We start from the raw sequence: 136,496 nt of genomic DNA, 5'->3' as shown, positions 1-136,496 counted from the left end.
GCCTTATTCCAACGAGCACAATTAACCATCGATGTTCATAGCACAAAAAGGTGCTGCTGTTGTCACCATTGTTGTTGTTGTATCTCCTGTAGGTTTTTATAGCTGTGGACACACCCAAATAACTCCCAGATTTTGACCAGGGTTGGCAGGGAGCAGCGTGGGGCTGGCTGAGACGTTGCAATGTGTGAGACAGTGGATGGTGGATCCTTGGTATCTGTTTTGTTACCACCAGCATGGGGACAGCATCTGTAGGTGGTTCTGAGACACGGAGATGTCACGTCCATGGGATGAAGTGGTCAGCATGCTCCGTGGTTAGGCACTTGTCGTGCTGAGTGGCAGAAGGACCTCTGAAGTGAGGGTGATTTGGATGTGTGAGCGTGTGTGGGGTCTGGATAGGGTTACCGTGATGAGGGTCAGGAGCGCTCTCCGGGAATTACTCCTGACATGTGGGATGCTCTACTGAACCAAAATCCCTGGCATGGTGATCGTCTCCTCTTGCCACTCTCTTTAGATGTCCCAGAGGGACAAGCAGAGAAGCTGTGGGGCATCCAGTCCTACCATCGTTCTGGTTTAGCTCTCAGGAAACCACCCCCTGACTTACCTCCCTTGCACCCACCAGCTGAGGTGAGCTGGGCAGTGACTCTCTCTGGACATAGGTCCTCATTTCTCATAGCTTCGAGCGAGGGGCTCTGCAAGGCTTCCCATTGCATCTCCACGGGCTCACCAGCCTTTGGATGAGGGTAACCAGCTCTTGGGGACAGCTGGGGTCTGCTGAGCAGCAGCAGTGCCAGGTCCCAGTGTCCCTGCTAGCCCTTGATCCAGGCTGGTGAGCCCTTTGTTAGAGCCCAGGGGCCTCTATTGTGCCCAACCATGTTATCTGTGGACCAGATTAATGTGACCTTATGTTGTTTCTCCCCATGCTATCTAGGAAAGGTTGGGATCTCCCAGCTCAGAGTGTCTCTCCCTGGGACTGAAGGTTGTTTCCCTGAATCTTACATGTAGCTGAGCATTTCTGTCAAGGGTATCAGTATTACGTGGCATCTTCCTCCTTTCCCCATGGGGACAAGGGTGCAGCAGCCTGCTTGCAGCCTCTTTCCCTCCCAGCACGTTGCTACGGCCTCCAGAAGCCAAGGGAGCTCCTCATCCTTGGTTCTGCTGGGCTTAGATCATGCATGATGGTATTTCAAGCCAGTCTGAAGGCCAAGTTTGTGGGTGCTTGCCCACGAGCCCTTCTCTTCTTTGCTTTCCTATCAATGGGTTTTCTTCCACCTTGATTCTCCTTTTGGCTGGGAGGCGAAGGCAGAAAATACCCGGTCCATTCGCTACATCCTTGACTTCTCTTAGCCTCCCTGGGGCCAGGAGGTCCCCCACAATGACGTTTCTCTTGTGGGTTGTGATCCTTTATTTATAGCCCCTCTCCATGGGCTTGGCTGGTGACCTGGAGACTCTTCCTGGACAATTAGCCCAGGCCCTTCGCTAGCCACTTTTCCAGGGGGGAAATGGAGGCATGGACTGTAACAAAGCACTTGGTGTTTGATGGCTCTGAGAAGCACCGGCCCTGTGTGGTCAGGATCAGCCACGCTCTTGTCCCCCCCTCACCATCCCCTCCGCTGTCTTTCTCCTTCCCCTGCCCATGCAGAGGGACATAGAAATATCCCCACCGCATCATCTCCAAATGGGAGAAGCACAAAACCCGTGGCACTTCCCCGTCACTAGGCAAGATGTCCCCTCCCATCTCTTATTTCTCCCTCTGTCCCCAGTTTCCTCCACCCAACCAGCAAAACAGAGGATGAGAAAAATCGTTGCCCAACGTCACCTTCCCGATGCCCCTGAGCCCGGGGGCCGGATTCCCACCATAGCTCCCATGGAGTTAACGGAGCAGGACACCTCCCGTAGCTGAAGTCCTTAGTCCCATCTCCTCCCACGGCGTGATGCTCCTCCAGCCCTGGGGGGAAAGGTCCGGCCCTCCGTCTCTCCCATCGCCATTCCCAAACCAGCCAGGGAGGCGTTCGCTTTCCTCCCCTCTTCTTGCAGCGTCAATAAGAGGCAAAGTCAATAAGAAGGTAACAAAAAAGCTATATTATATATATAAAATATATACAGAGAGAGGAGATGGAATAATAACCTAGAGATTCTCTATTTCTATTGTATATTTATTCTGTAAATGTCACTGTAAATGCTGTTAAATGACAAAACGTATTCCAAAGTGGCCCGTGACATATTTTCATTCCCAGTGCTGTACAGATCAATTTTCATTGTATATCGGGACATATTTTTACCTTTTTATTTCTCGTGCGTGGTGGGTGGCCGTCCCCCGCCCAGCCCCAGGGGGTCCAGCTGCCCTGGGGATCCAGCAGAGAGGAAGAGGAGGAGGAGGGACGACACCTTTCTTTTTATCCGTGGAAATACTGTACTTCTTCGTGGCATTTGCTCGGTGTTAGACACAGGGTGTTGGGGGGTGTGTGTGTTCAATTTTAAGTGATCCGTGTCGTCGCCGTGTGAGCGTGCGCGTGTTCGTCCGTAGATGCCGTGCGTGGAGGTGTGCGTGTGTATGTGTGCGCGGATGTGTTTGGTTTAGGATTCACTTCTCGCTGTACTCGGTCACTTTTGGAGCCTGCGTTGGGGGTTTCTCCCGCTCGCCGGGGCAGGCTCTCCCTCCACGCACCTTCTCGGAGTCCCGGGCTGCGGATCGGGCCGACCCCCAGCGGGTTTTAGCCCTGGAAATCACTTTTTTTCCTCTTTTTCTGCACAGAGGCACAGGGAATAGCTGCTAGTTGTGAGCACAGGCACTTTTCAGTTTTCCTCCAGGCGGTGGGAGAAGGAGGGGGGAACTGCTGCCGATATTCTTGTCCCCCCACATCAGCTCGCCGCTCGGTTCCCAGCCCGGGTCTGTTGCGTGGAGCAGGACGGTGTCCCTGGCTGGGGGACAAGGAGGTGCTGGGTAGATCAGGAGGGGTGAAAACCCTGTTCCCCCTCTGGGGACAGACCTGGGGAGGGGTTAAGTGGGTCCGGAGAGGGGATGGCTGGTGCTGAGGGCAGAAAGGAGCTTAGCAGGAGGGTGCCCACGCCGTGACGGCAGTGCTGTGGGTCCGAGGGTGCGTGTGGTCCCCGTAGGGCTGGAGCTGGGGTGCTCTGTCCCCATCGGGCTCTGCTGCCGGTGCTGGGGGGGGGGGCCCTGGATCTGCCCTTGACCCTGGTGCAAAGCGAAGGGGATGGCCGGAGCCGGCGGTACTCTGCTGATTTGCACCGTCCCCGGGTGTCCCTTGGCCCCTTCCCCTCAATCCCTCCAAAACAGCCCCTGCTTCACCTCCTGCCCCCCACCCAGACCCTGGCAGGTCACATTAAACCCCAGCACCTCCCACTGCCTTCCTCCTGTCCCCCATCCTTCCCTGAGCCTGGGTCTCACTGGCAGGGGTGGGGAGCAGGGCCGGGTGGCCTCGGTGGCCGGGGAGGACACGGCAGAGCCATGGCAGCACGCAGGATGCGGCTGCTTCCCCTGCCAAGCACAACGCTGGCGAAACCCTCCTGTAAAGGTAAAAGCACAGATCTCGTAGTAGCTTGTCCCATGTATCCCCATAGCCGGTGTATTTACCATGCGTGCCGTGCCGGCCGGACTCCTCGGCAGTCGAGAGAAACCCTGTAACAGCTGTAACAGAGTCCGATTAAAAGTCTCTTCTTACCAAATCTCTTCTCACCAAGTCTCTTCTCTGCCGCTGTTTCCTTTCTTGGGGTGGACTTTGGGGTGTCTGAGGTTTGGGGTTGCAGACAGCTAAAGAGATGGGGCATTGGGGCCGTCGGCACCCATGGGCATTGATGCGTCCGTCCTTCCCTGTCCTGTCACCCCTATTGTCCTTCTGTCTCCCCTCGTCCTCTGATTCCCTTCCTCCATCCAGCATCAGTCCCGGCAAGGGGCTTGCTCAGGGCACGGCTGCCTGCAGGTGCTTCAGGAGCATCAGGGAGGTGATGTTTCGTCCTGGACCAGTTCAACCAGTACACACTGGCTTTACAGGGCTTGTGGACCGGTAAGATGCAGTGTCTGCTCCCCTGTGCAATGCCCTGATAACATTGCTGGTGGCTTATCCTGAGCACTGGGGGTACTGGGAGTCTGGAGACCAGCACTGGAGAAGGACCAGAGATTTCCAGCAGCCCCAGATGACTTCAGCTGCCAGATATTAGCTTAGTAACAGGCCTGGCGGGGAGCAGCGCTGCTGCTTCCCTTCCCTCCTGTCTTTTGTAGCTCATTTGGCTTCTCCAGGGCTGATCCAGCCCCGGGGAGCATGAGGAAGGGGGAAAGAAAACAGGATGGATGGCACCAGATGAGATCGGCCAGCACTGGGGATGCCATCGGGGCACTGCTGCGGCTGTGAACTGAACTCGTCCCCCTGCGGTGGCAGCTGCGTAGGAGCAGGGCAGTTTTTCTGAGCATCTCGGCGTCATCTGGAGCTGTTGGCGTAGGACTGGGGTGAGCGTCTGCAACGGGGGCTGGAGGAGCGGCACTGCCCGTGGTGGAGGCAGGAGGTGGCACGTGGGTTATCTTTGCCCAGAGGCTGTCCAGGACCTGGCTCTGGGGGTAAACGTCCCCCAGGGGCGATGACCAGGAGAACGGGGCATGGAGGGCAGCTCTGACCCCAGCGCAGCCCCAGGCTGCGGGAGCAGGGACGGAGACGCTCCCAGCTCCTCCTCAGTGAGGTGGCACAGAGGGGGATGCAGGATTACGGCTGCAGCACCCATCGAGCCTGGCTCAGGGTGATGCCCAGGGCTCTGCGGTACCCACATGTGGTGCTCACTGCTGTGATGAGCTCTCCGGCCTCAGCCCGCCCCCGTGCTCCCGCTGCTGTGTGCGCTGGGTGGCTCTGGGCTTGGGAAGAGGCTCAGACCCCAAACCCAGAGAGAGGACACGCGTCCCCACTGCTGGTCTGTGTCCGAGGACAAGGCGCTGGCAGGCTGCTGTGATGCCAGCTTGTCCCCAGGCCACCCCCCAGCGCGGGGGGGCCTCGTTTTATTTTATGCTCTTTTCCTGTCCCAGGCAGGGAGATGGGGCAGCTGCCCGTAAAAGCAAACCCAGCAAAACCCCCAAGCAGCAGCAGGCTCTGATGCATCTTTGGGATTGCAGCTATCGCACGGGGCTGGGCGAGCTGCTGCCGTGGAAAAGCCCCGGGCCAGGGGGGTGAGTGGGGCAGGACTGGGCTCCATCCACCCCGCAGGGGGCTGGGAGTGGGTCTGGGGGGCCAGGAACCCCCAGCTCCCAGTGCCAGGGGCTCCCTGCAAATCAGATGAATGAAACAAACTGAAAAGGATGATTCTGGCCCTTGTGGGGCTAGAAAAAAGATGCAGAGAAACGGGACCAAGTGTAAAATTTAAGCCAAATACATGCTTTTAGAAATAAAAAAAATTGAATTTCCTGTGACGGTGAGGCAGGGAGCCTTCAGATGCTGGCGGGAGGTGAAGGCTGGTGCTGTTGGATCGGGGGGTGGTTTTTGGGTGTTCCATCTCAAAACAGCTCTGGACCGGGGTACGGACACAGGGTGGGTACAGACACACAGTGGAGCTGCTAACAGCAACATCTTGCTGTGGTTCCCCGAGCACGTCGGGAGGAAAACCAGAGACAGTTATCCCGACTCTTAAAGGTGGGGAAACCAAGGCACAGCACCAGCTCATGAACCGCTCCTGCTCATTCCAAAGGCAGATGATCACCACCACCATCCCTGCTCCAGCCCAGCCTTCTCCCGCTCCCAAATTGCTTTTATGGAGCAGAATTGCATCAACGCCGCCGCAGATGGAGCCAGATTCGCCGCTGGACCGAGACACCCTCCACTGCCTGGTTTTTTTCTTGCCTTGGCTCCAGCCTGTGTTGCAGGACCCACAAGATGGCACTGTGTGACAGCAGCACGGGGACTCTGCCACCCGCGTCCTCGGGAGAAATTTGGGGTGCAGGCCCTACATGGGGGTCAGGGGATGAGCTAGCTCCCCTTCCAGGCAGAGGTCACAGAGGGACGGGGCTGCAAACTCTCCCTGCAACCTGTGCAGCCCAAATATCCGTGCTCAGCTGGTGGTGAGCAAATTTAGCTGAAAAATTCACCCAGCAGAGGCGGACGGCAGAGATGAACCTTGCCCACGGCTTGTGATGGCTTCTTTGGAAAGACCCACCTCCAAGAGAGCGTCCCGAAAGGCTGCTTGGGGCTCATGCCCTGTGGAGCTGCTCTGTGGCATCAGCACCCAGTGGTGCCGTGGGTGCCACCACCCACAGACCAGAGATGGACCCGTCCCACCAAAAGCATGAAGGGAAGAGGGCAGAGACCTTGTTTGGAGCATCTAGGGTTGCTGAGGTCAATGTATCTTTTTATTAACAGAATCCTGGAAGGACCTGGAGAGGTTGGTTTGTCCATGTCTACCCCAAAGCAGGATCGTCTCTCCCTAAAGTGAGCTGCAGTCCACCTTCCTCCTCCGTCCCTCCACGGATGGAGACATTGCGTGATCCCAGCATGTCCCCAACTTCTCCTTTAGGCCACATGGCCTCCTGAGCATCCCGTGGCCCGTCGTGCTGGTCTCGGTGTGCCAAGCTGGGGACGTGTCTGATGGGCAGGGCTCAGGGTGCTGTGCCGGGTCAGGGGGAGAGACAGTGCAGAGGCCGGGGGGAGACCCAGAGAGCCCTTACCGCGTCCTCAGGACCCACTCAAGGGCTGTGGCTTTCCAGGTTGGAGCTGATCCTCTGAGATCTTCCAGGTCCTGCTCTTCGTTCCATCCTTCACCTGGATGTTATCTGAGATGCTTTCAGCCTTGCAGGAGGTCCCTGCAGAAGTGACTCCCTCTTGCTCCAAAAAGGCCCTTATTCATCAAGCTCTTTCTATTTTCTCTCTTTCTCTCTCTCTCTCTTTTTTCTTTTTTTTCATGGACATTAAAAATCTGAAGGCATATTTAGAGAGCAGACAGCTTTGGGCGGGTGTTGCTGGCTAAAAGATCTCTTCCTTCCCCAGATACAACCCATTTGTCTGCCTGGCCACCTCCTCCCACCCCAGGAACGGCCGCGCTTGGGTGCACGAAGATCTCCCCGGGATGAAAGTCGCCGGATAAAATATTAGCATCAGGTCGCAGCATTCCTTCCTCCTGGCCAAACTCGCATTACCGATGATGAGGAGCTGAGCTGCGATGCCTGGCCGGTGATGCAAGGCTCGATTTTTCCAGCACGGTTTTCCCTCTGGCTCCACGCTCTCCCGCTGGTGCAGCCCCGGGTGGTTTGGGTGTGGAGCTACGCCAGCCTCCACCCGCTCAGGATCCGGCCCTGGAAGCTGTCGAGTTGCAGTTACAGTTGGAGCAGGGCTTTCTTGGTGGTAAGATTTTAAGCGCGGCTCTCGTGCCTCGTGGCTTTTTGGGTGGAACATTTGCCCCAGCCACCCCCAATGCCCCCCGGTAAGGGGGTGAGCATGTCACCGAGGGGACAAACCTGGGCAGAGGGTGAGGAGGGGACCTGGGGCCTTGGGGGGGACGCTCCGCAGAGCCCCGGGAGCTGCAGAGAGCGATGCTGGGGTGCGGCAGCATCCCCCACTCGCTGTCCCCCCTCGCCCTGCGCCAAGGACCCCCTTATGCAAGTGCTGACCCCCCACCCCAATTACAGGCCTGTGCTGGGCTTGGATCCCTCCTACGACCCCCAAGCACCTGCCTGTGTCCCCCCCCTCCCCAGCACCAGCAGTGCCAGCGCCGGAGTAAACAGTGCCCGGGTCCCTCGGGTCTTCGTCTTGGTGACAGGCTTGTCCCCTGGGGCACCCCAGCTCTTCACCTCCTCCCCAGCCCCAGGAGACAGGGCTGAGCATCACCAGCACCCCGGGGGTGTCAGAGCCCCCCAAGGAGGGGGGTTTAGGGGAAGGGCCCCTGGGGCAGGGGTGGTCGGTACCCCGAGTCCCGGCCTCGGCGTCCGCGGGTGCAGCTCCAGGGAAGGAGCATCTTTCACGCAGGAGCCGCAACAGGACGGAGAGGTGCTCGGGGAGGGTGGCGGGAGGGCAGGAGGGCCAGGTCTGCCTGCAGCCGCCCTGCTCCCCCCTGGCCACGGACCTGCGCTCGGGGTCGGTCTCTCCTGACCTCTCGGTGAGCGAGGGAGTGCGAGCCAGGGAGGGATGGGATCTGCTCGAGCCTCTGCCAAGAGCTGGCTCCAGATCCGCAGGCAGCTCTGGGCTGCATTTCCCCTCCGGCGCGAAGCGGAGCTGGGGTGTCCGGGGTTCACCGCTCGCTGACACCGAGCCCCCGAGAGCCCACCCGCACGTCGGGCCACGCGGGGAGGTGAGCCGGGGGTGCGGGGGCCCGGGGGCTGGCGCGGGGGTGGAGGGGATGGGTGGATGGAGGGAGGGGTGGATGGCGGGGTGGGAGGATGGAGGGATGGGAGGATGGCGGGAGGGATGCGGGGATGGAGGAGGGCGCTTGGGAGGGAGGGCAGCGGCGGGGGGCGCCGGCGGGGGGCCGTGGGGCTGGGCGCTGGGGCGGGGGGGTCCCCGGCCCCCCGGCGGGGCGGCGCCGGCTCCCGTAACCCCGCCGCTCGCTCCCAGCCCTATAAAAGCCTCGGGCGGCGGCGGCGCTTCCCCCGCCGAGCCCCGGAGCAGCCCTCGCCGCCTCCCCCGCGCCGGGCCGGGCCGAGCCGGGAGGGAACCGCCGGGGCGCAACAGGGCCCCCCCCGGCCCGGCCACGCGTGAGCGGGGCCCTCCCGGGAGGACAGGGCCCGGCTGCGGGGGGTGGGAGGGGGGAGCGGGGGAGGCGGAGGGGCGCATCCACCCCCCTCCCCCCCCCCAGCGGGTACCGGGGAGGCGCCCCCGGCCGCCGCCCCCTCCCCGAGCCCGGCCCGGGGGGGCGGAGGGAGCGCGGAGCCGCCGGAGCAGGAGGGGCGGGCGGCGGGGCCCCCCCGCGCCTGGCGCTGCAGGTACCGCGGGGGGACGGGGACGCGCAGCCCGGCAGGGCTCGGGGCTTGTCCCCCCCGCCCCCGGCCTTGGCGGCGGCGGCAGCAGCATCCTCCTCCTCCCCAGCCGGGCCCGCATCGCCCCGCGGCGGACCGGGGCTGCCGGACCCCCCTCCCCGAGCCCGACCCGCGGCCCCCCGCCTGCACTTGTTGCTGCCCGGCAGGGCTGGGCTGGCTCCCGCTTTAGGGCGGTTTTATGTAGGGGGGTGGTTTTGGAGGGGGTGGAGGTTGCAGCCTCCCCTGCCGTCCCCCACCAGCCAGCGGTGTCCGGCGCGGCTCCAGCCTGCTCCCCCTGAGGCCAGAGCCAAGCCTGAGCCCCCCCTTTTCCCCTCCCCAGTCCCATCTCTGCCCCCCTCTCCCGCCTCCGCTGACCCCCAGCTCCTCGCCCGGAGGAAGGGTGCGCGTAGCGTGCATCTCCCATCCACCGAAATCTATGATCAGCTCGGTGTGTGTCTCCTCCTACCGTGGACGCAAGTCTGGGAACAAACCACCCTCCAAAACATGCCTGAAGGAAGAGATGGGCAAAGGGGAAGAGTCGGACAAGATCACCATCAATGTAGGTGGCACCCGGCATGAGACCTACAAAAGCACCCTACGGACTTTGCCGGGCACCCGCCTGGCCTGGCTCGCCGACCCCGATGCCCAGAGCAACTTTGACTTTGATGGTAAAAGCAATGAGTTCTTCTTCGACCGTCACCCCGGGATCTTCTCCTACGTGCTCAACTACTACCGTACCGGCAAGCTGCACTGCCCCGCGGACATCTGCGGACCCCTCTTCGAGGAGGAGCTGACCTACTGGGGCATCGATGAGACGGACGTGGAACCCTGTTGCTGGATGACCTACCGCCAGCATCGCGATGCTGAAGAGGCCCTGGACATCTTCGAGAGTCCCGAGCCCGGTGGAGGGGCCGGTGGAGAGGAGCCTGAAGAGGAAGGGGGTAGGGAGATGGCCCTTCAACGCCTGGGCATGGATGACAGGCCGCCGGGGGCAGCGGGGGCTGCCGGAGGGGGTGGCTGCTGTCGGAATTGGCAGCCCAGGATGTGGGCGCTCTTTGAGGATCCCTACTCGTCCAAGGCGGCAAGGGTAAGCTCCCGAAACGCGCCAGCGGGGAGGTGGGATGGGGCCGTGCTGAGGTTGTGTCGTCGTCTCCCCATCCCCATGGGTGAGATGGATTCTCCTGGTGGGTTACACGGACTCCCCGTCGCCATCCCCCTCCTACCACGGGGCAAGTTGGCCATCTCCCATGCTACAGGAAGTCTCTTCCATCATCTCCCTGTTCCATCCCAACACATTGCATCTGGGGGAGCTGGGCTGAAACGGGGCGCAAGCCCGCTCCCTGACCCCTTTGCACCCTTGGGTGCTGCCTGGGCACCTCCTGGGCCCACAGAGACGAGGGATTGTCAGGGAGAGTCCTTGGCAGGGTTGAGTCCTGGCAGAGTTTCAGGATGCTCTAGGACAGGCAGGATTGCTTAGGCTCCTCTCACCGGGTTGTGTGCGTGCCTATGCCAAAACCCATGTTTAATAGCCCAGGTATGGCGTGGGGGGACAGGGCTGGTGGCTGCTGGCACCCAAATCAGGTCCTGAAGCAAATGGGATCCTCATGGTTGTCCCCAAGGAGCTCGTGTTCCTCTTCTACAGCAGCAGCAGCCCCAAAGGACACCCTGTGCGTCTGCGCAAGCACCCCTCCCTGCACCCTGCAAGAGCCCTCGTCCCCGCACCCCTGTCCCCCACCATCGCCGCGTCGATGCTGCCCACGCGCAGCATACGGTCCCCATCAGCACGTGCGAGCGCAGGCTCTCAGCCGCGGTTAACACACAAACACACACAACACACACGTGCCCCAACCCCCTTCATCCACACACATCCCTGGGGACCTGCTACACCACGTACACACACGCGAGCACACACGTGTGCTAACACCCCCCCACGACCCCCCTTGCACACACAGACGATCCCTACCCACAGACACCGACATGCCCGGGACGTATCCCTCATAAGCAGGCGCATCTTTGGGTTCCCAGCCTGGCTCGGGCACCATTCTGCGCACGTGTCTCCTCTCCCAGCTACTCTTAGATCATCCCCAAAGCACTGCCCACCGACCCCCAGACACCCACCCACGCCGTTCCATACCCATCCGGTCCCATCCCCACGCGCGTGTCCCCCGTCACGCCCAGCTTATAAATCTGCCGCACACACGCATATAGATATTTGGGATCTAAATGAATTTTGGATGCATTTAGAGGTGTAAAAAAACCATCAATCGTAAGAAATCCTGCAGGCATTTCACACCCACCAGCAGCGCGCAGGGCAGAGGTCAGTTTGTCAAGGCGGTGTTTTTGCAGCTAACGTAAGAGCAACACACACACGCAGAGGATGCTTGGGCAGCGAGAGCTTTACTCATTTTGAAAGGGGTACCTGATTCTTTGCCCATCTCTGAGGGCTCTGAGAGATGCTCTGAGTGGTGCAAAGCTCCAAATTAAAACATAAACCCAAGCAGAATAATTCAACTCAGATTTTTCACGTTATTATTTGGTTCTGCTTTTCCTGTGTGCTGAGCTGCGCTCAGAAAGGCATTTGCTAAACAGAAGCAGGAGGAGTGTGTCGGAGGGAGCAGAGATGGCTGTGATGTGAGCCCCGACTGGAGTTGGAGTGGGACCAGTCTGCACTGGGAGCTCCCCACTTCCTTCTAACTGGTCTGAGATAAAGCCTCAGCTCAGCACCGCCACGGGGACGGGCACCTTCCAGCAGTAACGCTCACAGGCTCTTCTGGGTCATATTTTCCACTCTAAAATAGCAGTATAGTTTTGCAATGGCTTAGGAGAACTGCTTCGGCAGAAGGGGAAACTGAGGCATGAGGCAGTACAACCAACCTAAGTGAGCGCAACCTGCCCAGCGCACCCAGTTAAGGCAGGGAACTGTTACTGGTTTGGAGTCACCGTCCAGCACTAGGATGCTCCGGGACCTATGAGCATCTCTGCAGGTGCAACGCTCATGGTGCTGCCCTGGTGTTTTGGGGTGGCTGAAGTGGGATTTCTTTAACGCTGTCCTGTTTCGGAGTCTCCCCCTTCCTTTTCAGAGCAAAAGGGGTGCTGCCGGCCACGCCATTTGGCCTGGGGATGCGCCAGAGCCGCCGGTTCGGTGCGTCTTGCCAAATCTTGGCAGCAGCGGGAAGGAGAGCGCTCCCGGGTTGCGTGTGTAAAACTTCTCCCTCGATCGTGCGACAGCAGTGACTAGGAGTCTCGGGGGCTGAATTCCTCTGGTCCTTGTTCCTCCTCACCCACGGAGCAGCCCCTTGGGGCCCGACTCCGTTGGCTCCTGGCTTTTTCCATCTTTCCCTCCTTCCGGCACTTCTCTCTCCCAGCGCCTCCTGAGCTGGCAACTGCGTGAGCGTGTGGTTGGAAATTCCCCTCCCAAGTTTTTAGCATCTTTTCCTTGTAGCATCGATGCCCATGGGATCTTGGCTCCTGTGTCTAGTCCAGTCTCAGTGAAAATTTGGTCCCTAGTGTAGCTGCTGTCCCAGCTGGAGTGTAAAACTCTTTTTCTCCCCCTGGGAAGCTGCCCTGGTTGTAATTTTTACCTCTATTTCCAAACTTTGCTCACTTGTAGCTCTTCATTATTTTTCCCTTTGCAGCCCGACTTGTGGGGTCCTCACCTCACTTCCATTGGGACTTCCAGGCTAGTGACCCCCTGTAGGGTCATGGTTTTTTTGGGGAACACCCATCCCAAGCTGTTGAGCACATGTTGAGATCGTGTAGGTCATTGTGAGGTTCTGGAGGACTTGTTTGGTGTGGGGATTTTGGTGCTGTATTGGTGGCCAGTGGGTATATACATAGATTTTATTTTATTTTTAAGACAGTTTTGGTAAATTCTTGAGCTTGGAGCAGAGGCCAAAGCTGAGATGAGACGTCTCAGGTCAGATCTTCAGCTGACACAAAACTGGAGCAGCACTATTGACTTTGGGGGGGGACAATGGTTGGCACCGGCTGTGAACCCGACTCTCCTATTTTTAGAGGTTGTTTTTGCTCCTGGGGCTAAATCAGATCTCACCTACACTTCTCATACAGCAGGGCTGTTTCACTGCCTGAGTGTTTGCAGGGTCCCACTCTCTTCCTTGGTAATTTTTGTCTTACTATTTTGCTTTGAGTCTAAGTTTTTGCTCTTCAAGTTTTCAGAATGTTTTTACTCTTCAAGTTTTCCTCTTCAAGTTTTCTCCGAATGTTACTCAGCCCTCAGCTGAAAAGCAGATTATTTTGGCCGTGCCACCGCTGTATAGACACATGTGTCTGGTTAAACCGGCCTTGCTTTAAGATCCCACTTTTTTGTTTGGTCTGCTTCCCAAATTGAGCATGGCTGATCGGAGCTGCCCCCAGCAGAGCCGTGTCACAGCGCGTGGTCCAGAGTGGTCTGATCTGAGCTCTGGTAAAGAACATCTTGGCCCATCCCCGAGCAGGTGTCTATCACTGGCAGGGGGAGAATCATCTTCCAGAGGTTTCTCCATCAATTAGAGCCTGGCTTAAACTTCACACCTAACTTTCGGAGGGCTGATGCTCTCTGTGCTGGACCCACACGTTTGCCCTTGGGGACACCCCTCAAGGATGCTCTTGGCAGGCTGAGGGCTGCCGGCACATTACTGCCAGTGTCCGGGGCCGGGTTCTTCTCAAGCGTGACTCAGACTGTCTCTGCTGCTGATTCACTCCAGCCGAGGACCCGGGCTGTCGTCTAGAGCAGGCTCACGGTGCGGCTGCCTGCTGAACGCAGCCGGTCGGGTGGGTTTGACAGCAAAAGGTCGCATCCTGCTCGGTGCGGACAGGGTGGGTTAGCAGCAAAGGGTGCTGTAGCAGGATCTGCTCCCAGGAAGCCAAACCTGCTGTGCTTTCGTGCTGGAGGACAGTAGAAGAAGAGCTTTTCTGCTCAGAGGCTTTTTTTTTCGGGGGCTCTTGGAAACAGATGCTCTGGGTAATGGACTCATCATGAGCTCATCCTGTCGGGGAGGAGGGCTGAGCAGGATTGATGGGGGGACGACAAAGTGTTTTCTTTCTGACACAGCCTGTGATTTCCACGGCGTGCTGCCGGCCCCTCCTCGCTCACATCCAAGGCGAAGCGGCAGTGTGCCGTGGGGAGGAGGCGGCGCGAAGGGGACAATGGTCTCACCGGTCGGGCAGAGGGGAGAAATGGGAGCATCTGGGTGTCACCAGGTCCAGGCATCAGCGGGATGCTGAGCTCTGGCTGCTCCTCTCCTCCTTCTCCTGCCCTCTCAGTCCTGGGACCATTCGTGGGCACATCGTTCACCACTGACCCTTAGGGAGCAGGGAGGGGGCAAAAGGACATCTCTGATACATCCAGACCCCAAACCTCACAGTCATGAATGGTGTGAACGTCTCATCTGGGGGGGGTTGGGATGAATGTGAGGGAAAGCTCTTTGACTCAGTCCTCTCAAAGTTCCCTTTTCATGTGTGTTCCCAGTGGAGGCTTACTCCAAACCCAGGCTGTTGCCCTTCATCCCCATCACTGTCATTTCTGGCACATCTCCAGCCACAGCTGGAGCCCAGCACACCTTCCCCTGTACGTATCGTAGCACTTGGAGAAAGGTTCAGGACTGATGTCCCCAGGCACTGAGGTTTGCTTTCAACTCATGGGACAGGTCCAGGGAACCCTCCCTGTTCTCCATCCTTGGTCTTGGGGAAGTGGGTGGCAGCAGCATAGCTCCTGGGGTGTTTTGAGTCTGTTGCACTCATTTTTATTGAATGAGGACTTCTCCCATCCCTGCTATTGGTATTCACTAGCAGGGGTTAGAAGAGATGTACAGGTGACACCAGAGGCGTGCCTCAGGCTACCCCAAAGCTGTTGTCATGGTGGTTCATGAAATTGCTGCTTTCCTCCAAAGAGGAGAGGTTGACCCGAATCAACTAATCAGGAGGGGTTGACCCAAATCACCTAATGGCCTGTGTAATTTCAACTTTTGCAGGTAGTTGCTTTTGCCTCGCTTTTCTTCATCCTGGTCTCCATCACAACCTTCTGCCTGGAGACGCACGAGGCCTTCAACATCGACGTCAATGTGACGGAGACCCTCGTGGTTGGCAACACCACGACGATCCTGCTGACGCATAAAGTGGAGACGGAGCCCATCCTCACCTACATCGAAGGGGTCTGTGTCCTGTGGTTCACCCTCGAGTTCCTGGTTCGTATCATCTGCTGTCCAGATAAGCTTCTCTTCGTTAAAAACCTGCTCAACATCATTGACTTTGTGGCCATCTTGCCCTTCTACCTGGAGGTAGGTCTCAGTGGCCTGTCCTCCAAAGCTGCCCGGGACGTACTGGGCTTCCTACGGGTGGTCCGTTTCGTCCGGATCCTCCGGATCTTCAAGCTGACACGGCACTTTGTGGGTCTCCGGGTGCTGGGCCACACACTCCGGGCCAGCACCAACGAATTCCTGCTCCTCATCATCTTCCTCGCCTTGGGGGTCTTGATTTTCGCCACTATGATCTACTATGCTGAGCGGATCGGAGCCAAGACATCCGACCCCCGCGGGAGCGACCACACTCACTTTAAGAACATCCCCATTGGGTTCTGGTGGGCTGTGGTCACGATGACGACCCTGGGCTACGGCGACATGTACCCCAAGACCTGGTCGGGCATGGTGGTGGGGGCTCTCTGCGCGTTGGCTGGGGTGCTCACCATCGCCATGCCCGTGCCCGTCATTGTCAATAACTTTGGGATGTACTATTCGTTGGCCATGGCCAAGCAGAAGCTGCCAAAGAAGAAGAAAAAGCATATACCCCGTCCGGCCCCGCTGGACTCCCCTACCTACTGCAAATCCGAGGAAAACTCCCCCCGTAACAGCACCCAGAGCGACACTTGCCCGTTGGCAGTAGAGGAGGGGGCGGCTGAGCGGAAACGGTCAGGTGAGACCCCAAAGGTGGGGCAGAGGGAGGGGGAGACCTCCAGGAGCCCACAAGGCAGCGTTTTTGGTCCCCTGTGTCCCAGAGTCCCTGGGGACTGCCCTGCTGCAGGACACGGCCCCCAGCTCTTGGGTTGGTGAGAACTTGGTGCAGAAAGGGCTGGGGTCCAGGGCCCTTGGGTGTCCAGGTATTGGGTGCCGTATTGGTGGACCAGGATGCTGCAGATCAAGATCCCCCCTCCAGGCAGGGGGGAGAGGCCATGTCCTGCTCTCCTAATGGCATAGATCAAGGCACTGTGGTGTGATTCAAGGTGTCCCTACCTAGCCCACCTCTTCCTCACGCTGACAGAGGTAAGACCATTTGCCCGATTCCCATCTTAGCCTGGTAATGCCCTTGGGGTAGATTTTCTTTTGCTTCCTCCCACCAGAAATCAGGGCAAGCTTCACCAAAATGGATAAATCCATGGGTATTCCCAGGGGCTTGACCCCACCTCCCCATTCATCTTCTAGTAGATGTAGCGTCCCTGCATGGCAAGGTCAGCGCTGCTCCGAATCCTGTCCTCAGGCAGGAGCAAAACCAGCCCCTGTATGTTTATTATGTGGTCTCATGCACTGAGCTGAAGTTTGGGGTTTGGCCAGTCTTTCCTTCAGGTCAGGAGAGGGCATGGCCCCAGCTGTGGGCAGTCGGTGGTGGGCAGCATCACCTGGGCTAAGCCTGGGGGCTGCGAGAGCCCTGCCGCGGTATCGTTGCTGGCCACGGAGGCTGCTTTGCCCTTTTCGTCTTGGTTTGCTGCCAGCGGCACCTCCAGAGCCGCCGGCTTTGCAGTGCGGAAGCAGGAGGGACCACGGTGGAGTTGTGTCCTGCGCCGACGTGGCATTCACTGAGGTCAGCCCTGAGCAGCCGCACACCTGGCCACATGTGTTTAACAGTGATGGTCCTTCACCTGTGGAGCTCAGGGACACAGGGAGCTCCAAACGCCCCAGATGGGTGTTTTCCTTTATAAATCTCCCTTTTCCACGTGCCTACGCATCCCGTCTGCCCCGGGAGCCCTGGCAGTGGGGAGCAGTGAGAGTAGCTCTGCTCTGGAGGAGCAGGTCAACCCTATCCCTTCACCCCAACACCAGTCCAGGAGTTCAGGCCAGACCCTTACCTGGCATAGCATCCTCTCCACTAACGAACCGCAGAGCCAGATGACATAAATTAGCACCTCACCACTAACCTGAGCAGCCTGTATCTCAGCGGTGTGAGTTTTGGAGAGCTAATTCCCACCAATTAGGTGGGTGGACCTCAAAGACCAGGGGTGTTTCTTCCCTGGCAAACCCTGCTTGGCTTCACACAGGGCATATAACCCTCAGCAGGAGTAAGAGCTGCTGCTTGCGATTAAAATGTGCCATGGTCCTGCTCCCCTGGTCACTCTGAATTAGCATGTCCAGGCTGGGATCAGTACCTGAATTTGTGGGTGTTGCTCTGGGCCATCTGCAATCTGGTCTTCTGCTTCCTTGCATGGTGTAAGCAAACCCTTCTGGCCACCCCAAGCACCTCGTCCTGTGGGTTTATCATCTGCTGATGGGTCTCTGCCACCTTCTTGCAGACTCTAAGCAGAACGGTGAGGCCAACGTGGTGCTGTCAGACGAGGAGCAGCCGCTGTCACCGACCGATGAGAAGCGGCCCATGCGGCGCTCCAGCACCCGGGATAAGAACAAGAAATCTTCCACGTGCTTCCTGCTGGCCACGGGTGACTTCTCCTGTGCAGCGGATGGAGGCATCCAGAAAGGTATGGCTGATGCTGGCGGTGCGAGCTGGCCCGTGGGCTGGGGAGGGCGAGATGGAGGAGTGAGGTAGAGGTTTATTGCATCTGTCCGAGACGGTGGTTCATCTCCATCTGCCTGCCTGGCTGTTGTTCTCTGCTCCCCAAATCCACTTGTCTTCCTGCCTCTCCATCTGCTTCATCTCCGTCCACCACGACTCTCCGTGCTAGCTCTACCCTTTTTGTTTTCTCCTCCCCCAAGTCTTCCTCCCCTGATTGCCACTATCTGGGGTCTGTGACCCCATGCTGGCTGCACTGCCCTCCTTGGGGACAGGTTTGTCCCTTTGTTCCCCAGTGCTCCCTCCGACTTCTCCTGTCCCTCCAGCTCTTCTCCCTGGGCCTCAGTCACCCATCTCAGAGTGGTGTGAGGGGGACCTCTCTCCTGGGGAGGTTGTGACTGAAGGTGGTCGAAAGGTTTTCAGTAGGGAAAAAAATCCACAGGCTTTTCCTTTCCTCTCCCCCTCTGATGTCTTTTGGTGGGTTTGAGCACGGGGAGCCGCGATGTGTCAAGTGCTGCCTTGCCAAAAGCACTGGGCTGCCAGAAAGGCTGTCTCCTCTGGGTTTGGAAAGCTTCGCTAAGCGTTGAGGTTTTCTATGGGAAACTGTGGGGAAGATGAGTCAGGAAAACTCAAAACTCTTCTTCCCATGACGAAACAACAGTCCTCTTTAGCCTGGTCCCTTCGCACCATCCTCCAGCCTTCCCTGCTCCACCAGAGAAGTGCCCTGTGCCCATCTCCCAGCACCCCAGGCCCTAGGAGGGTAAATCCAGTGCCTATCTTGAGCCACAAAATCCAGCTTCACCCTCGATTGCTGGGATAATTCTTAGGACACGGCTCAGTTTTTTAGTTTTGGAGGTTTTTTTGTGTGTCCAGGGTGGTGTGGGATGATGTAGCTGCAGAGCTGACCTGTCTCTACCTCCTTGGTACCATCTAATCCCAGTTACTCACAGGGAATGGTGCATGCGAGCTGGGACCAGGCAAGAGAAAAGATGATGTGCTACGTCTCTGAGCTGTACACCAAGACCTGTTGACTGGTGGTGTTGGTGCTTTGGAGGCCCTCAAGGGTTTGTTGTTGTGGCTCTGCTTGGGTTGGTAAAGACTGGATGGGCTTGGGACATAGGGAGGACCTCAGCTTTGGGTCTGTGACCTCCAGCCCTGGTGCCCAGGTTCATCTCACACCCTCCTGGCATCTTTTACACTGGGGAGTTGCCTGTTTTCATGTGTGAGGCAGCCCGGCTTGTCCCACGCTGGCCTGGGCCAGGATCTCCAACAGCCCCTGGAGCGAGGGGAGGTGTTTGGGGGCAATCACATTTATTACGTTAGTAGAAGCAAATTGGTTGCTTCCTCCTGGGAAATCAAAGATTCCCTTTGGCGTTCCTGCTCAGCATTGTCCCTTAGAGAGAGGAAAAAAGTGAAAAGCTTTGCTCACCTTTGGGCAGAAGGGTACTATACAAATATTTGCTTGAAAAGCCTCAGATTTTTCCTGGAAGTGCCTTTTTCTGGGAAGTTGGTCTCTTTTCCTAACGCCTGCTAATGAGAAGAAGCGAGGGGGCTCTAGTCTTGCCCCAGACTGGGGGGGATGCTGAACTGGAAGGGACGAAGGAGAGGGATGAAAGCCAGTGCTGACCTTCATCCTTACAAGATGCTCAAGTCAGGCATCTCCTCAACCGAAGCATTTGAGCTTGGTCCCACTGAAGCCAGGAGAACTAGAGTAGATCTAATAGCTGAGGATCCAGTGATGCTCTTGCTGGGCTCCCAAATCACATTACTTGGTTGCAGGAGACCAGGAGATTTATTTCATGCATGGTGGCAGCAACAGCTATTCGAAAGGGGACTTTGGAGATCTTAATTGCTTTGTTCTGGTGTCCTTCCTGCAAATGTCAGAGTGCTTTATACAATTAAAAATAGACGTGTACGTGGGTCACTTACCCCCACCTTGCTGAAATGTTCTTGCACCTGGAGAAAGGTGGATCTGGTGTCCAGAGGGGCTTGAGTGATGCGCGAGACCTTTTGGGAAGAGGGAACCTCAATATCTGCGCCCTGCTTGGGCTGTTGGCGATGGACCGGTGGGATGCTGTCCTGGGAGGTCAGGGCTGATGCCTTCCCTGGTGAAATGCTCCACTCTGGTCAGGGTTAGTGGTGACCAGAGATGATCAGAGGGGCAAAGCAGCCTCCTGCGCTCCAGCCAAAAGCTGTTGGGAGCCGCAGAGGCGCCTCTTCCCTCGGTCCTGATTTATCTCCTGCTGAGGCTGTTTGTTCTGGTACTGGGATGTTGGCAGCTCTGCAAATTGAGATGAGCTTGATTCTGAGCCCGACTTGCTGATGGCCATCTGTCAGATCCTGGGACAGGTACTGATGTCTGTACAAGCTGTGGAAGTCAGGAGATGGAGCTGGTTCAGGAATATGCTGCAGATCTCCTCATCCATCATGGTTCGAGCCCGATTCCAGCGGTTGGTCTCGTTGGGGCAGCTCAAAGAGAAGAGCTACCCCTGCCCACCACCCTTGGACCTGGGCCCAAGCTGGATGGCAGTGTAACGCCTGCCGTGTGGCGTGTGTTTCTTGTCCCTATTGCTCTTTCCAGTGGTGTCACCCAGCTCCCTGGCTGCCAGGGATGTCCCTTATCTCCCTCCAGCACTCAGGTCCTGCTCAGCATTTCCCTGCAATATGTCCTGTTGGGGCACAGACACGCTGGCATGGGTCAGTCTTGGCATGTGAGCCCCCATCCTCTGCTTGGATGGAGGGATATGGAGGCAGGATGGGTCCAGCATCCCCCATGCCAGCGAGATTGGGTATGATGGTCTAGGAAAAGGTAGTGGTTGAAACCAGAGTGGGATTTCAAGAGGAGCCACAGGGAATGGGCTTAAATGGAGGGAAGGGGATTCACCCTTTGACGGCACGCTGGCATGGCAAAGCGGCAATTTTTGGCTTGGTTGCCAGAGCATCATGCAGCTGATTTTACTCTGTTGCTTGCTGTTAGTGCAGGGCCGTGACCGGCATGTGGCTTGAGTGGTGTGGGGTCGAGCGTGGGGATGCCCACGTGAGCATCCACCGGTGATGCTTGGCTGGGGGGGGGAGCGGGGACAAGCCCACGTTTGCACGGGGACACACGTGCGAGTGTGTACAACACGTAGACGAGCGCCAGGCCGCTGTTATAAACAAGCACAGGCGTTCCTGGGCAATGCTGCCTGCTTGCATTACCCCGTCCCCATCTGCTGCCGGCTCGAAGCATGTGTGAGCATGCACGTGCGCTTGGGAGCTGCGAGCGTTTGCACGTGGGGAGCGTGGCATTGCCAGGTCCTGGGGAAGAGCCCCGGGGGTTACCCGCTGCCCCACCACTCTATTTATAAGATGCCTCCACACGGCTCCTTGGCAACAAACCCATTTATAAAGCAATCCCGGTGACCTCAGTTAGCACCTATGCGAGTTCCTGGGATACCGGCTCCATTAATGAACAGCACCGGTGGCAATTAGCAGAGCACAACCCTCCGGCGCTTTGCAGCTCGACTCCGTGGTGGCACCTGGCCCTGAGCTCAGTGGAAAACCACAATGGCCTTGGGGGATGGAGTTCTGAGCTCCTTCTTAAGTTGGTCCTGTGAGCGTGGCTTTATATGCGTTAGGAATTAATTGATGGAGAAAATGAAGTGTTGGTCTCGGGGCAGGTTTGCCCTCAGAGTCCCATTGCAGAGGGGCCCTGGAGCAATCAAGCACCTTTATGAAGCCCCAAACTGTGATGCTTGAGACTTAATCAAAACTGGCAGCATGATTTTGGCCCTGTTCCTATGCCCTCCTTCCACCCTTTTCCATTCAATGATCTGAGCAAGAGGGCAAAGAGCATCCCTATAAAGTGCTCAACCACATCAGCGGATCCTTGCATCGCCAAGGCGGCTTCCAGCAAGCCCCGAGCCCATTACACCTCTCGACAAATCGATGTTGTTTGGGTGCTGGATCCATCGGTAACCCCAAGCTTTCAGGGACCGGTTGCATCTCGGCACGATTGCTTCCCATGCGCATGGCTCAGGGTGGGATGCGGGCAGGAAAACGTGTGAACTCTTCAAAGAGCCTCAGCGCTCCTGGAAAAAGAGCAAGGTTTGCTGAAGGATGAGCTCGATGCAGTTTTTTGGAGTCTGTTTTTAGGGAGCAGGGCGTCTTTGCATCGGCTGCTGCAGGTGGGAAACATCCCCAGCTCGGGATGGGGCTCCCCCCGGCTCAGGGCTGCGCTCGCTTCCCTCCTTGCTCGCTGTGTGGATTTGTGCCAGAAAGTAAAGAAGGAAATTGCTCTTCTCTTTGGGGCCTGATTCTGCTCTCGCTTCCACTGCGGGAACTGGAAAAGCTTTGCTGAAGTCAGCAACAGGTTTAGACAGGCAGCCTTCTGTCCCCCAGCCCTTTCTCCTCCAGCTTCAAAGCTGGCGGAGCCGTGTCTCCTGGGGTGGCTGAGTTATGGGAAGAGGTTGAAGCCTCCCGTGCCTCCCTGCTGGCTGGGAAATGAGTAGGAAAAAGGTACAAAAGGGGGATAAAAATCAGGTTTAAAGAGGTAGTGCTCTGAAGCCCTTTCCAGATGGTGCTCGTGTCTCGGCATCCTCCTCAGACGTGCATGGAGGTGATGCTGCGATCACTCCGGAATGAGCCGGCAGCCCTGTTCCAAGCCCAGAACACCCTGGCCGGGCCAGCACCCGCCGTCGGTGCCTTTGCATCAAAGCAGAACCCAAAGACGTGCCATTAAGTCCCCCGTGGGACGTGGGGACAGTTTCCAAGCTTGGCAGTGCCGAAGGGGCCATCCATCACCTTGTTTTTCTGCTGTCAGGGAGCTGCCTCCCTCCGCTCCCCCTGCGTGCGCACACACGCTCGCTCACACGCACTTGCTTTCTCCGCAGCTCGCTGGTGCTTGCAGGGAAGGCAAAGGCGAGGCTTGGATTTTCTCGCCCAGGCACTCCTGGGGAAGACGCAGCGAGCGTGGCATGGCGCAGGGCAGTTGGGCTCATCGTGGCCGGGAGCATCCTTAATTTTCCATATTTTGGCAGCAGAGCTGTCCCTGCAAGGTGCAGTGATCCGGAGAGCAGATCTTGGGGCTCATCTTTGAAAAGGGCTGCTGTTTGGACCTAAAAATCCAATTTTCAGTGCAAATACGTAGTTTCTTTCAGAAAGAAAAGTGGCTTTTGACCTGCAAGAGCATTTGTTCTGGCTGTTGCTTTTCAATAGAAGCTGGAGCAATTTCTGGCTCTTTGGGGGAGTGTGAAGGGTTCCCATGCTTAAAGCAATAGAAATATTTGCTCTTTAATGCAATTTCTTATGGAAAATAATGAGCATGTCTACCTGCTCCTTTCCATACAGAAAGGTGTCAGCAGCAGCTTGCTGCTACAGCTGGCATAAAAACCAGAACCGGGGGAATAACTCCTTCCAAATCCCATATTTGTTTGAGTTCTGCTGCTTTTCCCCGTTTGCTTCAGCCCACGAAATCCCCAGACTCATTCCTCATTCAGAGCAGTTTGGGAAACAAAACCCAACACCCCCCAGCACTGATTCGGTCTCCCGACATCAATGACTCTCGAGTCCTGGATTCGGCCGGCGCTGCTCGACTGCACGGGCAGCCAAGGGGAAGGGAGGGGAGGTCTGGAGGATCTGCAGAAGCTTGGCTGCCCCCAAAAAGCCCTTCCTGAATTTTTTTAGGGGGTTGAACTGGGGTGTGGGGCTGGGCAATGCTCACCCTGGTGCTCTTTGCTTTCCGAATCTTGGGAAGGAGGCTGCTTGGCTCTAACCTGTCCCTTTTCTTCACCAAGGCTATGGAAAATCCCGAAGCCTAAGCAGCATAGATGGTGTGGCAGGATCCACGGTGGGCTTGGCTCCCCTCGCGTCCCGCTGCAGCTCTCCCTGTCCTCTGCGGCGTCCCTGCTCTCCCGTCCCCTCCATCCTCTAAAACGCCGCCCGGATCCCGCTTTGTCGTGTCGTGTCGTGTCGCTCTGTCCCCCCTTCCCCGTGATGCCGTGTCTCCGCAGCGATGCCTGTGCCCAGAGGAGACCGAGCTGGGACATCTCCATCGCTGAGAAGCGGGTTCTGATCTTCTCCAGCCCAGCGCTGCCGCCGTGCTCCCCCTGCCCGGTTTGCAGGACGTGTAACGTCTCCATTGAACTTGTCTCGTGTCCATGTGTTTGGGACAGTCCCTGGAGTAGGTGTTGGGTTTTTTTCTCCCCCTTGAAACCTTATTCATCCTAAATAAATTGGGCCAACCCATGCGATTCCCTCTGGTGTCGAGCCCTCCTTCCCGTGGGCCGTTTGCACTTGGGCTAAAGGGTGGTGGAAATGCAAGGAGGACATGTTGACTCATAAAATTACATATCATTGTGCTGGAAATGGCTGAGTTCATATAATTTTAGGTCTTTTTTTTTTTTTTTTTTTAAAAACAGCCTCAAGTTTCTGGAGGCAACAGATGAATAAACCTCTATTCCCTGCCCAGCAGCGGTTCCCCTCTTGTTTTGTGCCTTTCTCTGCTTAAATCACACTCTCTCCTTCCCTGCTTGTGTCTCCTTCTCCACCCAGCCTCAGGGATGGTCCTGGGGCTGAAGGTGGATTTGGCAGCCTTGAAAACCAGCCCTGAGAGGTTGGAGGCTGCAGGGGCGGGTGCGGGGATCACGCGGAGCTGGGATAAAGGATCGGCAAAATAGATGTATGGGTGTTCCCTTGACGAGCTGGGAGGTGGTGGGGAGAGGAATATGGGTCCCTGGGAGCGGTTGGGAAAGCTGCTGCTGCTGTTGAATAGCGAGGAAATGAGAGATTTGAGACAAAATGATGCCTACATGGATGGGAGGACGAATCCTCTTTTGAGGTGGATGCAGAGCATCCATTTGAGGTGGGGCAGAGCATCCCCACGGCGATGGGAGCTGGGTTTGAACCAGGTCCTCCCCCAGCCTTGGGAGGATGGGGTTGGAGTGCCAAACTCCCCGTCACACTGCTGGTCTTTGCTCACATATATTAGTTTTTGGGATGATTTTTGGATGGTCTCGGGTGTCTTCCCGAACTAGAACAAAACCTGACTTCTGGCTCATTTCTAGCTCCGTCGCCCCGGCTCTGCCTCCCCGGAGGCATCTGGGTCTCGGGTGGCTGAAAGCGGCCGGTTCGGTGGGCGCATCGCATCCCTTGTCTTGACTCTCATCCCGGTGCTCTCTCCGTCTCTTTCCTTTCTCTGAGCAAGTCCAGCTCAGTGGGGCTGGAACCTGGGGACTTTCAGCCGGAGGATGGGGAGCAAAGCTTAGCTTTGGGTGTGTTTTAAAAAAAAAAAGCCCCAAGAGCTTTTTGGGGGTCAGGCCCTTCCCCTCCATCGTGGCCAAACCAGAGCTGGTGCTTGGGGATGATGCAGAGTAAAGATCCCCTTGGTGCAAGGCTGGTCCCTGCACCCCAAAGGAGCCAGGCTGGGTTTTGGCAGATCCTGCAGCTGGGACCCTCCTGCTCCTTCCCAGGCTGCCCGTGCCTCAGTTTCCCTCGGTGTAGAGAAGGGTTAACGCTGAGAGCCTCCTGCAGTAAAACTCCTTGCTGCCACGGTGGAAGAGATGCTATGCAAGGAAGAAGCGTTAAATGCCTCGTCTGGCTTATTTTTTTTCTTCCCCACCGAGTTGAAGGAGCTGACAGGAAGAGCCAGTCACCACATCTCCAAAACAACCCCCCTCCAAGTCCTACACCAGGTCGACAAGAAGCTCTTGCCTTTTATTTCGCTTTTCTTCTTTCCGTCCTGCCTTCTCCTGCCCCAGCCGTGCAAGCAGAGCAGCGAGAGGGTCAAAGGAAAGCAGAAAACAGGGGAAAAAAAACTTGGTGCCATGAGCCGATCCTGGGGCTTGACAGCAGGAGCTGAGCACCGCGTAGACCTGGTGTTGGAGCTGGAATTTCTCCAGAGTTGGGGAGAAATTAGGATGAGCCGCATCCCTCCTCTGCCCAGGACGTCCCGTAGTGGTTTCCTACCCCTGTGCCATGAACCCTGTGCCGTGACAGTGATTCACCCCTCGCTGGCAGGACCTCAGTTTACCACGTCGTCTTGGTGTAGCTGCATTCCTTGAATTTCTGTAATTAAAGTGTATTCCTGCACCAAACAGTCGGGGCACCTCGGCAGGTTCATGAGTCACCCCAAAACCCTGTGAGCTGGGCGAAGGGGCGAGTATGGCAGCACCATACCGGTGCTTCTCTGGCGCATCCTCCCCTTCGGAGCGGGCTCCTCTGGAAGCAGGAGGAGCTGGAATATCCCCAGCCCGTGCGAGAGGGAAGGTCACCCTCCATGATTTCAGTGGTCTCTGAATCATAAATGATTTAACCAAGGTCACACGCTGACTTTGGGGATGAGCCAGGCATGAAAAACAAGCTCTGCTGCCCTGTCTCTTGCAGAAGAAGCAGATCAAGAGACTCAAATTTTGGGGTTTGAGTCTTTTGAAAGCAGAGGATTAACCTGGAGCAGACGCAGCCACGGATCCCGAGAGATCCCATCCTCCCCTTTCCCCCCGCCAGGCTCCCAAATCAGCTCATCCAAACACCGGAGCTGGCTCCTGGTGTGGAAAACCCTTGGTGGACCCCCCAAAAAATCTCATCCCCATCAGAGCAACGAGGGTTGTGTATGAGAGCTGACATGGAGCCGGTACGATGCAATTTTTAGCAGTGGCGTTATGCAACTCGGAGAAGGGATGACTAATGTGCAAAAAGCTCCTCTAAAACAACCGAGCCCCGAATGGGAGACGGAGGGATTTCAGTGGGAGGCACCAAACTGTTGAAAAACCCATCGCATCTTCTCCCTTTTCCTCCCCGCCGCCTTCTGAACAAGTGATTTGGGGGATGCGGGAGGGGGAAAACAGCATGTTGTTATTTTTAGGTGGGGTCTGGGTTGGTTTTGGGGGCGAGTTAGCAGGGGTTAATCCCCTGGATAAGATGATAAAAGGAGCTGTAGTGGATCAGAAGAGCAGACCACTAAATATCTCTGTAGCCCAGGGTTTTATCTCAAACAGTGGCCAAAATTGGCTGCCTAGAGAATAGGATAAGAATAGAGCAAGAATATACGATACTTCCCCCGAATATCCTCCCAGCCGCTTATCTATGTTTAGGGATCTGGCGAGGAGCGCACGTTCCAGCTAAGGCGAAAAGCAGCGGGAGAAAGCAAGGTTGTTTGATTTATTCTTGACGAACTGAATAAATCAATAGGAGTCTGGCTGCCTCTGCCCAAGTCCTAAAATGGCATTTAAAAAAAAAAAAAAAATCAACTGGTGTGCAGCGACTGTCAGGGCAGGGAGCTTGCTGCCGGTATCGCAGCCTGGAAAGGAGAGTTTCCCATGGGATGGGGTGAGCGTGTCGGGTCTGAGCCGCTGTCTTGTTCGCAGCAGGATGCTGTGATTGAGAGGAACGTACAGATACAGCACCGTGTATACCATATATACGTGCCCCTCGCCTATAGATAGCGTGATGCCCGGCAGCGCGGTACCAAGGGGAGCTTTAGTGCCCCGTGCTCCTCGCCCCGTGGCAGCTGCAGATGCACGTGGTGCTCAACAGCGGGAACGGGATCAGAGACGCTGCGTAGCATCGGGCTGCCCTGATCTTCGAGCCCTTGCATCCGTCTGTCCGTGTGTCTGTCTGCTGAGACCGGCAGCACTTTGGGACGGGGATCAAACCCCTGTAACCACCCGCGCCCGGTGCAGAAAGCAGCCGTGCAAGGGGCAAAAGCCGAGCAGTGTCGTCCTTTGGATCCAGTTCCCCCCTCCATCATCCAGCAGCAGCTTCTTCCTTCTCTCCTCCTCCCGGGAGGCTCGAGCGCGGTGCTGCGTGGAGACTGCGCCGCCATCCCGGGTTGCGTGCAAAGTATTAATTGTTATTGTTGCAACAACTGCTCTGTTTCTCGGGAGATGCCTGAAAGAGCTGACAAAATAGAAAGGCCTGTCAGGCAGCCGGGCAGGAGGTTAAGATGTCAAGAGAGTAATTGCTCTACCCAGAAGCAGCCTGTTTCTGGTTTCCCCAGCACTGCCAGGAAAAATCCTCAGTGCTTATTTGATGACAATTAAAAAAAAAAATAAAATAAATAGCAACCTCATCCCTTGCCCGTGCTGATGAGGAACGGGGAGAGCAGAGGCAGATGCAAAATAAGATGCAGTTGAGCTTATAAATAGGGGCCTCCCTGCTCCCAGTCTGTTACTTCATTACCTCCACCCGGGCAATCGATCCTTACGCTTTTCCTTCATGAAAAGGTAAATGGAGGCTCAGAAAATATTTTACAAACTGCTGGGGAGCGGGTCGTGCTCCTCTTGTACCCCCCGGGGCAGCGCCTCTGGTCCTCGCAGCAGGGGAGATGCAGGTGGCCGCTGGCTTTCGCTCCTTCGTCACGAAATCCCCCCGGCTTTACGTGGTCCGTGGAGACGGGCATCGCGGGAGATGCAGATGTTGGCTGGGAGGTGTTTAACGCCAACATCTGGGGAGCGCGGTGGGGTGCTCTGCCCCGCGGGCACTGCCGGCTCTTCAGAACCCTCCTGTTGCAGTGGTGAAAAGAAAAGGGACCTGCAAAGTGTCCTGGGGTGGCCCGGGGAAGCCTTCGAGGGGCGGCCGGAGGGGCTGCAAGGAGCCGTCCCTGCGGGAGTGTTTTGCCTTTTGGTGATTTCTCTTTCAGCACCTCCTGAGCCTCTTGTCTGCAAACAGATCTTTCAATGGGGGGAAAAAAAAAGAAGGGGAAAAAAAAGAAGAAAAAAAAAGAAGGGGGGAAAAAAAAAGCAATCGCACTGGCAGACCAAAACAGAGTTAGTGTAGGACCTACCCAAACATTGTGCTGGAGCAGCTGGAGGCTGGCAGCCTGCGGAGGCAGCGCTTAAGGGTGTTTGGGAGATGCTTGTAGGGGGAAAGCGGGACCGTGTGAACTCACCATCCCTGGAAATGTGGGGAGGATGGCCCTGGCAGCACCCCAGCAAACCCTGGGGATTTTCAGGGCTGGGTCACGGCCGGGCTGTGCCAAGCCTCCTGCCTTGCCCAGGGAGGGGGTGGCAGGGCATCACCCCGCTGCCGTTGGGTGTCAGATCTGCACCCAAAAAGAAGGGCTGAGGAAGGAGCCGTACGCTGCGGAGGGGCTGGGACCCGCCGGCGGAGTGGAATCGAGCCGGTAACGATAAGCTGAGACAGGAGGGCGGTTTTCTCGTGGAGGCTTTGTCTGGGGGACAGCGATTAAACAAAAAAAAAATCTCCGCTGTTGTTATTTATTTTTAGTCATGCTAATTTTTTCTGAGGCTGGGAAGCTGCTTTCTAAGGCAGGTCCCTGGAGGATGCGGGCAGCAGGTCTCGAGCTAGCACGCAAAATGGCTTTGAATGGGGAGGAGGAGATGGGAGTTAAAAGCCGAGTCGTGTCCCTGGTAAATCAATCGACCTGATGGGGAATGTTTCTAGCAGGCCACGAGCCCTGCCGAGAGCTTTTAGCTGCTTGCAGGAGTGATTGAACCAGGAGCGGTGATATTTTTCAGCAGCCGCTTCGTGCGTGGCCAGCGCTGGTCCCCAAATTGCTGCTGGGTGATGATGCTGGGTCCCCAGAACCGGTCTGTCGTGGCAGCTCGGGAGGTGGGGTCCTCTCCTGCAAGCCCTGGGATTTAGGGACTTTAATCCCAAGGGTTTTTCTGGGCTGCGGGGCTTTGAAAAGCCTCCGTGTCTGGGCACTGCTTGCCCAAGCTGCGCAGTGATGCTCGACGGAGGATGAGAGCTTTATTTCGGGGAAAATGCGATGCTTTTGGAGCTGTGTTCGGTCTGCAGGGGGGAAAGCCAGGTCAAACCCACAGTCAGGAGCTGGTGTTGGGTTTTGCAGCAAAATCCCTGGGTGGAAAGGGCAGCTCCGTGGCTTATCAGGTGGATCAGGAGCTGTCTCCCCGTCTGACGGCCCCTCGCCTGGAAACCGGGTCCTGGCACATGGGTAGCGGCGGTGTTGTGACTCAGAGCTCCAATCAATGTTAATTAATTCAATGATAACAAATGAGAGGGAAAGAGAGAGAGAGACAGGAAAAAACACTGCGGGATATTAATGCACCAGGCTTGGCTTTGGGACATCTGGCTTGGGAAGTTTGGTTGAGAGCAGCTTTCTGGGAGGAGAGGGCTGCAGCGGGGTGACTTCTTTCCTCTGCTCTTCGTTTTTACCCTCAAAATCACCCTGACTCCACATCTGGTTTCTCTCAGAGGATCGGTTCCCAAGTCTCCATCTCTGGGTCCGTTCTGAGGCTTTTTAAAAACATTTTTTCCTGATTTGCTGATGGAATAGCAGCGTTTTATTCCTCCGGAGAAGGCTATTTCACTTTGTAGTTACTCTGTTTTCTGCACCCTGCAAAGTTTGGGTCCCCTGGAGGCTCAGTCTCGCTCTCCTTCTCCTATTTCTCCACAAATAGCCGATGAAAGCGGTGTCTAACGGCGTGTTTAAAACTTGTGTCTTTAATTGCAGACACCTGCCAAGACGTCCTCTCTTCCAGTTACCCCCAGGGCGAGGTGGTCACCTTCTCCTGAGCCCCAGCTGGATGCAGGCAGCACCCCGGCGAGGGACGCCTTCCCCGAGGGATGCTCTCCCCAAGGGATGCTTTCCCTGAGGCGGAGGGATGCGTGCCCCAAGGGATGCCTTCCCCGAGGGATGCTCTCCCCGAGGGTTGCTTTCCCCGAGGCGGAGGGATGCGTGCCCCGAGGGATGCTTTCCCCAAGGCGGAGGGATGCTGTCCCTGAGGCTAAGGGACGCGTTCCCCAGGGGATGCGTTCCCCAAGGCCAAGGGATGCTCTCCCGAGGCTCAGGGATGCTCTCCCCGAGGCCAAGGGATGCTCTTCCTAAGGCTGAGCGATGCATTCCCCAAAGGAGATGCTCTCCCCAAGGCCAAGGGATGCATTCCTCCAGGGATGCTCTCCCCAAGGAGCTTTGCTTGCCCACCGCAGCAGCCCAAAGCTCCGGCTGCCAGCTCTGCGGCTGGGGGGGTCGGCAGCCGGGTCCCCCCCAGGGAGATGCCGCAGGGCAGCGGCACCGGGAGGCGAAGCTGGGGTGCCGGGGGTGGCCCCGCTCCCCTGCCTGCTGCCAGCCCTTCCACGTACACGCTGCCCGGCTCCCCAGCGCGCCCCTGGGCTGCCCCCCTCCCCTCGCCCATGCTTTCGGATGCACCTAGCCCCTCCGCCTCCGGAGACTCGCCAGCTGCTCGCCCGAGACATCGCCGCCCACGGCTCCATCCATGCTCTGACCGCCTCCATCGTCAAACGGCCGCTGGGGACCCTTCTCCGGGGTTTCGAAGGCTCCATTCGAGGTGCCACGAGCGGGTCGCTGCACCATCACCCCCGCTCTCATGGGTGCGTACCCCAGAGCACGGACCCCGAGCGGCCGGGGGGGGACGAGCGGGTCGGTTCGGGCGCGGGGACGGGAAGCAATAGGTGAATGAGGTGGGGTGAACCCGGCTGGCCTGGAACGGTCAGTGTCTTTCTGCCGCTGTTACATATCTCTGTGATCAAGGCAATACTACTCCCATTTCTGTCTGTCCTGTACGCATGCCTCTACCTGTCCAACCGTACTAGAGTTCGAATAAAGACATCCATGAGCTGAGTCAGCTCCCGTACCCCTCCTGCCTCGGTATTTCCTTGCCGCCGGCCGCCTGCGTGCCCACAAAGCCCTGTCCTGACCCCGGGCGTCCCTGGCAGCAGGGACGGTGATTTCAGCAGCAGCATTGCCTGGCTGTTGTGGCCAAGCTCCTTGCTTTCTCGCACAGCTTGGATGAGAGCCCACTGGAAAGCCCATGGCAGACTGGTTTCAACATCCACGTGATATTCATTTGCTGAAGGAAAGGCACTGCAGAGCTGACAAATGCATTGGCTCTGCCTGCTCTGACTATCAAAGATGAAATAATCAGCATTATGGCCACACTGGTGCCATCCTTAGGTTTCAGAGTGAACACCGCATTGAGGTGAATGGGCTGGTCCTCCCCGAGCTGTCTGGGCGGCCTGGCCGCAGAGCTGAGCAGACGGCACTAAGCTGCTTCATGGGTTTAGGGCTGAATATTTCACACCCTTTTGGGGCCGGGGTGCTCCCGGTGTTGCCTTTTGACCGGCTCCGAAGGAGGTTTAAACCCCCTGCACCCCCTGAGGTGCAGCGTGAGCTCCCGGAGAGCCGAAGAGACCTGGCACAACTCCGGTCACTGCTGCAGTGAGTTGGAGGGGCCTCAGCTGACACCTCCAGGATGGAGATGTTGGGGCTCTGCCTGTTGACAACCTGCCCCGGGGACATGGGGTCTTTTATCTGAGACGGGCAGCGCAGGGAGAGGCTGGGATGGTTAAAACCAGGGGGGGAACCGAAAAGCTGCCACGAAACTGAAAAGAAAGCAGTCACAAATGTGAGCAATCAGTGGCCAGGGGCCAATGAGAAATTAAAGCGAGAGCCTTTCTCCGAGGCCGGGAGCGAGATGGTGCTCAGGACCTGCCAGGCTGCTTGTGGGTCACCTCAAGGCACCGGGACAGCCTGACTTTTGGGAGGTGGGCTCAGGGACAGGGTGGTCACGTTGTGGGTGGTTGGTCCAAAGCTGGCTGGAGATGTCCGCTGCAGTGTCCCCCAGCAGCAGGACGGCGTCCCTTCTCCATCCTGGAGATGCAACCTGTTTCCCACTGACCCCTGGGCAAAAATCAGGAGGAACAAACCGGTGGCTCAGGGACTGAGGGTGTCCCCGGGGATCAGCAGCTCCCCCAGGATGGCTCCGGGCTGCTGACTTAGGAGGGGTCTCGACTTTTTTCCATTTGCCACGGAAACCCCGTGGTTTTGCAGGGACCGGTCTCTTCCCTGCGAATCCCTGATTGCCAGCAGCCACTCGGCGAGGGAAAGCGAACGTGGCTGTCCCCTGGTCCGGTGGGACCTCCTGGCTCTCCAGGGTGCCCCTCTCCTTCCTCCTCCCTCTTTGGCTGCTGGCTCAGGGAAAGAGGGAAGTCCCTCTACGCCCGACCCTGGGGCTATAGGATGAGTATTATGGCCTCAGCCTAGATTTGGGGCAGGGAGATGGGTGTGAAGCGTTGCCAAGCCTTTCCGGAACCTACACGAAGGTGGACGTGAGCCGTCAGCCAGGTAAGGTTCTTCACCCCCAGACACCCTGGGGGTGTCCGAGTGCAGGAGGGGGGTGAAGCCCCCATCCCAGGTCCCCAGCCAGTGCAGGGCTTCCTTAGCCCTTGCTGCGGCTGCTCCATCGCGCCAGGCTGGGGGTGTGCACAGGGCTGCTGGGCAAGGTCATGGGCACCCCAGCTTCCTGACGGACCACGGAGACGCAGGAGGGTCGTGGTGGGTGGGGGATGCGATGGGAGAGGCCGGACCCCTGGAGGGGCCAAAACCCTCTTGGGGGAGCAGCAGGACCAGGCATGGAAGAGCGACAGCTCCCGGAGGGAGCAGAAAGCCCAAAGGGGAGCAGAAAGGATGGTTTCTTGATGCTGCTCCTGGCCCTGCCCTGGGGACCACCACCATGTGCCACTTTGGCCGTCCCCACGAGGAATTCGAACCATTTTTGGACCCAGGCATCCAGGTCCCTGGTGGGCGGTGGGATGCTCCTGGTGTTCCCCATATCCCCACGGAGCAGCCCATCCCTGCCGGCAGGCGATCCCAGCCGAGCCCGACAACTCCGGCAGCCCCAGGCCAGGGCCGGCGGGGAGTTCGTTAGCGCCGCTGCTCGTTTGGAGCCGCAAGGCTTGGATTCGGGCGCTTTTGGCACGACTCCCCTCCTGGCCTGCGTTTCTTGGCTCTCCATCCCTCCGGGTATAAATCCAGCACCAGCCAAGCAGGAGGAAGGGGACAAGGGATGGGGATGGAGCCTGGCACACCCTTATACCCCCCAGTTTCTTTTCCTAAATAAAAATCACCCTTTCCCCCATCTCCAGGAGCATTTTTGACTCTTTTCCTTCATTTTTGAAGCCAAGGAAAGACCAAGCGGGGAGGGAGGCACACACAGCATCCAAGGACACGCAGCGGGGCCGGCAGGCTGGGACGCAGCGGAGAGGCAACATGGGTAGAAAGACCTGATATGGGGGGGGGAACGGTGACAGCATCCCTGGCCTCGGGGCTGGGATTAGCCGTCGGGTGCACTTAAAGGAATTTTAATCAGTGAAAGATGGTGCTGTCAATAAAAACAAGCAAGAGGCTCCGTGCCAAGGCGATGAGCGCATGATTTTTAATCTAGGAAAGTAGCTGCTGGGAGGGGAACGGCACACGGCTGGGCAGCGGCTCCCGGGAAGCTGCATCCATGCCAGGGATAACCGAGGGGCCGGATCCAGGCTGGGAGAGGGGCTTCCCCCCTGGAGCCAGGCCACCCTTCGGGGTGCCGTTGCAGGGGGGCGGTGGGGAAAGGGATGGGGGTCTGGTGATTACATGGGGATGTTGGGTTTCTCTGCAGCTGGTTTGCTTGGGGTTTTCTCTGCACTGTTCTCCCGTGCCTCAGTTTCTCCTTTCCTAAGTGAAGATGCTTAATCGCCCCTTTAAGCCAGGCAGATTTACTGGGTAGGGGTATAAAAAGAGGGACCGCTTGCAGGGTGCTGGGTGAAAGCAGCAATGGGCCGTGGGACAAGCCTGGAGCAAAGCCCAGGAGAAGGGCAGCGGGAGCTGAGCATCCCTGCCGTGAGCAGAGAGCCAGGGCTGAGCCAGCTCTGGGCAAGGACGGGTTTCCAGAGCTTTGTGCTGCATCTCCGTCCTGGCGATGAGAGCAGCTGGAGCCACGGCCGCTGCGCTGAGCATCAGGCTGCCCACCAGACCCAGGGCAGTTCGAACCAGGCAATTGCTGTCATCCAGCAGCAGGCAGCTCTTCTTTAAGGGATTTCGAGCGGGGAGACAGCTCGACGTGAGCAGACCCACGTGTGCTTCTCAGCCGACTGGAAGTCACCTGCTAAACTCGACGTTACCCTGAGCCCACGGGGGAAGAGCTCTCCCCTCTGCCCCTGCATTTCTCTTGCAGAGACCTGAGCAGGGTGACAGCTCTCCGACGGCCACACAGGCTCTGAGATTTGGGAAACCTGAAATGCTGGGACCAGCACACGTCCCCATCGGGTGCATACAAGCCCCACAGCGATGCTCGCTGTATTGCCTCTCTTAAAGCCCCACGAGCAGCGGGCACCTTCCCTTGCATTGCTCTGGTCGACTTGGCTTCGCACCACACTCATCTTCGGGGCTGCGGTAGGAGGTTGTGGCATCACCTGGCGGGATTTTGGAAGGGGGGAGGCTCCCTGGGAGCCAGGTTTATCTCCTCCTTCCTACTGAATACCTATGGAAAGATGAAGAGGTTGCTTCTTTGCTCTAATCTGGCTCTTAATTGAGGATACCTGTGCTTGCCACTGCCTGGAGGAGCCTGTGGGCTGCAGGAGGTGAAGCTGGGAGCACTGGAGAGGTTATAAACCCACCCCAGAGCCGCTCTTGAGGCTACCCAAGTCTCTGGCAGTTGACATCGCTGGGCACGGCCTTGGAGCAGGGGTGGTGAAGGTCAGAGGAGCGATGTAAGGGGCCACTTTGCTCCATTTGGGATCGCTGGGACCCTACAAAGCCCCTTCCTCCTCCTGAGCCCCGCTGTGGCATGGCAGAGCCCCAGCCTCGTGGGCTGGGTGCACGTTGGCATCGGGTGGAAACCCCCTCCCCAAGCTTGGTTAGGATCACTTGAGAAAGCCTTTGCAGCCCAGTCTCTCTCTGGCTTCCTGGCAGCTTTATTCTCACCATCCCTATTTCTACCAGACCATTGCCCTGCTCCAAAGCAACTGGAACCAGTTTGCTGCTGGGAAGAGGGGTTCAGGATTTCTCCCAAGAGGTGTTTCAATGGGAAGCAAGCTCACCACGGGCTGCCCCAGCACCCCTGGCATGGCTCTGCCTGGAAAACTGCTGCTGTACGCACAGGGGGCTGAGCCAAACGTGGGGCTGGGGTGGACGAACCCCCCTTTCTTCCCACCCCCACGGAGATTTACAGCCGCTGAACTCAGCAGCGGGCCCTGGCTGCCGCATCTCTGTGCATCCCCTCCCCATCAGTGATGCTTCGTGCTCTTAGTTTAATAGGGCTGGCGCTGAGGATTTTGGCTTGGAGGGCTGGGGACGGTGACGTTGATCGTGTCCAGTTCCCACTCATTTAATGTGATGAAATCTGATAAATAACTCAAGCCCAGAACAGCTTTTCTTTACCATCAAGGAATGAGACTTGCAGCCCATTTTTGGCTGGGCCACGTGAGCCTTGCATGGATTTATTTTACCGCTCTGGCTATTCAGAGACAACAGCCTTAATCCTACCATCACTGGAGGAAGCTCTTAGAACCCACAAAAAGTGACCTAAAATGTTCTTTTTTTTTTTCCATCTCCCTACTTTGCAGTATTGTAACATGTGCCGAGAAAGCCAGGTCAGCAGGGGAGATGCCAGGGGTGCTGGGGATGGCAGAGGGACCCGAGGGTGCGCGTTCCCCTGCCTGAGCCGACAGTGAGGAACCCTGTAGCAAGTTCTCCTGTCCTCAGCCTAGAAAAATTCACCTGAAATGGTTTTTACTGGGAAATTGGCTTTTCCTGCTTTAGGCAGGGCAGGGAGGAATTTTCCACTGCAGAACCCTGTTTATCACCCACCCTAAATCCTCTGAGTGTGAGCTGGGGATGGCATTTCTCCTACTTCTCTGGTTCCTGATGGAAGTAAAGGTTTAAAGCAGCATCCCGGGAATGCCGGCTGTTCCCTCTGCAGCCGGGATGAAAGCAAATGTGTAAATGCAGAGTTTCTGCAGAAAAAATCAACCCCAACTCTCCAGCCAGCTGCTGGGTTGGATGAGCCTCCTCAAAGCCGTTTGGATGCGGGCTCATGCCCCTGCCCTGGGCTTTTGAGAGCCTTTTAATTAGGAGGCAGGGCTAATTGGGGGTAGGAGGATGTCTGTGATGGGTGCAGGGGTGTTGCAGGCTGCAGGTGAAGGGCAATGCCTGACTGCAGCTCCCGGCAAGGCTGGGGGAGCTGGGAAACCTGGATCCACTCCCAGTGTGCAGACAGGTCTTGAGCAAGCAGGCTTGTGCCTCAGTTTCCCCATCTGGGCGTTCCTTCCCAGGGAAGGGTGTGCTGCTGGGAGAAAGCCTTTAAACAAAAGGAGGTGTTTGTGTATTCTGCAAAAAGAAGCCCTGGGAGTCAGCTGAGGACAGTCCTGGCTAATTGGAGAGAGGAGAGCATGATCTTATTTGCCTATTACGGTCCCAGTAACGCTGGGCTGACACACGGCTGCGAGCACAGCGAGGGCTGGCAGCGTAGACAGCCCCGATGTCCCGCATCCCGGAGGTAACCATTTGCTGGACCTCGACATCTTTTTCTCAAAGAGATGATATGAATGAGAAGGGAAAACACTGTGCCAGGTCACGGCTCGCCAGTGGGCAGCCAAGGTCACCCCGTCCCCAGATTGTCCCCAGACTCCTTGCTGGGGACAGTTGGCTCCTTCCCCCAGCCCACGTTAGTGCTACGTGTTGAGCTTGGCATGTCAATGAATACATCGCTCCTCCCAGCTGGCTGGGGCCCGAGAGAAACCTTGTTTTCTTGCTTTTACACCTGGAAAAGGGCATCTTGGAGAGGTGAAACAAAAACCCAGGGACCCATGTGGTGCACATCTCCGAGTGCTCCTTCTCCTCCATTCCTGCTCTTCCCCACCAAGCTGGTGCTCGCCATGCCATGACGAGGGCTGAGACCCCCACCATTATCTCCCCCATCCCCCTTTTTTTTTTTTTAGCTGATTCATGAAATTTCTGCTCTGGCATCGCCGTGTTGCTTTAAGCTGTTTACGCGAGTTCAGGAGGCGACAGCGCGCGGGGTATTTTTAGCTCGCCGGGTAGCAGAGCGGGATTAAAATGCAGTCAGTGTTACAGACGCTGGGGCTGAATCAGTATTCCTGCACAAGCCTCTCCGTGCCAGCGTTTTCCATTGAGTGTCTGAAAAACCCAAGTTTCCATGGAGACCCAGCTCCAGGGCAACCCGTTTTCCTTGCAAAAAAAAAAAAAAAAAGGCAGCAGGTAGGGAGCGGGCGCAAGGGATGGCCAAGCTCTGGCTCCAGAAGGAGGATGGTGGCTATAAATCCTGGTCCTTTCTCACCCGGGATGCAGGCGTGGAAGCAGAGATGTGGGCGTTAGGTTGCGAAACACCGTTAAAAGGTGGATGGGTGCGAGCTGGGTTGCTCCGGCCCATCCTGTACTCCTTTGGTGGGTTTTTGGGGGGTTGGATGTGCTTTCTGGGTGGGGGGTTTGCTAAGTTGGTGGTGGAGGCTGGCGGGAGGTCTTGGTGCCTTGCTGCGGAGAAAAGGAGCAACATGGTGCTGAGGAGAAGAGGGGTTTGGGTTTGCTCTCCTGGAATGGTGGAAAGAGGAATTTGCCCCCCATCTCCAGGAATTAAATGGGTTAAATCAGCAGATCCTCTTACCCCTGTTGGGACCATGTCCTCTTCTGCCTTGAGGCACCTCTGAGGGGGCTTTGCCAGGGGCAGGCTGTCTCCAGTCCACATTTTGGAGCAGAAATGCTCTAAGGGGACATGAGGATGAAGATGATTTCTTAGGATCACACCGCAGAACGGTCCTGTCTTGGTTTGCCTGTTGGCCAATGTAGAGACGTCAGCCTCAAGAGTCTCCCATGGAGAAGAGACTGAAACACTGCTGTTCCTTTATTTTCTAGCTTGGCAAATCTCCCCTTCTCCCCCTCCTGCTGCACCGATCTTGGAAATTTGGAGGAAAAAAAAGAAAAATATTAGTTTTTGCTAGACACTTACATAATTTCTCCTGCCCGTCCCTGGGACTGTGGTTAGGACTCATCTCGGCTGGTGTGGTGACAGTGTAGGGTGGCAAAGCGGGTCAGTGCGCAGCAAACTGAGTGCTCCCAGTTTGGCACTGGAGAAGATTTGGCAAGAGAGACCCAGGGCTGGCTGGTCTGCAGCAATGAGATGGTCATTTGCTTGTCCTAATAACTGCAGGATGGTTGGTCTGCAGACTCATTTGGTGGCACCCTTGGAGATATTGTTTTGATGGGGATGTGGACATGGGTTGTATGTTGAACCCCAGGAGCTGGTCTCTGCTCGTATGGCCCCCAGCAGTGGGGTCCTGCCTTGGTCATGACTTTTCCAAGCAAGCCTCCATCCTTGAACCCACCGAGATCCAAGCTGGAGCCAAGGCATTTCCTCCCAGTTGCTTTCCCTTTACCACGATGGGACTTTTCCATGTGGTGATCCAGCATGTAGAAACCTAGAAAACCCAGCCTGGGACTACTTGTAGCTGCCCCAACGGAGACTGAAACCAAGCAGTAAAGCATGATGATATAAAGCACAAAGCAAAGGCCAGCCCTTGGAGTGGCCAGCCCCTTCACTGCGTCCTTGCGTGGGGCTGCTGGATCTGCAGGGACAGACCCATGGGTGATGTCTAACATGGTGCAACTTTTGGGCAAGGTTGGGATGGATCATCTCCAGAGGGATGAGCTGTTTCTGGGAGCAGAAGGGCTCCTCAAATCCACTGCTCCTGGTGAGATCTCATCCTACAGCAGGATCTGAGGGCAGGTGGGCTTCACAGAGAGATGGAGCGGAGATTTTGCAAGAAGGCCACAGACAGACATGAGCCACCAAACCCCCGATGCAATCAGGTACCTCGAGGCCACGTTCTCTGCAACGTGGTTTGGTATTTTGCTTTTACAAACCAGACAAGAGCAGCCACGGTTGAACAAATCTACTCAGTTTTCAGAGCAGAGCTGGTGCTTTCCCATCCTTCACCTAGGGGAAAAAAATGAAATCTCATTTGCAGGAAAAACTTCTTCAGTTTCTCAAAGGCGTTTTCATTAAAAGAGAAATGGATGTTTAAAAGCCCATGTCCTCTGAGCAACATCCAAGTTGAGAACTTGTACCAAACAAAATGATTTTTACTGCAGCATTTTTCAGCCTGATTGATTAATATTTTTGCCCAAGCAGAATAGTTTCTGTGAAAAGGCTTCTTTTGATCTAAAAACTGTTGTCATCGGCTCTTTTTAATTGAAAACCACTTCCACTTTCATTAATAGCTGCTCTCCCATCCCTAGCCTGCACTCAGCATGCCTGAAACAGCTCCTATCCAACGGGTTATTTTCCAGGATTGAAAACAGCCGACACGGTGGGCTTTTATCTATGTTCACGGCGAATTTAGGCAGACTTGTTCCTATTCAGGCTGCGTTCAGAAAATGGTCTGTTTTCCTTGTTCTGGGTAATAAAAGGGGAAAAAAGTAATATTTCAGCCCAGCTCCTTGCTTTTGTGTAGTCTTGGAAATTGTGTCTTTCCCCATGGAGTCAAGGGGGTGCTACTAAAGGGACTTTGGTCTCTGAGGTTCACGGTTCTGCTCTTGGGTCTTGGCTTTGGCCAACGTTTGGCATGGGTTAGTAGAGGACTAACACCCCAGCACTCTCCATGCCGCTGGGTTTGGGGGCAGCCGTTCAGCTGGGATGCAAGATGCAGCCTGGCGGGGTACCTGGGTACGGTGTCACACCGCAGCAGCTGTGTCCCGGGGAGTCCCCTGTGTCCCTGGGCTTGGGGACCATGTGTTGGGGCCAGATGCTCGGTGGTAACAAGGGGCTTTTCTCACGCGTGTCTCGGAGGCTGCATGAAACACATGCAAATGAATTGCCTCTTATCGCTGCCGGCCGCCCGGGCTGCTCCATCATCAGCCTGTTGTTTTTTCCCGGGGTGAGCTAGTCTTCATCTTTGCTTTCTGCTCACAGAAAATGATATTTGCGGAACAGCCTGCAGAAAAAAAAAAAAACCAAACCCAAACTCCAAAACAAATTGCAGCACTCCAGATAGCTATTGACTCTATTTCAGTAACCTGCCTCAATTCTCCATGGGACCCTGTGGCCCTCCTTTGGGAGAGGATGACTTGTGCAGCTTCGTCCCCAGCACCGATGGGAGGCAGGGGTGATCGGGCAGGGGTGGGCAGTGCACGGAGAGCGGGGGAGATAGGTTATAAACCTGTTGCATTTAAGCCCTGGTGGGAAATGTCGCTCTGTTTGCAGCAGAGCGTCGTGCCCGCCCTTGCGCATGGCGATTGCGGGAGGCTTGGCCAGGGGAAGAAGGGCGAAGCCCTACGAGCAGCTTGCAGTAAGGATCCTCTGCTTGCCTCCAGCTGGAGTAAATACCATTTCCCTCCGGTTCATGAGCAAAGGGAAGGTCAGCTGTGTCCGAGCAGCTTTGCCAGGCTGCAGCAGCACCTTGCAAGGTCAGCGCTTGCATTGACCCCCTTGAACGTGTGCCCCTTCTCCCTGCAAACCCCCCGGTCCCTCTCCATGGGACCCCCACACTCCAGCCTCTGCTTTGCATTTATAGCTGCCATTTACAGCCCTTTTGTTATTTTCTGCTGTTCATTTAAAAAAAGCAGCTGACACCATCTCGCTGTTTGTGGAAGGAAACTATTTAGGGACATAACTAGTGGGTTTTGGAAAACTTACCATAACGGGAGAGCTGCGGTTCCTTCCAGCCTTGCATCTGCCCAGCTCCCTGCCAGCCAGCTCTGCTTAACGGGATGCTTTTAATGGGACGTTAATGACTCAAAAAAAAAAAACAAAAACCCAAGACAAAAAAACCCAACCAAAAAAACCACAGAGCAATTTCTGAGCAGAATAATTGGGAGTCAGCTGGAGCTGGGGGCTCTTCGTGCTTCCCGAGTGCTTGTCCCTCTCGGAGAAGGACGTCACATTCCCGTAACTGGTTTAAACGCGTCCTTGGTGCTGACTGGCGTGTTGACAGCCAGTGTGAGTTGACGAGCTTGGCAGGGCTGGGTCTTGTGGGGAGAAATGGCCTTTTAAAAGGCTGGGGCTGAACTGAAACAACCCCTCCAGAGCAGCACTTGGGAAGCGATTAGGGAGAAGCTGGGAGAGGTGCAGGTTCTCCTCTCTGGTCTTGGTTGTGGCCGTGATGGGGGGGGAAACACGCTGGCTCTGTGCAGCAGAACGAGGGCTCCTGTATCGCAGAAAATGATGGGTATAAATTGCGGGTGGGTGGCGAGGAGCCCCTCGGTGTCCCCCATCCTCTGCTAAAACCCATCAGGAGACACTGTGGGCTAAATGTGCCTGGTCATGGGGCTGCTGCTCCGCTCTCGGGCAGCATCCACCATCCCTTACTTGCAATTCATGGTTTTGTGCTGCTAAATCTAGCCCTTTTGGGGCAGGAGGGGTATGGAGGAAGGTGGATGGGGGAGAAGGAGGAGGGGAAGCGTTTCTCTCTCCAGGTCCATTGTCTAATCAAAGGGAGCCCGACTTTAAAGGCTTCCCGTTCGGTGTGGAGCCGACGGGAACATGCATCATTAAAAATGTTCAAGTGCCTCCGTTCCCCAGCACCTCTTTGAAATCGCTGGCGACTGCACGGCCTTGGCATGGCAGGGGGGAGCCGCCGGCCGCATGGCAGAGCCGTGTTGTGCCGCTCCCGGCAGCCGTGCTGCTGCTTCCCCTCCACGCCAGCCCCCGGGTGCCACAACAGGGATCGGGCTTCTGTGAAAAGCAATTTAAACGCAGGAGCTCTCTGGGCTGCAGGCATCTCCCCATCCCAAAATGCAGCACGTGCTGGGAATTGTCTTGTTTGCACGTTCACTCCCGCTCCCCATTTCCCTCTGGAGTTGCACAGACGTTACCAGAGCCAGCGAGCTTTTTGGGGATAAAACAGCCCGCTTTGGTCCCAGGGATGCTTTTCTCTCTCTTGTGTAAGAAAACAGCTTTGTCCTACAACAGCCGTACCCAAAAAGCCAAGCTAGCAGGAGGGAGGTGATGCGCACGTTGGGGCTCAGCTCTCAAAGCTATTTGGGTCAGGACCGACTTTTCTACCCTCTGATGGGCAGCATTTGGGGCAATATGGGGCCAAGACACTCTGCAAAACGATCTGCTGGTGGCTGGGGGAGAAGAGGTGTGGGTATGGAGGCTGGGAGGGAGCCCCAGGGGCAGTGGGAGCTCTCAGCCACTCAGGGAAGCACACGGAGCCCGAGCCGAGGATGCTGCTCTTGGCAAATCGATGCTAATCCCGTTGTCTCTGCTGCAGAGCCGGCACCGCCCCGGCAGACCGAGGGCGATGGGCTGGGCGGGAGCGAAGGGGGTGCAGGGGGGAGCTGAAGTGCAGGTGTAAATCAGGATGGCTCGTGTGTCTCCGAGGCACTTGGGTCCCTCATTGCTGCTGGGTGATCCTAAAAGAGGTGCAATGGGGGATCCCCAACTTCCACAGTGGGCAACGAGCTGCCCGTGCTGTTGAGGAAAGGTCTCCTGCCTCTCCTGGCCATGGTCTGTGCCCGTCCGTCTCAAAACCTCACCAGGAGGAAGGAAAAAAGAGGAGTTTCTTAATGAGCCCCATCACCTTTGTTCTTGGCTCCTCTCCCCATGTTTCCTTGCTGCTTTTAACCTCCGGGTTTCCAGCCTGCAGGACAAAACCATCCCCTCTGCAGCTGCCCTCCACCCTGCCACCACCAGCAGGCACCCACACCCCATCCCACCCCAACACCCCATCGCTGACTGCATTTCCATGGGATCAGCATCTTCCCAAGATGCAGGAAGAAGCATTTTCTGGGTTTCTCCCCCCACATTTCCCCCGTGGAGAATGCAGGTGGATGGGTTTTGCCTGGCCTGATTGAAATTCGGATCAGTGTGTCCTGGCTGGCTATCAGCCCTGCTAATCACCGCCCTGAGCTGCTGCAAAGCAGCTGCTCCACGCTGATACGGCACTGAGCAGCTCCCCAATACCCCCCAAGCCTCGGCGGAGCCACGCAATCAGGCTGGGAACGAGGGCAACCCACTGGGGCTGGGGGGGTCTAATTAGTCTAATGGGGGAGAAAATTGCTGGGGGGAGATGGGAATAATCCAGCCGCATTTGGCATAAGCCCATCGCGCCCGAGGCAGGCTCATGGACACGGGTGGGAGAGGAGCAAATTGCCAGCCGTGGGTTCTGCCACCGATGCACTTTTTAGCCTCAGGCACATTGCTTAACTCCCAGACTCAGCTTTGATATCCCAAATCAAGGCTGCTGATGTGCTCTGCCGCTTCCAAAAGGCTGCTTTGTCTTTTTCCTTGGATTATGCTTATTTTTGTGGCTAGAAGAGACCATTGTGTTCAGTAACTTTGACTTCCTGCTTTAGACAGGCCACAAAATGCTGCGTGGTACTAAGCCTTATTATTAGCGTTTATTACTGCGGAGGGAACAGGCATGGAAAGTGCGGCTCCATGGGTGGGGAGCTTTTTAAAGCAATCACCTACGGCCATGCAACCTGTTATGAAAACCCTCTGCATAACCAGGATGGATTTGTTATGTGCATAGGGGATGTGGGTAATTATAGGAAAATCACTGTCTCTTGACAGATAAGAGCCTGCCGTGTTTGTTCTGGAAATTAGGGGGGTCAGCGCAGTTGTAGGTGTTTTCCCCCATCTCAGGGTTCGTGCAGGTGGGGATGGTGGTGGTTGGCAACCCAAGGTGCTGTGTTTGCTTCTGTGATGCCTGCCCAGAGCAGGGCTGGCTGCCTACCTCTCCTCCTGAGCACAGGGAGCCGTGCTGGGTTAATTCCTGGGTAGGAAACTGCAGTGCTGAATGCTTGATCATACCTTTGCCTGATCATTCGCCACCGGGCTCTGGTGATGGTTTCGGCTCAGATCTGCCTCCTCCGCCCCTGCTGACCGGCATGGCCAAGAGGGCACTGGTGTTTTTTAGCACTGGAAGCTCCAGCCTGGGCAGGACCTTGCTGTGCGAGGGGCTTGATGGGCATAAAATGGGACCTGCGTGGCTAAAGCCTGAGCAGGCTTTGGGTTCGGGTGGAAGGCAAGAGCTAGGAGGTGCCCTGAGATGGGGGAAGACCTCGAGATGGAGAAGAGCTGGAAGCATGATGAAGTCTTGGGTGGAGGTGCAGAGTTTGGGGAGCACAGCTTGGAGGGGAGTTTAGGAAGGGATTAATGGGCACCATGATCGCTGGGACGTCCCCAAGGAGCAGGACAGGAGGAGGAAGGGGTTTAGCCTGGTACAGCATAGGAGCCGCAGTCCCTTTGGTCTTTATCCCTCCCTTCTTCTGCTCAGCAGCTTCCCTGCACCCACCTCGCACCCCAGCAGGTTTCCCCTTAACTCTGCCCACCTCAGCCCCTCTCTCTCCATGACTGGCAGGACAGCCTCTGCCTCTACAGTCCTTGGGGCACAGCACCGCTGAGTGACCATGCCACCACCTCTAGCCACGCCAATACCTGTCATCAGTCAACCCAGCCCCCCAAGGGGAAGATCTCAAGAGCTTCTGTAGACCAAACCAAGCTGCAAAGGGGCTTGGGGGAGACTGGCATTTTTGCTGCACCTGGATATTTTTTTTTTTCCTCCCTCCTGCACAGTGAAGCTTGGGGAGGAGAAAGGATGAAAGGACCCGAGGAGCCTTTGGGGCCAGATCCAGCCCTGTAGCAGCACGCTGCCGTGCCCTGGGCAGCGTGGGGACCTTACCTGCTGCTGGAGAAGGGAGTGCAAGGAGGGGGAGAGATGGGAAAACAGGCTGAACTCATCAAGACATTCACAGGCTGGCTTCCCTCCTCTCTGATTTTGTTTAAATTAAGCCATCTGCCCACATTAAATGGTAAATTATCTCAGCTGCTGCCTGTGTCCCTGTGGGGACAGTGGCCAGAGGAGCGGGGGGAGAGGGTGAATGCTGCAGGGTGGCACCCCTGGCCTTGGCCCTGGGGAAAATGTGGCTCCCATGGAGGTGAGTATCATCTCCCCTTCTGCATCCCAGAGATCAGCCCCAGGCAAACTGTAGCCAGTCACCTGGGAAGATCACAGCCCTGCTCCGCTGGCCTTGGGGGAGGGTTAGGAACTGGTTTCTAATCCATCTCATCAAGTGGAGTGTGGTGTGACCTTCCTTGGCTCGTCTCCTTGGGAGTCCTTTTCTGGGCAGTAGTGCCTGCTCGAGCGATAAGAGCTCTCGCCGTGATGTCGTGGCTCGGAGAAAGGAAGAGATGCAGCGTACCGGGACGGGGGGTCTGGAGCCGCCATGGGGAACAGCAACCCAGGGCCGAGGCAGGACCTGGATTAGCTCAGGGTGGGCTCTTGCTTGATTTCTGCCTTTGCAAGCAGCGCCTGCAAAGAGGGGAGATGCATGCTGGCCTGGTGGCCGAGGGAGGACTTTTTCCCCATGTTGTTTAGCTTGGAAGGACCTTTCTGGTCCTCCAGGGATGTCTTCAGAGGTGAAGTCCACTCTGGGTGAGCACCCACAGTCAAGGCGGGGGGACCCTCTTCCCTTTGGGCAGCTCGGAGCCAGTCTCAAACCCTGCTGTGGGTCCCAGCCTCTGGCAGTGGATTCAGCTTCACTCGGTCCCCTCCGCTCCTGCCACGATGGATGGTCTCCTGTGGCAGTGTCACCACTTAGCAACACACACAACTGCCACCTTGCCCTCCATGCAGTGCCCGATGCTGTGCCAGCACCCCAAAAATAGCTGCCCTCTCTATATAACTGTTGGCCCCGGGGAGGACACGGGCTCTCGGTGCTCATTGCCAGCTCCTCGCTGAGACCTGGCTCTTGTCATCACCACAACGAGTCGTGCGGTCTCTATTTGCCTTTGAGTGGGTCTCCAGGGTTGCGCCAGGGACGTGCTGGGTGGCTGGACCCAGCTCATCGTAAGCCACCCTCTGCCACCAGCACCCTTTAGGGGCCTTTTGCAGGAGTGGGGAGCGCTGGAAGGGAAGGGCTGGGGGCCGTGGGTTGTCGGGGAAGGGGTGGCAGACCATCGGTGCTGGGGGAATCGATTGGGATGAAAGAAGTGGGTGAGGAAAAAAAAAGCAGCAAGAGGTAGAGGAGGCATGAGGGGCTCCAAAGCACGCCGTTGTCTGGTCACTGGCAAAACCCGAGCCCATGCGCTTGGGCTCCCCTGGGGACCGAGGGAAGGGGTGGGATGGGTGCTGGTACTCAAGAACTTCCTCACTCTGCAGTGTCCCAGCTGAGTTGGCATCTCCATCTCCCTGAGTCTGCCCTTGGAGAGCCCCTTTGCCCTGCCACACAATGGCAGCTGCCAGCTCTGAGCACTCCGGATCCACTGAAGTGCAAAGGAGAACTGCTCTCCCTCGGTTAAAACCGAGTAAATAGTGAACAAGACCATTTCTCCGGCCATTTCTGTCGATCGGCCTCTTGCGTCTCCGTTGCTTTAAGCACAGCAGGAGCCAGGAGCGGGCAGCGTGGGTCTGCTCTGTGCTGAGTGCCCGGGTCTGCCTCGCAGCAGCTCGGGGTGTCCTGGACCTGCACCGAGAGCATCTGCGAGCAATTCGCCTTCACAGAAGCTCTTGGCAGCCAGCCTGGCTGGTCCGAGGGCATGGTCCGGGGCCGTCCCAGTCCCAGCAGGAGCACCGAGGGCTTTGTGGCCATCCATGTGATGGTGAGGAAGGTGGTTAGATCCGGCGCGCAGGTTGCAGCATTCAACTTTTCTCATTTGGTTTAATGTTTTCTGAAGCTCTAGGGTCTCCCCTCCGTGTCTTGGTGGTCTCCTGGGGTCAGGTTCCCCCTCTTAGAGGCATTTCAGGGCATCTCGCCCCATCCGCACTTGGTCTCAGTGTGTCAGGCTGCAGCGCACGGGTGCTGCTGAGCTCCTAACAGAGAAGGATCCCGGATCCGTCCTGTGCTGAAATACAGATGCAGGAGTCGATGGAGCATCTCCAGGACTGAACGTGCAACAGGACTTTCAAAGGACCTTGGCTGAGAAGTTTTACAGTGAGCCCTGCAGTTTCCCCTGTCCTCAGCTCCTCTGTCCCATCTCCCAGCCAGAATTTGGGGAGATTTGTTCCAACAAGCAGGCAAATATTCACAGCAGCTCCAGCCTGCATTTGACTGAGGTGTGAGAAACGACCTCAGTGCCAAACCCCAAACGTGTAGCAAGCGCCCAGGGAGGAACGGGCTGCACCAGCTCACGCAATTTAGTTTGCTGTGAATGCACAGAGAGTGTCGGCGGTGGTTATTGCGTCTCAGCGGAGCGATGGTAACCTGATTACCAGCAGCCTCTACCTCAGGGTCATTAAGCACCAGGAAAGAGCAGCTAGGGTCTCTTAAAGCTTTCTGGAGAGATTGGGAGGAAAATTGAAGCTCTGAATGTACTCAGGCTCTGAGATGTGTTTGCTCCTGGATCTGTGCTACTCCACCTGCCTTGTGGGACAGTTTGGAGGGGCCTGGGTGGGAAATCCAGGCTGGACCCTGGTGGTTAAATCTCACCGGTGAAATCCTGGGGCTGCTCACCTGGGACAGTGCAGACACGGGTTAAAATCCTGTCCTGGGGCAGAGGGGCTGGGGGAGCTCCCTGGGAGGCAGGACCTCGGCAGGGATCCATTCCCTCCCTGGGATCCCCATTTTCCGGTTTACTACGTGCTCTTGTCTGTATTTTCTGAGGGATTCTGGTGAGTCAGCGCTTTGCAAGGGTTGGAGGTGCCTAAGCAGCTGGGGAAGTGCCAAAAAAAAGCTAAAGGTGGGTTGCAGGTGAGGAAATTTGGGAGGGAAGGCAGGGATGGAAAGCGACGGAGGAGAAGCAAGGAGCATTTCCCCAGGCAATCCTGCTGCTTCCCACTCAACCCACCCAAAGGAGCCGGACAAAATCCCCGTGACCACCTAAGAAATACCCAAACCGAAGCAGTCGGGACGAGGAGGTGTCTGCCGTGGGGGGAGACGGCTGCTGGCGGGCGGGATGGAGCTTAGTGCTGGGAGTTAATTGCCCGTGTAAAGAACGGGTGGTAAGGGCAAGGGGCAGAGCCGGAAGGGCAAATCACACCTGCGGGGAAGACGGATGAGCCGATTGCCCAACATGACCGACGGCGGCTTCTCAAGGGCACCAGCGGGAAGAGGACGGGGCAGGAGACCGTGGCGGAGGTGAAAGGGTTAACCTAACGAACCGCTTTCTCATCAGCAGCTAAGACTTGGGTTTTCCACTCGTTTATATTTCTCTCCTGGCAGTGTTTAGGGGCAATAAACCCACATGTGTGTATGTGCACACACACACCCCCGTTGCCCTTCCCCTGAGGGCTGCCTTGGAAAATAACCTTTTCCATCTGCGGGGTCTGTGCGTGGCTCGTGGCCAGGAGGCACCGGGCCCTTATTAGCTCCAGAGATGGGTGATTATCCACAGGTATCAGATGGGAAAATCGAGATGTAAAGCAGTGAAATGGCTTGGCCCAGGGTGGAAGGTAAGATGGTTTGGGGGCTATGGATGGACCCGCTGCTTCCTTGCAGAAGCTGAGTGCAGTGGGGATGTCCCTTTGCTTTTGAGCCTGGACTAAAGATTGACCCAAAGCATCGGGACCGTGAGCAGATCTTGTCCTGACTGTGTAGATTTAATCTAATTTCAGACTACAGAGGAGCTAAAAGCCCTGTTGGGTGCCTGGGCAGGGCTGCAGAGGGGAATATTTCACGCTGGTTGCTCTTGGCTGGTGCTTAGCAGCACCCTGAAGCAGGAGGGAGGATGGACCCTGCCGTGCTCTGCCCTGGGCCAGCCCCGGCTGCTATTCTTGCTCAGCCATGTCTGCTCTTTTTTGGGCTGTTCTTTGTCTTCAGCCAGCCAGGCACCCCATCTCCCAGACAGGAGAGATGAAAATGAGCTCTCGTCCTCTGTGGAGGAGAAGATCAGGGAGAGACACGGAGGAAAAGTGAGGGAAATTAAGCAGAAATAGCTTCAGGGGTCATTTAAAAATATCCCCACGACTCTCTTAAATATATATTTAGCAAGAATTCATAGTCCATGGCTGAGGGAGCTCCAGGCACCAAATGTGCAGAGCGGTTTTTGATAAAGGCCCATGGGATCTAGCGCAGCTTAGAGGGGAAGGAGGTTCGTGGGATGGAGATGGGGAAGATCCCACACCGTGCCCGGGGCAGGAGGCTGCAGGGTTGCTCTCAGCCACCCTTCCGTTCCCATGAACTGCCCCCACGCTGCATAAAGCCACATGTCGAGCCTTTTGGATCTCTAAAATAAGGTCCTTTTCCATCAAAGTTTACCAGCAGGCCAAATCCAGGGCTCCTGCTGATGGGGTAGGGCTGGCAACACAACCCTTGGAGACCCCAGGGGCTGCCAGGGCTCTCACCAAGCCTGTGTGTGGCAGGTTTGTGGTACCACCACCCTGTCCATCACGGTCTTCCTCCCTCAAGAGGAACCTGTGCTGGTCCCTCTGCCTGAGTAAGGACAGTCTGGCATGGGTCCTTGTCCCCATGAAGGCTGGGAGCGGATGAGGAGGTGTCGGACTGAGCCCAGCCCTTCTGGAGAAGGGAACTGCTGATGGACCAGCTAGAGGGACGGAAAGGCATGGCATTAAATCCGTAATGCAATGCCCGTGAAGAGACACGAGTGGCAGGTATGGTCCCATGGGAGGAAGAGTACAAAGCTGCCGCGGGGCCAACGCTCAGTGGGTGTGAAGCCCTGGGATGGCCAGGAGCAGCACTACGCCCCTCGCACCAGCTGGCCCATTGGCATTGAGATCCCAAAGTGTTTTCCAGCTCCCAGCCCTTTAGGAGTAAGAAGATCTCGTTCCTAGGAGCACCCTGGGCTAAAGACCCTGTTCCAGAGCAGCCCTCGTTGCCCAGCTCTGCCCCCGGAGCTGCGTGATCAGCCAGAGCCCATGAATTATTCACCGCTGCTCCATGGTGCGGAGGATCCCGTTACGCCGTGGAGAAGGGTCTCCTTGAGCAGCAAAGCCTTGCCCAGGGCTGTCAGCTTGGAAACCCAAGAGCTCGAGGGAATTCAGCTCGCACGTTCCTTCCTTGAGCCCAGCGTTGCTCCGACAGCAAAGTCAGGGGGGGGTTTGACTTTGGGGCCCCGGCTGAAGGTTGGTGGGTGTCTCCTTACAGACCTGCGGGCTTTATTGATTGTTTCCTGCCCGAGTTCCCACCCTGTCCAGCTTGGAACTGCTCTCCTCCAGATGACAAACAGAGCTGCCAGCCTCTGATTGATTTTAATTGCCATTTTTCCTTCCCGCTAGCAACATAAAGACATGACGAACATGTGATGGAGTACCTGAGCTGGGAGATGCTGGGCGGTATTTGGTGCTTGGTGGGGACATCATCCATCCCCACCTGCCCAGCACAGAAAAACCCCTCTCTGAAAACCCACAGTGTGGGGAAACTGAGGCACTGGAGCCGGTTAGGAGGAGGTGGGAATTTGTGCAGGGGTGACAAGGAAGAGAAACCAGTGTTGGGCTGCCTGTACGTGGCAGGGAGTGGTAGGGTGGGGAAGGGGGATAACTACGAAAAAACCCAGAGTTTTGTGGTCAGCACATGCATCCTCAGAGCAGAGGGGTCCCTGGCAACTTCTAGGCTCCTCGCCTGCCGCACGGGGCGATGCTTTTCAGCACAACACCTTTTTCGCTTGGGAAGGTGTCAGAAGGGAGGGAAGATGTGGTGAAGACTTGGTCTTTTCTCCTCTAGGGCTGCAGGCAAAGATGCCCTGATGGGACAGGAGAGGACGTGCTGTTCGGCATGACGCTCTCCGCTCCCACCGCGGCTGGAGCACGTCACAGGGAAGAGCTGCGAGACGTGACACACGCCACCCTGAAGACTAAAGGGAGATGGGGGACTTCTGCATTTTTGTGACAGCGTTTGTCACAGCAGGAACAAGGTACTGATCCTCAGGGAGGTGGAAGAGAGCCATGAGGTGCCTGGGAGCTGGCTGGCACATGGGGCCATCTCCTTGGTCCCCCAGTGTGGGTGCTGGGCTCCCCGCAGGCTCCTGTCCAGCTTCTCTCTTCCCGGCTGCTTGTGCAAATGGTTGAGAAACGTCTTTTGCCGCAGGCTGTGTCCTTGTTTTCCGCCCCGCCGGGACATGGGGAAAGGGCGCGGGTCTCAGCTGCTGGGAGCCGGGCACCGGTGCCGCCGGCTGGCTTTTCACAGCATCCCTTAGCACTGCCTCTCCCTCCCGGAGCAAGTGCCACTCATCCTGCAAAGACGTCACACTCGGCGGTGACGTTATAGCTCAGAGCAGGGATGGGGGGGTCCTCCTCCCCATATTCCCCCCTTCTCCCTATCCAAGAAGAATTCTCCTCCATCAAAGGCACCCAAGAGCCCTGGCTGAGCCCAAGCCACATCTCAGGTGTCTGGGTCATTTTGGGGCCCCGTGGTTATGTGAGGTCCCCCTCCTCCGGAGCTGCCACCTGTTTGCCGTCTGCCCAGCAAGACCCAGCTCGTGTGAGGCTGCTGCAGTGCTCGCTCATCATGTCCCGGTCGTGGCAGCGTGTCACCATGCGGTGACACGGCAATGGCTCAAGCGGAGGCTCCAGCGTTTAAAGGCGCCTGTCTGCCGGGATAGCGGCGGGTCTCGTCTCTGCTGGGCCTGAGCGCAGATGGGCTGAGTCCTTCTGGGCCACGCTGCTCCTCCCCGGGAGGACGGCTTCGTTTTCCTCCCTGCTCTCGGAGAGAGGAACCGAGGCACAGAGGGATGATGGACCAGGTTGCTGCCTCTCGGTGGAAGGGTCTCTGAGCGGAGTAGGATGTAAAACTGGGCTCCTCTGAGCACAGGTAGCGATTGGAAGGCAAAGGCACCAGCTTGCAGGGGGCAGATGGACCGGAGACGGACGTGAGCCAAACCACCTGAAGCCCGTGGCTGTACGCAGCTTCCCAGGGCGCTGCTTGGCTTCCTTGGGCTGCATCCCTGCAGGAGGAGCCACGGGGCCCTGCCAGGAGAGACTGGGGTTGGACACCCAAAATCGGGTGCCTCCATCCTGTACGGACATCACTGTCCTGAGCAGGGCCATCCTCGGCGAGACCCGGGGAGGGAAGCTGGGGACTGGAAAGGGCAGGAGGCCGAGAGCACGGAGGGTCCCTGGGTGCTCAAATCTTTGTAATTACAGATTCGTGTCCGTGCAGCAGCCATCCTCAGGACACGGGGCTATGGTGAAGGATGTGGCCCTGCAATGTGATCCTGGATCCCCCATCCTGCCTTAATCCTCTCTGTACTTTGGGGGTTTATTTTTCCCTCTCCATTAATCTCTGAATATTAGGTGGAAAGCGAACAATTACTGTGCTAATGGCTCCATAAATTCCTTCATTACTTATTAAACTTGAGCACTCCCCGTGCAGCAGAGGAAAAGAGATGAAATGGAGAAGAAAAGGGAGCGGAGGGGGGTTAGGAGGGGCCGTGCCAGGGCAGAGGGCCCAGCTCCTGCAGCCAGCCCCGGGCAGGGCTGCGGCAGCGGGGCCGGATCAGGCCCCGGCAATTCATGGGCTGCCGTTGCCCTCTGCCGGCAGCGGGACAGGCAGGGGCTGCCTGCTCTGCCTGCTCTGCCTGCCGGGCAGGAGGGTGCTGAGCCCCGGGGCATGGGGCAGGAGGAGGCTGGGGAGCACCGGGCTGCCTGGGGCTGCTCGTTGCGAGGATGCTCCGAGGAGGTCGACGGGTGGGCTGGGGCGCAGGGACCACCCTGCTCGGGGCAAAAGCTGTCCCCAAAGCCCTCGGGGACGGCGCTGAGCAGAGCTGAACCAAGGCGAAGGGAGCCTGGCTTTAGGCAGCGGTTAACTCGAGCAGAGGCACGGGGCAGGGTGAGGAGCCTTGAACTTGGCCCCATCTCCAGGCTGCCTCCCCGCCAGGCTGCCAGCGAGCACCGGACGCCACTTTCCCGGCTGCAGGAAGAAATCCGCTCTCTCCCGGCTTTCCTCGAGGTACTGGGAGCTGCCTTGCAGTTCGTTGCCAAACCTCACCGGCATCCCACAGGGTGGATGTTCTCCAGGTTTTTTTTTTTCTGCTGGTGAAGGCGAGGTCTGGGCCACTGCAGAGATCGTCACGACCGTTCAGGGGAAGCTTTCGCCTCCTCTCCCGGTCAGAGTGCGCGACAGCTCGCTTCTGGGCTGGCAGCTCCGGTCCCGGGAGGGCTCTTGTGGCCTGGCCTAAGTGAAGCTAATGTATTTCGACGTCTCTAATGGCCAGCTGGGAGACAAGCACATCTCCAGGAAGAAAGGCAGCTCATCTGAATGCAAAACTGCAAACAAGCGAACGCCTCCCCAGTCGAGATGCTCGTAAGTCTTCTACCCATGTCAATCAGCGGGGCTCAGAGCGGGGGCTTTGGGATCCTGCCAGAGAGCTCGCTCTGCTTCTCCTCCTCCATCAGACTGACCTGTTCCTCTGCGATCCTCTCCAGCCAGGTTTTGAAAAGAAGAGACACAGTTAAACCCCTAGAGAAAGGTTTTTGCAGGAAAACAGCAAGTTTCTTCGGTTCTACAACACCCAAGTATCCTCTGGGATGAGCCCAGCTCCGCAGAGGGACCTGGATACCCAACTCCCACGGACATCAAATGTAATTAGACGTTTATATCTAGACTAGGGGCTCAAGGGCCATCTGGCACCTTAATTATTCATACACATATATATAAGCGCAGACAGAGCGCTCTTTATCTAGCCTGGGCCTGGGGGGAGATTCCTGCTTACGCCGGGTCGTTTCTCATGGTGTGGCAAAGCGTGCTCTTCTCCAGGGCTGGTTTCAGGTGCTGCGTTGCCTTTTCCCGGTGCCAAAACCTGCTCCAAAACCAGTGCCACTGAACCAGGCGCTGCAGAGATTCGTGTCAACGGCGACCTACGCAGAGGTGGAAAAATCCAGGAGGAGAAGAGTCCTCCCTTGGAAGGAGGGGGTCAGGAGGACTGAAATCAGATTAAATGTTGGTCAGGAGGGCCTGTCCCTGCCGTGATGTGGCCCAGCGCTCCCCCAAGGTGTCTTTTAAGCTGTGACTCATCAGCTGAGGAATTTTAATTTCTGTGTTTCTCTCCCAACCCGAGGCAGCACGAGGAAGCGGTTAGGACCTTGGCAGATAGAAGTCTCTATCACTAGCTGTTTCAAGTGATGCATTTCCTCTCAAGCCAGTGGAGCTGTGCCAGGTTTTACCAGATGTGACCTCAAAGATGAAGCTGAAATATGGCAAGATAGGGTTTTCTCCACAGTTTTATCTTACCTAGCCGAGGAGTGATTCCTCAGCGTGTCTGTGATGCTCTGACAGATGCCACGGGACATGCAGGAGGGGAGCTGGCGGGGAGGGGTATCTGCATGGGATGTGGGTGCATCTGATCCAGACTAAGATGATGCTCTTTTTCTTTATTGTAAACTGGGATATTCTGCTCCCCAAAGCATGCTGCGGGCTGGGTCTCCTTCCTCAATCAATCCCATCCCAGTCTCCAGAAACCTTTCTCGCAACCCTGGCCCTGGAAGTGAGATATTTCTGTAAAATGGTAACACCTCGACAGAATAGAGATTTTTTGGGGGGGGGGCGGGGGGAGGGCAAGCCTCAGCTTTATCCTTCAGTTGTGTCTCCCAGGGAAAGTGGCTCAAGCCAGACAAGAGCAGCGGTTGCGATAAGCCTGTCTGACAGACTCCACGTCTCTCTCAGCCGAGGCTCCTCCGCGCCAGTGATGCCACCCCTCCCTCACATACCTTTGTATCACTTCATCTGGATGATCCACATCCATCTAATTGTATCTGTCTTCCATATACTTTACAATAATTATATCCACATGAGCCGAGCTCCCATATCATTGCGGGTCTGTCTCGGATATGCCTGTTAGGTTAACTCAGTGTTGTTGCATAGGAGGATCTCATTTTCAGAAGCTCAACATATATTTCAAACACAATTTCTATCACTCCTAGGTCTATATTTAGACATCAGCTATTTACCCACCACTGAAAACCCACCCACAATTTCAGGAGCCTCTGTGTACCATCTCTGTCAGAAGGAGATGATATGACAGGCAGAAATGCAGTCTAATGGACCACTATTAAAAAATCTGATTCAATTCTGCCTGCATTGGATTAAGACGTTCCTGGGGAGCGATCTTATTTCCATGGGGTGACACAGAGATGCGAAGACATTTCACTCAGAGGCACAGCGAAGGAACATCGTGCTTTCTGCTCTCCTTATTTCAAACCACTTAGGCTGCGATTATAAAACATGGCTCAGGGGGGCCGTAGCATCGCTGGGTTAAATGAAGTTCTTCCTACTGCAGTGTGGTTGCAGGGTTTTTTGAGTTTTGTTTTTTTTTTTTTTCTCCTCAGGTACTGCTGGATTTCGATGCGTTTCGATGGCAGCCAAGAAGAACAAACGGATAATTCTCCAGCACAGCCCTGCGGGGTGTGAAATTAGGGTTTGGAGGGTGATTTATGGGATGGCAGGATGCAGGGCCAGCACTTCCACCTGGGATGGCGGGGTCCACCCCTGCCACAGCTTTCTCACCCTTCACTTCCAGGCACAGGCAGAGCAGGGGAGGCAAAGAAGAGCAAGAGAACAGAGGCCTATGCGGCAGCACGCGGGGAGCGGGATCCTCACAAGACACACGGATTAGAGCCGCTTCTGCTCCATGGGGACTGGGTTTCCCTGACCTGGAGGTCACAGCAGCTCCGCACCCTTTGCCTCGGAGGAAGACCCAAACCAAAGCTGTTCTTTTCCATCCCAAACCACTTCTTGAGCTCCAGCTCCCGAGTGAAAGATGAGAATGCTGGTGAAAGCAAAAATATATCAGCATAACTAACGTTTCCTGTGACGTTTGAAATGGGGAATACTGCAAACGGTTTGAACGCCTGGAGTGAGGCAGCGACAGGGCGAGGCGAGACCGTGACGGGCGGGCAGACCCCGGCCCCGCTGCCTCCGGCTCCTCCCCAGGCTCCGGCAGCCGGGAGGGAGGGCCTGGCCCCGGGGCTGACCCCGGCACGCTGGGGGGGCTCCCACAGCCGCACCGGGAGGTGTCTCAGTGTATTTCCTGGTGCGGACACGTACAAGGAAACAGGCGGAGGGCAGAACAGGCACTGACTGTAGGCCGAGCTGTCGCGACCCGCTTGAACGCTCTCTCCTTCCCCCCTCCGCCCTTCACTCCGGCGAAGGTGAGCCCCAGCCCACCCCGGTGACGTTTATCCCCCGGCCGCTCCCGCGCCGCTACGGGCTGAGGAGACGAGCGGAGGACGCAACCCCCACCCCTCCGCTCCGCGCCGCAGCCCGGCGCGCTCTGAGCCCTCAGCCGCGGCCGCACGGCGAACTCTGTTGGGGAACCGCCCTCTTCCCCGCTGCGACCAATCAGAGACAGAGCAAGCGTGACTGAGCTTCTCTTTAGCCTATCCGCAAGCTATCTGACTGCATCCAATCAGATACCTGGGGAGATTTTTCTCGTCCAATGATAAAAAGAGAGTGGAGCTTGGGCAGCAGCCCGCGCTTCTTCGGGAGCGGCGTAGACCTCAGCCAATCAGAGCAGCGCAGGAAAGGTTACCAGTGACCAATGAGGAAAGGGGGGGGGAAGAGCAGCTCGCGAGAATTTGAGAGGGACGATGGGAACCCGCGTCTGAGCGAGTGGACCAATGGGGAAGGGCGGGGCGGGGCCGCCGCAGGACCATTATAACTGGCAGGTAAGAGAGCCAATCAGAAGGAGGAGATAAGTTCGGCCCAATGGCCAATGAGCAGGGGAAGTCCTCCCATGGTTGAACTGCTACGATTGACAGGAGGGCCCCCAATTAGAAGGCCGCGCCCTTTCTAACCGTCCAATGAGCGAGCGGGGCGGGGAGGAGTGGGGGGGCGGCTCTTCCCGCCCCCTCCTCGCGGGCGCGCGAGGCCGGCCGGCGGAAGGGCAGCCCACTGAGCCAATAGAAAAGGGGAGAGAGGGGGAGTGGGCGGGCCTTCCGCCCGGCGGGGGCGAGGGGGTGGGGGTGACGCGCTCGGCGGCCAACGAGGGCGGCGGGCCGGCGCCGAGCGCCCAATGGGCGCCGGCGGGGCGGGGCTCGCTGCCGCCGCGGCTTCCAAGATGGCGGCGGGTGCGTGAGCGCGGCGGTCAGTCAGTCGGTGAGGCCGCCGGCGGGAGCAGGGCCGGGGGCGGGAGGGGGCCCCGCCGCCCGCCGCCATGAAGGGCAAGGAGCGCTCGCCGGCCAAAGCCAAGCGTTCGCGGGGCGGCGGGGGCGGCGAGGACTCGGCGTCCTCCTCCTCGTCGGCGCGGGGCGAGCGGAGCAGCAAGAAGCCGAGCGGCTCCGGCGGCTCTAACGGCAGCGGCGGGAAAGCGGCGGCAGCGGCGGCCTCCAACGAGAGCAACAGCGGGAGCAGCCGGCGCGGCCCGCACCCGGACAAGGCCGGCCGCGCCGGCAGCCGAGAGTACGAGGCCGGGGCGGCGGCGGCGGGCGGCGGGGGCAGCCGGCACGGCTACGGCGGCGGCAGCGGCAAAACCGCGGAAGCGTCGCGGAGCAGCAGCAGCCGCGGCGGCGGGGGTGAGTCCCGGGCGCCGGCAGCGGCCCCGTCCTCCTCCTCCTCCGAGTCGGGCGGCGGCGGGGAGTACAAGACGCTGAAGATCAGCGAGCTGGGCTCGGCGCTGAGCGACGAGGCGGTGGAGGACGGGCTCTTCCACGAGTTCAAGCGCTTCGGCGACGTGAGCGTCAAAATCAGCCGCCTCCCGCCCGGCACCGGCGCTGCCGACGAGCGTGTGGCCTTTGTCAACTTCCGCCGGCCCGAGGACGCCCGCGCTGCCAAGCACGCCCGCGGCCGCCTCGTGCTCTACGACCGCCCGCTGAAAATCGAGGCCGTCTACGTCGGGGGCGGCGGAGGGAGCAGCCGGCGGCGCAGCAGCCGTTCCCCGGCGCTGCTGGACAAGGAGTCTCCCTACGGCACGGCAGCCGTAGGGGTGGCAGCTGCCGCCGCGGCGGCTGTACGGCACCCCCCGGCTGGGGCGACGCAGCGGGCCTTGTCACCCGCCGGTAGCGGCGGGGCCTTGGGTTATCGAGACTACCGGCTGCAGCAGCTCGCCCTGGGCCGCTTGCCGCCTCCGCCCCCTCTGCCCAGGGAGTTGGAGAGGGAGAGGGACTACGGGGGTTTCTACGAAGCACGAGTGCGGCCGGCCTATGGGCTGGAGCGGGTGGCCGGTGTGGCGGCTGCTGGGGGTTTTCGTGGAGGAGGAGGGGGTGCTGGAGCTGCCGGCGAGGAGGAGATAAGCCCCGAGGATGACCAGAGAGCCAACCGCACGTTGTTCCTGGGCAACCTGGACATCACCGTGAGCGAGTCAGATTTACGCCGAGCTTTTGACCGTTTTGGGGTCATCACCGAGGTGGACATCAAAAGGCCGGGGCGCGGGCAGACCAGCACATATGGTTTTCTTAAATTTGAAAATCTGGACATGGCACACAGGGCCAAGCTGGCCATGTCAGGAAAGGTGCTTCTGCGCAACCCCATCAAGATTGGGTATGGTAAAGCCACTCCGACTACCAGGCTCTGGGTGGGTGGCCTTGGGCCCTGGGTGCCCCTCGCTGCCCTGGCCAGGGAGTTTGATCGGTTTGGCACCATTCGCACTATCGATTACCGCAAAGGTGATTCGTGGGCCTATATCCAGTATGAGAGCTTGGACGCGGCGCAGGCAGCGTGCACCCACATGCGCGGTTTTCCCTTGGGTGGGCCAGATCGCCGGCTCCGCGTAGACTTTGCTGACACTGAGCATCGGTACCAGCAGCCCTACCTGCAGCCTCTGCCCTTGCCACCCCCTGCTCATTACGAGCTCGTGGCGGAGGCGGCTGCTTTTGGGGCTCACCGGGGAGCCCCACCTGATCCTCTTCGGGGGGCCCGGGACAGGACGCCACCGTTACTCTATAGAGACCGCGACAGAGACCTTTATCCTGAGACAGAGTGGGTGCCACCCCCACCCCCTGTACGGGATAGGAGTAATCGGGCAGCTGCCTATGACCCGCTGGAGAGCCTGGAGCGCCGCCGGGATGGTTGGTCCTTGGAGCGGGACCGAGGGGAGAGGGAATTGGGCAGTAGTAGTAGGGATCAGCCTAGGAAACGGAGACTAGCAGAGGATGGAGGCCGGCACTTGGACCGCTCTCCAGACAGCGAGCGCTCCTCTTCCTCCCGGAAGCGTCACTGTTTAGCCACGACCTCTCCACCGGACCGCAGCCCCGAGCTCCTTGGAGGGAGGGAGCGTTACAGTAGTGACCCCGAGCGCTCGTCCTCTCGCTTGCTCCTGTTGGAGCGGCCCTCGCCTGTCCGGGAATCGCGCAGGGGCAGCCTGGAGCGGGGTCAGAACGAAAAGCGTGACCGCAAGAATTCCGCCGAACGGGAGCGGAAGCATCGCGCTTCTGCGGCGGCTGTCGCGCAGGAGTGCAAAAGTCCAGCCAAAAAGGATGAGCGCGCTACGGAAGGAGGCGGCGGAGGCTCCCGCCTCAAACCTCCTCCTCAGAAACAGCAGCAGGATGGAGCGTCGCAGGCCGGGGGAGCCCCCAAGCTGTGCTTGGCTTGGCAGGGCATGCTTCTGCTGAAGAACAGCAACTTCCCGTCCAATATGCATCTGCTTCAGGGGGACCTCGGTGTTGCCAGCAGTCTCCTCGTGGAGGGAGCGACTGGTGGGAAAGTAGCTCAGCTCAAGATCACCCAACGTCTTCGTCTGGACCAGCCCAAGCTGGACGAGGTCAATCGTCGCATCAAAGTGGCCGGTCCCAATGGCTATGCCATCCTTTTGGCTGTGCCTGGTGCATCAGACAACCGCTCCGCAGCTGGAGCTGCCGAGGCTGCCACCACCTCCACCCAGAGGCCACTCAGGAATCTGGTGTCCTATCTAAAGCAAAAGCAGGCTGCTGGGGTGATCAGCCTCCCTGTGGGGGGTAACAAAGACAAGGAGAACAGCGGGGTCCTGCACGCCTTTCCGCCCTGCGATTTCTCCCAGCAATTCCTGGACTCCACGGCCAAGGCACTGGCCAAATCAGAGGACGACTATCTGGTCATGATCATTGTCCGTGGGGCGTCCTAAGGCCCTCGTGTTCTCTGTACCCAACCCTGCCTACTCCTCCACACAGCCCCTCCAGCGTGTGCCAGGTGCTATGGGATACAGCCTTAGCCAGCCCTGTCATTATTTTAAATTAGATCTTTGTTTGTAGGTGACTTTCCCTGCCCGTTTTTCTGTTACTACATTTTTCTATAAAGTTAGAAGCCAGAAAGGTTGGTTAGCTGTTAGCGTGAATAGGATATTTTGAGAATCCCCTATCAGTGGGGATAGCAGGGAGGCTAGGCCTGCTTTGATTTACATAAAAAAAAGAAAAGAGAAAAACAAAAACTGGGGTGGGGGGGGTGGGGAGGGGAAGAACAAACTCCCATCTTCTTAATTTTGATTCGTGTCCTTTTTTCATTTCATGTATTTTCAAGCAAGTTCAATAGCTCATCCTCGATAGAGTTACAAACCTAAAAGACCAGATTTAAAGCACTCAGTAGTTTAAATGGAAAACCACATACTTCCTAGTGGACTGGTGTCAACTCATTTTTCGAGTCCTTGAAATGCTGTGCCGGCCTCAGGCCAGCGGCCCTTCGGCACGCGTGATCCCTTTCCTCAGGAGCCTGAATGGTTTCCCTTTGAGTTGCATGGCTCAAGGTTGATGTCCTTCAGGTGACCAGCACCTGCTCTCGGGTACACTGCAGAACATTTAATTCCTTTATTGGGTGTTTGATAATTTCATCCAGCCCCTCAAAATGCATGCACTGAAAGTATGCTTTTTTAACAGGTGTATTTCTCCTATTTCTGAGTTCTGTTGTATCCCATATATGCACTTTGGGTTTGTAGCAGTGACAATGTTTGGTAAATAGCTGAGGACTTTGTTACAAACCATGAATGTCTTGTGCTTACTCTGGTATGCAAGAAAAAAGGAGGTGCTTTAAGAATAACTTTAGTTATATTGTGGTTTTTTGTTTTTACTGCCTTTTTTCAAAGAGTTGCAGGTACAGTGGGGTCTGGTTCCACAGTGCAAACTCTGAGCAAATGTGCTTCTCTCCAGAGATGGTTTTAATTCTGTGATAATTTAATTACATAAAAGTTCTCATTAACATTTTACCTCTTTGTTAATAGCAAGAAACTGCTGTCTGCTAGGGACTTTTCAGGTACAGTACAGTGGGCATTACATGAGGTTTATAATTTTAGAGGCATCTGGAATAAAGTGGTTTTAGCATCTTGGAGAAGTATTAAAAGTATTCCGAGATGCAGAGGTTTGAACTCTTGTTCCTGTGATTCTAGGAGGAAACAGTTCGCTCTTTTTTTCAAAGAACTTAGTTCATTTTCTTTTGGGCACTTTTCTCCAGCTGTCTTGGCCACCTTGCTAATACAGGCATTTAGGAGGGAAGAAGGGATCTAAATCCCTGTTGTTTTGTTTAACAACCGAAAGGATGTTGCAGCTAGCTTCTAAACTGAAGTGTAAATCTGTATCTATTTACAGGCCCCAAAAATGTAATCTTGCACTTAAACCCAGAATGTAGTCTTGCACTTAGCCATGTTTTTCAGAGACTCGGGCAATGTAAAAGCGATGCTGCTTCACTCGGTCGATCCTCCGCTATATTCCTTGGGCAACTGATACAGGGACAAATTGATTTCTGTTTCAACTTGCACGACGCAAAAATCGAGTTCAAAATGCGGAATAGTACATGAAGGAGGAAATGTCTTGAATGTATTTTATGGGCACAGCAGTTCTGAAGTGGGACTGTACTTGCTTGAGATTCACTGTCACAATTATATGAATTTCTGTCGCACCGCTTTACTGAACCACTCGTCAGAGAGTGCTTTGGTTTAAGTGGGCTTTGATTTCCTTTATCTGACTGGAATGAGTAGACGTAGTATCCCAAGCATCGCGGTGAACTGAGAACTTGAATGTGGCAGCGTATCTTGAAAACAGGTTTTGGTTTTATAGCTACTTTTCTTTCTAAATGGAAACTTAGAAGCCTCATTTAATGCTCTTAAATGTTTGAGGGTATAATCCAGGATTTCTGGGTTGTTGTCCTTCAGCGTGAATGTAATAGACTTAGATGGCAGAATTCAGCTGTTCATCTTACTATTAACAATGAGAATTTTTCGAAATGACACCGATAACGCAAATGACTATATGTTTTAGAAGATACAGTGTATTTACCACTTATTGCAAAGAATGTCTGTTTTAATTCTAGCAGGTGTCTGTTGTGTGTCAGCAGGTAACCAACGCTGCTGCTAACTCACTTGGAAGCGCTGCTTGCATTTGAAGTGAGTTTTCTTGTTGCATGTGACGTGAGTCACTTGCAAGCGCAGAGTTTTCAAGAAAAGAAACTTGAACCGCTGGGAATTCAAATCTGCCCTAAACCAAAAAAAAAAGAAGCACTAACGTTGTTTGTGTTCAACCCTAAAACTTGCTGAGAACAGTGTTTGTTACGCTGATACGCAGTAGGCACCTGTTTTTTAAAACCCATAAAACTTGGGGTCAACGTAGCTTGTCAAAGCAAACTCAGTGTGGGAACCCTTTTGGAAAGAGCATCCTAGGTGCACTTCCATTTTTCCTTGTAATATAGCGGTGGTTATACCTGCCACAGGCTTTTATGAGTCAAAATTGTGCTGCGCTGGAGGGTAATAAGGAACAGGCGAGGCTGTATTTGACTCCAGGTTTTCTGGTTCCTTATTTAATGGAGTACCTGCTTCTTTAAATCTGGTTTATTTGTGGTTGCTGCTCTGTTTTGTAAGCAAGGATTTTAACACCCTTTGAGGGTTCTTAATGTCAAAACATAGTTGACTGGCAACTTTTTTTTTTGCCGGCACTTAAGTTCACATGCTGCCATCAAGGCTGGTACAGCTTGGTCGGCTGTGCTTTTCTCTTAGGCTCTGAAGCGTGCACCATTGGAGTAACTGTCCACTAAAAGTCGTCTTGGCCAGGGCTGAACGCGAGTAGAAGTCCATGTGTAATACCACTTCTGTATAGAGCAAAACAGATGTAGCAGACTTTAGCTCTCTCGTTCTGTTTGGCATTACGTTGCTCTAGTGAGAGCTCAGTATTTCTTCTAACGTTGTGTGCAGCTGATGTTCCTATATTTCATTAGTTTGTTGAATTAGCGTGGAAAAAGGATGTCCTTTTCCTGAATCATTTCATAGTTGTGCTTTATGCTTTGGGGAAAGAACCTCAAATGACTCATACTTTTGTTTAAGATTTTAGTTGTTTTTTGTTGTTTTTTTTTTAAATTGGAACCTTTACGCAACTTCCTTGGCTGCGGCCAGCGGCTTTGTTTGCTCCCGTCTAGCAACTGGTCTGCTGTTCGCTGGGACTGTGGCGCGAGCACTGAGGTTACCCTCAACGCCAGAGGTTTCAGGTTCCTGGGTTACAAGCACCGACGCATTCTTGTAAGCATCGTAGGGAGAGGAGGGCATTATGTGCCCGGCAGACAAATCTTGCCTTCTCTCTCCTCCCCCCCTCCCCCAGGATATTAAAGGATTGAAGTGTTTTGGTGACAACTTGCTCAGCCCCCTGTGGAGGGTGGAGAAGAGAGCTTTAGATTTCTTGCATTGGTTTTGGGGAACTATCTGGTTGATGGTAACTGAGGTGAAAGGCCTTAAGTATTAATGGGGAGGAGGAGTGAATCAAAATTGTGAAGACAGGTTCAAAAACTCTGAGGACTCAGGGAAAAATGGCTTGGAAAATCATAGTTCCTGGCTTGAAGAAAAACAGTGTTGAGGGCAGTACTCCTGGGGAGTCTGCTGTACGCCTGTTGAACAGAAACAAAGAGTGGAAGAAATTATTGCCATGTGACTGTAGAGCTTTTGGGGTTCTTTCCCCTTTGTCTCCCCCTTTATTACTTTCTGCAGATAGCACCGAAGGATGAATATTCCAATGATTTATAAACTGAATGATGAGATGATTTTTGTATTAGGCTTAAAGCAGACCGTATGGTTCGGAGAATGGTTAATTGAATATTCAACTTCATGCAGTTTTGATTGTGTGAAAATGATGGATGAGAAATATTACTTGAATAGTAACAATTTTAAATTACATTAGGTGTGTCTTTGATTTGACCTTTTCTTTAATATTAAGAGTTGTCCGCTATTAGAATTACGCAGTAAAATGAGAACAAAAGAGAAACGTGTAACACTACATTTCGTATTTTTGTTGATAAGTTGCCTTCAGGAAATATTCTTTGAGGAAAGTCAACCGAATTATCAATAATTCAGTTGGTTTTTCTCATGGTTAATTATTTTGATGTGTCCCATTAACTGTTACTGAAAGTTGAATAATCATCAGTACTGTAAGCCTAGTTTAACCTCGGTCCAAAAAGAAGCCCTGCACTACTTGTTATGCATCTATACATAGAAGGTGACTTCATCTCAAGGTTTCATGCCCGTGGGTGGTATTGGTGCTTTTTGAAGTCCAAGTAGAATGTTCAGAAAGGCCTTGTAGCTCTTTATGTTCATCTGTATAATGTAGGGAGGGGAAAAAAATCTGTTGTATACATTTGTATTGAAATAACATTTTCTTTCCTCCTGCAAGCAAAGCTGGTGGACTGCAGAAGACAACAGCATGGGATACCAAGCTCTAATGGACCTTTGGGAAGAGAAGCTGTGGCTTATGTGGAATTTACATGGGCCTCTTGATGGAAGAAAGCTTATCTGTTTAGTATTTGTGCATTTTACTAAAATGGCAGCTTTAAAAAAAAAAAAGTTGTGTATCTGCTATTGTGATGCCAATGCCCGTGTTTTAAGTGGAAAAAAAATGACCTCTTTGCTTTGTGCTGTGTACACAAGATTGCTGGAAAAGTAAAGGAATACCCTTTTTATGGCTCACACAGCTTAAAAGTAGCTGTCACTCAAACATGCGCTCACAGTTGAGCTGATTTTGTTTCATTCTAAATAAATTGTTTCTTTTGAGGAAAATGGTTTTTCTGCCTGGAAGTGAATTGACGACAAACGTTTGACCCCTTTGTTTGCAGCGGAGGGGTTACTTGCTGCTGCTGCTCAATGTTTGATCTGATAGTTGTGGGTCTTGAGCAAGAAACAGGGAGACCGACACTTTCGCGTTGACCAGCCTGTTGTACCAAATCTGAAGAAATCTAGTTGATTGTCTTGCTGTGGCACCCCCTTTGTTTGCAGTGAAAAAGGGGGTCACTTGCTGCTTTACTCCTCACCTTGACGAGGAAGCGGTGCTGATGCTGGCATGCAAGAAGCAGGGAAGCACCACCCTGCGTCTCAGAACGGTGTACAAGTCTGGGGCTTCGCTGGTTTGAAGAGCTGGAGTTCCTGAATTTTAAGTTTCTGATTTATTTTGTTCACCCAACATGTTTGGCTTTAGTTTTGATTATTTTTTTTTTAATTTTGAAGAAAAAGTTTGAAATTGCTTTGAATCTTGCACGTAAACCTTTTGCACCAAATTGCCAAAAGAAAAAGAGAAATGAGTCCTTAAAAGTGTTTAAATGATGTTAATAAAGCCTTTCCTGACATACGTGAGGCGCTCCTCCATCTCCAGGGGCTTTTCCGCAGTTATGCAGTGATGGGTTTAGTGCTGAATGGATGAAGAGTTCCTGAGAGCTAGAGTTGGTAATTTAAAACCTTTGCGTTGGTGTCTCAGTGCCTTATTTTGACCGGTTTTGAAGCAAATGGTTCCACACGCCTCGGATGTGCATGCACCCTGATCGTGTCCCAGGTACGACTGCATGTTTGCTTGCAGTCGCCTCACTGTGTAGTACAGATGGTGAGAGGAAAAAATGGAGGCGGCCTGAAAATGTTGTGTGCTGTAGTTGCTGCGTTCTCCTGTATTGGGGGCTCCTGAGGTGTGGAAGGCTGTTCCAGTGCAGGAGTACAACTCCATGTTTGCCGCAGGAGACTTCGGGGCACATTTGACAACCGCAGACATCAAGAGGAAGCTAACACTGCTGCATCGTTGGCTTCAGAAACCTCTCGTGTTATGGTTGCCGGTCTGTTAGAATTAATGTGACATGCAGATGAAGACACCTTGAAATGCAAGCTTGCCCTGATTGCCTTGACATACTTTAACCTCCCGTGGATAACGAACCTAGTGCTGTCCTGCAGCCATGCAGGATCATTGCTAGGCTGCAGGTGCCTTTCAACAAAAGGATGCCATGGTTGTGCTCTGCAAGGTGTCTGTTCCTGGGGCAAAGAGCTGTGTAAATCCCTAAAACAGGTAAGGGGGCTTAAGAGGTTGAACTCAATTGTAATGTAAAAGAAGATGATTTTGTTGTTCGCCTTTTTTCTTTTTTCCTTCTTCTTGATTCTCCAGCCTACTAACTTTTACTAACGTGTTTGCTTCGGTGAACGTGCTGCTCCATCCGCTCTGGGGATGGGAGCGAAGGAACGGACTCTTCGATGTAGCTTCTGTGTTTGCTTTGGGGGTTCCCGTTAACGGACGTGAGGTTTCTCTGCCGACCTGGGGCAAGATGCTGTGCGGATAAAACTAAAGGTTTTCAGCTTGGCGAGCTAGAGCTGTTATTTTGACTTCATGAACTGCTTGAATTAACACTGCTTTAACCCTGAATACTATTTGTATATGTTGATATGGAAAGCCAAGCCAACGGTTAGGCAAAGCTATTTATGTGTTTATGGGATGCTGGTGTAAGCATTTAAATTGTTTATTGTAAATGGGAGCAATTGTAGACATTGCTGGTAACGAGGGGAGGGAAGCGGGGAGGGGAGACTCGTGAGATGCCTTTTCTTCTAAAAGTTGGTGTTTGGAGTTAAAATTCATATTTTTGCAATGTATTTCATGTTCTGTTGAGATATGACCTCTGAATCTGCTATAATTGGAAGTGTTGTACAAAAGGGTTGGGGCTGGTAATAGTAATGGGAGGCATGTTTCAACCCCTTTAACTCGGCTGGGTGGTTGATGCCAACAGGAGATGAGTGACCTGTTAGCGTAACCCAAATAAAGGAGGTGTTTTTGGCAAGCTGGCTAGCTGCTTGGGTAACTGGGTCTGTGTTTCAGGGGTTGGGCACTCTCCCACTTTTTGGGTATGCTTTGGCTTGTGTTATGGCAAATGGGGTTGTCGGTGGCTGTTCCCGAAGAGGTCTGACTCAGATTTCACTGTGTATTTAACCGGGAGATTGTTCCCTGTCTCCTTTATCTTACGTATTTATTCCGGAGACTCGGAGGTATCGTGGGATGTGGTGTGGGATGATTCTCCTATGGTTGCTCTGTAATAGCGAGTTGTTTTTCGTGTGCGGGGTCTGCCCCTCTGCCTTCTGAATTGGTTAGAGGGATGCTTCAGCTGCCAGGTAAAGCCAGGCTTGTCTTTAAACTAGTCTCTTTGAAGGGTTAAGTGCTCTATATGCATCATATTAATTTGGCTAATGAGACTTCTGGGGAAAGTGGATTTATGGAGAGAACCATTTAATTAAACTGCACTGCAGTAGAAAGTGATGCAAGTGCATTAGATGGGGAACTGGTGATTTGAATTCACACGTTTTTTTTAGAATTGTGCTTTTACCAGCCGCAGCTGAATTAATAAGTAAGTTTAAAACATCAGATGGCCCAGATTCTGCTCTTCGCTAATAACAAGCTTATGTTTGCCTCGTGCTGCTAGTTTACTAGGAAATGGCAAATGCTCTTTGAGGATACGCTCTCACCATGTGTCCCGGTTTTTGGTGCGAGTCGATCAGGCAAGGCGTCTGCAGAAAGGCCAGGGAGAGAAGGGGAAAGTATCTTGGGCTGATGGCCTTGTGATTCCTATTGTGTCTCCTTCGGTTATTGTCTCGTAGCTGTGTGCCTGAGTTTAATTATAGCTGGCTTGAGAACTGGGTGAAGTAAATTCTTAAGGCAAAGTAAGCTGCTGAAGGACTCAGTCAGCTGCACTTGGTGTGATGGGTTACTCGGGGCCGATTAACAAGAGCCTGCTGGTGTTCATCCCATTTGTTCATGTGCTGATGGAGTTGAGGCGCTTCTAGCAGGAGCGGAGAATGTGTACGTGGTGGCACAAAGGTCTCCTATTTTGTCAATCCTTTGTATCCCGCTCCAGGGATGTATGTATTAATTATGTGGTTGAAAACTCGAGGTATGGATGCTGTCAAACATGATGGTGTTGGTGGGGGTTAACGAGTTGCCACCTCCTAGCCCAGCTCCTGTGCCCGTGCTTTTGGGTTTGAGCTCGTGTGAGTTGTCCCGGGATCAGGACGGGTTGTGTGTGCATGCGGTCGGCTTCCACAGATGAGCGGATGAGCCGTAGGTTAATTGTGGGTAACAGATATTTCATCTACTTATCTCCCTGCCTTGATCTTCATACCTAGTTCTGCAATCGGATCTGAAGATCAGCCTGTAGATTTTTAGCTATCTTAAGTATTTCCTGTCCCCAGATCCAGTGATAGGTCAGGCTGACTTTTAGCAACGCGTACAACTCAGTCCGGTGTCCTGCCCCAAACTGGCAGTTCTCCCTGTAATTTCTGCCATTTGTAGCGCGTGAGCACTTAGATCCTTCAGACTGTATCTCCTTTCATGTGCAAGTGCTGCGTTTCAGGCCTGTAAAATTAGACATTTTAGGTATGCCTCAGGGCACACGTAGGGTGCAGAAGGACTTTGAGTTAAGGGAAGCCGACGAGGTCTCACGAGGGTTGTTAAGCTCTTGTTGCCATTCGAGGGGAGTTGTCCCATGGACCATGGTGGTGTTTGTAGCCCACTTGGCCAAAGGATTGCTTTTGGCCGTTGCCTGCAGCATTGGCGGGCCAGCCCTGGGTGCATCAGCTCAGCCCAGCGCCATTGCCAGCTGGGGCAGAGGTTTGGTGCAGGATAAACTCTTGAACCGCCCGAGCTGCTGTCGTTGAGGCTTGTGGGGAGGGCACGGCGAGGAAGGGGATGTTGTTGTTTCTCATGCTGCTCCTCTTGGGTGGATGAATGCGAGACTTCATGTTTCACATCTGCCAGCCCAGCTTTCTTCTCTTGCGCTAAGGCATATCGGCATAGATGCGTTCCTGGCTGTCAGATATCTTTTAACAAATGCCTTTAGTGTTCCTCACGGCAGACAGACTGGCATCCCAGCAGCAGGCTGAGCCTGGGAGAGCCTGGTCCTAGACACCCCATCCCTGCGACCGCCCTTATCTCAGCCGGCTTGGCTGTAGTTCCCTTTCCCTGCTTGACCAAAGGCTTGAGGGGTTGGAGATCAATTTATTGGCGTTATATTAGTCACTGGCGTGTTGTAAAGACACCCTTTGCCTCTCCCGAGCCCAAGTGCAATCCTTGCCCTATCTTGCCCACGTGAGAAATATCGGTAGGAGAAAGTTTTGCAAAGCTCAGTGGTGACTTAGGAGGCGAAGTTTGTATCGCTTTGGAAATGGAGACTTTGACCCATGAATTACTTCTGAAATTGTCCGTTGCCATGAGCAAGAGCTCCCATCTCCTTTGTGGTTACCGCAGGCTTGAAAGCTTTTCTGTGAGGATCTCTTAGCTAAAGGTAAAACTTCTGGTTTTTCAAACATCTGTTTTAACTTTTTTTCATTAGAGTAGCTGATAAATTCCCATCGACTTCAACGAAAATCGTTATGCTACCTTTAAAGATGTTTTTCTTTTTTTTTAAAAAAAAAACAAACCCAAACCTCTTCACCTCCTGTGGAGGCTTTCATCTCGCTGGAAGTAAAACTTTTTAATTCAGGCTTTGCTGAATTTCAGCCTAATAACGCTCCGCATTGCAAATGCGGCTGGAGGGAAACAAGCACAAAAAAAAAAAAAAAAGCCAAGCGTTCCTGTTATCAGCATGTGTAAGGGCAAGTAAACAGCCGAAACCGCACACGATATCTGCCAAACAAGCGGGCGAAGGAAGAACAGCCTTGTTTCCTGTTGCTGGAAGGCCGTGTTGTCATATCCTTACCCAGCTATTTTAAATTGCTTTTTGCTTTCTTCCTGTGGCTTAAGGCAAAAGCAGAAACCTCAGGAGCGTTGGTAGGTGGAGCACCTTGTTTGGGGTGTGTTGTGTACCACCACCTGAAAAACAGACCTGTGCCTGCCACAGCTGTGAAAAAGCTTCTTGTTCTCCTTTAAAATCGGAATTATGTAGGCTTGTTCCCCCTGCCCCTGAGGTTAATGAGCGTCCTGCAAAGCTGGTGTTTCTCGCAGGATCCCCTTAGGCAAAAGTCTTGCAATGGTTTTGTGTGTAAAGCAACCGAGGTGCCAAGAAAGGGTCAACGTGCGATCCCAGGTGATGGGCTAAACCCCAAACCTCTTGCCCCTCACCCTGGTCTCAGACCTCCGAGCGGCCGCGTGATTCCTGGTCGGCTCTCCGAGCTCACCCAGAGCTCGTGCACGGCGGAGAAACGGCCGAAACGATTCCAGCCCAGCCCTTGGAGAGGGTTTTATTGCGAGATAAAGATCGTCGCTTTATGCGATAAACGTCAGGATGAACTTTCTCAGTATTTAGTGCCTGGGTTTGTCCGTTGCTGGCACCTGAGAGGAGCGGTGGGAAAGTCCCAGCCTTGGTTATTAGTAGATTATTTTTTTTTATCGAGCAGAGAGGCTGACCATGGAGAGTGTGAAGCAGGGAGAGGTTTATTTTGTGTACTGAGGAATGGCTAAATCCATGTTTTAAAATCTCTGCTGTTACTTTCAATGACCCAGAGCAGGTTTCCACAAATATAGAACGAGGAAGGGGAACCTGCAGCTGATAGCCAGGGCCCTCAGAGGTATATGATGACTGTATAAAATAACAATATAAAATAATTCCAGTGTGAGTTAAGGACTCGTGCAGCATGCTTCTCGATGCCATCTCTGATTGCACCAACTTCCGTAGCTTTTATATACCTGAGCTGAGTCTTAGCAGCTTTTTATCCTGGCTTATGTAAAATCAGTGGAAAGCGGGGGATTAAGCTCCAGCAGGTGCCCACCCTGTAAATCAGTCCTGCCGAAATACCTGGCACGGGTGCTGGAAGCGGGTCCCGACGGGTGGCGGAGGGTGACCAGGCTCTTCTGGGCAGGGCTGAGATGGCAGCAAAGTCCCGGTGCTCTTGTGTTACTGCTCGCTCCCTTTTTGGCTAGAGCTTTAGCTCCTGGAGCTGCCTTGCAGGATTATACCTGGGAATAAATCATTGAGTAATGACAGCAAAGCATTTTTCCCCCCTGGAACTCCCAGGAAGGATGGTAGCCTTGCAGCCAAGTTGTTTGGAGTAAACTCATCCTTAGCTGCAGCAGCGTGTGCTGCCGTGTCTTGTTGGAGAAGCCAAGTTCATGTTTTCTTCTCCCTTTCTTACTCTTGCGGTGCTAAAATTAATCAGGAAGCCGGCTCACAGTCCATTGGTACCCAGAAAACTTTATCTAAGGAAAGCAGGGGTTTGTTTTGAAGGCATTTGGGGGTGTTGCACCAGATTTCTTTTGGGATGCAGTGAAAATGGGAGGCTTCTTGTAAAAGCCTTTCGTCACTCAAATGCTTCGCCAGTGAGCTCTGGTAGCCTGCATGTCACTGGGTCTTTTGGAGAGATCTTTAGCGTTCGGTTTCTCTGTGCCATCTTCCTGCCGTGAATTTTAGGAAGGTTTTCAAACTGAGGAATCTTTGGTAAAATACTTCCAAATCAGATTTCTCATCAAGATACAAGCGCAGCGCAGCCTGCTGCGGCATGTTACGCCAGGCGTCGTGCATGCAAAAGATGAGCTCGGGGCAGGAAAATGTTACTCCGAGTGACTCAAGGCAGAGTGCTGAGGTTGCTGTTAGTTTTACAAGGTTTTTTTTATTTATTACGAGTTAAATTGTTTTCTCAGAAAGATCTCTAGTAGGTTGTTAGCAATTTCTTTCCAGTGCAGAGCCAGGGCAGAGGTGATGCTCGAGAGGTACGGGGGGGTTGGAAAGCAGGAGGGGATCCAGTCCTCTGCTGTCGGGCTGCCGCTTTCCCAGGACTGGGAGGGAGGACTGGGGAGGGCACCACATTCAAGCAAAGCACTTTCCACGCAGAAGATCCTTTTAAGCCATTGCAGCTCATTTTCTCGAACCTGTATTGTGCAGTTGAAAAAGGGAGCAAGCACGAAGGGAATTTGCTAGTCGACCTAAGAGATTACAGCTTTTAAACTCATTTGTGTCCCAGCAAACCCTGCTTTTGCATTTATCCAAACAGCATGTGATACTCTTTACTGTGCAAAACCGGCTTTATGAAGTTATTTGCAAGATGACTGCAATGGGATGGAAAAATCTTCCTCTGGGCAGATGTTCCCATCATCATTGCTGTTTGTTTCTCTAATGCATGTGTTGCGTGTATTTTGCAAATAAATGGCTTTAGTTTTCAGAGCTGCGAGGAGAACTAAAACATCTGTTCTGTACTTGCCTTCTCAGCAAAAGGTGTGAGAGGAGAGCAGCGTATCTGACCACTGGAAGTTATCCTGAGCCTGCTTGGTTGCACAGACAAAGGCTTGAAGACTCTTCTCCCACCTCCCAGCCTGATGGTAGGACTGTGCAGGGCAGCTGGGAGGAGGTTCTCATGATGGGGACTGTTTTCCTCAACCTCCTTTGATAGCTTAAGCGGCGATCGGGGCTAGAGAGAGGTATTTGGCCCCTGCAGAATTCTTTTTGGGGCAAATAAAGGCTGGTGGTGCCCATCTGTGGGGTAAGATGCTGTGGGAAATGGGAGCTCCTGAGCTGTTTGCTCCTTTGCAGAAGGAAACAGAGGGTACAAGCTCTTGGGAGACCCATTTTTCTAAATAAGGGCAAGGAATTGGTGGCATGTGTTACTCTGGAGAGGACAGGGGAGGACGCTCCTTAAAAACCTGGAGCTTTTAAAGGAAGCCCATTTGTTGGAGCAGATGGGATGGGAGGTGCGGACATCGCATCCCACTGCAAGTCGTTTCTTGGTGGCAAAAGAGGTGAAAATGTAGCAGGGCTTGTGTTGAAAGGAGGACGGTGTTGAGCAGAGTGGCTTTATTTACGGGGAGGGGAAGAGAGGAGAGCATGGGGATAGGTGGTGTAAACCGTGTAGAGCGAGAGCAGCGGGGAGAGGATGTGGTGTGTTGGCTCTTCTTCGTCCCCACGTTGCTTTGGTCGCTGGATCTCACGCTGTTAATAGCGAAAAGCACTACCGAGCTCCAATACGTATTAGAGAGATGCAAAATAAGAAGGGGTTTTTTTAAGCTTTTGGATTGGAAAACCTGAAGCCAAGTGTTCCTAATAGTTCCTATTACAGCAGCAAACCAGTGCTGCTGGTGGTCTTTAATTTGGTCAGTAGGAGAGTGATGAACTATAATGTTTCAAGAGGTGAAAACTCAAATTTGCAAATGAAAGCTTCATCCCTGCTACAGCAGGTCTCAGCTGAAGGCTTAGTGCAGGGCTGGCTTGAGCCAAATTACATGATACTCGCCCCTCTTAAACTCCCAGTGCCTTAAACGCTTCTTAAATAGTTGTCTTATCCTTAAACCCCAGTTGCTCGGAAGATGACCCGCTAGAGATCCTATCGTGGATACAGATATTAACTGGTACCGCTGAATCATGTACTGTGTTTGATGCAGTGGTTAAGGTGTAAAAGGACAATTTCTGAAGCGCTTGCTGCCTGCAGATTCCTGCAGGAGTTAGGAGAAGCTGAGAATTGGCATATGAAAAATTAACCGCTTTGTAGCACTGATATTCCCTATCTGCTGCAAATTCAAGGCTAAATTTTTCCTTCTTTTAAGCACGCCTAGTTTCTTTGGTGTTGTGTCACTGCTGAATTTGGCCCATTATCTGCAAGGGAACTTCCTTGCCTGTGGCAATGTTTTAGCTCCTTAATACCGCTGTAATGTTCTGTAGCTTTTTATTAAATATAGACCGCTTAATTTCGTGCTTGAAATAACCTATTTGACAGTTTAAAGGAGTGTTTCTATAGGGGAAACGACTCTCTTGTTGGTTTAATATTTAAAAAAAAAAGGGGGGGGGGAAGTATAATGCCTGTGGCTGGGATGGTGCCCTTACGATACCCCAGATCCATGTAATAATTTCAAATATCTGGCGGTAATGTAAAAAATTGCAACCTCACTACTGGAAAGAAAGTCAAAGCAGCTGTTATATCTTGCCCATCTGAATTAAATCTATAGGATGCTGGTTGGCTATAGGCTCAGCATTGCTGCCTGGCTCTGGAAGCTGCCTTCGTGGGTTCACTGAGTCACAGAGAGTCGCTGGATGATTGGGAGGGTGGGGAGAAGGGGAGAGGGGTCTGAGAGATGGCTCTGATCTTTGTTTGCTGTATTGTGGTACTGGCTTTAACTAGAATCGGTTTCGCTTCCAGGTCCTCTGTGCTGTGGCAAATAACACCGTGCCTGGGAGATGGAGCGGCCACGGTGCAGCACCCTTCTCACAGAAAAAGAGGTTTTTGTGGAACAGCTGTTCTCCGTATCCTCATGGAAGTTTAATCCTTATCTCTCTGTACAGTCTCGGTCCTTGCATCCCTCCCCGGGGCTAATTATTCATATCTAAATAGAATAAGCTAAAATCTCCTGCTGTGCTCTGGCACTTTTGAGGTCCTTGGCTGCCTCATCCCAAGAGGTGAGTCAGCTTTGCTCTCTCGCGGTGGCTAGGAAAGCTGGAGGGGCGGCTCTGCGGCTCTGGTACTGAGCTGTCGACTGAACGCAGGGGGCTTAAATCGGAGATACAGAAAGACACGGCTCAGGAGCAAAGTCAAAGTGAAGCCAATGTCCATCCGGGCCGTGGGTCTTATTTTTTCCCGTCAAATAATGCTTTACACTACGTATTTCTCAGATGGCTTTAATCACATGTGCAGAAGAAATATCTACATATACAAACTGTGAATCTGTCATCTAAAAATTCCTATTTTCATTTTTGCTGCTGTTTATATTTCCCGGTACAGAAGGTCTGTGCTGGCGATCGCTTTCCGATCGTGGATGCAATCAAAGACCATCCTTTAAAATTTCCACCGCAGAATCGCTTCAGCCAAGCGTGGGGCTGTTGTTCAGGTTGGCTTTTTTTAGCTTCCATTTCTGGGCCGAAGGCTCAAAGAAGAAAGAAATAGGTGAGAAGAGAGCACAGGCTCCAGCAAAGAGGAAAGAGCAGACATATGTCTGGGTGTAGTCATACAGCCACCCTGCAGGAGAAAAGATTGTTATTAAAGCTGTTGGATTTTTCTCACCAAAAAAATCATTTTGGGAGGTGGGCGGCAAGCAAAGGATGTGTGCTCTCATTTAAGAATTCCTCAGATATTTTCTTTAAGTTATCTTAACTCTTCGTGTGCCTGCTGCTGTGCAGCATTTACACGGACAGTTAGGGCTATTGCCATTGGTATAACAGGCAAACTTGTAGGTCGTTCTTCCCAGAGCTGACTTCTCCTGATCCTTGTAGTGGATGTGGATTTTAATTTGATTTAATTTAATCCCTGAGGTTTTTTCCTCTTTAAATAAATGGGCCAAAAGTAGCTGCTGCAGCAGATGGAAGATCCCATTGGACTAACGAAATGACTTACATGTGTTGGTGTTTGCAACATCTGGGCTGCAAACTCCAGATTCGCCGGCCTTGCCTTCTTGTGAGCAGACCCAGTTTAATGCAACCTGTCTAATATGAGAGATCCCAGGCCAGAAGCTTGAAGTGAACTTGCTTAAAAGTAGCTTTGTGAGCACTTAAAAGGAAAACCTAAATTCCATAAAGACTCAGGAATCTGCGAGGGGGCAGGTCGCCTTTTAAAATGACCTCAAAGTGTTTTGTTTAGTTACGGCATATCATCTCGTGTCTAGACAATCATTTTAAAGGTGGATAATTCCTCTGTTTGAATCTAAAATATACACAGTGATGGGAGTTGCTGCTGCACGTAATAAAAACCTTAATGTACTCCTAAATCTGGCACGGGATGGTTGGATGTCCGAGGTGGGTTAGCAGCGGAGCCAGATCTACTGCTGGCGTAAAATGCAATTCCCCCGGTGACATCTGTGGGCTTGCGTGATTCACACAAACGGCAGATCTGGCCCAAATTTGGGATTCTTAAAACCAGCTCTGGTTAGGAAAGGAAATAACATGGTCCCTGGAGATCCCGATCTCAGCCGCGCAGGAGCGTTGCTGCTGCTGCTATCTGCGAGTGCCACGGCTCCGAGTAGGGAAGGAAACGGTGCCAGTAAAATTTGGGGATCTGTGACAAACCAGAGGTGCTAACATTTTCCTTGCTGTAGATTTACACGGCTGCAGGAAGGTTTTATAAAACAGAGGAAAGGCTGCGGGCTGCTTTGCTCTACCCCGGTTTCAGTTTCTGTTGGCCCATGCCTTTCTCAGGGGGAGTTTCAGCTCTGTTTTTTTTCTCAGGGATATCGTGTGAGCCGTGGCACAGGCGAAGACGGAGCTTGCTGTCGGAAAGGAGGATCCCGTGGCGCTGGACTTGGTGATGTGTGCGGCTCTCCAGTGACCCTGATGTTTTTGCAGAGTGCTTTATTCTCGGAGGCGGGATCTGTTTTTGCTGTCTGAAAATCTGTGGGATTTGGACAGGAGAAGGGATGCTAACGTAGTCACTTGTAAGATGTACAGGGCAGAGTGCTCCAGTTGTGGAGCTCTGATTTATTGAAGTTATTTTTTAAATATCCTTGAGGATATTTTTTAATTTTTTTGTTTTTTTCTATAAGCTCTACTTGCTGCTGAAAGACCAGCATGGCCTCCTCGCCGGCAGCACAGCCATCACCTTCCACCGCATGACACCCCAGCCTTTCAAAGCCCCTACGGTGTCTGTGCCCTGACTCCCCATCAAAAAAAAAAAAAATCATTCCTGCTGCAGAAAGCTGAATTAGAAGCTCATGGTGTGCAAACTTCAGCAAAGCAGCAGTTTTGTAAGCAATGCCAGTAAATCCCCGGCGCCTAAGTGGTCCAAACTAAACATCCACGGCACATACTCATGCTGCGGGCTGTGGTCAGGCTGTTTAGATCGTGCAGCTGATCTGTAATCAGAAGTTTTGTTTATTCCTGATGCCCTCAGTCGCGATACCTAGTGTGAAGATGCAGGTGAAATTTAGATGAGAGCATCTAAATGCACGTGCCAGCACAGCTTTCAAATGGCTCCATCCTCTCCCCTTTCACCACCCAAATTTGCTGGGGCTGGTGTTTGTGTGCTGGTTGCTGGCATCTGCTTTGTAATTTTGGATTGCATGGTTTGTTTTATTTCTTTTGCCGTTTGAGTTACTGATTTGTACTGCGTATGGAAATAAAATGTACTCTTCTCTCCTTGGCTTGCTTGCGGCTTGCCAAAATAATGTTTGTTCTGTCTTGTTCTGTTTTGTTTTTTTTCAGCGTGGCAGAAGCATCCAGCAGTGCTGGCGGATGAGGAGCTATGAAGGAGCCTTCAAACTTCTCACCCTGGGCTTTTGGTCAGGCCAGCTGCCTCCGGATTTAAGGGCTTTTAGTTAAACAGATTTGCAGGTAAGTCACCTTTTTGTTGCGTTGCTTTGTTCTAGTATGCAAAATAAGCATTTTTAACCTTTGCAGTTCTCATTATGCCTTGGGTTTCACTGCATAAAAATACTTGAGTTTTATAAAATTGTAATTCTAAAGTCAAGGTTTTAGGGAGGTCAGCAGCAGTCAGAGGCACTAAACCCCGGGGTCTCACATAGCATTTAAATCCTGTTTTGTATTCTGCAAGGAGCAGATGCTTTTGGACATGTAGAGTTAATCAGTAGCTTCTGGTCATATTCAGTTTTCACGCTTAATACAGCTGTATTGGGAGAGAAAATTGCAGAATTTATCTTGGATCACAAACCTAGATCCTCAACTCTGAGCTGTTTCCCTCTCGCTCTGCCCACAGTGAGACGGATCAGTGAGAGTTTTGCTTCTTAGCTTTATTTGGCCTTTATTTATCCCACCAGCATTAAGAAGACTGATTTCTGTGGAAGGCTTTTTGCAGGAAACCTGCTTGCTTTACAAAATCCAGAAGTGCTCACACGGTGAGTGGTTAGCACTTTCAGAAAGCAAAAGGCTTCCCATTAGCGAAAATATATTGGAAGCGGGTGAAAGTGTAGCTGCTATCTTAGCATGTATGATGCATGGATAAGAGAGAGCCAAATTATTTAGCTCTTTTCGTACTGTATGTTACTGTGCCAGGGAATTTACTGCGATGGTTGTACAGGGATTGCTTTCTGGTGGACATACATCTTGTATCAGCAGAAGAGATCTTACCCGATACAGGCTATGTATCACCGTGACAGTGTAAAGCATGCTGTCAATGAAACACTCTAGTTGCTCAAAATTGCATCTATATACAGAGTTTTGCCAACCTAGAAATATTGGTTAGGGAAATCAATTTTTTCACATGCTCGCAGTACAGCGGCATTGCTAAAACTTTGCACGGAGCTGGTATTTACAGGATCCTTGGCAGCTTTGAGCAAAGTGCCTCTGCAGGCACGGGGCAGCTGATAGCGGAGGGCAGGAAGCAATAAATGAAGAACAAGTTGCCAGGTTTTATTCAGGATACATTTGCGAGGTGAGTGACGGGACATCGTTCACCCTGATATTTGACCTTGCAGCTTTTTCTAGTTTGTTTGCATCATGAGGACCTAGGAAGAGCTCAGATCCTGTTTCCAGCTATGAGGTACGGCTAAAGGGTCATCGGGGGAAGGAAAAGCTTTGTCCTGGCTGAGATGTTTGGAGGAGAACAAGTCCCTCGCTCATAAGCAGAGACTGGAGGCTCACTTCTAAGCGCTTGAAATCTGCCAGATACTCCCAGCTGCCTTGGTTTTCTGGCAGAGGGAGAAGAGGAAAGGCTTTTCATCCTCCTTATCTTTGGGCCTAGGAGCTCTTGTGGCTGACCTGCATAATCTTCTTCAAAACAAGAGATTACTGAGACTTCTCCTTATGGTTCAGTGCCTCTGCTTGGTGGGACTGCTGCTGAGCCCGTCCTTGCTTTACCTTCCTCCCCTCCAGTCCCTCCGTTCCAAGTTCAGTGTTACAATGCCCTCTTGGGGGTAAAATCCGTGGTAACGTGGTCGTTACTCTTCTGCTGTGGTCGGGGTTAAAATGTGTGCGTGGGGTTTAGCCTCCTTTTTTCCATGCAGCTTTTTTCCAAACTGCTAGTTGGGTTTTGCAAATTCATGAGCAAAATATTGCCTGTGTATAAAGATAAATTTCTGAAATATGGGTTTTGATTGTGTTTTTGGTTTTGTTCCCCCCCCCCGACTTGGACAGAAAAACCATCCTTGGATGAATATGGGTAGGAGAGTGAACCAGGACGGTGTTTTATCACTTGGATGTCTGCGGTGGGTATATATTATATGCGACATTGGAGTTACCTGCTAGAGGAGGTCCGCCGATGGCTGCTATCCCAGCAAAGAAGGCAGCAAACCCCAAGTAGCTGTGGAGTTTTTGCACACCCACTAGATCTACCTGTTTGGAAAACAAAATGGATAATTATTGATTGAGTTCATGTGAATGTGCAAGCACAAGAGATTTTGGTTTTTTTTCTCTTTGTGGGGAGTTTCCTCTTCAGCTGCAGTTTTGAAAGGACTTTGCACCTGTAGGTCTGATCCAGCCTGGAATCCGCTCGCCTCCTCAAGGCCAGCATGGAAATTACTGGGATGTGAGATGCTTTTCTGCCTTCCAGCTGCTTGGGCATATCCCCAAACTAGTAATGCTGCTAAGGCTTTGAGAAAGGTGTTTTAAACTCTCAGTTCCTTCCCAGAAAGAAATGCCAAATTGTGGTGATGCCTCCTTGTCCGGATCCTGCCGTAACTGGTCTGTGCATGTTATAGATCATTCTGGGATGGGGAGCAGATATGCACAACCCTCTGTCTTAGCATTAGTGAGATGGGGACCAGGATGAATCCGTTCATTTCCTATGAGCTGGAGCAGTCTCCTTCAGAAAGGAGGACGTGGAAGGCAATTAGCAGGGCAAGTTCATGAAAAATTTGCAATAATCTCCCAGTGCTTCTGTTGCATCTCAGCTGTGGATACCAGTAAGTGGGTTGGAGAGGAGATTTGGGGCTCTCCGGTGGCTCAAACTGGGAAGGCTGGAGGGGAGACCCCTCTCATGCAGGTCTGCAACAGCCCAGGGTAATTCAGCTTTTTGAAAGGGTTTTCAGATAATTTTGGAATACTGTTGGAAATGCCACATACTACGTGTTTTTAATGAAATGTCCTACTCACCAGCACAGGGAGGACCAGAGCCATGAACCCACCGCAGAAAACGGCGAAGGCCACTGCGTAGGTCATGAGTAACGGGAAGGTGGTGGCCAGAGGACAGAGCAGGTTAGTGATGCCGCCGAGGACAAGGTAAGCCACGTGGTAGTGATACTTCTTGGTCCAGTTCTGGTCGGCAACCCAGCCGGAGAGCAGCTGGCTGACCGTCTCCGTGATGCCTGGGGGGAAGAGGAGTTCACTGGAGCCTCAAAGAAGACTTTATTTCTACTTTTTTTGCTGTTTTGCACTGCGTGGCTCTGGAACGCATCCGCATTCCACCTGCCGCTCGCTGTAAGAACGTGACCACAAAGGGCTGAAACGCCAGGAATTTACAGGAAGGCGTTTTTAAGCTGTTGTAAAATTCATGCTTTTTTTTCTTCTTTACCTTGGTGCCTGCTATTGCCAAGTGCCTGTGGGTGCACTCAAGTGGTCTGTAAAAATTCAATTAAGGGCTGTGCACTCAGCAGAAAACTCTGAAATGCCCTTCAGCAAAAATTGGGAAGATAAGCTTGCTGTTCGATCTCTTTTTCAAGATAGAGAAAAAGCAGAATATTGAGAAGAAATATGCTTAGGAGATTTTAATTTTTATAAAGAGGCAAAGAAGGATAGAAGACCAGCATTTTTTAAAGGCTCAGCAAAACTCTTCATACTTGGATTCTACATTTCTCAAGATGTTTTTATGAACTAAAGATCAGAGGAGTGCTCACTGTCAGCTAATATCTTGCTGGCCACTGTGCCCCTCCTACTCTTAATTCAAAATGCCAGATTAATTCCTGTGCTCTCCTTCGAGATTCCTTGACAGCGTACGTCATTTCTAAATATGATATGGCAGTGTAGAAGTCAAATATATTTTTGTACAATAAAATATTTTATGATGACTGAGGTTGCAGCTGCTTTCTTAAACCGATGCGACTTTAGTGTTAATCCCTGCTTATAATCAGGCATGTTGTTATTTTTTGGGGCTGGGGGGCAGTTTTTTTCCCTTGGAGGTGAATGTGCCAAATCCAAATGGCTAGATCCAAGTTAATGTTTGTTTGGCTGTTTTTTTTTCCCCAAAATTGAATTTTTCTCTCTCTGCGCACATTCCTGGGTCAAACTGGAGGTCTTTGAATGCCGAGTGACTCTGGATTTCTGTGGCTTGTGGGTTTAAGCAAAGCAGGGGCTGTGGTGGGAAGGCTTTAGGAGGACAGATAGCACCTATGTAATTGGAAACTTGTGTTTGTTCGGTGCAGCGAGGATGGGGGATCATCTAGCTTAGGTTGAGAGAACCACCCACCATGTGAGAGCGACTTTGTACATCTACAGAAGGCAACGCTATATATACAGAAGGGGGTAAGGGCTGTGAGCTAAACCTCTTCCATGAAGATTTATTCTAGGACATATTTGGGACTATTTCTTGGCAAGATTTGTGTTGCTTTTCTTTCCTATTTTGGTATCATTGTAATTATAAATGAGTTTAAAAGACTCTTTTGCCTACCAGCCACTGAAATGAGGTAAGAGGCATCCATGCTGCTTATGCCCAGTGTCCTGGCTCTTGCTACCAGGTGGAAGATGGGGACGAAGTAGGCCAAGTGGCTGAACAAAAAAGACCATGTGAAAATGCAGAAGACGGGATCCTTCAGTGGGGAGAAGTCGAGGAGGGGCTGCGAATTGTCTTTTTCGGTCGGTGGAAGGGATTTGTAGCTTCTCTTGGCTTTGGTGGCTGGTTTGGGTGAGCAGCTGTCCACGGGGGGTTTCTCAAGACCTTCCAAAGCTGACGTATTTACCAGACCAGAGACATCTCTGCCATGGGGCATCATGACTCCCTCCGTGGTGCGAAGGTCCTGTGCACTGCGAAGCTGTATTTCCCTGTGAGGGGTTTCATCTAGGCATCTATCAAGGGTTTCTGAATCCTTCTTTGCCATTAAAGACCCAGAGTCTTGATTTTTAGCAGAGGAGCGTTGGGTGCTGATGGGTCGCAGCAGCATGCTGGAAGGCACGAGGTTTAACATGATGCCTCCGAAGATCAGGAGAGTACCTGAGGGAAGACAGAAGATGCTTTGTTCTTGGCATGGGAAAGGAGGAGCAGTAGGAAATGATCTTTCTAGAACAGGGTGTAGTTTGTATTGAACATGGAGAAAGCTCTGTCATAAGGAGGAGGTATCTTACAGGAGCTTTTATTCCTGTTTTTCTAGCTGGAAGTCCCTTTTGCTGTGATGCACGCAACAAATCCAGAGCTACCTCTGGGATTTGGGAGTTTGTTTTGTTTTCCCTCATTAGAAGTCCATTACACGTGACAGATCTTCAAGATGGCCTGAAAAAGTGTAGTAAAAGTAGGGATTTTCAGTTTTGGTTTCTGAGGTCTCTGTTTTGAATCTGACTTAACTTTAATGACTGATTAAGTGTTTAATCATTAACCAGATGTCCCCAAACTGTCCTAGAAGAGGCAGAGTTGTTCCTCGGTGCATCCAATTTTAATTTTTACAAAGATCCTCTTACCCTGCCCCGCTATCCTCTTAATGCTGATGAATTTGGATAAACGAGAGATGTGCCCACCTTGCCAGCCATAGAAATCGATGAGCAGTTGAGTGAACGGCGCTATTAGAAATGTCAGCCCCATCCCGGAGCGGGCGATGGCGTTGGAGAAAGCCAGCCGTGTCCTGCAGCGCTTGGCCGTCATCACCGCAGCTGCCTGGTAAAGGCAGGCGAACCCCATACCTGTGGGAAGGGGAGAAATAAGATGTCCATGCCCAAAAAGTGACTGCTTCATGTTGTGAGCTTTGGGGATTCAAAGCCGTGCCATCCCAAGCTTGTTGTCCCCATAGCAGAGCTGCTCTGCAGGGCTCACGGGCTGAAAGCGGGGGGGACTTTCGCTGTTGCAGTCAGTGGAGACCAAGATTCGTGCGTGGTATTTAGTATCTGGGGGTTTTGAGGCTGTGCACTTTTAGTAAGGGATTTTAAAAGGCCAGGATTCACATTGGGTCTGGAAAAAAAGCAAGGTTAGTTGGGTCTAGCATGTTGAAACTGGTATTTTATGCTCCTGAGCATGAAGCTTTGGGGTTTCACGTAACATCTCATAGAAAGGAGCTGGGGATGCTTTACTATTAAAGGAACTGCCTGGTTTAACATGAAAGGAGCTGCTTTTACTCATCGTGCACAGAAAAGTCTCTGCCCAACTGTGAGTCACAGGCTGCTCACCCAGGAGAAGTCCCATGGAGACGCAGAGGAAGGGGATGCTGGTGGCCTGGGTGCTGAGCAGGCAGCCCCCTCCGATCAAGCCGGCCCCGATGATGGAGGTCGGCCGCTCACCCAGCCTCCTGCAGACCACGGCCACGAGCGGGGCTGGAAGGGAAAGGAGGGAGAAATCGGGCTGAAGATGATGAATGATGCTTTGCAGGGCTTGGGGACTTGTACTGGGGCCATTGCATCTGGTGGCCCGGCGAGTGGTCCGTGTGCCACCCTGGGAGGGATGGGGTGACACAAGAAATTTGGGATGGGTTAATATTCAAGAGCAGCCAAGAGACCTCGCCTGGGAGCTTGGGGGATGGGGCAGGGGAAGGAATCAAAGCCCAAACTTTCAGATGTCCGGAGCGCTTGCTTCCTAATGCGCCCCGCGCTCAGTGGCTGTGAATTACTCAGCAGCTGGCTTGCTCGGAGGCAATGATACTGGTGTTAGGGGTGAGGCTTTGCTCTGAATGTATAGAATAAACCGCTACAGCAAGGTATCGTGGCACACGTGATCCCCGACCTTGGACCATGCTCCTGCTAAGACATGTGTCCGGCTCGCAGCGGTCTGGGATGGACATCGGATCCAGAGCATCCTCAGTGTCCCTTGTATCAAAGCAAATGGGCTCGAGGTTGAAGTGCTGCCTCCGTTCTTAAGGATGCCAGCTCACCTCCTAAGAAGCGCAGGGAGGACATGATGGAGCCGATCCAGCTGACTTGCTCGGAGGAGCCCCCCACCTCCTCTTGGAAAGCCACGAAGAAAATCCCAAAGGTCTTGAGCATCCCCATCACGAGGACGTTGACCTGAATTGGAAGCAGACGGAGGTGAGATGCCACAGGGGGCAGGCGGGAGGAAAAGCTTTTCCTTCCACTTTTCTTGTGTGGATAATTTCTCGTGTGGATAATTTGTTGTGTTGTGGGAGAAACAAACTGGGACACACTAACTGGTGGTGTATGTGCTGGGGGAATACCAGCAGAGTGGGCTTGTGGTGGCCATGCTGCCGTTTCATCTTAACAGACCCTCAAAAAAACTTCTGGGCAAACTGGCTTTTCCAAAGAAAAGGAATAAAATAACACTACAGTCTGACTCTCATAGGGGTTTTTTGCTCCGTAAGTTATTTTTTTAATACTAGAAAATGGGTCTCAGCACTCTGAAAGATCACTAGCAGTTGATGAGGTGTTGAGCGGAGCAGGGATGGACATTAGCCGGAGCGGTTTCCCAGGCTAGCCCTGCCACAGGGGCAAAGGACAGTGTGTGTCCTTAATTTTAACTCCCTCCCTCCTCCCTGGTAGCGGGTGGTTAATGATTGGCAGTGAGTTACTTCGGAGGGAGTGGAAGTGGGGAAAGCTTTCCTGCGCTTCCCAGCTTTCCTGGCTGGGGGATGGCGTTGTCTTCATCACCGATGGGAAGATGGTGTGTGGCATTAAAGCCCGTAGCATGGAGAATTAGTGCCTTTAAGTGGTGTCGAGAGGCTGGGTCCTCCCAGGGGAGCATAACCGAGCATGTGTGTGCTGCCTGCACCCTGCGCTGCTCCTGCAGTCGGTCCCTGGGGACCCATCTCAGGTCCGATCTCCGCTGCCCCAAGATGGGATCTCGCCCTTCCCGAAGGTACAAGACACCCCAGTGATGGTGTGGATGAGTAGGGAAAAGCCATCTTATCGTTGCAAGCTGCCTTTTGGCCCTGGGCTGCAGGTTGGGCGCCTTCATTTACATCAGCTGAGATGTTTTCAGGTGGCATTTCGTAGGGGAAGGTGTGTGTCTTTACTCAGCCTGCTGTGAAACGGGTGATGGCACTCGGTGTAGCAAAGCACCACTGATTTTTGCCCTTAGCTCGGTGGGATCAGCCTGTCCTGTCCTCTGCCCTGTGTGAGTGAGACTTGAGACTTTCTATCTGCCCCAGCTTCTGGAGGGTTTAGTTGAATTTGTTCTCTGCTTACCAGGAAGAAGTGAAACACCACTCCCCATGCCCACCCTCCGTCCGCAGCTTCGGCACCCGGGCTCTTCCTGGCTGCCGGGGCCTCCGGCTCTTCCTCCTTCCTTTCCCCTGGAAATGAGAATTTCAGGACACATTAACACCTTGCTCTGTTGCTGTTTCAATTCAAGAACTGCTCCCATGAAAGCATCAGCTGCCTCTAAACCCTTTTGCTCCTTGGCTGTTAATGAGGTAGGCACCATCTTCAACTTGCAAAAGCTTTTGAGGGTGGGCGAAGCTTTTATCAACCTTTTTGCCAACAGACCTTAAGTTGCACATTATCACTGCCTGCAAACAGTTTAATATCCTTTCTCTTTCCCACCAAATTACTGCAACCACTTAAGCTTTAAGGGATTTTAAGTGGCGAGCACCCTGCTGCTGCTTTAGAGTGGATAGTTTTGTTAGTTTGTGCCAGAAGCTGGGGGGGGGGGTCACCGTCTATCGGTATCCATCTGGGAGCTCCCGTGGGAAGCTCTCCATTCCTCATAGTTCTCCGCTTATCTCCCTTCCCTCCTCTCGCCCATCCCACACCTCTGGCAGCAGCAGGATCCTGCCCGAGGGAGCAGCAGGAGCCGAGAGCAGTCGGAGCTGATGAACCTGAAACTTTTCCTTACCGCCTTGCTGCTGCATGCTGGCAAATCCTCCCTGAAACAGTTGATTGCAAAGAGGAATCGTCTCTTCATTTGCTCCAGAGACTAAATCCCCCCTTCCTGACTTGGCACCCCAAGGTCTGGTCCTTCATTCACCTCCGGTGAGGGCGATGGTGTCCGTCCTTCCCGGCGGGCCCCGAAGCGGGACATGGAGCCCGGCAAGCGCCGGGGCTGGGTGCACGGAGCCTGTCCTCCTCCTCCCCGGAGGCAGAGCCCAGCTTGTGGGGCCCGAAGGCCAGGAGTCCCTCCCCTTCCCCAGCCGGGATTAGGAAACCCGGGGCTTTCGGAGCAGAAATCCTGTTGGGAGGAAAGAGGAGGGGAAGCCTGCAAGGGTTATAGCTCCAGGCGAAGCCCTGGGTCTTGCCAGACGTTGAGCAGAGCAGTAGGTGGCAATGGTGGACTGAAGCCAAGCCTGGGGCTGCTGGCGGCTGCAGCAGAGCAGAACCCCGTCTCCCTGCCTGCCCTGCTGCTGCTGCACGGCCCTTGGCCCGGGAAACTGCGTCATTTAGGAGGGGATAGTCTGGAAAGCTTTAGGTTTTTCCAGCTAAGATGCTTGGCAGCTGGAGCGGAGCAGCCGTGCTGCTGCAGCCCTTGAGCGGAGCTGGTAGTTGAGCGGGATTTGAGTTGGCTCTGTGCCTCTATTGTAAATATGCACAAACTCCCGGGTAAATACAGCCCTCACGCTTCCTCCCCCTGTTTCGGTTGACCTGTCACCCCAGTTGGCGTTCCTGAGGTCAGATAAAATTGTAGGATCGTGATACCGATCTCTGCTCCCGTCCCTTGGCAGAGAAGGCAATGCACCATCTTACTGGAGGAGCCCAGGATATATCAGAGCCTATGGAGGAGCTTTCCCTATAATAGGACTTTTAATATGTGCATTAAGCTTTTATTTAAGTGGAACGGTTTTTGCAGTGAGTATGGTTTAAGGGCTTGAAGGATGGGGGGGCTTGGCAGGCGGGGGCCAGGGGTGCTGGCGGCGGCAGCAGCATCTGGTGCAGCATCTGTACTGGGAGCTGTCGGATGTCCGGGAGGAAATGTCCTGGCTTGAGCTGCTCCCAGCTCCGTGGGCTGTCGGGGAGAGGGGGGAGAACAGGCACCCTTCAACACCGCCGCAGAGCTTGGACACACCAACTCCTGCTGCCGAGGCCGGGTCGTTACGCAGAATTAACACTGACCTCAACCGGTGCGCGGAGCCCAGCCACGCAGGGCAGGCTCGTCCCTGCTGCCTGTTTCATGCACAGCCATGACTACGAGACTGTGAATGTCGCCGGCAAGCAGAGCTGCTCCTAGTAGTAAAGCCAAAGCAGCGTGAATGTCGTTTTATCTCTGACCCAGCCCAATTTGTTAGCTCGTGCTCTGCTGTGAAGCTTCCCTTCCGCTTTACACGCGGACAGCTGCAGGCCAGCTCCTCTTTACTCCCTTACACATAGGAAGCATTTGAGCGCAGCAGTATTTCAAGGGGAAAGCCTTTCCGCAGGATTGTTTCCCTGCACCATTTCAAGTGCTCGAATCTGTAAGATTCGAGCCTGGATTTGTGAGGATGTTGTCAACATCCACTTACAGTTCACACAGGGACCAGGCAGCACAGGCAGGGCCAGCACATATAGGTTTGAACTTCAATCCAAGGCAAGTAACTCTCGCACGGAACGTTTAACTGGAGGAGGCTAAACATTTCCTAGGAGAAATTCCTCAGAAAGTGTTTGTACCTTTTCCACTGGAGGAGCCTCCATTAATTCGAGTCTTTGTGCACTGTTCCTTTTGTCTAGAGGAATGCTAATGAAGAAGGGATTGGGAGAAGTTACCTCCCTTGGCTTTGGACACAAGGCAAAGCAATGGGCAACAGTTTTCCCAGCAGGAGCAAAGAAAAGCAAAGGTGTGCTTTTGCAGGTCATTTATTGATTTCTCCAACAAATAAGGCCACGCACACACATACACCTTGTATCTGATCATTACACAAGCCTGGTGAGTGACCCACGTTTCATCCTCAGCGGCACAAGTGCTAAAATGTGAGTTGGAGACCCCGATAGCTGCACAGGAGCTGTTAAGTGGAGAGGAAGAGCCTTCAGCCCAGGTTTGGTACTAGAAGCACGGTCTGCGCTGGAGCAGCAGAGGAGAGTGGTTGTCCAGTGAGGAGGAGCTGGGCCGGAGGTGGGAGCAGAGCGCTGCGCAGGTTCCCCAGGGTCAGGATGCTAGCTTGTGCACTGCTACAGTGATGCTGTCGTGCTTCTGGATCATGATATTCCTAGAACAAGAAAAGCGCTGAGGCAGTGGAGAAGCCAGCTGCGACGAGCAGAAGCTGACACGGGGCGGAAACTGGGCAGGGCTATCACTCGGTGGCTGCAGCGACCTCCAGCCCTGCGCTAGACCTGGTGCTCGCTGCCTCTCTTCTGCCCGCTCCCAGGAACAGTGCTGGAGAAGTCTTTGCCTACCACACTGACTGGCTACAGCAGGGGCTTCGTTATCTGTGGGGATCCCAAGCGTGGAAGAAGTACAGAGCTGCAGTAGCCACCATCCCCAAGAAGGTTTCCTACTGCTTTTACAGTTCCTGCTCCCCGAGTTCCTATTGATCTAATGAATTCACACGCCTATGGCAGTGACTTCCCCCCACGGCTTCAGAGATGGGGCTTCCTCCGCATCTGCCGGTTTAGTTCAAGATGCGGAGAGCTGCTCTAGGGCTCTGACTCTGGGGAGGGCCCCAGGGCTGGGGGGAAAGGCAAACAGGGGGAAAAGTGGCACCCCCGGGCTGGAAACTCACCCGCTGTCTGACTCCAGGCACACCACGGGCGTATCGGTCGGGTCGGAGGTGAGCTTGGCTGCCTGTTGGGCGAGGACGGAGATGACGCCGGCGTGCTCATCCGAGAGGGTTCCTCGGCCTGCGAGAGGGGGGAGACGTTGGCTGAAGCCACGCGGGCCGTGCCCACGCTTCGCGTGAAGCAGCCTCCCCCCGGGGCCAAGGGGGCCGCTCCTGGGGCCCATTTGCCTCCCCTGTGGGCCGATGCAGTTTCTCCCCTAACTGTTGCCCTCAAACCACCAAAAAACCTGAATTTAAGTGGCAGGAAGAGCCGGCTCTGGTTTCCTCCAGTGTGTAGGGGAAGCTGAGTGCAGGTGGGTGCCAGAGGGACCCCGGGGACAGCCGAAAGGGGAGGAAGACTGCGGTAGGGCAGGGCCTGGTGCCCGCAGAGTGTGGGGGAGGCCCCTGCACGCCAGCGCCCTCAAACTGGGAGGGCTCCCGTGGGGCAGGGCCCGGTGCCCCCTCACCCGGGGTCTCCGGTGGGGCAGGCCCCGGTGCCCTCCGGCCCCGGCGGTGCTCGGTTACTTACAGCCCAGGTTGAGCCCCTGCGAGTCGGTGCAGAGGACGCCCACCACGGCCGGGCTCTTCATGCTGCGGGGGGAGACAGCGGCGGTCAGCGCTGGGGCGGCCCCGCACCCCCCGCCGGGCCCCGGGCAGGCCTAGGCCCGGCTCGCCCCTCACCCCCCCCACCGCCGCGGCCCCGGCGGGGCACGGCCAGCCCTGCACCGGTCCCCCGTGTCCCCCGTGTGCCCCCCGGCCCGTACGTGTCCTCCAGGTGCTGCTCCAGCGTCCCCTCCATGCCGCCGGGCCCCGCGCCCCCCACTTCCGCCCTACCCGGCCGCTCCTGGCAGCGGCGTCTCCCACGTGACGCGCGAGGACGGCGGCTCCGCAGGGCCAAAAGGCCTCGCTGCGCGAAGGAACCCGCCCAGCCTCGTTAGGGGTGCCCCGGGGTACCCCCCCAAAGTGCTCCCATCCCTCTGCCCGCGTCCGCCATCCCGCGGAGCCTCCCGGGGCTCCGTGCAAAGAAGCAGCAGCCGCCGGCTCACACATGCACCATGCCCTAATTTGGGGGGGGGTTAGCTGCAAATCCAGGCCCTGCACCCCCTTGCCCCCCCAAACCAGCCCTTCCTGGGCGGCTGTTTTCCCGCAGAGCGGGTGGCACAGTTGCGCTTCTTGGTTTTTGTTTTGTTTGTTTTTTTCCCCTTTTCTCCACCTTTATAGTCCTGAGCGTGGTTTATTTGTGTTTCCACGCGGCACCGCTGGGGATTTGCAGGGCAAAATGCAATTGAAATGGAGTTTTAATGGCGGTGCCCTGCACCCCTCCCCGGGCAGAGCATCCTCTCGCAGCTGGACCACGGCGGGGGACACGGGGACACGGGGACACGGGGACGCAGGCTGGAGCCCAATACTCCCAGCAAGAAGGGCCGCGCTGGGCTGGTGCGTACGGTGCTGGGGGGTCAGGACCCCCACCCCGCTCCCACGGTGCAGAGAGGTGTCAAAGGCGATGCTCGGTCTGGCTTTCCTGCGAGGAGCCCCCCCAAAAATGAGCCCCACTGCCAGCGGGGAGTAGGACGTAATTTATGGTGGGCGCATCGCAAAGCTCGGCGACGCTAATAAGGTGTCGGCTGAAGCCGTCCCCGGCTGCGCCTGGCGATAGATCTCGGCTTGTCAGGTCGGAAAATTAAAATATTATTGATGGGGGAAGTGCAGTGGGGTTTTTTATTTTCTTATTTTATTTTTCTTTCCCCTCGGTCGAGCTGGGAACTCTCTCGGGCAGCACCGAGAGCCCCGATCCCAACTGCCCAGGGGCTCCCCACGGCATCCCACTCTGCGGGATGGCTTGGATTTATGTTGACTTTTTTTGACTTTTTTTTCCCCCCCCACCTGCAGGAAGCAACATAAGACAAAAAATACAAATATGTCCTACGGAGGCCGGGGGCTGCATCCTCCCCGTCCCGTCAGCACCTTCTCAAGGAAACAACCGCTCCTGAGCCATTCCTGGCTGCAGGATTTCTGGAGGGGAGGATTTTGGGGAGAGTTGGGATTAATTAATTCAAGCCCAGGTGGAGGAGACTTTAGCGAAGCAGCAGAACAGCTGCCACATCAAAAGAAGTGCTGGTCTCCAGGCAGGGAAATGCCGGGGCTATTTTTAACTAATTAAATAGACGATTTAGCACCGGACTGATACTCTACAAAAGAAATTCAACAGAAAAGCCCAATTAAACCGTGTGGCTCCAATCAAATCCATATTTCAAATCCCAGCCCATCACCTCGGGCCATGTTTCCCCCATGGGGCCGAGCCCCCCGGCTGCTCTCAGTCCCTAATTTGCCCCCGTGGACCAGGGAACAGCCCCAAAATCAGGCTCAGGATGTTTATTCCTCAGTGGGAAAAGCACCAGAAGGGACTAAATTCATAATGCTGGTACTACGGGGATGGTACCTAGCAATCCAGGGCTGGAAAAATCCGTCTCGCTGGGTCAGAATCACAAACACAGCTTTATTTTGGGGGGGAAAATGGAGTTTTATTTCCTGCCCTTGTTGTGCAAAGGATCTTAGCCACGGTCTCTGCTTGCACGGCCCCAGCCAGCCCGGCTGCGGGCACTGGGAGCTTGGGCTTGGGGGTCCTTGGCCAAATCCAGGCTGGACCGTGGGAGCCCAGGACTGTGTGTTGGCCATGAAGGGTATTTACATTTTTAATTATTTTTATTTTTTTTTATTGCCGGACTCTCAAAGGGGCTGCATGGGATGAGGCGGCGGGTGACGAATGGCCCCAGCTCCATGGGGACACCGTGTCGCAGAGGTTGCAGAGATTTCTTGCTCCTCTCTCACCTGATGGATGCGACTGGGGGGGCCGGTGGGTGTTTTCATCGAAGCCCCCCATCCCTGAGCACGTTGGCATGTTGTCCTTGCATCCTCCCAGGACGTACGCATCAAAACCGAAGCCGATAATTCCAGCTTTTCCTGCCTTTTTAGCCACTTTAGCAATCCCTGGTCTTATTCCTGTGTGCTCCCAGGAGATGCACCAAATACAATTTGAGGTATGGGGGATATACGTCAAACCGTAAATCAACATATTTACGCATTATATTCAGATTTAAACACACCCTCATTACTGAAAAAGATATTATTCCCTCTTTGCCTTCTTTTATTCTCACAAATAAATGCAGCCCAGTCTCTGTTTCTACAGGATATTTATCACGGAGCCACATTATTACACAGTGTGCTCTTATGAGCCGAGAAGTAGCAGGCTAACTTTATTCTTGTGTTTTCTTTTAGCTAAATAATCACAAATTCTTAATTCAATTCTTAAGTACACCTGTCAGGGATAAATATGGATATAGAGGTGTACTTGGAAAACCCAGCTGTGTTGGCTTAGCTGAAAAATGACCCTGGGACACGGGTGCGGGTGGGAGAGGTGGTTTTGGTGGTTTTTTTTAACCTTCCTCGGTGGTTTATTAATATTTCTTTTATACCATTAGAGATTCAGGTCTCATCTGCTTCTTCTGAGATCATCGGGGGGGGAAAAAAAGCCCACGGTGGCGGAGCTGGAAGGGGTTATATAGGGCGGGAGGCACGGGGCTGCTGCAGACCTCGGCGGCGCAGGGGAGACGGCTCCTGCCCCAGCACCATGGGCCGACTCCTGCAAACCCTCTGCTTGCTCCTGCTCATCACCTCCTGCCCCTGCGCCGTCATCACCGGGGTAAGTGCTGGTTCCATCCCCAGCCGGGGAGATTTATTTATTTTTTTTGTAATTTTGGGAAATAAGGCAGGAATCGGCGCCTTTTGCTCTTTGCTTTGGGGTTTTTTTCCCAATTTCTTACTCATTTTTCCGACGCATGGATGCTGTTCCCGCAGCCAGCCCCAGCCCACGTGCGTGTAAAGTCACGCCGGTGAGCTGCTCTTTCTGCTTCTCTTCTCAGCACCGTGTCAGACCCGGCACGCAGGAAAACGGAGGACTTTAGGAAGTTTTCTGGCAGGGAAAAAATAATATATCTTTATGTGCATCCCCCAGAGCATGTTCCCAAGTGGGACAAGGGCTCGAGCACCCCAGATTGTCTTTCTCCCTCCCAAATTAAGAGAAATTATTAAAAGAGGGGGGAAATGTCGGGATGCAAAGGAGAGGTACGATGCTTACCCTGTTGTGTTAATGGGACTCGGGGCTCGGCGTGTCTGAGAGCTTGGTGCTGCTGAGCGAGAGCTGGACCAAGAGTGATGCTAAAAGCAAGAGGAGCAGCGAGTTTTGGGGACAGAATCCAGGCTTTTGTGGTGCTTCAGGAGTCCAGATGCTGCTTTCAGCAAAGCCGGGCTTGGCCGAACCCCCTCCTTTTTCCCCTGGCAGCAAAAAAATCTTCTGTTTAAAACCAAGACGAAGCGTTTGCGTCCTAGCTGCCTCTCTGCCTCTCGGCTTTTCCCAACCGATGGGAATTTTGTGGTTGACTTCATCTGGCTCTTGGCTCCTCTTTTCCCAGACACCCCTTACAGTCAGACCTATTTCTTTCAAGCCTGTGATTTTTTTTCAGCTGGATCTCCCCAACCCCAACACACACCCGGAGCTGCAAAGCCAGCTCAGGGGGAGCCACCTTCATCCAGGGCCGAATAGACCCAGCAGCTCTTGAAATTATTCCCAGGGCTTAAATGACTCCTTTTGAATAACCAGAGAAAAGAGGGTGGATGTGCAGCTCCCGGGTTGCCTGCAGCCCCATCAGCCCCCCCCGAGTTTGCAGGCGAGGGTCCATCGTTGCTGAGATCTGATTTTTAACAGTATTTGGGTGTTACAAGGTGCTTTGGACGCTCGAGGAGAATCAGGTTCCCTACAGAAAAGTGAAGACTCTGCAAAAATCCCCTTATTGCCCTCCTGCGAGAGAGCTGCACCCCAAAATTTTGCTCTATCCATTGCCCTCGTGTTTTTTTCCCCAGTTGCGATTTCCACGCCTCTTCAGCTGTACGGGCAATGGGCTTGTGGCTGGGAGCTCCTGGGTGAGAGGGGCCCCAAGGAGGGGGTGACCCCGGGGGGGCCGGGTGAGCCCCACCAGTTCTTGTGCTACCAGCCCGATGTCAGGAACACGGGTCAGCGGAGGGGTCGGGGTGCCACGAGCTGCTCCAGTGGTGGCCAACACAGCCTGGGGGGCAAATGGGACCTGCGTGGTGCTCGAGGTGCCGCCATCCACCTCTTCTCAACATCCTCATGGGCTTCCAGGTGTGGGGGTGAGGCTGGTGGAGCATTGGCATCCGTGCCTCAGTTTCCCCATCCCGGGGGGGCAGAAGTGACCATTTTCCACTTTACATCTGCCTTGGGTGGGAGAGGCTGAGTTGTTGGCATTACTCTGCTCCCTACTAAAAAAAAAAAGCACTGGGCATTTGCATCATTTAGCAGGTTTTCCAGGCTCAGACGGGTGATGTGTGTACACGACGGAGGATCCAGACAGTGAGTTTATCCCTCAGTGCCGCTGCTCTGCCTTGGACCAATGCTGCTTTTAAGTTGGGCAGCTGCAAACGTTTCCTCTGTCCCTCCCATCCCTGCGTGCACAAGGGATTTCCCCCTTCATCCTGCAAACCCCCAATCCAACCCGTGCCCTGCCCCCAAACCTCCCCAGCTTAACCCAAAACGGGAGAGCTTGGATCAACAAACCCCTCTCCCTTAAATCCCCGCTAAGGGGTTACACCCAGCAGGCTGGCGTGGGCTGATTTGGCCACTGGCCCCCCCAGAAGAGGGACAGCGATGCTTTCTCCGGCTGGTCCCGCTAACCCGCCATCGTCCCTCTCCCCAGGCCTGCGAGCGGGACCCGCAGTGCGGCAGCGGGACCTGCTGCGCCGTCAGCCTCTGGCTGCGGGGGCTGCGGATGTGCACCCCCCTGGGGCAGGAGGGGGACGAGTGCCACCCCTTCAGTCACAAGGTACCGGCGTGGGGATGCCCAGTGGGGCTGGGAGGGGGGACGAGGACCAGGCAAAGGGCACCGAGCTCCTCGCCTGGGAGAAAAGCTCCATTAAAGCTCTGGGGTGGAGAAGGGGGTCAGTGGCGGGGGGCTGGGGTGGATTTGGAATGAGACTCCGGGCAGCGTCGTGGTGGTCCCCGAGCTGGCGCGGTGCAGCTGGTTTCAGCCTCTAAAGCATTTTGAGCAACCCCCTGCCTGTCCTCGCCACCCTAAATCCTCGAGATGCCCCATGGGTGCTGCGGACCTCGACTCGCAGCTGGGACCGAGCCGCCTGCCCCATTCATTTAAAGAAAAGCAGACGCCACGCTGCTCCAAATTGAGTCGTAAATGCTCTGCCAAGTGAGGAGAAGCCGAGTTAATGCCGCAGAGCCGCCCCAGCGCCGTGATTTCTGTCCGATAAGAAGCCCCAGCACGCTGGGATTAGTCCAAAGCGCGACGCTGCTGCAGTCCCTCCGCTGTAAGGATTTAGCGGCAGCATCCTGGCCTCAGGGGGAGCATCCCGCTCCATGCTCCCATATTGATTTTGCACGGGGGGAGCAAGATTTAATGATGCTGCGCCTTCTGCTTGCGCAAGGAAGGAGCAAAGGGCTTCAGAGAGATCAAAAATTAATTTCAGGCATATCCCCATTAAACCTCTGAGAAGAGCCAGAGATTTTCTCAGGGCTTTGGTCCCATTTGATGATTTTTTGGCTGCAGCAGAGCCCTGACGCCCTCATCTCTCCTGCATCTCTCCCATCTCTCTCCGCAGGTCCCTTTCTTCGGGAAGCGCCAGCACCACACCTGCCCGTGCTTGCCCAACTTCATATGCTCCAGGTTCCTCGACGGCCGCTACCGCTGCTCCATCGACTTCAAGAACATTGATTTTTAGAGTGATGCTCCCAGCTCTCCATCCATGAGCCCCCAGCACCCATTTCTTACCCTCTCCCATGGCCGCCGGGTGCCCAGATAGCACCAGGCAACCTTAAAAGTGCTTTTCCAAGGCAGACGGTGTTGTTATAAGCTTTCTGTTATATGGGGAAACTGAGGCACGGTCAGGCCAAGCTGCTCTGCCATGTGGCTTAGCAAAGCTCTGCCCCAGCCCGGAGCAGGACCCGGCTCCAGCATCCTCTGCAGAGGAGTGGATCGAAGGACGGTGTGTGTGGCAAATGTCTGCGGCCTGAAAAATCCCTTTCACAAGATGTTGTCTGCAGGTAATGGATGCTGTCAGATAGCTTTCACCTCCCTCCTTTATTTTATACAGTAAAAATCAAAGGTGATGCAATTTGGGAAGAGTGAAAGTAGATGCCGAGCACCCAGCAGCCAAGAGCTTCCTCCCGTGGTTTTTATCCTGGCACATGATAACATTTGGGATGTGAAGCTGAGCGGCATCATTTCATCGTCCAAAGCGTCTGCAGGGCTGCGCCCAGCGGCGAAGGTGGTGGTGGAGACCTGACTTTAGTTATTTTTACACTTTTCAGTCATGCACTAGGAAAGAAAAAAATCAGAGGGGCAGAAACTGCCTTTTGCGGGGAGCTTTAGCGGTTTCCCTGCAATTCCTACTGGATAAACCATTTCTGTAATGATAATTCCCATCGTGATATTGCCCGATCGTGTTTTATCAGCGTATTTTTTTTTTCTTCAAGCTGGTGATGGATGATCTAATCTAGCCTGCAATTAAAAGAAATCAATATCAAGTAGCTGTGGGGAATTAAGGAATGGGTTTCCTCAAAGTTCAAGCAATGCAATGTGTTTGGCAGAGGCTGAAGCAGGGCTGGCGGGAGCCGTGTCGTGCCAGATGCGGGTCTTTGGGATGTAGGAAAATGTTTTCCAGCCTCAGCATCTGCCTTAGGTTCAGGCCCCGTATGAGGTTTGGGAGCCTCTCTTTACGTCACTTGAATTTGAGAGGAGAATGGGATATTAAAGTTAATTAAATGTGCTAAAAGTTCTCTCGGACACGTGCTTCCAGTTCCCCTCTTAAAACCATATTGTGGAAAAATCCTGTATCACCTGAGCTTCCTACAGCAACCCCCGGCAATAATAAATAAAAAGAAATAAAGAAAAGAAATAAAAGAGAATAATCAGCATTTCCAGCAAAAAAACCCAAACCCGACTGGTTTTCTTCCAAGCGGAAGCAGTGCTTAAAGGCAAAGCTTTTGGGGGGTTTGAACGCGTGTGCTCAGAGCTGCTCCTGGAAAGCCCTTGGGGTTCGGTGCCGGGAGCAGCGGCACCCTCCTGTGCTCTGGGCCCTCCCCGTTTGGTGGGGTTTGGGGGGATTTGGTGGGTTTTGGTGGGTTTTGGTGGGTTTTGGTGCTACAGCAGCAACTATTTCTATTTCTAAAGACCCCAAAGGGCACCAGATGTATGGCTGTGGCAGACGCTACGTTAGCATGGAGAGTCAAGTAATTCAGAGTTGGCATTTGATGCTGAGGGAAAGCTCCCCTGCGCTTGTTTCTCCCCTCCAAAATTATTGTACATTTGGTGAAAATAAAACATTGCAATGACCGGGTTGATTTTATTTAGGTTTTTCACACATCAGAAGTTTTGCTTTTGATTTACAAAAGACCAGTCCTGCTGCGGGGATGCTGCAGCTGCCCAGGCAGGAGGGTTCAAGGTGCCTTTTCCCACCCCTTGCCTGGCACCGGGGGCACCACGGGTTGGCACTTCGATGCCAAACGGAAAGGGGTCCCATAGCAATACAGAGGGGGGAAAAAAACAGGAAAAAAGCACAATGTTTCATAACATTCATAAAAAATATATAGTTTGATGGTCTGGGTTTCTTTTATTAAGCTGCCTTACTTTATTAGCTGCTTCTGGCCTTCCCACAAACTTGGAAATGTGCAGAAAGGACTGGGAATTTTATTTTTTCTTTTACTTAATTTTTAGACATCTCCCAGCGGAAAATATTGCAAATTATTTTCCCCCAGCAGAAAAAAAACCACAAAAAGAAATGAAACAACCGAACGGCTTCTTCCCATCCTCAATTCCCATTTCGGGGGGATTCCCTAGACCCTGGGGCGGCACTGCCTGGTGGGAATTACCAATCTCCCGGTGGCTTTAACCTGAAGGAGGTGACAATGTAGTGGGAAATCACTTGATTCTGGCATAGAGCATTGCAAAAGCAGGCTCCCCTTCTTGACTTAAAATTGTAAATTGAAGAAGTCATGAGTAGTCCAGGTTAGGATGCACGGCCTGAGCGGGTCCCTGCCCTTGCTCCCCTCTCCCGCGCTCTCGCCGGGGATGTGTCCCTGCATGGTTTTACCTGCGGTTTAGCAGAAAAAACACTTTTAAGCTGCTTTCAAAGTGCATTTAGGGGAGCAAAACCCAGCAATTTTTTTTTTTTTTCCCCCGTAGAGTTGGAAATCCCCCTGCAGGAGAAAAAGCACAAGCAGCAAAGCAAAAGCTCACGTCCTCCTGCGGGGACGGGGGGAAAAGTCAACACAACCTCGTAATCAGGAGCATCAGGGGCTGTTTGCTTCCCGTGAGCTGCTTTCCCCCTGCAGCACGGTGCCAAGTGCCCCTCTTGTCCTCCCGCACGTGCGTTTCCCCACTCGCTGTTTAATGTTCTGGCTCCAAGGTGAACCGTGCCCGGCCGCACAAGCCGGCGTGGGCTGGGACCCGGCCAGGACACGGCTGGGACCCAACTGGGACCCGGCTGGGACCCGGCCAGGACACGGCTGAGGTGTCACAAACCCAGCGCTGCATCCTGGTGATGCTCCCAGGGCTGAACATTCAACACCTAAAATAATTGCAGGTATGGTTTCCGAACAGCATGAAAATTCAATTCAATTCAATTCAATTCAATTCAATTCAATTCAATTCAATTCAATTCAATTCAATTCAATTCTATTCTATTCTATTCTATTCTATTCTATTTAATTCTTTTCTTTTCTTTTCTTTTCTTTTCTTTTCTTTTCTTTTCTTTTCTTTTCTTTTCTTTTCTTTTCTTTTCTTTTCTTTTCTTTTCTTTTCTTTTCTTTTCTTTTCTCTTCATCTTTTCTTTTCTTTTCTTTTCTTTTCTTTTCTTTTCTTTTCTTTTCTTTTCTTTTCTTTTCTTTTCTCTTCATTTTTTTCTTTTCTCTTCTTTTCTTTTCTCTTTTCTTTTCTTTTCTTTTCTTTTCTTTTCTTTTCTTTTCTTTTCTTTTCTTTTCTTTTCTTTTCTTTTCTTTTCTTTTCTTTTCTTTTCTTTTCTTTTCTTTTCTTTTCTTTTCTTTTCTTTTCTTTTCTTTTCTTTTCTTTTCTTTTCTTTTTCATCTTCATTTTTTTCTTTTCTTTTCTTTTCTTTTCTTTTCTTTTCTTTTCTTTTCTTTTCTTTTCTTTTCTTTTCTTTTCTTCTCTTTTCATTTTTTCTTTTCTTTTCTTTTCTTTTCTCTTTTCTTTTCTTTTCTTTTCTTTTCTTTTCTTTTCTTTTCTTTTCTTTTCTTTTCTTTTCTTTTCTTTTCTTTTCTTTTCTTTTTTCTTTTCTTTTCTTTTCTCTTCATCTTTTCTTTTCTTTTCTCTTCTTTTCTTTTTTCTTTTCTTTTCTTTTCTTTTCTTTTCTTTTCTTTTCTTTTCTTTTCTTTTCTTTTCTTTTCTTTTCTTTTCTTTTCTTTTCTTTTTTCTTTTCTTTTCTTTTCTCTTCATCTTTTCTTTTCTTTTCTTTTATTTTCTCTTTTCTTTTCTTTTCTTTTCTTTTCTTTTCTTTTCTTTTCTTTTCTTTTCTTTTCTTTTCTTTTCTTTTCTTTTCTTTTCTATTCTATTCTATTCTATTCTAAATTTCCTCCCCTCAAATACACATCAAACACCAAGCATAAATCATTGCTCCCACCCCAAATGTCTCTCTACAGCAGCTTGCAGTGTCCCCGGCGCCGTGGGCTGCTCCTGCACGGACACGGGACAGGGCGCTCTGCCTTTGCCGTTGCCAAGGGGGGTCCGCGCCTCCTTGCCTTCAATGCCATCGGGTGATCTTGAACCCAGCCAGCAGCCCTGGAAAGCTGCTTAGCTAACGGCGGGGTAAAGACTGGACTTTGTGAGCTTTATCTATTTAGATGATATAAAAATATAGAATATATTATTTATGGTTTTTAATTTTTATTGTTTCTAGCCTTCATTATACATTATGTATTAATATTATTACTGTTATAACTTTATTATTTATTATTTTATAATTTTTATTATTTATATTTATTCTTTATATTGGTTTTTGGCCTGGAGTGAGGTTTAGTTCCCAAGGTGGTTTCTGCGGTTCATCCCGATGGCTTTCCTCATTTCAAATCCGGCTTGAACTCATGTCTGAGACTGACCGGGATGTGTCTCCTTGCCTTTTTGGCTGCCATAGCCCAGCCCCAGCCCCTTCCCACTCCTGTACAGATCAACCAGACAATTTCAGCTGGTTCCCTTCCCTCTGCTGAAAAAATCATTATTAATTCCTGCTTTACTCCATTACAAGAACCAGCCCCATCGCAGAAACCAGAGGGGACTGTCCTGGCAGCGCAGGGATGGAGTGACTCTGCCCATGGCATCCTTTCTAAATAGTGACAACACTGATAGGAAATTCAAACAATAAAGACCAAAAAAAGGGGTCCCTCAGCTTTTCCATGCTGTCATCAGAGAAACCCAATCTCCTGCCACGATACCAGCAGCTGCCACCAAGTTTTGGGGGTCTGGAGGGGGTGTAGTGGCTTGGGACACACCGCTCAAATAAAAGCAGCACCGAGCGGATACGAGGATCCTTATCCCGCATCTCTCGGCATCGCCCCGTGTCCTTCGCCCACCACGTCCCTCACGCTCTCCTCTTTGCAAACTGCGAAAGGCGAGCTGATGCCCGGAGCCGTTATCACTGCGGGCGATACCGAGGCACTCGTTAGGAGTTTTAATCCTATTTTAATGGTCCCCGTATCGCTGGGCAAACCACACTGAGAGGGGTCAGTGTGCTGCAGGGTCACCTTTCCCGCAGGCTGTTTGCATCCCACTGTACTAATTGGTTTTTGCAGATAACGGCGGGCACCGGAGCGTCAAAACGTGCGCATACCCCACGTGCCCACCTCCCCGGGGTGTAGACACGCGTCGGCACTCGGTGGGGCCCCCTTCCTCGTCCCAGCTGGGGAGAGGTGCCCATAAATGGGGGGGTCCCAGCGCTGCTTGCAATGGCTTTGGATGCCAAGACGAAAAGCCCAAATGATGCCCACAAACAGGCAGTGCCTGGTCGTGATGAAGGATTTGGGGTGCTAAAGGATGGAGGGTTTGGAGGGGGGATACGGGGGGGAGTACGGGGTCTGCGGTAGGGTGTCACGGTCAGCACAATGTGATCATCCCCCCACCTTGCCGGCTGACGTATTGATATTAGCCAATGTTTGCCGTGTCCTTCCGTCCCTGGGTGTCACCTGCCTTGGCCGGGTGCCCGCGGGAGGGGACGGGGCACCGGCGGTCCCGGCTGCTCTTGGCACTGCAAGTGGGGTGCACCGGGGCTATATAAACCACCGGGCATTTGTCCTGGCTGCCCCGGCACGATGCGGTTCCTCGTGCTTCTCTGCGCTGCCTCTGCCCTCTCCCAGGGCGTCACCAAGTAAGTCACCGCAGCATCGCTCTCACGGGCCGCTCGAGTCAAGGTGAAGGGGGAAAATGGGCACTCAGAGCCTTTTAATGGCTTTGAGAAGCAGAGGTGAGGGCTGGGAAAGCTGGTGCAGGGGTGCAGAGGAGGTGGTGGTGCCTGATGGAGGGTCTGGATTCTAGAGGTGCTTTGGGGTTTTGCAGAAATCCCCCTGACTCAGTGTTTTGGGGGATTCTGCTGTGCTTCTGCTGTTGGATCAGCGCAAATATTGAAGCTGTCAAATGCTGCTTGCAGGAGCTGCAGGCAGCAAAATCCTGTCTAACTTATTTTTTCATTGGTGCTTGTGCCAGGCTGCCCTTGGAAAGGGGGAAGAAGCTGAGAGAGGTCCTCAGGGAGAAGGGCTTGCTGCACCGCTTCTTCCAGCATCACCGCTACGACATCGGCACCAAATTCCCGCATGCTTTTCCCAATGGGACCGAAGTGTCCACCGAGCCCCTGCTGAACACCCTCGACGTGAGTGTTGGCTTTGTCCCCCAGCGGTGCAGCCCTGGGGTGGTTTGTGGGACGCCCATCCCCCTGTCTGTGCTGTGCATGGACCAAACCCAAATCCTTTTACCCCAAAGCCTTCAGCTCACATCCTTGGCCCCTTCCTGCCCAAGCTGGTGGCCCTGGACAGAGCCAGGACACTGAAATGTCCCCCCAGCAGCTCTGCTAGAAGCAAGGTGTCCCCATGAAGAAGGGGACCATGAAGGCTGAAAGCCTGGGGAAGCTCCAGGTTTGGTTTCATGCCTTAAAAGCAACCCTTGGTCCTCATGCCCTGCAGATGGAGTACTACGGGACCATCTCCATCGGCACCCCTCCGCAGGACTTCACCGTGGTCTTCGACACCGGCTCCTCCAACCTCTGGGTTCCCTCCGTCTCCTGCACCAGCCTGGCTTGCCGTAAGTAGGGGCAAGCAGGGATCCCTGTGTCGGCAGAGCTGGCTCCAGCAGCACGTCCTAGGCTTATAACTGCATGATCGAGCCCAAAGATTGGGGTGACACTGCCAGGGGACCACGGGCCACCTAGCCGGTGCAACGAGCAGACCCCATGGTGCTGGGTCCATAGCATGTGTGAAATGCACTGGAGAGATGAGTACTGGGGGCGTAGGACCTACTCAGTGCTGCACCTCACAAGGTGATGGGCTTAGTGCTCAGTGCCTCAGTTTCCCCATCTGTCCAAAGAGGGTGATGGGATTTCCTGCAGATCCCTGGTTGCTGGAGGAGGGGCAGGGACGTACAGCAAATGCTCACAGCTAAATTGCTCCTGAAAGCAGGATAATAAATGGCAGGTCTAAACAGCAATTCAGCAGGGTTCCTCCTCCCACGCTTCCCTTACGGCTCAGCCTTGCTGAAAAGCTTCATTTCTGATTTTCCCATTTACCTTCTAGAAAACCATCAGATGTTTAACCCGTCGCAGTCCTCCACCTACAAAAGCACAGGGCAGAACTTGTCGATTCAGTATGGCACTGGCGACATGGAGGGCATCGTGGGCTCCGACACGGTCACCGTGAGTGTCACGACGGCATTTCCAGGGGGGGTCCTTTGTGCCTTCTCCACCTGGTTAACAGCAATGTTGCAGTGCCTGATCCAGATCTTACGGCATCCTCCCTGTCCCTAGGTTGCATCTCTGGTGGACACCAACCAGCTCTTCGGCTTGAGCACCACCGAGCCCGGCCAATTCTTTGTCCATGTCAAATTTGATGGGATCCTGGGCTTAGGCTACCCAAATCTGGCTGTTGATGGGATCACGCCGGTGTTTGATAACTTGGTGAATGAAAGCTTGCTGGAGGAGAACCTCTTTTCGGTCTATCTGTCCCGGTAAGCCATGTGGGTCTCAAGGGCTGGGGAAGGTAGCAGATGCATCTCATGCAGATCATTGCATTTGCTGGTGGCCCCAGCTTCTCCACTGTCACTGCGGCCAGCTGGCTGTTGTCTCTGTGTCATGACATGCAAAGGCTGGGGGCTCGGAGCAGGTGGCCACCAGACTCACTGGGGAGCTTATGGCTTGCAGGGAAACCTCACTAGTTACAGCCACATGCTTCCACCATGGCTCCCTTTTTCCCTTTTTCTGGGTCCCAAGGACCTGGCACACACTGCTGTTGTACCAGGGCCTCGCTGATGCTCTATAATGAGGAGGGGAGCAGATGCGACCATGGCATCGCAAGCAGCATCTCACCCCGCGGGACATACAGCCTTGCTGTTTTAAGCTACCTGCACTGAAGCCACGTGGCAAACCCTCCACTGCTTTTCTTTTCTGTATCATCCAGCGAGACAACAGGAAGCGTGGTCATCTTCGGGGGAATCGATGAGTCTTATTTCACCGGCTCCATCAACTGGATCTCTGTCTCTTACCAAGGTTACTGGCAGATCTCCATGGATAGGTAACAAAACAGCTCTGCTGGTCTCTATTCATTTCTAACCATCGTTTCTAAAGAGACCTTGGACCCATCAACAGCAGAGACTTTCCACTGGCATCTAACACCCCGTGGCTGTGGGATGTAGAAGGTTAAAGGGCCAAAATCCATAGTACTTTGGTAATTGCCGCCCAAAATGGGGATGCTTTGTGCCTGGGAGACAGCCTAGTTCTTCTCTGCACAAAGCCTGTGCTCTTGGGGATGTCTCTGGTGATGAGTAGAGCAAAATTATGGTCCAAAAACTACTTTGTTGGGCTCGGTTGGGTCCCAGCTGCTGGGTTGTGTTCAGTGCTTCAGTGCCCATATGCACAACAGGGGCTGTGATACCAGCTGGCATTGCAAACTCCAAGAAGCAAAAGGCTCAAGGGCAGCACTTTGGGTTACCCAGCTTTAACTCTTATAAAAGAAGTTCAAAAACATCGCTAAGATCCAGCTGGTTATTTAACAGCCCCATGCTTTGTCTGTCCCCCCAGCATCATTGTCAACAGCCAGGAGATTGCATGCAGCGGTGGCTGCCAAGCCATTGTCGACACCGGCACTTCCCTCGTGGCTGGGCCACCCTCCAGCATTAGTAACATCCAGAGCACAGTCGGGGCCAGGCAGGACACGTATGGAGAGGTAAGAGCACCCATGGCTTGCTCTTCTTGCCCTGGAGGCATCCTGGCACTGCCGAGCCCAGCGCCAAGCCTGCTTCCATGCCCAGGGAAACCGCATCTCTGCTTACAGCAAACCAGCCCTGCTCCTCTAATACCTCCAACAGAGCTCACCAGGAGACACTCCTAGTCTCTAGTTTATACCGGTGAAATCAAACCCCTTCACTCCTCGCCCTGTGAACATGTTATTTCCCACCTAAGAGCCTCTTTCCTTTCCTCTCTGCAGTACAACGTGAACTGCAGCTCCATTTCTGCCATGCCTGATGTCATCTTTGTCATTGGTGGGGTTCAGTATCCCGTGTCCGCCTTGGCTTACATTGAACGGGTAAGGGGGAACCACGTGGTCCTGGTTTCCAGAGCCTCTCTCAAGGTCCTTCTACTTTCTCCAATGACTCCTTGGCTTCTCCCATTCCCATGGGAGACAGGGGATGGATGGCCATGGGCCTCCAGAGCAATGCGAGAAAAGATACTAGCCCACATTTCCCCCATTTGCCTTTTCTTGCTCAAATGCAGAACGACCAAGGACCTTGCATCAGCAGCTTCCAGAACACCTCTGGGGACCTCTGGATCTTGGGAGACGTCTTCATTAGGGTGTACTACAGCATCTTTGACCGGGCCAACAACCGCATTGGACTGGCCAAGGCTATTTAGATCCACCACGACGCCAGTGGTGCTGTGGTTTCATCACACAACCGGACCACAACCATGTTTTTTGACGTAGCAAGAGATCCCCAAGGAATCTCTCGTTCACATGCAAATAAAGTGTTGATGGTTCAGAGTTGGTGGCTGCACATTTATTTGTGATTAAATGGCAGGAATTAGGAAGGAGCTGTCATACACTTGCTGCTTCATGGTGGCTAAGGAGCATTTGGTCTACATGGCCTTGACTGAGGCCTTTGGGAGCTGTGGTCATAGCCTGCAGGGGCTGAGGTGGTTCCCTAGGAAGTCAAGATTGGCTCTTTTATTGGGGCTACATCAAGTGACTGATTCTGGAAAACCCAAATTTCCATCCAGGGACGATGAACTCACCATCCCAGACACAGCCCGTCTCAGAGCAGATCCCTGCAGACCCACAATCATGTCCCACCAGTGGCTCACTCGGTAAGTCCCCATTCCTGGGCTCAAGGTTTGCACCCGTGTCCCCTATATGATGTCCGATAGCCTAAAGACATCTCAGGGCAGTGACTCCCCTAGGAGGGCGCGGCTTGGCAGGAGATTTCCCTTGGATCACCCAAGAGAGCAGGGCAGGAGATGGCTCTCACCCAGTGCGTGCCCTCCCATCGTGAGGCTTTTACAGAAGCACGTCCACAGCTGTGCATGTCTAGAGGTGATGTCTTATTTCAGTTTCTGTAGATTAGAACAATCCAGTTACACTTAGTTGCTCCCCCATAAAGAATCTCAATTAAATGCCCCTTTCCCAATAATGAACCAGTCTGTGCTATGAGCTGGTCACCAAGAGCCTGGAAACACCAGCTAGTCCTCAGTTATAGTCTTTACCACTGTGCAAAACCCCACCAAAACCTAATAATATCTTTATTTTATGATAATTTTCCCTCGCAATGGTCGGGACAGTCCCTTCTCTAATTTTGTTTCATTCCTTTAAAGTAGCAGTTCCCATTTTTGAAAAGGAAGTTACCGCCATCCATATAAAATCCTATTAAAAATGGAAGCTGCCTCTTTCCTCCCAAGCAGCTGCACCCAAGCTCCCAAGCAGAAAGCACTCAGCAGGCTGGGAGAGCGAGCCAAGAGTCCCTGCTGCTTCTTCATTTCTACTGTGCTGAGGGATAAGGGGCTATTTGCATTATTTATTGATAAATGAGGTTCCATCGCCGATGGGCCCTGGAGATTGCTTTCCTGACGGGAACAGGGATGCAGAGAGAGAGATCCAGGCAAACGGGGTTGGAAATGAATTTTTCTCTCACCATGCAAAAATTGCCCTCTCTTTGAGCCGACTAGAAAGGAGTATATGATGTGGGATGGTGGAAATGTGATTTATCCTCCCAGCGCCCTGAGCTCGCACAGCCCTGGGTCACCGAGCCCCAGCGGGTGGGAATCCCTTGTGCCCAAGAGGGACCCAAGCCTGGATTTTGGGCAGATGGGGCTTTACCTCAGCTCCATCACAGGAATTTTCTCATTGTTATGAGCAACAAGAAATGAACCTGATGCAGTGGGAACCGTGGCTCCGAGGATCAGCAACTCATGGATCAGCCCCTGCCAGGATGGACCAGACCCAACAGGGGCACCCAGGGGCTGTAGCTGTGCTCCTGGTGAGCGGGACAGGAGAGGGAAGCTCTGTCCTTGTCCCAGGCAGGACCAACAGTCCCAATGCTGTGCCAGGAGGCAGCTCCTAAACCCTCCTGGCATGGCTGTTCTGCACCGGTGCCAAGAGTCCCCGGCAAATGCCACCCTACAATGGGCTTCCTCCATGAGAGCATCCCCCATGGCCAAAGCATCCCTTCCCACATCCACGCTCACACATGCAATAAAGAAATAAACCAGCTAAAAGCTTCTAAGCATGAATTAGTCATGCTTGGAGGGGGGAAACACATGTCGGGACTGTCTATATCCAGGGAAATGTCTATCCTGGAGTGCCATCTCGTGGCTGCGGTGCCAAAACTGTACTCCTGCGCACAGGGGGGGAGCGCAGAAATCTCTGCCTGGTGGCAAAAGGATGCTCTAGGGCTTGCTTGGAAATTTCAGCTCAAAGGAGGAGGAAGATGCTGCTAGCTGACAAATATTTCACATGTGACCACAAGTTCCAATTTGGTCCAGGGATAAAAAGCAGCCAGGACATCTTTCTGATAAAGCAAAGAGGTTTCTTGTCTTCTTTTTAGCTTTTTCTGTGGCAGTACCAAATTTCAAGTGGGAATTCAGCTAAATGACATGAAAGATTGGCTCATTAAGGCTTGACTCAAGAATAGTACAGTTAATAAGAGCTTTTTGCGGATTTCATTGAGCTTTGAGCCTGTATTTGGGAAGGTACTAAGCTGCAAATTGTACGGGAGAATGGGTTTTCTGGCAGGTTTTTATCAAGCACTGGCTGAGTGTTGACACTGGGTATTCATAGCCTGGTTTTCCTCCTCTTCACTTTAGGATAAATCAGAAATAAGCTATTGTGTGTGGAGAGGTTTAATGCCTCTGACCCCGTCCTCGTAGCATAAATCAGGGGTCCCCCTCGGACCCGGCCTCCCGCAACGGATGGTGTAAGCTGGAGTGCTGGGGAAAGCCCTGCAGATTTTGTCCTCAGCTCACAGACCTGGAGGTCTAGAAGGTCTATGGACCTTCAGGTCTATAATGTCCCATGTCTCAACTCCCACACATGATTCCCAGCTGGGGACCAGCTCCCTTGGAGCAGCACATAGCCAAGAACAAAAAGTTGAGTCCAAATAAACAATATTTTCTGCATGCCAGACTTTGAAGCATCTATTCTTTTATTTGAGAATAAAGTTTACAAGTTAATAAGAATCAGGTTGTTCATCCTTCCATCCATCCCTGCATCCGTCCATCCATCCATCCACCCACCCATCCAGCCCAGCACCATTTCGGTCCCTGTTTGCTAAGGGAGCAGGAGCTGTGAAGATGTGCTCATAGCTGATCAGGCTGAATATTTCCCAACCCAAACCTTTTCACCAGGGTTTCTCGTGGTGAATTCCCAAGGAATAAACGCCAAAAGTGCTTCAGCTCTGGGGACGGGAGCGCTAAAAAAATAAAAGAATGTAAAAAGTTCAAGCTTTCTAGAGGAAAAGGAGAAAGAACCTGCTATGAAATAAAAATAGTGAAGTAGCAGAGCGCTGGAGAGAATTGAGGGGTGAATGGAGAGGAGCTGGGAATGTCTCAGGGTGCTGCCCTCCAGCTGTGCCCAGCTGTGCCTCCTCCTCCGTCCCCACAGATGATGAGAACTTGAACACGGTGGGAAGGAGATTAAATAGCTCTCACAGCTCCTCCTCCTGTCTGGGATGGTCTGGGGGTTGCAAGAGATGGGGTGAGGAAGAGGATGGTGGAGGGATGGGAAGAAATCAGGGAGAGCAGGCGAAAAGGGGGATTTGTCCCAGAGAGAAAAACCTCTCCGGAAGGAGCTGTGCTGGTCATGCCCCAGATCCATCTCCCTGGGGTGTGAAAGACCTCATTGCAGAAAGTCCACAAAAAGACCCCAAAGCCAAAATAACAACCCCCTAGACCAGAGCCAGCATGAGCTCTGCAGCAGAGCTGGTGGGATGCAGGATTTCTGCCGCAGGGAAAATCCCAGCACACCCAAACTCACATTTTCCATCAGACCAGGAATTTAAAAAAAAAAAAAAAAAATCTTTCATGGCTCCTTTCTGAATGAAATGGCAAACCAGAGATGCTGGCACATTGCATAGTGATCGTGTCGAACCTTTAGGAGATGAGACATCAAGTATAACAGATGTGGGATATAAAAGCGGATGTGTAGACACTGCATGAGAAACTGTGATTTTAATGTAGGCAGAAACATCCAAAAAAGCCAAGTGAAACAGTGAAGTTGGAACAAAATGTTTTTGTCAGAAGAAAACCTGCTGGCATTAGAGAGAACGGCAAAATGATCTGCTGCTGGTTTCTCCCATCAGAAGTGCCGATGGAAATTTGCATGTTGTAGGAAACCAGAAATGCCCTTTTACACTGGGAGGCCGAGCTGTCGGGAAACGCCAGCCCTCATCACTCTGTGCCTCATTTGCAGCAACATAAGCGACAAAAGCTGCAAGGTCATGGTGGCTCGTCCCCAAGGGCATTTGCACACCAGATAACCCCTGAGTCGAGCATTTGTTGCAGGAGAAATCCCCTTCCCTCTCTCAGAGCTCAGTTTTCCATCAGAAACCCCAGTGGGCGTTGAGCCGTGGTGCCCTGGACCCTTCTTGGTGGCCGTGCCACCGTGACCGGTCACCATCCCTCTCCTCCTAATCCTCCTGACAGTGGCTTGGTCCCATCCATCCCTACCCAGCCTGCTGTGCCAACAAAATTATTTAGGCAGGCAGACCAGGGAACTCATCCAGCTAAAAATATTTCTTTTAATTTTTTTTGCCAGCTTGTTTTTCAGTCCCAGATCTGGGAATTGTTGAGACCCCCCCCCCCAGATCCTGAGTGGTGGCTGGGGAGGGATTATTTAAAATGGATTAAGAAAAGCAGGGAGCTGGACCCATCTTCATCCCTGGACAGCTGGGTGCCACCGAGCAAAGCGTTTCATGTCATTTTGCCCTTTTTTCCCCTCTGGTAAATGGGGGAAATCTTTGTATATGGGAAACTCCATTCTGACGCCATGGACAGAGAAGCTAAATGTCAAGCAGATGAGCACCAAATAATAAAAACCAGACTGATGGGCAGGGAAGAGAGATAAGAAAGATGGTGTTTATTTGAACAGCCACAGGAAATCAGAGATTGAAAAATGTCTAGGAAAAAAACAAAAAAAAAGCAGCAGCACATTTGGTTTAAAAAAAAAATCAGAACGTGCAGATGTTTTATACCTTATCCAGCCAATCCCACCTGACAGTGCCTAGTCCTGTCATGGCCTCGACCATCATTTTTTGGCCTTGTCTCGAGGGTAACCCCCATTGGTCTTATTGAGCGACTCCATGCTGCCGTTTCCCGTCACCACGCTGGTGAGTATTCGCTCCACCTCCCCAGGCAGAATTTGCTTCTCTTCATTCTCTGTCTCCCTGTGGTAGAAATAGTTGAAGTTCGAGACGATGACAGGGACGGGCAGTGCAATGGTCAACACCCCTGCGATGGCACACAGAGTCCCCACGATCTTTCCACCCAAGGTGGTGGGACACATGTCTCCATAGCCAACGGTTGTCATTGTGACCACGGCCCACCAGAAGCCATCGGGGATGCTGGAGAAATGGGACTGCGGCTCATCCACTTCTGCGAAGTAGACTGCGCTGGAGAAGAGGATGACGCCGATGAAGAGGAAGAAGATGAGCAAGCCCAGCTCCCGCATGCTGGCCTTGAGGGTCTGCCCCAGGATCTGCAGCCCCTTGGAGTGCCGGGAGAGCTTGAAGATGCGGAAGACCCTGACCAGCCGGATGATCCGCAAGATGGCCAAGGACATGTTCTGCTGCCCGTTGAGTTCGCTCTGCTGGATTAGCTCGGTGGTGAGTGTCACAAAGTAGGGGATGATGGACACAATGTCGATAATGTTCATGATGTTCCTGAAGAACTCGGTCTTGCTGGGGCACACGATGAACCGGACGAACAGCTCGAAGGAGAACCAGATGATGCAGGCTGTCTCTATGACGAAGAAAGGGTCCGTGAAGGTGCTGTGGGCCAGCAAGGTGTCTGTCAGGTTCTTAGAAAGCTCCTGGGTGGACTTGAACTCCCTTTCCTCCCTGAACTCCGGCAGGGTCTCCATGCAGAAGATGATGATAGAGATGACAATGACCAGGACAGAGACCAAAGCTACGCCCCTGGCCGCACTGGAGCTTTCAGGGTACTCGAAGAGCAGCCAGAATTGCCTATGAAAGTCATTGGTTGGCAAGAGGGTCTCAGGGTCCTTGATGAACCCTTCATCCTCCCTGAACTGGTCCATGGCTTCATCGCCCAGCTCATAGAAGGTGATTTCATCAGCAAAGACGTCGATGGGGACATTGGCTGGGCGCCGTATTTTCCCACCAGACTGGTAATAGTACAGGATCCCATCAAAACTGGGCCTGTTCCTATCAAAGAAATATTCATTCCTCATGGAGTCGAAGTAACGCATCCTCTTTTCTGGGTCCCCAAGCAAGGTCTCAGGGAATTGGTTGAGGGTCTTGAGCCGCGTCTCAAACCTCAGCCCAGCGATGTTGATGATGACTCGTTGGTCCCCCTCATCCATGCCCACCCTTTCCCCCACCAGGTGCTCACTGAACTCGGCGGAGAACCTGGAGAAAATGGTCTCATTGTTGGCGTTTTCGCTGTTGATGAGGATTCTCAAGTTGGAGAGGAGGTTGGCGCAGCTGGGATGGCCTTTCCGTGACTGGCCGGCGGGGCTGAGGTCGTTTGAATAACAGGGATCCTCCACGATCTGATCAGTGTTGTCAAAACTGACTAGTGCCACCTCCATCTCCTTCCAACTGGCCACGTCCATCATACACTAATCAGATTAGCAGCATAAATCCCCGGGTCGGATGCCGGCAGCTTGCGTCTTTCCCACGCTATGAGGATCTGCAAGTGAACGGACAGGGAGAGAGAGCTGAATTGTGCATATGTATTGCTTGGCTCGACTGAAAAAAATAAAACAAACCTGAGGTCAGAAAACCCTGTAGTTTTTTACTGCAAACATTAATTTCATTGACTGGCAAAAGCCTTACACTTCCAGCAAGTCGTTCATCTCCGGATCTGCAAGCCTTTTTGGCATGGCTTCATTATTGTCATTAAACCTCCCAATACCATTTACAGCACCCAAGGATAAAAGGTCAGGCAGTAGCAGAGGATGGGGGTGAACCCAGGTGTCCCACCCAGCCTTTCCCCAGCAATCCCAGCCCTGCTGGGATTTCATTTCAGACATTTCCAGGTGCGGGTCCAGAGTTTGAAGCAGGATTTGGAGGTGTTAAACTTGGGTGTCCTGGTTAGCAGCAGCCCTTGCTCCAGCTGCGAGAGGCATTGGGTCAAACCACAGGAGGTCCCGGGCACATTGCACCTGGGTCAACTGGTATTCAGAAAGCAATTCCCAAACTAGGGGCCACACTGGGATTTGGGGAGTGCAGCCCAGGAGGAAGGCAGGTCAGGAGGAGAAGGACAAGTCCACCAGCCTTGGAGAACTCCTTTGCTCTGCCTGAAAAGGGGAACGAACTGGGACCCCTTGTCTTGATCCAGACTTTGGGGCGGGTAGTGGATGAGGTGACGTCCTCCAGAGCTCTCCAGGAGGCCTAGCCTCCTTCATGGTAGACCTGATATTCCCAGCCGTAGGAAGAAGACGAGGACTAAACACTCAGGTCACTTGGAGAGCATCTTTCAGGCCATGGGGTGGATTTTTTCCCAGACCGGCTCTGTCAGGCACTCAGACACCATGTCCCCAGAATAATCCTGGGTGCACATCTCCCCAGCACGCTGCTGCTGCTGTACTGAGCTCGGAGGCAAAGTCAAAGAGGAGCCCAGGGACCAGGCCAAGTTACGGAGCTGGGAAATTACCTGTCCTGCCTCAGGGAGAAGCACGAACAGAAATTAGAGGTTAACGGGGAATGGTTCTAGGGAGATTTGCCTAAAAATGCATTTTCCAAGTAAATTCAACCCCCCTGCTTTATTTCCCCTCTAGCTCTTTCTCCCACAGATATATTTTCCGGACATGAGAAACCACAGAAGGACATGCAGAGCTGCTCCGCGTGACCACTAATCACCAAGGGCACGCTGGCTTTCTTACCCAGCGAAGTTCAGAGAGAGGGAGCGAAAAAACCAAATGCCCTCAACTGCCAAGAATAGCAACGCAATTGAGGCCACGTCCGCACTGAGCAGCAGTGGCGCTGGGGCCGGTCCTGCAGTGAGGATGCGCTCCACCGCAGGCTTTGCTTCGTGCAACCGGGTGCTGGGAAAGGGATCCATCCTGTCCGTGGGGACCGAGCTGCACCCGGTGCCTCGACATCCCTATTTAACTGAAGCCATTTGGGGCTCTGAAATTTTTCCTCCCCTGTTCCCCAGAAGCAGACTCATCTATCCATGCCGATGCACTGCTGGTGAAGTTGGGTAGGACAAGCTAGAAACCCAAATCTGTTGCAGAAGTAGATGTTAACATCCCGGCTTGCTACACATCCTCCCTCTTCTGCTCTCAGCGTTACAACCCTGAAGGCAAAACTTCATCCAGGAGCCAGCATCTATATCCCAGACGAGGGATCAACCTCAGCAGCGTCATGAGATTCTGGATTTGGGGACAAAACCCACAATTTATTATAAACCAAGGCAAAGACACTTAAAAATCATGTTTCTTTGCTTAAAAAAAAGCCATGTATCATGGCTGTTCTTAGCATCCCTCTCTGTAGAGCTGCTTCTGGCTGGTTTTGTGCCAATTTTCTCACTTGGGAACGTGTAGAGGGGAGCATTCGGGGCAACGGGGCAGAAACGATGCCTGGAGGAAGCCGCAGCAGCTTGGTTTTGCCCCTCAAAGCAACCTGCTGCAAAGCTGAGGAGCCCCAGTGACTCCAAACCCAAGTTCTCCAGCCCCAGCGATGGGCGCGTGTCCTGCTCAGGCGTGCCCAAGCACAGCGGCTCTCCGTGGGGCCGGATTCAGCTCAGGCTTGATGTTTCGGTGGCTCTGTTGACAAGCGGTTGCGGGCAGAGCGAGATGTCACATCGGAGCAACGGGAGCTGCAGAAAGTGCAATACAAGCTCTGCGGGGAGACGGCAACCGAGAGCCGCAGATAACCCACGCTTCAGTGCCCGTGTAGCATCAGGAGGCAGGCAAAGGCATACTGCGATAAGCCCAGCCCAAATAAAGCTCTTTTGGATCTTTCAAGGGAAAAACAAGCATTAAAGAAAAAAGGAAAACCAGCCCATGTCTTTCCCTTTTTGTGTCCTTATTTTTTCTTAACACAAAACACCAGAGATTATTTTTAAATGAGAAGAAAATCAAGAAAATCAGTTTGAATCAGGAGAGCGGGAGTGTTTAGTGTTCAGCCGGATGTGTGAGCTGACCTGACCCACCACACGCTCATCACACCTCGGTCCTGGTGGGAGAGCCCAGAGGGGCCCACGTGCCCGGGAGCCTCGCTCGACAGCGGAGCAAAGTTAGAGCAGCTAAAGCTGACTGTGAAATTGCATCCTAAGTCAGCACCGTGAGATGAGCTCGGTATTTGAAGCATTAAGTGTGCTTAACTCTTAATACTGCATGCTGGCACCGTGGGCAAGAAAATTCCCCAGCCCTTGCTTGGTAGGACAGCTCCAACCTGAGACTTTTGGTCACAGAAGAAGTCGTGGTATCTTGAAACCTGGCTTTGCTCTGGAGCCCCCGAGCACATCAAACTGAGCCCCCCCAGCATCATCCCTCATGGGGAAACTGAGGCACAGAGCTGTGAAGGGACAATTTGCACGTCATGGTCACGACTGAGAGTGGAAAGTTGTGCTCATCCTCCCCACTGGGACATGGAAAGGTGCTTTTTAGCTCCATCAAGCCCTCGGGGCAGCTGCCCAAGGGATGCAGGGCTCTGACTTTCCTTTTCTTGCCTTCAAAGCCCCAAAACGTGCTGACATTTGCCTGTCCCTGTCACCAGAGATAGGTGCCCCACCTGTCCCCAAACACCCAGAGCACCCCCATCTATCTCATTTTTAATTTAGACTAAAATAAATGGTGCTGCCCGAAGCCTCAAAGCATCCTCCCAAAGCGAGAAGGGAGCCGCTCGCTTTCCAACGCACGCTCCGGGCTCCAGCGAAGGCTTGAACTAGAAAGTTGCCTCATTTTTTCCTCCTAAATCACCTAACATCTGCTTCTCAGAATCTGATTAACTAATACCCTTCAGATGAAATCCCTGGCTGGGGAAAACAATAAAAAAAAAAGCAAGCGAGGGAGAGAGACGGCAAAAGAGAAAGGTCATTCTGAGGGAGAGAGTTTGTGTTTTGCCCATCGCATCCCAGTAAATTGGGGCCGTGGTTTCCACCAGCCCCTCCGCAACCATCGAGACCTCCCCGTCTGCAATCCCCTTCTGCTTCCCACCCGTTGTCCTTTCATCCCCAGCGACCCCTCGCACTCCTGGGGCGAACAACGGCTGTTTCCAAGGTTTTTCCAGAAAATCAGAGATGCTGAGCCTCTCTCTCCCCCCATCCCCTCCCCACCACCCCTGTGCTGGGACGAGAAAGGAGGTGATTCCTCCTGTAGCCCCCCACGCCGTCACCTACGGGGACTTACCCGCACAGGGCATGGAAGTACCAACGCTCTCTGCATCTGGGAAGAGAGTTATTAAACACACATAGGGATGTGTAGGGAAAGCGGAGGGGAAAAAAAAAAAAAGTCCAGCCATACCCTTGAAAGGTCCCTTTGGGATAACGCAGGCAATGTCATTTAAAAGGCTCTTCTCTATTTGGTTCACTGTATAATTGGCAGCCCAGCGCACCGGGGATGGGCTTTGGCAGGCACGGCGGCAGGATCCAGCGCGGTTCGGAGCCTCGGCCCCACCATCGCCCTGGGAGCCCTAAAATGAGCTGGGGATCCATCGGGAAAGGGGGCTGGTGGGGTGCAGGGGACACCCTGTCCCCATGCCCCGCTCGCCCGGGGAGGGGGAAGCCGGCCACCCTCCTCCTGCCCCCACCCGCTCGTCGGTGAGCGAGACAGGAGAGGATGTGCCCTTCTGGCGGATGCCACCTTTAATCCCCAATAATGCTCCGGATGGTCCAGTGGGGACAAGTCTTGTCCGTGACGTGGCGAGGTCCGAGCTGGTCCCCAGGAGGGAGGCGGAGAGCAGGGACAGGAACCCGCACACCACTGACCCCGGGAGAGAGATTTACAGGAGGCGATAGGGCTCTTTTTATTATTAATATATAATAAGGATATTAAAAAGAGGAGGTGAGAGGAAAGCCCAAGGGTTGGAGCATCCCCCATTGCCCACCTACCTCTTGCCTGTGGCCGTGGGTTCCTTTCCAGGAGGGGACGGCCACGGTGCCACCGCCGCGTGGGACATCTCCGGCCCCCCTCGGGGTGGCTGGGATGGGTTGCGGCAGCAGGTACGGCCGGCATAGCCCTGTGGAGGGCATCGGTGGGGACGAGGGAGAGAGGGGATGTGCCCCTTCCTCACGCCTGGCTGCCAGCCGGCCTCTGGCTCGGACCCCAGCGCCGCTGGGCTTATAACCTCCGGTAATAAAGAAAGAAATGCCCTGGGTGGATGGGACCGGGCAGGTTGGCTCGATTCACTGAAATAACTGGGATTTTTTTGTTGTTTTTCTTTCCCCATTTTTTCTTTCTTTCCTTTCCAGAGCTTGCTACACTCACGGGCATCCTCACCGTGGGTGCTCCAGGGTGGTTTCATCCCTGTTGGGTGGCCTCACACAGGGCTGGGTCCCACCTCTACCTTCACCCGGGTGACCTCCCTGCTCTCCTCCTCCTCTTCCTCCTCCATCTCCTCCCAGGCCTCTGCATTTGGGGAAAGCAGAGGAGGGGGTGGCACGTTTCTACCCGCGTGCTTCAGCCTGAATTCCTCCACGGTGACGCTCCTTTGCTCTTGAGGGACCCGGTCACCTCGATTTCCCTCCCTCCAGCATCCTTTTCTGTCCTCTGAGCTATTTCTCCCCCCGTGCTGTTAATGAGCACATTAAACCGCCCCGTCCTGGAGGAGAGCCCGGGTCCCACTGGCTTGGAGCATCTTATACTCGTCTCTGGCCATCTGCGATGGGAACAGGATGCAACATTATCCAGACCTTCGATCAGGCCCTTCAGGGCTGGGTTATCATTTTATATACCCCCCTTCTGCACCCCTATAGACAGCAACGCTTATATTGACCCACCCCAGGCAATATAAGATGGACATCTTATTAGATCTTATTAGATCCATCTGAGGCAGCTGGAGATCTCCTAACAAAAAGGCATTACATTGATATTCCTGGCACCTAAATTCAGCCACAGCCTGTGCCCATCTTGCCTCCAAACCCGTCTTCAGGAGGGCTTTGACCACAGGGTGATGGTGTTTGTGGGCAAAACCTGACCTCTTTTGGGTTTTTTTTCCCCCCAAATCTCCCTGGCACTAACCAGGGTCACATCCTGCACCTGGGCAAAGAGCATCTGTGGCAGAGGGAGACCTGGAGTGTGAAAACCATCCGCAGGAGCCGACGATCTGGCTTGTGCTGGGGCTGAGAAGTCAGCTCTAGCAAAAACCTGCTGTTGATAGGAACAGCCCTGAAATCAAAGCAGGGTTATGGTCCAGGGGAGACAGGTACGGGTACGGGGGGAGATGCCCGGAATAACATCATCGCCTCCAAGAAACAGGACGGTTACACAACTCACTCATCTCCAGAGACTTCGGCTACACCCTGGATACCCTCGGGACAGTTCTGCCTTTGCGTTCAACCAAGGTGACTTTAACACCCTTCTGGCCCTAAGGATTTAAATACCCCCCAAGCCAGGCTGCCCCGGGCACCCCGTCCTCCTCGGGCACTTCTTTCCCTCTAATCCTCTGCTCCACGCTCCTGGCATCACCAGCTCTGCCAGGATTTATCCCACAGACAAATTTGGCCCCCAAGGGTGTCCTGCACCTGGGATGGACAGGCACCCAGTAAGTGCTGGTACGGGATCGCTGCCCAGCAGCTCGGCACGCACAGCTCATCCGTGGGAGGGGAGATAAAACACACCCCGCAGCCTGCCCCGCTGCAAAGAGGGATTAGTTGGTAAAGAGCTTCTTTTTGCAGCAGGTCCCCAAATTACTGCCTGGACCCGTGTTTGCACAGGGAGCTTAATTTTCCCTGTGGGGAAAGGGGCAGAGGACCGACCAGCTCATCACACCAGTTTCCCCTCTGATCTGACATGGGATGAACTGGAGCAGGGCGGGAACAAGGAGGAGATGGCAGGAGGGGTCCTGCAGACCCCATTGCCGCTCCCATGTAATGAGGCAATGACCCTTAATTTGATTTTTCCCTAATTCTCAAGCAAAATCATGCCCGCAGAGACTTCTGCAAAGCAGCGCGTCTGCTGGGCTCTGCTCTGCGCCAGGCACAGGCTTCAGTCCACAGAGCAATTTACTGCAGTAATGAGCCCCTGCTAATTTTCCTCTTTCTTAGCAGAACTAATTAGCTGGGGTTCAGCACTACCATTTCAGCTACGCGGCTCTTGGATGGAGCTGGGTTGGCTCCACGACACCTCTGTTGTTTGAAATATTGGGGTGAATTTTTCTTATTTCCCAGCACTGCATGAAGTGCCCTTAAATCAGCAAAATTAGCGTTAGGGAGGGCTGGATTCGGGGGGACACACAAGGGTTGCAATATGCAAAAACACAACCCAAACCCTTCCACCCCCTCGATTTAGGGCTGGGTTTATGGACCGACTCCAGCGGGACAGGCTGCCCCGGCACTGAGGGTAATGAGATGAGGGATGGTGCTAATTAAGGGAGTATTTGAGCTCTGGCTCAGGCACGGAGCATCCTTGGAGGCTTAGTGAGATGGACGGGGCATCTGCTGCTGCTGGGAATGGGGCAGGAACCATCCCTGGAAGAAAACCGAGGAGCTCCTAGGTTGGCTGCCGGGGAAGATCCTGCAAAAGTTTGCAGCTCATCCCCCTCTTTGGGAGAGACGTTTGCAAACTGAGCTCTTTAAATTCAAGGCAAATGTGTGCAGCTGCGAGGGAATAAGCAGGAGGGGAGACGCTGGTAGTTTATGAATGATAAAAAAATAGGAAAGAATAATTCAAACCTTCGAGGGGATGATAGGGATCTGGCAAAAGCTGCCTCTGCTTTCAAGTCCTTGGTGCAGGAACAGAGGAGAAATGGAAAAGTGGCCAAAATATGCTGAAATAACAGAGTGGCTCAGAGCAGACCCAGGGTTTCTCTTGCCCCACGGCACCAAAGGAGCCCAGAGCTCAGGGGCAGCCCGGTCCGAGACCTCTATGCGAGACCTCTGCATTTAAAGGGAGAGGTTAAAGTGTGTCTTAGGCAAGGAGGGGCAGGATGAGCCCCAACATTTAAACCCCCAAATCGTACCAGCAAAGAAATTATCAACCTGAACCAGCGGCCACTGACTCCTACTGGCTACTTCCATCTCTGTGCCTCAGTTTCCCCAGGGCTGGTGATGTGCTATGCAGCCAAGCAGGAGCCCTGCGGGAAAAGATGCACAGGAGGAAGATCCCAAACTGGATTCCTGGTGCTGGGACGGAGGGGTCCCTCGCTGCTGACCCCTTTCATCCTCCCCAGTTTGCATACCTCATTCTGATTTTTCCACCCATATTTTTTTATATATTAAAAAAACCCCCAACAGATTAACAGAGAGCCCAGTACATACAGTACACGCCATGAGACAGATGAAACCTTCCTGATACCCAGCCATAGAGTCCAAAATTAATCAGCTATGGATTAACCGGGTCAGGATGTAATTTAATAACAAGCGAGGGCGAGTCCCTGCTAGGAGGGAGCCGACGTGGTCCCGCACCCGGTGCCCCGTAAAAGCTGCCGCAGAAAAACACAGGTAGCAGGAAAAGCCAGATGGGGCGAAATGAGCTCTGCGGTGGCACGGGCTGCTCGCCGAAGGGAGCTGGCGATAGCCTGGGTCCGGGCCAGGCTTTGCTGCAGCTGAGCCCTCCTCATCTTCCCTGTGCTCGGAGTCGGGGTTTTAGCCTAATTCAGGAAAAATGTAAATGGGTTTTTAACTATGAGGGTGCTGTGGTGGCTTTAGGGGATGCTGAATGGGCTTTTTGGAGGCTGGTGGTCCGCTCTCCGCTGGGATTCACGAAGCGCTTGCCGCTGCAAAGTGTTTGACATGTTTTAGGAAGCGGCTGGGGGATGGACAGAGGGACACAAAGCGCTTTTAAAGTGCTTTGATTAGCGCGCACCAAAAGAGACGCAAGAAAGCGCGGGTGCGTGGAGAGACCCCTTTCCCCTGAGCATCCCGGCTCCGTCAGGGCGCCTGGATGGGGCCGGGGGAGGCAGCCACCCTCCCCGCTCTCACCCTCCCTGCTTACCGCAGCTGTAATGCGATAAAGACAATTTGATCCCGAATCAATGGGAAACTTTCCCGGTCTGTCCGAAAGTGCTGGGATAGACCAGAGCCCTCCCCACTCCCCTCAACCCAGCGTCCAGAGCTCAGTGCTGTACCCTCAGTCTGCTCCTAGGGACAAATAAATGACTTTGCGTCCCCCCCCAGATCCTCGCTGGCAGCAATTCCTGCTAGGAGGTTGTCGGCCAGAGCCAAAAATGGATCTATGGTATAAATGGAAAGCAATAGGAAGCCGCTAATCGGGTCAGACGGATACCTGCATTGATCCTGATTTTTGAAACAACAGCAGCTAAAAAGAGCCGGTGGCAGGGTTTGGGGTCCCGGTGTCACTCGGGGCTTGCGGCATCGTGTGCTGAGCCAGAGCCACTGCAGAGATCAGGGCAGGGCTCTCGAGCACATCACGGCAGCCCGTGACCCCACGTCCCATCCAGGTGAGGGCATTAGAATTTGGACCCGGCAGCAAAAAGTAATTAAGACTTAAAGTGATTGAGATGATGCCAGCGGGACCCTCTGGCTCCTGGCAAAGCTGGGGTTACTCGCAGCACACTCCCGGCAATCGGGAGCACTTCACCCTCCCTTTTCCTCCCAGGACAAACTAAACTTCTCCCCGGGTCACCGCCACCCAAAAAACACCCAACAAAAAAGAAGTGCAGCACCCAACTGCCCCAAACCCTCCTCTCCTCCACCCCCAACTTCACCCTGCCACAAAGGCTGCTGCAAAGAAGAAGGGAGCAACAAACCCAGCTTTTGCATCCTCCTCATCCTCCCCCAGCGCGTGGGGCACCCGGTCCCCTTGCCTCCATCCTCCTCCTCCTTCAGCTCTGCTGGCCGGGGGCTGCCCGGCGGTGCTGCCCCTTTGCCTCTCGCATGGCCGCGGCAGCGCGGGGATGCTCGTACCTCTCCTGCGCTGGGCGGAAAGGTGATGCCAGTACCCACGTGAGCCCGGTGGGACTCCTTGCCCTCATTCTTCTTGTGCCTGAAATGGGTTTTTGCTCCTTCTCTGGGTCCTGCCCACCAGCAGCGGTGGCATCCAGGCCTCCAGCCTACCACTTTCGTGTCGGCAAATGCATGCACGGCCTTTGCTTTCCAAGCGAGGGTGAGGAAGGAGTGGCCCGGAGCAGAGGAAGAGGAGGTAATGCTCAAACATGGCCCTTTCCATCCCCCCCCCACAGGGCTGCTCGCCGGGATGCTCTGCCACGTTCAGCCGGGACGGTGCCGATTTCACAGGGACCCCGTTCGTTTGCACCCGCTTGAAAGGTAGGAGAAGCCAGAGAATCGGGACCTTCTGCTGCTCCCACCGCTGCCATGGCCGCATGCCGAGGTACCAGCTGGGTGGAGGCACCCAGGTCTCCTCCGGCCAGGCGTCCCCTTGGCCGGGCACTTTCTCAGCTGCTGCCAGCATCTGGGCCTGACTTTGCTCCGGTGTATGGGTAAATCCTCCATTCCCGGGAGCCTGCGACTGCCATTAGGGGAGCTCCCAAACTGCCAAAGCTTTGGGAGCAGGAACTGCACCCCTGGGTGCTTCTTCCATCCCATTTTTATATGGCCAGGGGTGCCTGTTCCTCCATGAACCTCTGCAGGGGGATCACACCTTGCCTGTACAGCACAGGGTCCTGGACACGCCCTGGACACAGCCAAGAGCAGCCCCAGCTCGGCGCAGAGCAGAGGTTGCTGGATTCAGCCGTAGCCCCTCAGTTGGTCCAAAGAGCTGTCGGGGCTGTGAGCATCCCCTACTGCCTTCAGTGAAGGCCTCTGAGCTGCCGTTTCAAGCCCCTGCCCACTTTGCCAGCAGGATTTGATGAAACTGCAGCTATTTCCTTCTCCATTTCTTTCTCCAGCGCTGCAGAGAGCATTGCCCTCCTTCCCTGCCCCAAAATTTCACCAGCAAAGGCAAAAACAAGAGCATCACCCCGGAAAGGGACCCAGCACACAAGAGTGGGGTGAGTACCAGCCAGGGCATTTCCTAACCGACCTCCAAAAGCCGCCCCCCGCCCTTGCCCGCATCCCGAATGCTCCTGCCAGCAGCTTGGGATGCTGAGCCTTTCCCTCGAGCTTCATTCCAGCCTGTGTAATTGGGGCAGGTTTCCATGCTGTGCCGTTGAATTGGGAAAGGAAAATATCGAGATCAGCCTGCGCTGAGCCCTTTCAGCGGCATCCCGGCAGCAGGGTGCGCAAAGTCGGGGTCTTCCAGAGGCGCTGCTCAAAAACAAAAAAAACCCCAAGGAAATAAAAAGGAATAAAACCAACCATCTTTTCACATCCTGGAAAATCAGTCCTGGAAAATCTCCCCCCTGCTGTGGGGAAAAGGAGATCTCAAAGCTCTGAGAGAGCAAAAAGCTGCCCCTTGAAGTCATCTTCCCCCAACAGCCCCGGGCTCCTCATTCGAAGTTGGAGCTGATTTTGTCTCGGAGCCATTTCCCAATCTCCTTCCCGTGACCTTTGAAAATGGATACAGCCGAGCCCCACAGCAGCCAAGCCCGGAGGGGTGTACGGTCACCCCGGGATGGGGTGCCCTGGTCCCCCTCCTCACCCAGGGCAGCACTTAAGGGATCACGGCAAAGCTGTGGCTTTCCCAGCTGCATGCCATGAGCTGAATTTCATCTTGGGATGCAACGGGAAATCATTCACGGCAGCAGACGCGTGATCTTGGCTACAAAAGCTGCAGTTTTAAGCCACTTTGGGGTTGGGGCAGATGCTTAGCTAAGGAAGCCAGAAGCCAGATTGTATTGCTTGGGAATCAGCAATACAATCATTTTTTTCCCATTAAAAATTGGGCTTTATTGGGTTGAGGCTTTGCTTTATGGAAATTGCTACAGGGATTGCCTCCCCCTGAGACCATGCAACTCATCACACATCAAACATGAAACAACCCTGAAGGTGCTTATGGAGTAACTCTGGGTTGATACCTGCTTGACCCTGAAGCCCATACTAACCAAGAAAAGTCTCTTTGGCCCGTTCCGTGTCCTTCCACCCAACCTTTACCCCCAGTGCCTGGTTTTCTACGGGCTTTTTCATTAGTGCTTGGAGGATGGAACCCTTCGGTTAGTGCGAGAGCCGCAGTGAGCATTGAGGCAGCGCCAGGACCAGCTCCATCTGCGCTCCTGCGCCCACCCACAAGACCAGGAAAGACGACCTAAACCAGACTTTCTGAAAATTGTATGTTATTCTTCACCACTAAATGCAAACTGTACTGAATCCACTGGGACTAGAAGCAGTTTTGACCCAATATTCCCATTAACCCTCCCCACACCCTGCTCTGGGTCACCAGGATAAGCGCCGCACAGCTTCGTGCAGTGGGGATTCCCACGCTCAGTCCCCCGGGATCACCTAAAACATCCCTTTTATTTCCAGGCAAGACCAAGCCAACCTAAAAAGAAAGATCCCATTAACTATTATTATTGCAGCCTGAATCTGATGTCGTCCGCTTCTGCATCTCATCCCCTCCCCATTTAATTCATCCCGATAGAACGGATGATCCCGCCGCTGTTTCAGGTTTTAAGTGACTACTTGGCAGCCGTAGATTTCAGCCTGTCAGAAATACTGATGAATTATTTCACTCCAGGTCCTTACGGTTTAATTTGAGTAGGCTGAAGGCAACTAATATTTCCTCGCGTGTGTTTCAATGTCTTCAACGTTTCTTGCATATGCTCCAATAAAGCAGATTGCAACGGCTGATGATTTTCTAATGGAAGACTTGCAAAGCATTCAAACCCATTAAAAAGATCACAGCCAAGAGTAACTACTTTATTTAAGTCTTGGAAGAGAAACAAAGGCTGTAAATGCTCAAAGCACAGAGCGTATCTGCCTGGGTTCAGGCACAAACCCAAGAGCATCCAAAAATCCTGTATCAGCACAACCTGGTACAAAACCATGAGCCAAACACCATTTTATCTGGAGAGAAATGGAAACCTTTTCAACCAGGTGATTCTTCCACACCTTAGTGATAATAAAGTAAAATAAAAGGAGTGGCTTAACGTAGGTGGGAACTTTCCATGGGTGTTGGGCTCAGTTATGTTTCCATTATATCATCAATGCCATACAGACTTCTATAAGCACCGTTAATAAAATTAAAACCAGTCACTCACCTGCAGCCTCGTTCAGCCAGCCTAAATTACAGCCCTTCCACAAGCAATAAGAGTATCTTGGGTGGTTATGGATGCGGCCAGTGCCTGCGCATCTCTGACACGCAGGTAAGGATTAGAAAGAGTTTGTCTCAGGAAAGACTCAGATTCGGAAATCCTATACCCTCGTGAAACCCTACCTTGTCTTGCTGTCCTTGGCTTTAAAGGAAACACGGGGAAGAAATGCAGTGCTGCAAGTAGGGCTGTGGCGCATCTTCACACGCAAGGGTAACGACTTCCCCGAACAAACCCAAACTCTTTGGCAACCAGCCTCGAGAGAGGTTGTACCCCCAAGAGCTCAGCTCCTGAGCTGAATGCCCCCAAAGTGATAGCTTCATTACTTGGAAGGAGATTTGTCCCCATCATTGCTCCATAGGCAACGTACACGTGGGGTGAAGGATTCCCCTTGACATTAAGAGCTTCCCACCTGGCAGCAACACCTGTTTTAAGAAGCAACGTTCACATTTAAAGACTAAAAGGCACCAAAGAGTCCAGCAGTTCTTACCTGCCCGGATGTGGGCTGTAGTCCAGTCTCCTGGTCCCACCAAGGCACATGGCTGCCTCAATGGGAGCTGCATGGCTTCAGGCTTGGCTCTTGGTCTCACCACTCTTCCCTGTGCAATGCCTAAGGGACACAAGGCCAAGACTTTGAGGACTGGTTGACTTGTGGCCCTTCCACGTCCCAGGGAGGCCCTGGGAGCCTTTCAAGGGGTTTGCCAGGAGGCACTGAGCATCCCACACTGTGGGCAAACTCAAAAAGCGGCCCTGCATTCAGCTCTGAGCAGCAGCACCAGGCAATGCCAGGGAAGAGGTGATGCACCCCAAGGATGCAGAAGGGCCTTCCCGTTAGCAAAGACCCACCTCTTTCTCTGAGCCACCAACAACCAGCTGTAGGAGACTTTGGCTGCTCTGATGGGTCCTTCCAAGCCTCTGGTACGGTGTCCTGGTCATCTTTATCCCAACCCCCATGGGATGGGTTAAGCCCATCTATTTTCTGCTCGGTGAGGAGGATGGAGGAAGGTACACGCTGGAGGCCACAGGGTAGCCATGAGTTTGTTGACCAGGATGGATGGGTCTTCTCCACCTCTCCTTGCTACGTTGAGCTGATCTGCATCTTGGTGTCAGGTACCACGTCCAGTCCTGCAGGAATCGTGAACAGCAGGTGGTGGAAGGCTTGCCCAAGTCATCAGCTTGGCCATTCTGCTTTAACCCAACTCAGAAGGAAGCCCCAAAGACTTACCTTATCCTTTAAGCACCACCCAAAGCCATGCGTGCCCAGTATCCCTAGGAGATGGTACTGCTTCACGGGCATTTCCCAGAGGTTACTGTTACACTGCAGTAATGGGGAATCTCATTAATTACTCATTCAGCTGAACGGTGGTAACGAAGGCACAGGACATATCAAGAATCATGTTAGCATGGCAAGTGGCACAGGAACACCCAGAAAGGGTGATGCTCCGCAGAAAGGCCTGAAGTTGTTACAAGGACGTCGGGAGACTTGATACAAAAGGCCGGCTTATTAATAGCTAATGGGCAAATAAATTATGTACCCACTTGGGTGGATTGTGTTCCTCCCTCCTCGCTGCACCCTGCCATCTCCATCACCTCCTTTCTCCCTGGTTTCTGTCCCACTTGGTTCTTTCTTCTCCTTTATTTTCCTGCTTTGCGGGACTTGCGCATGTTTTGCTCATCAATGAAAGCTTCAAAGCCTTAGTGCTGAATCCAGCCTCCCCCCAGGGTCTCGGCTGCCCACATCCATCCAGAGCAGGACAGGGATCCACTGGCCACCCCAAGCCCTCTCCGAGGAGCGTTGGACACCTCCCCCATCACACCAGGGCTGCTCCAGCTCCCAGAGACCCCTTGATGCCCTGGAAACGCCGAACCTGAAAGAGAAGCTCTGGGCAGCAAAACAAAAGCTTCTCACCATGGCTTTCTCCCGGCCGCTTTGCAGGACGTGACCTGCCCTGCCTGCCATCTGCCCGGCCCCGGCAGGAGCTGCCAGTGGTGCAGGCAGCCAAGCGCCAGCAGCTCTGCGCCGGCCACGCTCCAGCAGGCCCCTGGCAGGCGGAGAGGGAAGGGGAAGGCTAGGCAACGGCACAGGGGGAGAAAAAGGGGGGTTGCTCCGCACACTTGGGAGTTGGGGTCCCCAGCACCCCAAAAACCCAGACCAGGAGAAAGGAAAGCTGAGACTTCGTAAAAGGAGGGTGGGGTGATCCCCCCATTCCCTGCACCACTCGGCTGCTGCCCCCAGCTCTGCAAAGCCCAGGGAGGGCACAGATCTGCCTTGTCAGCACATCCCCGGTTGGGATAATGCGGCAGCGGGTCTGAGCCCCCGCTTAGGTTGCGGGCAGGCTGGGGCTGCCACCCGCTCCTATTTTAACAGGGGCAGCAGTTTCCCCTCCTGCCTTCCCGAGCCCCGTTTCCCTTCTGGTTTGTGGGCAGCACTCTGGTATCTGCCTGGTGCTGCAGCCAGTGAGGTCCTTCCCGTCAGATGCTCCCTCCCCAAGCTCTACATGCTGTTGGTGAGCCCACATGCAACGTTTTTAGAGGAGGCCACAATCTGCTGGAGCCCATCTGCTGGCACAGCATGCCCAGCCTGCTCTGAACCCGCATGGGACCCAGCAGTGTGTTTTATTAAGCATCTTGGAGCCCACCACGTCACCTCTGTGCTTTGGGGCTGGCTCCCGTCAGCAAGAGGAGCACAGAAGATAAGGGATGCTCATACAGGTTAACGCTCTGCTATTGCTTTGAGTTGGGGATCTCAGGCAGGTCTGCAGTACAGCCCCCATCCCCAATAGACCGAGGAGGTGAAGAGCATTCAGGGTAGAGCCAGGAACAGCATCCCAGTCCCCAGACCAGCTCTTTAACCGGAGGATGATGGCCCCACCATCACTGTTCCTGTGCCCTGAGGCCCCATTTCACCAGCACTCCCCCCTTCTCTAATCTTTCATGATCACTTTCTCTGCCCACTCTGATTTCACTGAGTCGTGCTATGCTATCTCTCTTTCCGAGGTGGTGTTGGGCAATCTGATCCCCAGCCCCTCATCAGGCTGTCTATAAATACCGTCACTAATCACCCCGGACCCCATGCTGACCCCAATGAAGTTCCACCCCGTGGGTCTTCATTGCCCAACTCGATGCTGCCCCATCAACGGGCAGGCTCCTGTTCCACGCCTGTCACCTTCTCGGCGGGTTTGCATAACCCTAACCCACGTCACGGCAGCTCCTGGTCACCGAAATCAGGCTATTCTGTATCAGTAATAAGAAACTCTCACCACCACCTCCGATCGGAGCACATATCTGCTCACACCGTTGCTTCCTCCCTGGGGAGAGCAGCGTCACACCCCAACATCCATGAAGGATGACATCAAAGCTTCCATCTCCAGCCCTTATTTAACCCCCACAACAGCCTCCTCCACCAAGGGGCCATTGCTTGTCCACTTTGTATCAGCTGAAGGATGAGGAATCATAGAATGGTTTGGGTTGGAAGGGACCTTTACAGGTCATCTAGTCCAACCCCCTGCAAGAGCAGGGACATCTTCAACCCGATCAGGTTGCTCAGAGCCCCGTCCAGCCTGACCTTGAATGTTTCCAGAGATGGGGCATCTACACCTCTCTGGGCAACCTGGGCCAGTGTTTCACCACCCTCATCATAAAAAATGTCTTCCTTATATCTAGTCTGCCTCTCCCCTCTTTCAGTTTAAAACCATCACCCCTTGTCCTATTGCTACAGGCCCCACTAAAGAGTTTGTTCCCATCTTTCTTATAAGCCCCCTTATAGTACTTAATACTCTAAAGTATTGAAAGGCTGCTATAAGGTCTCCCCAGAGCTTCTCTTCTCCAGGCTAAACCACCCCAGCTCTCTCAGCCTGTCCTCATAGCAGAGATGTCCCAGCCCTCTGAGCATTTCCGTGGCCTCCTCTGGACCCGCTCCAACGGGTCCACGTCTTTCTTGTGCTGAGGACTCCGGAGCGGGATGCAGCACTCCAGGTAGGGTCTCACCAGAGCAGAGTCGAGGGGCAGAATCTCCTCCCTCAAATCAACAGCAAAGGGAGGAGGAGATGCACTCGCCCACCTTGTCTCTGCCACTGGACCAGTGCAGGGATGTAGATGTGGCTGTGTCACATTTTGGGGTGAGCGGTGAGGCAAAGGAGAGGGACACGGTTTCTTTTCAGACAATCAGGGAAGAAGAGAGACACAGATGGAAAATAAAAGGCTGCAGCAGGGAAGAGAGGGTGGTAATACCCCTCTTTTGGTGCCCCTGCAAACTAGGGAAGGAAAGATGGAAGAGCAAGGGGGAAAGTCTGAAATTAGGACCTCTGCTAGGTCCTTTCTTCTCCCTGCACACGATGGGGACAGCCAGGAGGAAGGCGCAGAGATGGCTCTGGTGCCCTGGTTGTAATCAGCTTCATTGGAGCTGTGGCAGGGGGGAAAGCTCCCTCCCGCACGGTGCAGGAGGCAAGCGTAAGGCAGCATCCATCCCAAGCTGATATTCTTGCTTTACAGAGTCATCAGGCCACTTCATTGCCTCAAAACCCTGTCCAAGGCGAGGTTATAGATGGGGAAACTGAGGCACAGAGCACGCAAGAGGGCTGAGCTGCCAAAACATCCCTTTTCACCAGGCGAGGGAGGTGCAGGTCTGCTCTCTTCATTCCTCCTTCCATACGCGGGCAGCAGCTTGAGGGAGCAGCTCTGCCTGGACAGGTTGCTCCGGCTGAGCCTCCAAATCAAGCCCCTGCAGCAGCTAAAGCCTGGTGACGTTAGAAAGTGCTTGCTGGTGTCTCCAAAGCAGCAGTTTCTGTCTGCTCTGTGGTTACCGGGTCTTGCTGGCTAAGGGTGACTCTGAAAAAAATGACCAAGAAAATTAAAGTTACTGTCAGTAATCTTAAATTCACCTCGCAGGGGAATTTGTGCCCCTCCCAGAGGAGCTTTAGTGGACCGTAAACCAAAAATGATCAAAATATCTTGTACCAGGAATTAAATCCAACAGTGCCCCTGTCTGGGGGATGGAAATATAGCAGCTTAATCCAAGACGCTGTATTTTTACAGCGTGCCACAACATTTATTTAAATCTCATCAGGATGGGGGGGCAACCCACCGTAGCACCCCGGGGTCCCCAGGGGTGCATCCAGCCCCCCCCCCCTTGCTGCCCAAACCCAGGGCTGTGCTGCTGATGAAGTCGGGCCCCCAAGTCCCATCCTCCGCAGCGGGGAGGGATGGCACAGGGCAAATTTACCCCAAAAAAGGGTCCTGCAGGTCTTGGCAAGTGGCTGCAATGTAACAGCTCTAGCCAGAAGAGGACAGCGGTGCATATGTTTTATTTAGGGATGCGCTACCTATGGGCACTCATGCACCAGGAGGGATTTTAAGGGCTCTAGTTCTCCTCTTCACTATTAAAATCACCCATTTCGACACACAGAGCAGGGTATGACGGGGGTCGAGGCTATTCCCAGTGACGAAAACCCATCCCGCCGTGGGTACGAATGAAGCCACCGCACTAAGAGATGCTTCATGGGACAGTGGCTGCAGCAGGTCTCGGCTCCGACAGCCTCTGGGGCTGCTGGGGGGAGCAGGGCTGCATTGCCATGAAGGCTGAGCCTGGGGACAAAAAGAACTGGGTTTTTGGGGAAAACTTTCACCTCAGCTGAAAATGGGACTTACTGGACTGATTAGAAAGGCGTAGAGGAAGCTGCTTCAGCTGGTGCCATTGCTCTCTAGGGAAGGAGATAATGTGTGTCATGTATACATATATATTCCTCTACCCGCACACATATAGAGGGACAAAAGAGAATGCAAACACATACACATCAATATGCATATAGGTATAACTACATAGGAACAGGTATCCAAGCTGTTTCCTGTATCTCAACATATATTCCTAACCCCAAGCCGGGGTTATCTGACCCCGAAGGGGAGACCTGCCCACTGCAGACGGGCTGGCACAGGCTGCTGGGGTAACTTCTTGCTCGTAATTAAAAAGCTGAGGATTTCAGGTGAAAGCAGAGCTGGAAACCTGCCAGGCCCCACTGAGGCACCAGGCTCTTGCTGATGCTCCTCGCTCTGGGGAGGAAGGCAAGGGTGGAAATAGAGGGAGGGACCCTTCTGCTACCAAAAGCCACTGCATTTAGGGATCTAGGATCAAACTGTCCCAGGGATTTAGGCACCAGCTCTCAGGAGCTGCAATAAGAGGTTGGTTCACAGCTGTTTCATATTGTGGACCTCAAGTGTGTATATATTCCCCTAAAAATCATTTACCCCTGGATGAAAAGGCAGGTTTTTCCCTAACAAGTGTTTTCTCAGCCCCACTCCCCTAGGGCAGGGGTGATGGGTACCGATGTTTGCATCAGCCAGGATGCTGCAGGCACTGGAAAGGTCCCATTTCCCCTCTCCCAGCCCCCTCAGCTTGCTCATCTGCTGCAAAAACCCTCACTTTTCTGCTGTTCAGAGCTCAAATGGGCTCCTGCCAGTGCTGGGGAAAAGGTAGGCACTTTTCTTGGTGTCAACTAAGCGTTAGATCATGAAACGTCATTACAGAATCACAGAATCGTATAAGTTGGAAAAGACCTTTAAGATCATCAAGTCCAACCGTAAACCTAACGCTACCAAGCCCACCACTACACCATGGCCCTAAGCACCTCATCCACACGGCTTTTAAATACTTCCAGGGATGGGGACTCAACCGCTTCCCTGGGCAGCCTGGTCCAATGCTTGATAACCCTTTCAGTGAAGTAAAATTTCCTCATATCCAGTTTAAACCTCCCCTGGGAGAGACTGTAATGTTACGGTTTGGGAACGGTCTTGGTGGAGACAAAGCTTTCCAACTTTCTCCCTAAATGCTGTTTTCTTCCCCCAAGCTCGGCTCTTGCAATCCAAAACCCGATTTCCAGAGAACTCCCAAAGCTTGGCAAATTGGCGTGATGGCCTGTCACATCCCGCTCCGTCAGTCCTCTCCACCGCCGTGCACAACCGAGCAGAAGTGATGGGAAAAGACCTGACAGATGGGAGCCCCTTCAACCCCCTTCCTCCGTTCTCTCCCTTTTTCACCCCCGATGTGATGTTTAAAAAGCTGCCGTGGGTCCTCAGCTGGTGTAAACCTGCCTCTATGCAGTGATGCTCCTGGAAGTTAAAGGGGTACAAGTGCCCTCTGCAAAATTTACCCTCTGAGGTAAAAAAGGCAAAAAAACCCCACGCACTCAGCACCTTCACACAGTCCCTCGGGCAGGGAGAGGTTACACTTAGACCCTCTTAAACACCGATATATTCATTGAGAGCTCTTAGACTCTGATTTGGCATCAGCCCAATGGCCGTTGCACCCCACAACCTTCCTGGGGTGAAATATTAAAAAGAGACATTTGAAAAAAAAAAAAATGAGGTGTTTGTACCTAACTCCAGGTGGCTTCTGGGGGGCTGGGTTCTCATTGCTGCCCAAAAAAGGTCCCCTACAGCCCCCAGCCCTGCTCCCGCCAGCTCAGCAGGAGCACCGCACCCCCGCTTCGACAGCGTGTGCCCTGAAACAAGTCAGCAAAATCCGCTGCTGTAAAACAAAACAACCCACAGAAACCCACCTCTCCGCATCCTTTCCATTAACAAACCCTCTTCCCCCTCCCTGGATCCCGCATGGGAGGATGATGCAGACAGGAGCTGCCAGAAAGCTGTCACAACATCCCCAGCGCTGCTGCCTGTGAAATACGGATCCGCGCCCTCAAATAGTCACGTCTTGCATTTTATCGCTGTCTAACGATATAAACGCAACCCCTGCTCCCCTCTAAACTCTGCCTGGCCTTGCTCACCTGCTTTAACCTAAGAGCAGAGCCTACCTGGCTGTCCCAGTAGGACCAGCAGCCCCAGCGATGGTCCCAGACTGGTTTGTCTTTGCCAAAGGTCCTTTTCTAACCTCAGGCAGGTGGAGCTGCTCGCCAGATTATCAGCCTCATTCCTCAGGTGCCCAGCTAGCCCACAGCTTTGGAAGGCTGCAGCTCCCCTGATGATGCTGATGAGCAGGTTTTCCTGCCGGTCAGGACCAGATGTGCTGGTTGGGTTGAAAATGTGGGTGAAAATCTAAGAACTGGGCAGGGAATAGGAAAGGAAAGGATCTTGGTGGTGATCAGCACCCTGTTTGACCCCAACTCCGGTGCTGGTTGCAGCATCCTCCCTCCCTATTCCCAGCTGCGTTACTAAGAGGGTGAAAAGGAGCGATGAAGGTGCTAGACCATCGCTGGAAGATGCTGGACCATACCTGAGGGGTGGTCCGTCTTCCCAGCCCCACAGATCACACGCAGAGACAAATTCATGCAGAACCAGGCAGGGCTCTGCAGCACAGTCCCCAAGACACACAGCCCTGGAGGCATGACATGGGAAAGGTCTGGAGACACTGTCCCCATCCCTGTCCCCTTCCATGGGCAGCTGATGTTGATCACTCCTGGAAGATTCTGGGGTAGACAAGCTTCTGTTTGCACCCATAGAACTGCAAGATGTGCTGCAACCCTCGGAGAGCTGGACCTTGGGGAGCTTCCAGAAGCAATTCCCAAGGGGGAAATAGCTCCCTGGATTGTCCCCCTCCAGCGCTGGCTTTCTTTGCCAGGATTAGGGAGAAACGTTGCTTTTCATCCTAACGCTACCTGCCCCGATGGCAGCCCGCGACCCCGCTCAGCCCTGCAACTTGCCACCGTCCCCCCCCAGCTCCGGGGGGCTTCTTGGAAAACACTTTTAAGCAAAATATTAAAGCTGTCCCCCAGCAAATCCTGGCTGGGACAGAGCTTTGCTGCAGCGCACGGAAAGCCCGAGGAGGGGCTGAGATTTGGGTAGCCAGAGGTTGGCTTTTGCGGGGCGGGGGGTTGCATTGGGGGACCCCTTTGAAATCCCACATCAGACCAGAGCTGCCTCTGGTTTGCACCCAGGGACAGGGACAGACCTCGGTCAGCTGCCTGGGCAGGCTCCATCCTTGCTGGCAATGAGAAGGACAAAAGAAGAAATCTCTTTTTTGGGGCCAGCAATGACTAATTCTCCTCCGGGAGCAAGGAAATAATTACGGGTCTTTCCCAGGGAAGGGATAGCCCTTAATTACAAGGCTGGGCAAACCCTCGGTGTAACCTTCTGAATTTCTCTCCTGCTCAGATGAGCTCCTCACACCTCATTTCTCCATCCCCTCAGCAGGAACGATCCCCCTCTCCCACCCCACTGGCATGATGCAGCCCTCGCTGGGATATCTCCATGAGATTAATTACACAGAATCATTTAACGCTTTTTTTTTATTATGGCTGAATAACCTCTTAGGGAAGCCCTGGTGATGGTACGTGCCCACTCCCCCACAAACAAGGAAACGCAGCTTTTCCCATCTGCAAAAACCCAGGGCACCCTCCGTTTGCAGGCTGATGATGCCGAGTCTCTCACTGTGCATGCAACCGGTGCTGTTCCGTAAGAGCACCCAGGTTTCGGGGTGCGGGCATCCCAATGCTCCCTTCTCTAGCCTTTAATTTCCCCCTGGGGGGGTACACAAGGAAACACGCTCCCAGGAAAAGCTAAAAAATCCTGTGTTGCCATCAGTTACAAACCTAATCTCCCCCGAGCTTTGTATGGTGGCTCTTGCAGGCATGGGGAAACTGAGGCACGGAGGGATCATTCTGCCAGTGCAGGTGTTCAGCGGGGCTGTGGGAGCTGAGCCCGGGGCCAAAAGGGTGCAACCCCCCCCGACTGCAGTTACGGGCTCGAGGGGCTAAATCCCCAGCTGGGGTAACATGGGGTATCCCCAGCAAGTCAGGCTGGCCCCCATGTCAGCGATGACTTAGAAGGGGAGGTTTTAGGCTGAATAATGGGAAAGTGCCCTTTAGGAAAAGCCTCCGGCGCCTGGCACGGGCCAGGCTGGCAGCACAGACCGGCTGCTCCACCACCTTGGCAGCCCCACGGGCCCCGATCCTGCTCCAAGCTGCATCGCGAGCTGCCTTTTGGCTGCCCGCTCCCCTCTTGCTTCTCCATGAAGGATTTGCAGCCTCCGCAGGGAGGCAGGAGCTATAAAACCCCATTTTAATTTTGTTCTCGCCTGGGATGGCGAAGGAAACAGAGCTGCAAATCAAACAGCCTCGCTCCACGCCTCCCGCTGCAGGCAAAGAAAATACAACAGCCTGGAAAGCCGGAGAGGGCCGGATCCTCCCGCAGTGGGAATCGGTGGAGTCAAGGGGCAGGGATGTCCCGCTCGTTGCAAACCACCACAGTGCCGCAGACGGCACGGCGAGACCGGTGCTGGCTTCCCTCCCGGTAGGGTCAGACTCTGCCGTCGCAGGCAGGATGCTCCTGCGTTCTTCTGCATGGCCGTACTGGTAAGACTGGTCCAGCACCAGGCTCAGGCTTATTTGGATGCAAACAAGATGCCACCAGCTGGAGCACAAGCCCTAATCCCAGGGAGAGGAGGCACAGGGCTGTGGGTTTTTTTCTCCCTGTATTTCTCCCCCTCTCCTCCCCTCCAAACACTGACTCTAATTTATGTCACCTGCTCCCCTTTAGATCCGCAATGGTGTCAAAATTCATCCGCAGGCTGGTGGGAGTCAATCCTGATGGGGAGAAGCTGCCAGGGACAGAAAGGCAAAGAGGATTTTCCATCTCCCGTTTGCAGTTGAAGTTTTGAACACTTATTTTTGCCTCGAGGGTGTGATTGAAGCCCTTGAGTCCCCAGAAAAAGTGTCTCGAAGGGGGTTGCATTATGCTTTCTGCGAGCATCCTTGGGGGAAATTGCTCTGGGGTGAACAGGAGCATGGAGGGATCTGCAGCGTATTCCCCAATCGCTGAAAACCACTTGTGTGAACACTGTTACCTGCGGGAAATCGCTCCCTTTCGAGCCACACAGGCTGGGTTACAAGACCGCCCAGTGCCAGGGGTGCCCAAAGCGATGGCAGCTCAGTGGGGTGCAGACCCTTTGGAAATCACCCCCTTGCTCAGGCACAGGGACACAGCCTGGAGCCAGGACTCCAGGGGACAAGCCTTGGGGACAAGCCTGAAGCCAGGACTTACACCCATAGCCGGGGCCACGCAGGCACTGCAGCATCTCCCGCACCCGGAGACCTCCGACGTGCCCAGGCGCGTCAGCAGGGTGCCAACGCGTCCTCCCGATGCACCAGCCCTGTGCCACTTGGAAAGAGGCGCAAGGAGGAAAAAATACATCTTGCATCAGTGCCAGGTTCATCGTGCCGTGCCCCGTACGTGCCCGCTCGGTTTCCCCCCCCCGCCACCTCGAGACCCTCCTTCCCTCCCCACTTTCTCGACCACTTTCTTGACCACTTTGCCCAGCCCAAAACGGCCCATCCCTCCGGAGGAATCCTCCCTGCTAAATACAAGGGCCCTTGCCAAGATAAAAGCGAAGCTGTGAATAATTCATGTTTCAATCTTTTTTACCACCGTCTGCTTTAAATATTTAAATAGCACCAAGATGTCTAGAGCTGAACTTGGGGAGGGTGAAGCTGAGCAGAGCCTCTGGCTCGGGGGGCAGCCCTGTGGAGGGGGGCGAGCTGGGGACGGTGCATGGGGAGGGTGGCAGATGCCATGGGGACAGGAGGGGACATTTCCTTGGCTGTGTATATGCTGGGGCAGGGGCAAGGGAGCCCCAGGGGAAAAAACTGATTTATGCCTCAGGAAGGAGCAAACATCCAAGCCTTTCTGCCCTTCTGAAAAAGGGCAGCTCAGAAAGCGATGTATTTCCACCATAGGAAAGAGGCGAATATTTTATTGAAAGGAGTATTCAAATAACACAGTTCAACTTTCAGCACTCTCCTCCCTTCTCCTCCGCTGCCTTCCCCCTGCTCAAAACCTTGGTGGAATTTCACCCGAATTTATGATTGCCGCAAAACCGACCAGCAAATCCCCTCTGCTCCAGTCTGCGGCTCCCTGAGCTCTGCTCTACACCTGGAAAACAAGAAAACAACGTCTGACATTAAAATAACACGCGGCCCCACGTCGTCTCCCAGCTCCCAGTGCAGCATCCCACCTGGATATGAGGGGCAGCTACTGGGGATACTTACCCAATCCCAATGGATTGGGAACATCTGGGAGCTCATTGCAGGAATTAGGGTCCCCTCCAGGGACAAACCCCATCCCCACACTGGTTTTATTTTATTTTTATTCGCAGTGCGTAGGAGAACAGCACATCCGTGGGAAGCTGCTGTGTGCCCGAGTGTCTCCTCCTGCTTCAGCATCACTTCGGTATTTCGCAACCCTTCCCGTAGGTAATGGCTCGGAGCGATTACTGCCACCACGTCGGCAGAGATGTGGTGCTTGTGGGTCCTCAGCTGACGTGTCCCTTGACGGCCACCGCATCCCCC

At 53.6% G+C, this 136,496-nt stretch overlaps 8 protein-coding genes and 1 long non-coding RNA gene across 17 annotated transcripts in view; 6 read left to right on the top strand and 3 right to left on the bottom strand.

Moving 5' to 3' along the window:
* Nucleotides 1-3,678, top strand: part of SLC6A17 (solute carrier family 6 member 17) — a 23,256-nt gene extending 19,578 nt beyond the window's left edge. For both annotated transcript variants that reach the window (XM_072844816.1, XM_072844817.1), the window contains exon 12: nucleotides 1-3,678. This exon is cut by the window's left edge and continues 809 nt beyond it. The gene's annotated coding sequence lies outside the window, so the exon portion shown is untranslated.
* A 5,511-nt stretch (nucleotides 3,679-9,189) lies between these two features.
* On the top strand, nucleotides 9,190-30,226 carry KCNC4 (potassium voltage-gated channel subfamily C member 4). 6 transcript variants are annotated; one of them, XM_072844908.1, is made up of 5 exons: nucleotides 9,190-10,022; nucleotides 14,905-15,836; nucleotides 16,933-16,961; nucleotides 17,469-17,573; nucleotides 23,419-23,555. In XM_072844908.1, the coding sequence occupies exons 1-5, from the start codon at nucleotides 9,372-9,374 to the stop codon at nucleotides 23,553-23,555; spliced, it is 1,854 nt and encodes a 617-aa protein (XP_072701009.1). In that variant the 5' UTR covers nucleotides 9,190-9,371. The 6 variants fall into 6 exon arrangements, with proteins under 6 accessions (XP_072701009.1, XP_072701008.1, XP_072701010.1 ...); XM_072844907.1 differs by having other exon boundaries at nucleotides 17,469-17,612; XM_072844909.1 differs by lacking the exon at nucleotides 16,933-16,961 and adding an exon at nucleotides 16,187-16,188 and having other exon boundaries at nucleotides 14,905-15,841; nucleotides 17,501-17,612.
* A 26,970-nt stretch (nucleotides 30,227-57,196) lies between these two features.
* Nucleotides 57,197-65,280, top strand: RBM15 (RNA binding motif protein 15). 2 transcript variants are annotated; one of them, XR_012039555.1, is made up of 2 exons: nucleotides 57,197-63,627; nucleotides 64,769-65,280. XR_012039555.1 is itself a non-coding variant. In XM_072844903.1 (1 exon), exon 1 carries the CDS (start codon nucleotides 57,382-57,384, stop codon nucleotides 60,259-60,261), a length of 2,880 nt encoding a protein of 959 aa, XP_072701004.1. In that variant the 5' UTR covers nucleotides 57,197-57,381; the 3' UTR covers nucleotides 60,262-65,276. The 2 variants fall into 2 exon arrangements, 1 of the variants encoding a protein (XP_072701004.1); XM_072844903.1 differs by having other exon boundaries at nucleotides 57,197-65,276.
* A 4,749-nt stretch (nucleotides 65,281-70,029) lies between these two features.
* On the top strand, nucleotides 70,030-76,447 carry LOC140643315 (uncharacterized). The gene is made up of 3 exons (XR_012039556.1): nucleotides 70,030-70,153; nucleotides 72,525-72,634; nucleotides 74,443-76,447. It is a non-coding gene; the product is annotated as an uncharacterized lncRNA (long non-coding RNA).
* On the bottom strand, nucleotides 74,987-86,405 carry SLC16A4 (solute carrier family 16 member 4). Its single transcript, XM_072844917.1, has 9 exons — nucleotides 86,098-86,405; nucleotides 85,449-85,555; nucleotides 84,182-84,314; nucleotides 83,484-83,627; nucleotides 82,842-83,003; nucleotides 81,784-82,323; nucleotides 80,274-80,485; nucleotides 79,421-79,514; nucleotides 74,987-75,255 (listed from the first exon to the last, which is right to left on the bottom strand). The coding sequence occupies exons 1-9, from the start codon at nucleotides 86,111-86,113 to the stop codon at nucleotides 75,101-75,103; spliced, it is 1,563 nt and encodes a 520-aa protein (XP_072701018.1). The 5' UTR covers nucleotides 86,114-86,405; the 3' UTR covers nucleotides 74,987-75,100.
* Nucleotides 86,406-88,009: 1,604 nt separating this feature from the next.
* Nucleotides 88,010-89,800, bottom strand: LAMTOR5 (late endosomal/lysosomal adaptor, MAPK and MTOR activator 5). The gene is made up of 4 exons (XM_072844924.1): nucleotides 89,689-89,800; nucleotides 89,454-89,515; nucleotides 88,889-89,006; nucleotides 88,010-88,375 (listed from the first exon to the last, which is right to left on the bottom strand). The coding sequence occupies exons 1-4, from the start codon at nucleotides 89,721-89,723 to the stop codon at nucleotides 88,315-88,317; spliced, it is 276 nt and encodes a 91-aa protein (XP_072701025.1). The 5' UTR covers nucleotides 89,724-89,800; the 3' UTR covers nucleotides 88,010-88,314.
* Nucleotides 89,801-92,518: 2,718 nt separating this feature from the next.
* Nucleotides 92,519-96,431, top strand: PROK1 (prokineticin 1). 2 transcript variants are annotated; one of them, XM_072844921.1, is made up of 4 exons: nucleotides 92,519-92,624; nucleotides 94,296-94,349; nucleotides 94,693-94,818; nucleotides 95,606-96,431. In XM_072844921.1, exons 1-4 carry the CDS (start codon nucleotides 92,553-92,555, stop codon nucleotides 95,723-95,725), a joined length of 372 nt encoding a protein of 123 aa, XP_072701022.1. In that variant the 5' UTR covers nucleotides 92,519-92,552; the 3' UTR covers nucleotides 95,726-96,431. The 2 variants fall into 2 exon arrangements, with proteins under 2 accessions (XP_072701022.1, XP_072701023.1); XM_072844922.1 differs by lacking the exon at nucleotides 94,296-94,349 and having other exon boundaries at nucleotides 92,553-92,624.
* A 4,890-nt stretch (nucleotides 96,432-101,321) lies between these two features.
* On the top strand, nucleotides 101,322-105,121 carry LOC140643311 (embryonic pepsinogen). The gene is made up of 9 exons (XM_072844919.1): nucleotides 101,322-101,377; nucleotides 101,713-101,875; nucleotides 102,186-102,303; nucleotides 102,792-102,910; nucleotides 103,022-103,221; nucleotides 103,671-103,784; nucleotides 104,291-104,435; nucleotides 104,697-104,795; nucleotides 104,984-105,121. Exons 1-9 carry the CDS (start codon nucleotides 101,322-101,324, stop codon nucleotides 105,119-105,121), a joined length of 1,152 nt encoding a protein of 383 aa, XP_072701020.1.
* Nucleotides 105,122-110,000: 4,879 nt separating this feature from the next.
* KCNA10 (potassium voltage-gated channel subfamily A member 10) lies at nucleotides 110,001-111,551 on the bottom strand. The gene has a single exon (XM_072844918.1). The coding sequence runs from the start codon at nucleotides 111,549-111,551 to the stop codon at nucleotides 110,001-110,003; it is 1,551 nt and encodes a 516-aa protein (XP_072701019.1).
* Between the last annotated feature and the right edge of the window lie 24,945 nt (nucleotides 111,552-136,496).

Source organism: Ciconia boyciana, chromosome 23, assembly GCF_034638445.1.
Source record: "Ciconia boyciana chromosome 23, ASM3463844v1, whole genome shotgun sequence".
In the NCBI taxonomy this organism is placed as follows: domain Eukaryota; kingdom Metazoa; phylum Chordata; class Aves; order Ciconiiformes; family Ciconiidae; genus Ciconia; species Ciconia boyciana.
Note: the sequence above shows the minus strand (reverse complement) of the source record. Positions and strands in the feature narration are given on the sequence as shown.

Coding starts and splice junctions, on each gene's coding strand:
- KCNC4 (XM_072844904.1), top strand. CDS start 9,372: ATGATCAGCTCGGTGTGTGTCTCCTCCTACCGTGGACGCAAGTCTGGG. Junction 10,023..14,904: donor ACTCGTCCAAGGCGGCAAGG/GTAAGCTCCCGA, acceptor CAACTTTTGCAG/GTAGTTGCTTTTGCCTCGCT. Junction 15,842..17,429: donor GGCTGAGCGGAAACGGTCAG/GTGAGACCCCAA, acceptor ACCTTCTTGCAG/ACTCTAAGCAGAACGGTGAG.
- RBM15 (XM_072844903.1), top strand. CDS start 57,382: ATGAAGGGCAAGGAGCGCTCGCCGGCCAAAGCCAAGCGTTCGCGGGGC.
- SLC16A4 (XM_072844917.1), bottom strand. Junction 84,315..85,448: donor TGGTGTTTCACTTCTTCCTG/GTAAGCAGAGAA, acceptor CTTCCAATTCAG/GTCAACGTCCTCGTGATGGG. Junction 82,324..82,841: donor CGATTTCTATGGCTGGCAAG/GTGGGCACATCT, acceptor GTCTTCCCTCAG/GTACTCTCCTGATCTTCGGA.
- LAMTOR5 (XM_072844924.1), bottom strand. CDS start 89,723: ATGGAGGGGACGCTGGAGCAGCACCTGGAGGACAC. Junction 89,516..89,688: donor GAGCAGCACCTGGAGGACAC/GTACGGGCCGGG, acceptor CTCCCCCCGCAG/CATGAAGAGCCCGGCCGTGG. Junction 89,007..89,453: donor GCAGGGGCTCAACCTGGGCT/GTAAGTAACCGA, acceptor CCCCTCTCGCAG/GCCGAGGAACCCTCTCGGAT.
- PROK1 (XM_072844921.1), top strand. CDS start 92,553: ATGGGCCGACTCCTGCAAACCCTCTGCTTGCTCCTGCTCATCACCTCC. Junction 92,625..94,295: donor CCTGCGCCGTCATCACCGGG/GTAAGTGCTGGT, acceptor TGCATCATTTAG/CAGGTTTTCCAGGCTCAGAC. Junction 94,350..94,692: donor CACGACGGAGGATCCAGACA/GTGAGTTTATCC, acceptor CCCTCTCCCCAG/GCCTGCGAGCGGGACCCGCA.
- LOC140643311 (XM_072844919.1), top strand. CDS start 101,322: ATGCGGTTCCTCGTGCTTCTCTGCGCTGCCTCTGCCCTCTCCCAGGGC. Junction 103,785..104,290: donor TGGCAGATCTCCATGGATAG/GTAACAAAACAG, acceptor CTGTCCCCCCAG/CATCATTGTCAACAGCCAGG. Junction 104,436..104,696: donor GGCAGGACACGTATGGAGAG/GTAAGAGCACCC, acceptor TCCTCTCTGCAG/TACAACGTGAACTGCAGCTC.
- KCNA10 (XM_072844918.1), bottom strand. CDS start 111,551: ATGATGGACGTGGCCAGTTGGAAGGAGATGGAGGTGGCACTAGTCAGT.